Raw genomic sequence first — 136460 nt, 5'->3', positions numbered from 1 at the left:
ACCTCCCCCACCTCAGGAGCATAAGGTTGGTTTACACAGAGGCCAGCTTTCCTGTCAGAGACCCTGGGCCCCAGCTCCTGCCCACTTACTCCAGCACCTTGTGGGGTCTGGGAGGCAGGACCCCTATAAGCAGGTGTGGGCACAGACTTGTCTCCTCCTGTTCCCTTTGGTATGTTCTAGAATGTCCTCAGACCCATTCAATAACTCAGCAATCTCCCATGTGTGTGCGGACAAGTGTTATTTCTTTATTATATGGCCACAAGGCAAGGATGAGGAAGAATGAAAGAGGACATTCTGGTCAGCTGGAGGCCAGCAGGATGACATCAGGGTGGCCTTCCTGGAGGGGCAAAGGAAAAGGGACAGAGAGAGGTTAAAGATCAGAGACACGGGCAAACCCAAGAAGGTCACTTCCTCAGGGTACAACTAGCTCAGAGCAATGGCTGGGACTGTGGGCTGACAGCCATATGGCACATAGCCCAGGGCACGTACTGGGTGGAGGGGAGTCAATTGGGAACTTCACCTTCCTAGAACTCCGGTCAGTGATCCTCTCCTCAGATGGTGAGATTTTGGGGGACAGGACTAAGACAGGAAAGAGGTAACTAGACAGGCAGGGTGCCCCAGCATCCTTCCCAGCCCAGAGACCTTGCCTATGGCTGCACATGGTTCACATGGATATCGCCGGCCACTTCTAGATTGTTGATAGCAGGCAAATTCTTCAGACGGTGAGCGTACTCACACAGGTGTTGACCGTCCACAGCCACCCTGAAGCAGTGACTTTCACATAAGATCCTCATCTGGAGAGAGACACCACAGCAGGGCACCTGAGAACCCAGGCTTGTGTCTCTACCCACAGCTCTCTTCTTCCTCAGCAGTAAAATCCGGCCTCTGGCCAACCTGAATGACCTGCCTTTTACTACAGTGTTCTCTTTGCCTAGTACATTAGCATGAGCTGGTCCCAGGCCTAGAATGCTGTTCCCCTCTTGCACACTTCCATAAGTGCAAAAGTGCTGGTCCGTCCCCTACAGTGACCTCCCATGCCCCTCCCACCTCCTGACCCCCACCCATTTCCCCCAACTCTCTGCTCAGACACTGTCCCTTACACCCACTCTCACTCTCCCACTGAACCCTGGTGACAGGAGTTAGCATAGGCTACTGTGTCTCCAGTGTTCCATGCCTGGTCTCCACTAAGTCATTTTCAATAAGACAGTAGACACACACGTTAAATCATGGTGACCCATGGCCCCTGCCAATGCTCACATCACATTGTACAAGGACTGGGCTAACACTCAGGTCCTGCTGTGTGTGGGCACTATCGAAAGTATGCTGCAGACCTCGCTATGTCCCATCCTTTCTGTTTTGTGAGATTCAGTTTTATCAGGTCTGAGTTCTCACTAAATTAAAATACAAACTCAGGGAAGCTGGAGAGATGGCTCAGCAGCTAAGAGCACTGGCTGCTCTTGCAGAGGACCTTGGTTCACTTCCCAGCATCCACATGGCAGCACACAACTGTCTGTAATGCCAGTGCCAAGGGATCTGATGCCTTCTTCTGACTTCTGAGTACCTCAGGTGTGCATGCACATGGTGCACATCCATGCAGGAAACTAATCAGACATAAAAACAAAACAAAACAAAACAAAACAAAAAACAACTCAGCAGCACATGTGAGCTCATGCCTATAATCCTATCAGTTAAGAAACTGCAGTTTTCCAGGTAGGCTTTTAAAAAGAGAGAGAGAGAGAGAGAAAAGCCAAGCATGCTTCAAGTCTGTAATTACTTCCAGGACTTGAGAGTCAGGAGGATCGGGGGTTCAAGCCAAGCCTTAAATTTATATCAAGTCTTGGCCAACCTGGGCTACAACTCTCAACAGCAATAACAAAATGCAAGCTCCTTTTAGGACCCACAGAGTCTGATACTCTCAGCCTTGTGCCAGGAATGCTACCATTACACTTTCAAATGATGGCTGCTCATTGCCCCAGGGGTGGGGTCCAACCACTGACTTTTCTTTTTTTAAGCTCATTGGGTAATCTGAGGACATAATGAGGTGGGAAAGGCCTATTGAGGGTATCAGGCTTCCAGCTCCTCCTCTTCCTCCACTTCCTCCACATCCTCCTCTTTTTCCTCCTCCTCCTGCTCTTCTTCTTCCTCCTACTCCTCCCCCTTTCCTCCTCCTTCTCCCCTTCCTCCTCCTCCTCCCCTTCTTCCACCTCCTCCCCTTCCTCCTCAGCAGCACATACTCTCATAAGCAAAGGAGTGAATAACAATTCACTCTTGGGTTTGACTGTGTGACCTCATGCCAGGGAGAGATTCTTGTGTGTTTTTCTGCCCTTTTATTGGAAGCAGGAAGGTCCAGGGCCCATAGTGAGACACTGTTCTCTAACCTGCTCAGGAAGCTGAGGCAACAGAATGGGTTCAAGACCAATCTTCTCAAGACCCTGTCTCAGAAGGAAAGGAAAGGAAGGAAGGAAGGAAAAAAGGAAAGAAAAGAAAAGGGAGGCTGGGAAATAGGCTTGGCAGCTCAGGCTTTTAACCACAGCTCTTGCTGAACCAAGCCGAGGTTGATTGATCACCTGAGCTCTAGGCTATAAACCTGGGCTAAAGAGAGTCCCTGCCAGCCGGGCATGGTGGCACATGTCTTTAATCCAAGCACTCAGGGAGGCAGAGAGAGGAACATTGCTGTGAGTTCAAGGTCAGCCTGGTCTACAAAGCAAGTCCAGGACAGCCAAGGCTACACAGAGAAACCGTGTCTTGAAAAATCAGAGAGAGAGAGAGAGAGAGAGAGAGAGAGAGAGAGAGAGAGAGAGAGATTGCCTAAAACAGAGGAAAAAGGAGAGCTGGAGATGTAGCTTAGTGGGCAGAGCAGATACCAACCCTTACTGCAACACTGACAGTACTCACAAAATCATACCAATTTGCACAATACTCTCTCTTCTTTAGAGTGCAGCCCTCACATCCCAGGCATCTGCTCCCATCCCATCACAGACCCGTGCACCCTCCTCTTGAACCCCAGCATCTTACTGTAAAGCTCTGGCCACGACTGAAGGGCATTCTCCCAGGCAGACTTCGCTCCTCAGGCCCCCAGCAGTTGTTGATCAGAGAGTTTCGGACCACAACGTTCTCATCGAAACGGGCGTTCAAGTGGAAAGCAGTGTCATTCCCGGAGCGAAGGTTGACATGGAACCTGGAATAGGCAGTTCATACTTCACACAGACCCTGTTTGACCCCTGAGCTCTGGGCTCTGCCCCTACCCATCCCCCAGGTGGCTCAGAGCCAGAGACTGGCCAGAATGACACTGGAGCCTCTGTCGTCCTAAGAGCCTGGGGCCTGTCTTACCTCGTAGCATCTGGCAGGACCATGCCTGATACGATGATGGACTTGGATGGGTAAAGCCCACTTGGGATGTCGGTGATGAAAGGTGCAAGCTGTTGGGAGGAGGAGGACAGATCAGCAGCAGCCCAGCAGAGTGTGCAGCACAAGCAGCTACGGGGCCTAAAGCCACACCCATGATCCCTGCATCTTCTGGAAGGAACCCAGGTTCCTTTACTTGGTTCATTCAATGTCAAAATAAAACAAATGGGAACCAGGCTTGGGTGTTCATGCCTTTTATTCACAGCACACAGGAGGCAGAGCAGGCAGATTGATGTGAGTTCAAGGCCAGCCTGGTCTACAAAGTGAGTCCAGGATAGCCAAGGCCACACAGAAAAACCTTGTCTCAGAAAACAAAACAAAACAAAACAAGAAAGAAAGAAAGAAAAAAGAAAAAAAAAAAAAAAGAAAAAAAAAAAGAAAAGAAAGAGAGAAAGAAAGAAAGAAAGAAAAAGAAATCAAACGTGGGCTGGAGAGATGGCTCAAAGGTTAAGGGCACTGTCTGTTCTTTCAAAGGTCCTGAGTTCAATTCCCAGCAACCACATGGTGGCTCACAACCATCTATAACAAGATCTGGTGCCCTCTTCTGGCATGCAGGTGTACATGCAGGCAGAATATTGTATACATAATAAATAAAAAAATGTTAAAAAAAAAAAAAAACAAGAAAGAAATCAAATGCATAGTTGATACCCTCTTGATGAAACGGTTCAGGAAGTGTTGGGAGGTGTAGTCTTGCTGGAGAAAATGTGTCCCTGGGAATAAGCTTTGAAGTTTCAAATAATCTACACCAATCACAATCACTCTTTCTGTCTCTCTCTGTCTCTGTCTCTCTCTCTCTGTGTCTCTCTCTGTCTCTCTGTCTCTGTCTCTATGTCTCTCTTTGTCTCTCTCTGTCTCTCTGTCTCTCTCTGTGTGTCTCTCTCTGTCTCTCTGTCTCTGTCTTTCTGTCTCTCTCTCTCTGTGTCTCTCTCTGTGTCTCTGTCTCTGTCTCTGTCTCTCTCTTCCACCTATAAAAGGCGAGTCCTCACCTACTTCTCCAGTGCTGTGCCCTCCTATCTGCTGCCATGCTCCCTGCCATGATGGTCATGGACTCTTCAGCCCAATTTAACCTCTTCCTCTACTATAAATTGCCCTGGTCATGGTGTTCATCACATCAATAGAGACGTAATTACGCACGTGTGAATCTGCTCATGCTGAAGGACCATTTGAATCCTGAAAGCACTTTTCTCTCTTTTCTTCTTTCTACCATTCTTTCTTATTTTGGTTTGGTGTTTTTTTTTTTTTTTTTTTTTTTTTGAGAGTTTCTCTGTGTAGCCTTGCCTGTCTTGGAGTGATATGGTAGACCAGGCTGGCCCTGAACTCACAATGATCCATTTAACTGTGCCTCCTGAGGGCTGGGATTACAGGAATGCACCACCAGGCCCTGCTGGGGAAAGCTCTTTTCAACTGTCTAGTCATTTGCATGGCTATTTTAACTGTTCACTTGGGTGTAGAAACCTTCATTGATCATGCAAGTTAGAGGATTATCCCCAAAGCCGCCCTCTGTGAGGAGTGGGTCTAGCCTTATCTGCCCTTATAGGGGAGGCTGAGCTTGCCTCCTCCCTCTACCCCACAGCAAGAGCCATTGAGAAGACGTTCCAAGCAATAAGAAGAGAACAAGGGACTTACCTTGGGTGCCTGGTGGGCAGGCTGCCAGTCTTGAGACTGAAAAGGAACAAAGGGAGGGGAATGTGAGCTCTGGAGTCACCTGGGATGAGAGGTGACTTCACCCTCTATGTGTAGTTCCTGTGGTCAGAGAGGGCTTTGGTTGAGCTATGGCTTCAGTATGTCTGAGCAGAGGGAAGAAGTGCCCTGGGCCAGACTAGGGAGTGTCTCTTCTGTCTAGTGAGGGAACTGGAGCTCATATTGATTTACTATTTAGGGGGATGTTTTTATTTTAAGTTTTAGGGTTTTTTTTTTTTTTCTGCTTTCATTTTTTTGTTTTTTGTTTTGTTCTTTTGTTTTGAGACAAGGCCACACATAGTTCAGGCTGAGGGTGATCTTGAACTTCTGATCCCTGTAGTCTCTACCTGAAAGTACTAGGATTCTGGGTGTTCACCAGGCTTTGAGTTCTGTTTAGAAAGTCTCTGTGCCCTAACCCTAAGGATTTTTACAGTGAGGAGGGTGGGATGGAATGTGCTAGGTGAGGTCACTGTGCAGTGGTGGGTGGCAGTGGGAGAAAGGAACCAAGCCCCAGTTGACATATGTGAGGAAGTACCATAGGCTAGACCCCAGGAGTGGCTTTGAGGAGGGAGAGAGGATGGTATACAGGGGAAGGACAAATGCGGAGGGACACACTTGTGGGCAGCTGGTGAATGCAGAGGCCCCTGTGTCAATGTGATGGGGTCTGAAGGTCCCTGGAAAGCTTGTTGGTTGGACCTGCCCCTGAGGTCTATCCTTTGCTGACGATAGACCTCGGGGGCCACACATTTAACTTACTTGTGGTTTGTGGCACTCAGTGTCCCAATCAAACTCAGAAGGCTGAGGGAATGGCACATTGGGGAAGGCAGACTCTTCAGAGTCTTCTGAGGAGTTCTGTCAAAACAAAAGCCTGTTTAGGTGACAGGAAGCAGGAGGCATGGCCAAAGCAAGGACAGGCACAGAGCAAGGGCTGCCTCCAACCAGCAGGAATGAGGCCAGAGAAGGGTCAGGCTGGCTCTTTACAGCCTCCCTCCTGCTCCTGCTCCTGCAGGGAATCAGGAAACAGCAGGTGTGAGCAGAAGGCCAGAGGGAAAGGGGCCAGCACACCCCAGACTCCCAGCATTTGTTTATTTACTGTATTTGGTATCTTGTGACTGAATCTCCTGAAGCCCAGGCTAGCCTTATACTCACTATGTAGGATGAAGATGACCTTGAACTCCTAACCATCCTACTGCTGGGATTACAGGCCTCAGACACTCTACCCAGCTCCACTTTCAGATGTTGGCAACACATTAAAAATCTTACAACAAAGCTGAGCCGTGGTGCCATCACCTTTAGTCCCAGCACTCAGGAGGCAGAGGCAGGTTGATGTCTGTGAGTTCAAGGCCAACCTGGTCTACAAAGTGAGTACCAGGATAGCCATGGTTACAGAGAGAAACTCTGTCTCAAAAACAAACAAACAAATAAAAACAAAGGAATAAGCAAAATAATTTTAAAACAAGCCAGGTAGTAGTGGTACTTAGGAAGGCAGAAGCAGGCAGATCCCTGTGAATTCAAGGCCAGCCAAGTCTACAGAGCAAGCCCCTAAACAGCCAGGACTACAAAGAGAGACTCTGTCTCAGTTGATTTTTCTGAAACACTGCTCTACGTGGTCTTGCATGCCTGTAATCCCAAGCACTGAAGAGGCTGAGGCAGGAGGATCACAAGGTAGAGCCCATCTGGGTTACACAGAATTCAAAGCCAGCCTGTATAATAAAAATATGTTAGGAGCACTGTCTGGTCTTCCTGAGATCTTGTGTTCAAGCTCCAGCAACCATAGAGTGGCTCACAACCATCTACACTGGAATCTGATGCTCTCTCCTGTCATGCTGGCATTCATGCAGATAGAGCACTCATATGCATAAAATAAATAAATAATAAATAAAATCTTTTGAAAAAATCAATGTAGCTGAGAGGTAGTAACAGATGAATTTGTTCACAGTACTCGGGAGGCAGAGGCAGGCAGATCGGTGAGGTCCTACTCTACAGAGCAATTTCTAGACCAGCAAAAGCTACACAGAGAAACATTGTCTCAAAAAACAAAACAAAACAACAAAACAAAAAATGAAATATATGTCTTCAGAACTGTGTCTGCTGCTAAACATCTGTAATCACAGCATTGGGGAAACAGAGGCAAGAGGACTGACACAAGTTCATGAGACACTGTGTCAACATAATTAAAATAATTGTTTTTCAGAGCTGAGCCTGGAACCATTTATCTGTAATCTCAGCATCAAGAAGCTGAAACAGAGGATCATAAGATAGGGGCCAGCCTGGGCTACAAAGAGAGCTCCTGCCGCAAAACAACAACAAAACCATATACACTCACTAAAGATTTTTGGTATTTGTTTTGTTTATGTTTGATTGTTTGTTTTAAATACAGAGGACAGAAAAGCCCATGCTGGGCTGCAGGGGCCACCCTGTGTCCTGTGCTTTGAATTTCATTTGGTTCCCTAAGCACAGTCCTTTCAGAACTCCCTGGTCCTGCAGTGAACGGCTGCAGAGAAGGAGTAGCTTTGGCATCATGGAGACCAAGGCACATTGTTCATCACAGAGAAAGCAACCCCAAGAGAGACAAAGGGACAGGCAGTGGCAGAGAGACACCGGATCAGGGGACCGGTGCAGCCCCAGAGCTACCGTGGGAAGATACTTGCGGGTACCCTGTTGAGTGGGCAAGAGCCCAACTGGTCACTGTCCTCCCACCCTGGGACAATGCCAGCCTTTCCTGACCTGGAAGGTGATGGAGGACAGCTGCAGGGAGCCAGAGACAGAAATGGTGTCCACGAGGCGGTAGGGTACGCGGTGTGAGTACTGAACGAAGAAGCTCTTGTTCACCATCACCTGATGGAAGACAGTCACTGTGGGAGGAGTGCCAGGCCAGGTGACACCCGAGCGTCAGCTGAGCTTTACTTTCAGAAATAAGGATCTGCTTTATATTTTTAAGATTTACTTATTCATAGAAGTGCTCTATCTGCATGTACACCTGCAAGCCAGAAAAGGGCATCAGATCATGAGATCGCATTATAAGCGGTCGTGAGCCACCATGTGGTTGCTGGGAATTGAACTCAGGACCTATGCAAGAGCAGTCAATGCTCTTAACCACTGAGCCATCCCTCCAGCCCAAGTTTCCACTTCTGACATCGAGGCAGGGGCAGTTATCTTCAGTGCAGAGCCAAGGACATATGTGTGAGAGGCTGCACTCAGAGCCATTGTCCACTGGAATCCTGTGTCTGGCCACTCACTTATTACTCCAGGTTTGTCATAGCTTTTTAGAAGACCCTTTAGAGTTATTTTATTTATTGCATGTAGGTGTTGTTCAAAGTGTACGTGTGTGTACCGCATGCATGCCAAGAGAGGGTGCCGATCCCCCTAGAACTGGGGTTGCAGATGCTCAGGAGCTGCCATGTAGGTGCAGGGAACTGAGTTCTGGGCATCTGCAAGAGCAGCAAGTGCTCTTAACTCCTGAGCCATCTCTCCAGCCCCTAGGTGTATCTTTCCAAACTTGGTTCATCTCAGGTAACGTTTTTTGCTGATGTGGTCGAAACAGGGTCTCATGTGCCTAGGCTGGCCTCAAACTTGCTGTGTCACTAAGGAGGACATTGACCTCCTTCACCTTCCATCACCCAAATGCTGGTTTCCAGGTGTGTTCCGCTATGCCTAGTTTATGCAGTGCTGGGATCACATCCAGAGCTTTGTGCACTCTACCAAGAAAATGATATCCCAGCCCTCGCCTGGGATAATATTTAGGTGTGCATAGGACACTCATGGGCAGCAGAGGAAAGGCAACCTCGGGTTGTGCTTGGAGTATGGGAGACCACCAGTGTCACACAGAAAAGCTCACAACAGGACACGCTCACACAACCCAGCCCAGAGCCAGAGCCAGATAATAAGGACCCTTTGCCTTTAGCAGAACCTGAAGAAAGAGTAGAACAATGTGTATGAGCAGATTCGCATGAAGACTTGGTGCGTAGCTCAATGGCAGAGCAGGATGCAGGAGACTAGGTTGAACCCCAGCGCCATAAAACGTATCTTTTACTAGGGAGCAGCCGTGGAGGGATGGAGCTGACTTGGGCTTTGGGACAAGTGAGGCTCTACGCACGTGAGGCCCCAAGAGGAGCTTTTGACAGTTGATAGCTGGGGGAGGGGTGTCATATCTTTCAACCTGTAGCTACAGCTAATCCCGGAAACAACCATACCCCATGCATACAAAAGCAACTCTAGTAAAGTTATTGAAGAAGGGGAAAAAAAAAAAAAAAAAGACATAAAAGTAGGAGGGTGGTCGGGAAGACAGGGGAAGCAGAGGGAGTGGCAGGAGGGGGAGGCTGGAGGAAGTATGTGTTCTCAAAATACATTCCATGGGTATATCAAGTTATCAAAGAATTAACGCAGTGGGTTTTTTTGCGGGGTGGGGTGGGTTTTTGTGTGTGTGTGTGTGTGTGTTTTGGGGGGTTGGATTTTTAAGACACTCGGGGCATAAAAGGAACATGGTGACAGATTGAAGTCTTATTTTCTAAGGAATAAAATCAAGAGGTGCATTTGCTGATACAGGCTGAAGTATGTAAGGCAAAGGGCAAAGGGCAAAGGTCACATCTGTGTAGTGGCTTAGCTGAGACCTGATCTCAATGACTGTGGCCTTTTCAATGTGGTTCCCTCAGAGAGTGGGTTGGGGGAGGGATGCCCCACTCACCGTAAACTCTTTGCTGTCCACCAGGAAGCACAGCTCAAAGGGCTTCCCCGCCTGGAAGGGCATCTGCATCTTCCTCTCCTCAGGACCCCAGTCAGACAGCCGCTTCGTGTTGCAAACCACATACCCACCGCCTTCAAACCGGGCTTTGAAATGGAAGGCGACTTTATCACTTCTAGTCAAGCCATTCTGAAAGTTCACGATAATCCTAAAGAGAAGAAGTCAGCCTCTTGGAGCATGGGTACCAGCAGGGCCAGACAGAAGCGCCTCTCACTGCCTGGTGTGTCAGCATGTTTTGGGCTCATCTAACTTAGACCTAATATATTTTGCACAGTTATTATATTTTGTCTTTCTTGTGTTCTTTTCTTAAATAGTCAAGTAAACAGTTAGCAAGAAAAAATATGACCTAAGCCACCAAAAACACACAGGCCCCATTTACAGGATACAGACACATTAGGCTGGAACTGGGCTACACTTTGGGATGTGGCACATGGTGAGTGGAAGGTGCTCAGCAGGATTGTGGCACAGAATTGTCACCAAGCACCCTACTCAGCCATGCAACTCTATTGTCATCATTGGTTTTAGTTGTCACACATCTGGAAAGGGGGAACCTCAGCTGGTGAACTGCCTCCAAGGGTTGACCCAGGAGCTTGTCTGTGGGGTGTTTTCTTGCTTGCTGGCTGATGAAGGAGGGCCCAGCCCACTGTGCAGGGTGCAAGCTAGGGGAAGCAAGGCAGTAAGCAGCATCTCCCTGTGGTCTCTGCTTCACTTCCTGCCTGAGCTCCTTTCAGTGATAGACTGAACTCTACACGCCAAATAAACCCCTCCACTCCCAAGCTGCTTTTGTTCAGAGTGCTTTATCACAGCAAGAGAGAGGCAACAAATACAACTACACCATCGGGCCAGGCCAGATGTAAATAGCGGCAAGTCTGTTATGGTGGTACCAACTACTTTCTGATGAGATTTGAGGCCCATCCCATCGGATGGGAATTCACATGTTACATTGTAAACCTGGACAAATGCCTGTAGCTGGAAGGTCTTGGCCCTAGCGGGCAAGCTATGTGCACATAAAATTTGTTTTATATGCTCATATTTATGTCTATTATGCTTGTATTAATTGGCTTATTTGAGACTTTTTTTTCAAGACAAGGTTTCTCTTTGTAATCCTGACTGTCCAGGACTGGCTTTGTAGATGAGCCTAGCCTTGAACTCAGAGATCTGCCTGTCTTTGCCTCCCTGAGTGCTGGAATTAAAGGTGTGGCAATAGTGCCCAGGAATTTTCATTTTTTCTTTGGTTTTGTTTTTCCAAGACATGGTTTCTCTGTGTAACCTTGGCTGTCTGGACTCGCTTTGTCAACCACACCTCAAACTCACATTGCCTCTGCCTCTGCCTCCCAAGTGCTGAGATTAATGGTGTGCACCACCATGCCCAACTAATTGTATTAATAATGCTTTAGCTTTGGTCAAAGAAGTGTCTTTGTGCAATGGGCAGTGGTAAGTGGAGAAAAAGTGACAGCTCTAAATGGGCATAAATGGTAACAGCAAATAATGAAAACCATAAACATGAACTGGTCATCTCTATCACCCCCTCCAAGGTTCAGAGACCATTTTGTAGAGAGAACAGAAAGACTGAAGGAGTGGTGCCCCATGAAGGGAGGAGCTCTGTGAACCACCATCTTGCAGGCATAATGCCGCCATTGCACTTGTGAACTCAGGGCAGCTGTGACTACACACAAGCCCTGCTCAAGACTGGGTCAGACACATTTCCATCTGCAGAGAGGAGGGGCTCTTGACACCTCCCTTCCCTGGGGATTTTCAGGAGGTCCATGGTGGAGGAGGGTGAGGAGAGGGACAAGAGTATTTCCCTTTAGTGGAGCAGCCACATTACTTAAGTGCTCATGTTCCTGTAAGAACAAGTCAGCTCAAGTGGGGCTGGTGGTGTGCACACCTGTAATCCCAGCACTTGGGCGGGGGGAGAGGCAGGGAGATCACTGGGAGGGGGTATGGGGGGGAGGAGTGTATAAAGTTGGCCAAACTACACCTCAATCACCTGTTCACAATAAACAGAAAGCCCTTGGTTCAAAGGTTTGTTAGGGCTCAACCATGAGAAATAGGGATTTACAGTTCAATCTCAGGGATCACAATGGGATCAAATATCCTGCAACAGCTCAGCAGGTAAAGACACATGCAGCCCAGTCTGACCACCTGACCCCTGAGAGCCTTGTGGTGGCAGGGAATGACTGACTGTAGCAAGTTATCCTCTACCGTCTGTCTCCATGTGCCACGGCAAGAGGGAGTGTGAACACACACACACACACACACACACACACACACACACACACACACACACACACACACATGCTGTGGGAACTGAAGGAATTTCTCTTCCTGCATCACCACAGCAGTGTCAAGAACAAATCCTGTGACCAGCTGCTCTGGCCATGTCACTTCCCTCCTCACAGGGTGAGCTCCCAGGGGACAGGGTGCTCAGGGCCCAAGGATCTGTGAAGTCTGTCAATGGTGCCTGCAGGGCAGGAGGTGTGGGCAGGGCCATCCCTCCATCCCCTGCAGCTCCATGGTTGCTGAGGCTGGAGACTGACATCAATGACATCCACATACTCATCTGGAAAAGGGTCGATGGTCCCCTGGAGTGTGATCTTAAGTCCTTCCCTCAGGCCTCCTTGGATACGACCAGTAAAGGGGATGTCCTGCAAAGGGGAAATGAAAGATCAGTTGGCTGGCACTTGCCTGGTGTGACAGCACCCAGTTAATGCTGGGGGCAGCATTGTATGGTCAGGAAGGAGCTAGAAATCCAGCTGTGTCCCATCCAGCTGTGTCCCTCATAGACACAGGCCTAATCCAGTTAGTTACACAGCCATTCTGAAGGTATCAGAAGACTGCCCAGGTTTTCCTGCCCACGGGTGACAATCAAATCTAGACAACTCCTAGGCAAATGATCTCTAATGTGTTCAGTGGGAAGGGAAGAAGGGTTCATCCGGTCTGGACTGGTTTGGGATGTGTGTGTCAGTAAGGCAAAGTAGTGAAAGGAAGAACCTCCCATGTACCGTCCCGCGCGTCTGCATGGGGGAAGGATGTCCACAGTAGGACAAATGAATGTAGGAACCAAACCATCAAGACGGAGAACAGCTTATACCACAACCTCTAGAGGCCAGCTCCTTCTCCTGAACCCCAAAAAGGAAGCCCTGAGCCTCAGCTGGGCCCTCCGAGTAGTTGGGTGTACTTGCTCCCCTGTCAATATTGAGAAACTCCCACTCTAACATGAAGCTTTTCTTCAGAGACAGCTGTGTAGCTTGCATTGTAAAGTGCTGTGAGCCCCCTGGTGTTGAGCTCTTTGGAGAAGATTTCAAGAACCTGGAAACACTTACCAAGGGTAGGGGAGCTGCCCCAGGTTCACAGGATCAGAGAAATCTGGGCAATGAGGAGGATTTTATGTTCTGGTTCTGGGGTGCTGAGGCCCCCTAATGTTTATAAGAATATCTGTCAAGTCTGGCCATGCCCACCTGTGACCTCTGCACTTGGAAAGCAGATGCAGGAGGATCTGGGTTCAAAATTATTTAATTAACGAGCAATACACCCTCTACTTTAGAGACAGATATGTGAGAAATTGTTTTCAGTGAAATGTGACAGGCATTGTTTTGATGTAACCTAAGATTGGCACGGAAGGTGAAGGCACAAGAGAGCAAGCAAGATAGGTCCTCAGAGGGCTGGCCACTTAGGACATTTCTCTGCATCCTCAAATTGTCCCCTAATATCACAACAGGAAACACCAGGCCACCAAGTACAACCCACTGGCTGCTAGGCCACCTGTAGGAGGGATCTGCCACACCCTACATCCTACTTAGGATCTTCCCTATGATGCAAAACTGGGAGCTTATGTCATTTCTCAGGCAGATGGATGGGACTCTGGGCACAGGGGTTACAGCACACACTCCCTAGACTCTGCTTTGTGGCTGTCACCTGCCTCCACTGATCCTCCCTCCTAAGCAAAGAGACCCCTCAGCAATAAGCTCAAGGACCTCTTCCATCTAAACTTAGACCCTTCCCTCTAAGCCCTAAGCTCACCCTCCCCTCTAAGGTCAGCGCCTCCTCCCCTCTAGAGGCCATAGATTCCAAGACCCTCCTTTGTCCAGCCACTTGCTGGTCTTGTGCTGTGCTGCTGTTGGGCCTCCACCCTGTTCCTTCGGCTTCTCCTGCTGCTAATGGCTGCTGTCATTAAGGGATCTGATTGCCATAACGTCCCAGCTCCTGTTGCTCACTAACCAACACCCATGCAGCTCTCTCTCCTTACCTGACTGGCACTGCCTTCTGGCCTGGAGTTGTGTGGCCATCTGTAACCTATGGAAGCCTGTAATGGTCCCCTGGATGCTCCAATCCCAGTTGTACCATCCCACTGTCATCATGTCAGGGAAGTGGCTTCCCGTATCTCATGTTGGCCCTGTCTCTGAGTGTTTCAGTAACCTCAAACAAATCACAACTTGCCCGTGTGTGAGTTCCTCTGTTCACACCCTCATCCCCATGGGCAAACACACCTGTGGTATGTGGAGAACAGCCAGCCTGAGGGAACTGTGCATGGGCATGGCAGGAAATGTGTTGTTGTTGTTGTTTTGTTTCTGTGATGCTGGGGATTGAACCAAGGGTCTCAACCTTGCTAGACAAGACACTTCCTGTGTCTCTAGGATTTTGGAAACTCCTCCTGGGGGCTGGAGGAGTAAGAGCACAGCCTGGTGATCCAGAGGACCCAAGTGTAGATCCCAGAACCCCCACCAGACAGCTCTCTACAGGTAACTCCAACAGGAGGATCTGACGCCCTCTACTGGCCTGGCTGAAACAGATTATTTTAACATGAGTGAACCTTATAAGCACAACACAAGAATAGCCAAAGATGGGAAAGGACCTAAAAGTGCACTAACAGGAAAAGTCAATCTACACTATTGGAAGGAAATGGTCTTGCTGCTGTTGTTTTGTTTCTGTGCTGCTAGGGATGAACGCAGGGTCTCAAAGTTGCTAGACAGCACACTGCCTTGTATCCCTATAGACATGTAATAAATAGCAATAAATAATGCCATTTGCATAGGATGGCTCCGATGTAGAAAGGATGAAGATGGGGACTCTGACCAAGGACACGGAAGGACAACATCTGCATTCATCCATTTATTTTGTGTGGTTGTGGAGGCCATAGGGCACCCTGTGGGAGTCAGTTTTCTCCTTCCACCCTGTGGGCTCCAGAGGTCAAACTCAGGTCACCAGCTTAGTGGCAGGAGCCTTCACTCATTGGGTCAGCCAGAATAAGGTCTTTTGCAGAGAAATTGGGAAGGGCTATTTGTACTGGGTTGCTAATTTATAGATACAGTCTCTGGGGAAATTCTCCAAGACTGGATGGCAGGAGAGACTACAGAGGAGGTCTGAGTGGCACACCTCACCCACCCGCCACTACCCTCAGAAGTGTCCCAGAACAACCTGGGACTATGTTGACTTAAGTGACAGAAAGGGACTCTGCAGATGTGTTAAAGTCTCTTGACTTGGGGACGTTGCTGAATTACCCAAGCCAGTCTTACATAATCACCAGTGTCCTTATAAGAGAGAGGTGGGGTTGTAGGGTCAGGGCCCTGCAATAAACAGAAGAAAGGAAGAGAATTGATCTAGTGAGATGGACTGGAGGATAAAGGCACCAAACCTGAGGATCCAAGTTAGACCCTCAGGACCCATTTGGTGCCTGGAAGAGACAGACTCTGAATGTTGTTCTCTGGCCTCTGTCACACGCACACAGCAAACACACACAGACATGTTTTTAACAGGAAGTGAGAGCTCTTGTTGTTGATGCTGCTGCAGCGAGGAGTAGGTGGCAGGGGTCAGAGGGCATTGGCTGCTGCAGCTAGGGGAAGGTGGCAGGGGTCAGAGGGCATTTGTTGCTGGGCATGAGACCAAGGGCCTTGCACATGCTGATCAGACAACACTAAATCAGAAACTTAGAATTTTCATATATATATATATATTATTCTGTATGTAATGTTCTGCCTACATGTCAGAAGAAGGCACCAGATCTCATTATAGATGGTTGTGAGCCATCCTGTGGTTGCTAGGAATTGACTCATGACCTTTGGAAGAGCAGACAGTGCTCTTAACCTCTGAGCCATCTCTCAAGCCCCAACCCTAGAATTTGAACTTTTGGCTTTGAGACTCCTGCCCCTCCTGAAGAGTGACAGACCAAGGTGTTGAGTTCAACCTGGGGACCCCATGGAACTCAGATCTCTGGTGAGTCAGTAAAGGATCTCAGCAAAAAAAAAAAAAAAAAATAATAATAATAATAATAATAATGGGACCTGCATTTGATCCATGATGCTCCTGGGAGTGGCTGGGTGTTGGTGTTTTCTTTTCCTCAGGATTTATGATCCCATAGGTCTTGGTTCCCATCTCCTTTTGGGAGTCCTGACCCTGGACAAGTCACTCATCTATGTATGACCTGGTGCTTGCAGGGACTAGTGGGGCAGCAATGGCAGCCAGAAGCATTCCTGGGAAGAAGTGACAAGCTGAGACAGGATGCCAGTGGGTCGTCCCTCATACAGAGGGGTCCTGAGTGTGCAACTGTTCACGCTAAGAAGACTGAAAAAAGCTGGATGTGGTGGCAGCACACACCTTTAACCCTAGCACTCTCGAGAGAGAGAGAGGCTGGTGGATTTTTGTGAGTTCCGAGTCAGCCTGGTCTGTAAAGTGAGTCCAGGACAGCCAGGGATACACAGAGAAATCCTGTTTCAAAAAATAAAAAAAATAAAAATAAAAATAAAAGGAAGAAGAACGCACTCTTCTCCATAAGAGTTTAGAGCCTTTTCCTTCACTTTACTCTTGGAATGTGCAGATGGCAGAGCTTAGGTGGATCTCTCTCATTCCTAGGGTTTGGCCACTGGTGCTCGAAAACAAGGGTGCATAAGTGACAAACTGGGGACTCAGAAGGCCTGAAAGTAAGATGGAATAACCTCAGGAACCACTTCAGTGAGATAGCTCAACTTTATTCAGGGTCCTTGGGTCATGGGTGGGTGCTCACAGGATAGGTGGGCATAACCAGCTAAGGCTAAGGACTCCAGGGGTGCTTTTATTTGCATTTGTAGCACTACCCTGTCACAGGAAATGGAACTCAGTAACTAAGTATCCTATAGGCCCAGGGAGGGCAGAGCCTGCAGGGAGCTGTGTCAAAGGCCATATATCACATATGGTTAGAGACATCTATGCCTAGGACACTCTCCGGATGAGTCAGGCAGAGAGTAGGAGGCCCTGATGGGTAGAGGGAGTCCTTCATCTGGTACTGACCTCAGAAAGGCTATCCGGACTGGGAGGACTGCAACCCCAAACAGTAGGGTCCTCCAACAAGCTACAGCCAGGGTGTGGTCAGCCAGATGGTCCCCCCAGGGCACACAGCCCAGGCATCAGCAGTCATAGCAGTCTGGCATGCTTTCAAGCCTGAAGACCCAGCTGTTCCGGAAGTTCAAAGGCCCTGGGGTTGCCATCCTCAAGGGTCACTGTCACATCCCTAAGCAATCTAACAGCTGTGGTTTTAGTGTCCTTGTGAATGAGGAAACAGAAGTGCAGAAAGTAAAGTCATTTGCCCAGAGCTACACAGCTCCTTAAGGACAAGCCCGGGATTTGAACAATAGAATTCATGCTCTCAGCCAAAGCTGACATAGGCTCCCTTTCATTAGGAAGCAATATATGTCCTTGGTCCCTGGCTCACCAGGGTCACACAACTGGGTCATCCTGACCAGCCCCACCTTCTTCTGGGCCCTTGCAGAATCTCCTTACTCATGAAGTCAGCAGTATCCTGGCCCTCAGGCCATGACAATGCTGTCCCTCAGTGAGACAGAAGCCACGTGTCTTTCATACACAGGCAGCATTTCAGTGGATGAGAGGCCACAGTTGCAGAAGTCAGTGGGTCACTGAGTGAGGAGGAAGGAAGTGTGGTCCCGTGCTGTGGGACTGCCCATGGCCTTCATGGCCCCCACCAGGACCCTCTTGATCTCTTCTTCCCTGTGGGAAGATTTTCCTTCATATTGAAAATACTGTTTCCTTTTTCCTCTTCCCTGTTTATTTGACTGTGTTTTTGTTTTTTGTTTTATTTTTATATTGAAGACAGGATTTCTTTGTGTAGCCTTGACTATCCTGAGCTCACTTTGTAGACCAGGCTGGCCTTGAAGTCACAGTGATCTGCCTGCTTCTACCTCCTTGAGTGCTGGCTTAGTTTGGTTGTTTAAATAGAGTTTAATCCTATAGCCCAGCCTAACCTTGAACTCTTTATGCAATCCAGCCAGCCCTAAAGTGCATGGCTCTCTTGCCAGCCTCCAAAATGCTGAGGAGTCGCCTTCTGAATCCTAGGTAAACACAATGGCCTGATGTGTTGGCCTGTGTGATGGGAACCACAGTAGGAATATCAGCCCCTCAGGGCATACTCAGCCCCTGGAGGCCACACAGGGGATCTGGACAGCCCCTTCCAGCCTTTCCAGCTTTCCCAGTCACCTTCCATGCAGGTCCCCAGTCAGAAGCCTCAATAATGGAGCTGGTGACAATGACAATTTCCAGGAGCAACAGGCCAAGTCCAAAGCCCTGCTAGAGTCAGCTCATCCCTGACAGGATGCTCACCCCCAGCACCCTGCTGTCTTCCACCCTGCACACAGTGGGCACACTACAGAAGGCTCCCAGAAAACATTCACTTCACTCTTCTTCATTCCCGTCTCCCTGGGAGCACTCCTCACATTTCTGGAATAAATTAAAGCACTTTCCTTCACTGTCACTTACCATTCGGCCACAACTCAACCTTATAAGGCCTCAGTTTCCCCACACACAGTGTGGCTAAGTTTCCTAGTGTGTAAACAAGGCCACCTGCAGACACAAAAGAAGCAGCAGAAGGCAGCCCTTTGCACACCGCACTAAAGGACACTTCCTACCTCCTTACCCTTCTGCACACATTCTGCAGATGCTCTTGAGTGAATTCTGACATGGCCCTTGCAGGACATACACGCCTTTGGAATGACGTCCCTGCTGCCCCCAGGCTACTCCGGAAATACCTCCAGGTTCCAGGTGCTGTTTAAACACACGCATGTTCTATCTGCTTTCTCCTTACCCAGCCTCAGAAGACAGACTCAAGTATTATCCCATTTTACACTGGTAGCTGAGGCCCAGAGAGAAGAGAGTACCATGGGTGAGGTCTCCTAGTGTGTAAATGGCAGAATGAAGGTTCTCTCTAAAGCAAGTACTGCAGGTGTCCTGTGGTTGCCTGGTACCCACATCCCCGACCCAAGCCCATCCACATCTGCACGTAAACCATCTCCTTTCTAGATGCTACTAATGTGGAACAGCCACACATTGATCCACCTCATGAACCGTGGTGACTGGAACCCTTGGCTCCCCAGAGGCACAGTGAGCCTAGCATGGAACAAGAGCTGCACCAGGGTGACCCTGCCCCGTATGTCTGTCCTCCTAGTGTTGTCTGCTGGACACAGCCCCTCCCACCACTGTCCATGCCACTCAGTGGTCTCTCCAGCGACCCTGAGCAGGTTCCCCCTGGATGTGGCATTAGCATTTCCTGAATCATCCCACAACTCACCGGGTTCAGGTATGGAGCTTGTCGGCGGGAGAAAGCCATCTCTTCTCTCTCAGGGCAACCACCACTCACTCTCTCCCTCACTCCTGGACAGACTTCTGCACAGGGTGGGGTAGGGGAGGAAATTTAAACCAAAGCCACCTCCCACTGACTCAACTGGGAGGAGACAGGAACCAGTGGCGGCTGAAGGAAGTTTCTGGAGAAAAGTACTGGTAATGTCCTGCTGGAGGGCGGGAGGTGGGACTCCGTGCTCCATGGTCAGACACCCTGTGTCCCCTCATCTTGCTCAGCCCAGAGATCCAGTCACATTTGGTCCCTGCAGCTTCAAATGACATAGGCAGGAGTTTCTCGACTCCTTACGCAGACTGACGTGGCTGTGCTTCTGAGCACGTTTCATCACCTCTTCCTGCAGAGCGCCAGCTTCCCTTTCCCTCTGTCTGGGCAGCTGTAGGAAAGACCTGCTTCAGTCCATCCTGTGTGCAGGGCAAGGGATGCTCAGGAAGCCCAAGGGGCAAGAGCAAGATGCTCAGCTCTTTAAGGGCTCTCCAAAGTCTCTGAAGATTAAGGCTTCCCAAGATGTCTTTCTCCTTTGCATGAAAGCTTAACATCATAGAAAGAACTGTCTTGCAAGAAAACCAGGACCACTGTGATTGTTGACGTGGAATATGGGGTACCCTGGGAGCTTCATTTCTGTCTGCCATCTGCCTGTGAATTTATCTGTCTGTTCTTTTTTTTTTTTTCCTCTGTCCTCTTTTCTCCTCCTTCCTTCTGTTCTGGGGGTAAGAAGAGGAAAAGTAACTGAGTAGAATATCCCAAGTGACAGGTTGGAGACACATTGAATATATGAAATACTTTTGAAGCTAGGCATGATGGCACATCATGTATTCCCAGCATGCCTCAACTAATAACACATACCTCCTCCCCTCCCCTCTCCTCCCTCCCCCGTCCTCCCCTTCCTCCACTCCTCCTTCTTCATGTAGGCCAGGCTGGCTTTGAACTCACTATGTATGACCTTGAACTTCTGATGCTTCTGCCTCTACCTCCAAAGTGCTTGCATTACAGGTGTGGGTCACCTGCAACTGCGGGTGCTGGGGCTCAACCTAGGGCTTCCTACATGCTAGGCAAGTACCCCAGCAAATAGTTACATCACTAGCCTTCCCCTGCTTAAAACAAACAAACAAACAAGCAAGCAAGCAAGCAAGCAAACCAGCTGTTGTAGTTTAGGTGATGAGTTAAGGGAAATAATCAGATGAAGCAAACAACTGCAGGATGGCCTTATGCGGGGGGGGGGGGGGGGGGGGATGGAAGACGGGAAAACAGACTTTCCCGGAGTCATTCTGGTCCCTGTCCTTGCACTTCCACTTACTAAGAGATTCCTTAGGAGAATCTTCCATTGAGCAGCCATGTCATTATTTCCAAAGAACAGATCTATTCCCACAGCACCGGTGTTGAGAAGTGCACCCCACACCATGGGAGCTGATCTGTTCACCAAGAGCCTCTTGCTTTAATGCCCCAGGGGGCTGTAGCCATAACCCTCTCCCTAAGAGCAACCAGACTCTCCCCAGTGGTCTTAGTCACGGAGTTTGCTGTTAGTGACACAAACCAGTGACACTTTGTGAGAGTGTCAGAGACTCAAGGATGGGCCACAGAAGGATGTGGTTTGTCTGTGAGACAAAGTCAATATGGGTGCCCGTGTGGGAGCAATAGATCAGCCTACCCTGGTGTCCCTGTCTCAGCACCAATGCCCCATCTTCATTCTTTCTGGAGCAAGATGTCAGAGACCTCCCTTCCTTGCGGGTGGAGGCTAGGCATAGAATGAGAGACCCAAGTAGGGCCTTTCCCATCCTGACAGCATCTCTTCCCTCCATTCAGGCAGCTACTGGGTCAAAGACAAGAGGCTGCCCCCATGCTCACTCAGTCAGGCTCTCACCTACTTCCTGGACATCACTACCCCTCCCACCCAGCTGCAGCTCCACAAGCTGGCCAGCCTGGCCACGGAAGAGGCTGACAGGCAGAGGCTGGAGTCCTTGTGTCACGTGAGGGTCTGGCTGGTGGATGAGGCAGGGGCATTTCGTAGATTGGAGGGAACAAAAGCCCAGAGCCAAGTTCAACCCCTGAGAGCATCCTCCTGAGTCTCTAGCTGTGGTGTGTGTGTGTGTGTGTGTGTGTGTGTGTGTGTGTGTGTGTGTGTGTGTTGGGGCATAAGCATAGTTGCTGCCCCATCTCTTGGACACAGTACTACTGAGGTGCTCTGATCTCTTCCTTTTCAATTAGTCTGCAATTCCAGCCCATGGATGAAATTTGTCCCTTCAAGGCAGCTGTTCTAGGTTGCTCTCTGTTGCTGTGGTAACACCATGACCACCTGTAGGGGAAGGTCCAGTTTAGGGGAAGAAAGAGATTGTTGGGTTACATGTTACTGTCCATCATCAAGGGAACCCAAGGCAGGAAGCATGGAGGAACGTTGCTTGCTGGTTTGTTCTCTCTGGCTTGCTCAGCTTCCTCCCTGACACAACTCAGGACCACCTGCCCAGGAACAGCACTGCCCACAGTGGACTAGACTCTCCTCCATCAATTAGCAGTGAGGAAAATGCCCCACAGACATGCCCCCAGGTCAATATGATGACAATTCCTCAACTGAGTGTCCCTTTTCCTGTGTGTGTCGAGTTGATGACCAAGATTAACAACCACAGTGGCTGTTTAACACCCTGAGATGTGTCACTTTATCACCTACATGGTTCAGTGACAGCCGCCTGCCAGAGTTGTCAGTTTTGTGAGAAGCTATGTAAGGTATATTGTCATGAGGCAGGCATGAGGCTCACTCCTTTGTTCCCATCCCTAAGTGTGGAAGATGGCTTCCATGTGCATTTACATGGGAGAAAACAGAGTCATGGAGAAAGCCAGTGTGGTGGCTCATGCCCGTAAACCCTGCACCTAGAGAGGCAGAGGCATGTGTAACTTTGAGTTCATGGCCAGCTTGGTCTACAAAATGAGTCCAGGACAGCCAAGGCTAAATAGAAAAAAAATCTATCTCGAAAAAACAAAAACAAAAAAAGAGTGATGGAAATTTAAGCACTTATTCAGAGTCACACTGTTAAGAAATGGAGGCTCAAATTCAGAGAGTTTAAATGCTAGACCATTGTTACAGTCTCTCATTGCTGAATAGGATCAAACGTGAAGAGCCTTGAACACTTGGGGAGTCCAGTAATGATGCAGTTGGATGTACGAACATTTTTCATCGATTATTCTCTCCCTCGATGCACTTATTCTGTGATCACTGTGTCCCACCTCTATGCTGGGGTTACGCTGGGTGTGGAACCTCATTAGACATCTCTGCCCTCATGGAAAAGTGTTCAGGCATGGAAATACTTAGAGATATGACTGTGTGGATGCCCAGAAGCACTAGGCCATCACGAGAGAGTGGGTGGGGTATTGTGAAGCTACCATAGACTAGGTGGTCCGGTGTTCTATCACTTAGCCTTGGATCCTCCACCAGATGGGCCTCCCTGTTCTAACCTTCTGTAACTGAGCTCTGTATGAGCTGGAAAGGCTAGGAATGTTCCATGCCTCAGAGCCCACTCTGCTTGGCAAAACACTCAGCTCCTAAATCCTGGGCAGAGCCTCACTGGCCATACCTCCCCATTGGACAAGAGAAGAGACAAAGGTGAATCCTTTGAAGGCTAATTCATGTAGGAGAGAACCAAAGGACTATTCAAGTCACTAGAGGCCTCCTTAGTGTGTCCGGTCATGGGGGAAGTGGGTGTAACACAGAGGAAACCGGAGTACAAACAATCCCAGCAAAGGCTGCTGTGGAAGACTGAGATGCCAGAAAAGACAGAGTGAGTAGAAGACCTCCCCCTTTCCCCAGGCTCTTTCATGAGAACACACAACAGTGGCCAGCTCAGGAGGATCACCTTACACTGCAGTGGGAAGAGACTTGGTGAGGGGGAACTGGAGGAGTCCTGGACAAATACTTGGGAGATGCTCTAGCTAAAAAGTGATGGGCCTAGGGACTGGACAGATGGCTCAGCGGTTTAGAGCACTCTCTTCTTCCAGAAGTACTGAGTTCACTTCCCAGGACTCACAAGGTGGCTCACAACCATCTGTAATATGCTCCAATGCCATCTTCTGGCATGCAAGTGTACATGAAGACAAAGCATTCATATATATACAATAAACAAACAAAGAAAGACAGACAGACAGACAGACAGAAAGAAGGAAAAAAGCGCCATGGAGCTGAGTCCACCATGATTTAATCACCTGATCCTTTTTTCTCTGTGACTCAGCTTCTATAATGGCAAAAGGAGCAGTTGCTCTCTGGGTCCCTTATACCTTTCCCTGCTCTGGTGGGGAGTTGGGGGAGAAGGTTCTTGCTCACTCAGGGACGAGGCACGCAGGAGGGCTCGGCAGTGTAGGAAAAGCAGCAGCTGGGTTGCATGAGGCCACGGGGTTGTTGATCAGGATGTGCTCCCCTTGCAGATGGCCAGGGTCCCCTGCACCGTGGTGTCTGCAGCACCTGGATCAGTACTCTGAAGGCCCAGGACCCAGTGCCCTGCTCTGTGTGAAGGTAAGCACCACTCAGGGCTCTCTGGAGGCCCACGTACCTGGGGATTCTGCAGTACAATGGAAGGACCTAGAACTCAGTGCTGCCCTTGCCCATAAAGGGATGAAGGGATAACTATGCATCTCCTCATTTTCTCATCTGGCTACAGGGTGTGGTGGAGCCTATTGCAAGGATAATGGTGGGATCTAGAGAACATACACATGACTGGTTCCTTCACCAAAAACTTGAGTGTGAGGAGATGGCGTGCCCAGGCAGGGAGGACAAAGTTGTGTCCAGGGCTTGGCAATCAGTGTCCCCTCCATCCATGACTGTGCCACTCTAACAGGTGCCCAGCTCCCCAGCCCTGTCCTGCATGTGCTTCTGCTCGGGGCATCTGGAGACAGGGGTCTTTTTCCTTCTGTCTGCTGCAGTGTCGATGGCTTCCAGCTCCCTGAGGACCCATCCCAGCCTTGCATCCTTGTTGGGCCAGGCATAGGCATTGCTCCCTTCTGAAGCTTCTGGCAGCAAAGGCTCCATGACTCCCAGCACAGAGGTACAGCTCTCAATAGGAAGGGAGTATGCCAGGCACCGTGATCTGACCATTACCCAAGACGTGCACATCACATTACTACACTGTAGCCCATAAGTAGGTACACAGACTGGGTATTTGTGTCCTGCCCACTTCCTGTCTCCTTGTTTATTTTATTTATTTATTTATTTATTATCTATACAATATTTTGCCTGCATGTGTGCCTGCAGGACAGAAGAGGGAACCAGATCTGATGTTAGGCAGTTATGAGCCACCATGTGGTTGCTGCGTATTAAACTCAGGACCTTTGGAAGAACAGACAGTGCTCCTAACTTCTGAGCCCTCCCTCTCTGAGCCTTCATCCCCTCTGCTCTAAAGAGGAGACAGTTGCACAGCCTCAGGGTGATGTGAAGAACACTATGATGAGACAATGAAGCCCAGAGAGGTTTGAGACTCACGCTGTGGCTTCATCTCCACGATGAACTCAGCTGCAGGTGTCAGGCAGTCCTGGGATGCAGGCTGTGCTGACTGGAAGGTGGAGCTGATCCCACAGGGGCCTCACATGGGCCCCTGCTCCAGGGCCGTGAACACTCAGTACAGACTCTCAGCTCAGAACCTAGGGAAATTTCCCTGAGGACCCCTTTGGATGCAATGGTTGGACCACTTGCCATCTTATGTGGGAAAAGAGCAAAATCCTGACTGACTCCAGGACCTTCTTTATAAACGGGGAGCCTGGGAGCCTGCACCCCAGCCACACATCAGCACTGGGACTGATACTGAAGAGCAGTGAACTCAGGGAGGATCTGTGGGTTCTGTCACCCAGGACTGGACAGGATACTTGTGAATCCTGAGGTGAGGTCCTGACTGAAGCTGCTAACGCCCCTTCCCCCCTCCCCATGGCCTGCCTGCCTGACCACAGTGACCTCAGTGTCTACAGCTGAGTTCACTGTACTTCAGAGACACATCCATGAAGCTAACGGCCCTGCCCAGAGCTCTGGGATCTGCTGCCTATGCTGCAGAAGTGGGGACTTCCCAGTGTGGATCAGTCCCAGTCCTCCCTACACAGTAGTGTTTGGACTACTTGACTCTCCCTTCCCTCCCCACTGTTCACTTATTTTCCCTCCCCTCCTCTCCTCTGCTCCCTCTTTTCTCCCCCCCCCCCCCACCTTCTTCCCTGGACCCTTGGAGCTGTGAGCAGAGAAAAATGAACCTCCTGATGGAAGCACTTTGGGTGACCTCGCAGAAATGTCTGGCTGCATTGTGTACAGTTATTTTATACTTTGTATTTAAGAAAATAAACATCTTTGTCTACTCAAAAGGGGGCACTTGGGCCTTCCATTGTATAATTCCTCAACGAAATATTTACATAAAATTCAATCACCCTGTGTGTTTGCTCGACTTTTGTAGTGAAAGCATTCTCAAGGAATGGATGGGTTGGGGTTGGTGGGCATCTTGGCACTGATGCCCTATGAGCAAACATGCTAGCCAGATACCCAGGGGACAGCAGATGAAGTGTGTGCTTGTCCTGTGGTCATGGCAAGACAACTCGGATCAGGGCCTGGAGCTATGCTTCCCACACAAGGCCCCTTCTGCAGGGGTGAGACCTGGGACAGAGCCTTCCTGAGACCTTGCCCCTTGCCCTATCTTAGACAATGATGTGCTTGGGCCCTGGGGAGGCAGCTCGGTTGGCAGAGTGCTTGTTTAGCACATGCACAGCTCTGAGTGGATTGTAAGTTCAAGACCAACTTGAGTACATAGTGTGTGACCTTGTGTCACAAAAAAAGACAAATGAAAGAAAAAACAGCTTTGGTTCCTTCCCAGAGTTACTAATCCAAAGTCTGTGTGTGTGTGTGTTTGCATGTATGGTATGTGTGTATGTGTTTGTGAGGGGGGAATATTTGTAGTGTATATGTGTGTGATGTGTGTGTAATGGTAAATGTGTGTCTATGTGTGTCTGTGGTATGTACATGTTTCTATTCATGCAAATGAGTAAGAATGTGTGTGCAAGTTGTGGATGCCAGAGGCAATTCTGAGTATATTGTTTGTTTGTTTGTTTGTTTATTTGTTTGTTTGAAACAGGAACTTACTCTGCAGACCAGGCTGGCCTTGAACTCAGAGATCTGCCTGCCACTGCCTTCTGAATGCTGGTATTAAAGATATGTGTCACCAACACCCAGCCTAGTGTGTTCCTTAATATCTGCCCACCTTATCTTTTGAGACATGGTCTCTCACTGACCCTGAAGGTTACTGGCAGAGAAAGTCCACAGCCACTGAGCTCCAGGGCTCTGCCTGTCTGTACCTTCCCAGCACAGGGATGTCAGGTACACACCACCACAGCTAGGTTAGTTTATGTGGGTGTTGGGGGTGCAAACACGGAACAAGCACTTTACCAACTGAGAGTCTCCCAGCCCCCAGTCTCCAGTCTGTTTCTTAACAAGATTCCCCAGGTGACTCAGGGAAGGTGAGCAGGTGTAGACCTTGATCAGAAGGACTAGATTTCAGGCCATGCTGTGCATAGCTGCCAGAGGCAGGGGTTTTCCATGAGCAAGGAGAGACTGGTGGGCCCCTCCCTCCTGCCACTTTTGCTCCATCTGATGCACCTGAGGAAGTAGAAGAGGGAAGCTGGTAGGAATCCCAGCTCAGCCCCACCTGGTGCAGGTAGGGAAAGGCAGTGATGCTGTGGGGTAAGGAGCTGTGCTGACTGGTGCAGGCAGGAGCCCATGGCCTCCCAGCAGGTGAGGATGGTGGTGCCCTTCACACCAAGGTGTCACCTGCAGAGAACTAAACCCATGCTTCCTGAGTGCCAGGGCATGGCTGGTTAAACCCATGAAATGGGTCATGGGGCACAACCAACCTGTTCTCTCTATATATTCCTTTTTTAAAAGATGATCTCAGATCCACCATGTGGCTATATTTGAAGCCTATGATCTTAGACGTCAAATCCTTCTGCCTCCACCTCCTAAGTGCTGAGATTACAAGTGAGTGCCACCATGCCCAAGGTTATGCAGTGCTGGGGTCAAACTCAGAGCTGTGCATATGCTAAACAAGCACTCTGCCAACCGAGCTGCCTCCCCAGGGCCCAAGCACATGATTGTCTAAGATAGGGCAAGGGTCAAGGTCTCAGGAAGGCTCTGCCCTAAGTCTCACCCCTGCAGAAGGGGCCAAGGATTGTAGAAGAAACTGTCTTCCCCCCCCCCACCCCCCAGTATCCATCCAGTGACTCAACAAATGTGTCCAAGGGCTGGTGCTGTCCATGGTGCTGAGGGAAGCAGGGACATGGGGGTAGCTAATAGCATTTCTCAGTTGTGCCTGAATAGGATTAAGATGATGGTGGGGCAAGATTGCAAACCCAGCTAGTTGAACATCTGGAGGATTCCAAGTCTAAGGCCTACAGTGGTTCCAAACCTGGCTAACTAGTGAGACCTGTCTCAGAAAAAAAAAAATATAAGAGAAGAGGTACGAGTTTGTCTCACTAGCAGAGCACTTGCCTGGTATGTGTGAGGGTCTGAGGCAAACCCATAAAACAAAGTACCCATAATACAAAGACAAAAATCAAAGCACAAAAACCTCCCTAATATTGGCAACACATAGGCAGAACTCAATGCCCTCCTTCTTTGAGGAGAAGTCTAGAGATGTGGTCATGTTACTTAACCCAGATTGGCCTTGAATTTATTGTTGGCCAAGACAGAACTCTAACTCATTGTCCTCCTGCCTCAGTCTCCTGAGTGCTGGGATCACAGGGATGCACCACCATGCTCAGCTGGACCCACAGCCTTATTATACTATAATTAATTTGTAACCAATTAGATCTTGGTCAAATCATGGCCAGATGTCCCCCCTAGCTTAACTTTAGTCTTTCTGGCATAAGGCTGGAACAGCTTTGCACATAGGGTTATTGAGATGGTTACAGTGTTACTGGTGACACGGTATCCAGTGCCTCTTACAAAGACATAAACTCAGAAGTTGCAAATGACATCACATATCATCTCACTAACTGCTTAACTCAGCTCCCCACCCACCATTAAGTTGGTTCCACATTGGGGAAGACAAGAGCCATGCAGTACAGCTGTGCCATCTCGTCAGATTCCAAGGAAAGCACTCTGGCCATGTGCTGCCTACAATTATTGTTTTTTGTCTTGTAAATATTTTTTAATTTTATTAATTTATTCATATTACAACTAAATTGTTATCCCTTCACTTGTATCTTCCCATTCCTCCCTCACTCCTGCTTTCACCCTATTGCTCTCTGGTCATAGACCTAGGGGAGGGCAATAGACTACAGTTATTGTGAACTTGACTGGACTTAGGGTCATCATGGGAACACATCTTGTTGAGATTGTGTCTAGAGGTTTAAGTGGGGAAGATCTGCCATAAATGGGCTCAAGGACTCACTCAGCTCCCGACCTGCCATTCCATCCATGGGCTGGGACTACAGAATAAATGGAAAGGAGAAGGAGAGCAGAGCACCTCAGTAGTACTGTGACCTAGAGATGAGGCAGCAGACTATGCCTATGCCCACAACACACACACACACACACACACACACACACACACACACACACACACACACATAAGGAAGATGGTCTCACGTAAGGAAGATGGTCTCAGAGGTTGAACTCTGCTTGGGGCTTTTGTTCCCTCCACTCTATGAAATGCCCCTGCCTCATCCACCAGCCAGACCCTCACGTGACACAAGGACGCCAGCCTCTGCCTGTCAGCCTCTTCCGTGGCCAGGCTGGCCAGCTTGTGGAGCTGCAGCTGGGTGGGAGGGGTAGTGATGTCCAGGAAGTAGGTGAGGGCTTGGCTGAGTGAGCATGGGGGCAGCCTCTTGTCTTTGACCCAGTAGCTGCCTGAATGGAAGGAAGAGATGCTCTCAGGATGGGAAAGGCCCTACTTGGGTCTCTCATTTGATGCCTAGCCTCCACCTGCAAGGAAGGGAAGTCTCTGACATCTTGGCTCCAGAAAGAGTGAAGATGGACTTGTTGCTGAGACAGGGACACCAGGGTAGGCTGATCTATTGCTCCCACATGGGCACCCATATTGACTTTGTCTCACAGACAAACCACATCCTTCTGTGGCCCATCCTTGAGTCTCTGACACTGTCCGAAGGTGTCACCAGTTTGTGTCACTAACAGCAAACTCAGTGACTAAGACCACTGGGGACTGATGTGAGCCCCAGAGTCTGGTTGCTCTCAGGGAGAGGTTTATGGCTACAGTCCCCTGGGGCATTAAAGCAAGAGGCTCTTGGTGAACGGATCAGCTCCCATGGTGTGGGGTGCACTTCTTAACACTGATGCTCTGGGAATAAGTTTGGTTCTCTGGGAATAATGACACAACTGCTCACTGGAAGCTTGCTTCTTAGGAATCTCCTAGTTAGTAGAAGTGCAGGGACAGGGACCTGGATAACTCCAGGAAAGTCTCTTTTCCCATCTTCCATTCCCCCACAAGCCCATCCTTCAGTTGTTTACTTCATCTGATTATTTCCCTTAACTCACCACCTAAACTACAACAGCTGGTTTGTTTGTTTGTTTGTTTGTTTGTTTGTTTGTTTGTTTTAAGCAGGGGAAGGCTGGTGATGTAACTATTTGCTGGGGTACTTGCCCAGCATGTAGGAAGCCCTAGGTCTTAGCCCCAGCACCCGCAGTTGCAGGTGACCCACACCTGTAATGCAAGCACTTTGGAGGTAGAGGCAGAAGCATCAGAAGTTCAACGTCATCCTTGGCTACATACTGAGTAGGCTGGCCTACATGAAGAAGGAGGAGAGAAGGAAGGGGAGGGAGGGGGAGGGAGAGAGGGGAGGGAAGAAGGTATGGAGGTATTAGATAGTGCATGCTGGGAATACATGATGTGCCATCATGCCTAGCTTGAAAACTGTTTCAAATACTCCCTTGGGACTCCTTGACTGTCACTTGGGATTTTCTACTCTATCAGTGACTTTTCCTCTTCTTACACAAAACCAAGGAAATCAGGGGAGAGGAGAGAAGGAAAAAAGAACAGACAGAAACTCACAGGCAGATGGCAGACAGAAATGAAGCTCCCAGGGCACCCCATATTCCACGTCAACAATCACAGTGGTCCTGGTTTTCTTGCAAGACAGTTCTTTCTATGTTGTTAAGCTTTTATGCAAAGGAGAAAGACATCTTGGGAAGCCTTAATCTTCAGAGACTTTGGAGAGCCCTTAAAGAGCTGAGCATCTTGCTCTTGCCCTTTTGACTTCCTGAGCATCCCTTGCCCTGCACACAGGATGGACTGAAGCAGGTCTTTCCTACAGCTGCCCACACAGAGGGAAAGGGAAGCTGGCACTCTGCAGGAAGAGGCGATGATACGTGCTCAGAAGCACAGCCACGTCAGTCTGCGTAAGGAGTCGAGAAACTCCTGCCTATGTCACTTTGAAGCTTCAGGGACCAAATGTAACTGGTTCTCTGGGCTGAGCAAGATGAGGGGGACACAGGGTGTCTGACCATGGAGCACGGAGTCCCACCTCCCGCCCTCCAGCAGGACATTACCAGTACTTTTCTCCAGAAACTTCCTTTAGCCATTGGTTCCTGTCTCCTCCCAGTTGAGTCAGTGGGAGGTGGCTTTGGTTTAAATTTCCTCCCCTACCCCACCCTGTGCAGAAGTCTGTCCAGGAGTGAGGGAGAGAGTGAGTGGTGGTTGCCCTGAGAGAGAAGAGATGGCTTTCTCCCGCCGACAAGCTCCATACCTGAACCCGGTGAGTTGTGGGATGATTCAGGAAATGCTAATGCCACATCCAGGGGGAACCTGCTCAGGGTCGCTGGAGAGACCACTGAGTGGCATGGACAGTGGTGGGAGGGGCTGTGTCCAGCAGACAACACTAGGAGGACAGACACACGGGGCAGGGTCACCCTGGTGCAGCTCTTGTTCCATGCTAGGCTCACTGTGCCTCTGGGGAGCCAAGGGTTCCAGTCACTATGGTTCATGAGAACGGCTAATGTGTGGCTGTTCCATATTAGTAGCATCTAGAAAGGAGATGCTTTCTATGCAGATATGGGTGGGCTTGGGTGGGGGATGTGGGTACCAGGCAACCACAGGACATGAGGAGTGCTTTATTTAAAAAGAACATTCATTCTGCCATTTACACACTAGGAGACCTCACCCATGGTACTCTCTTCTCTCTGGGCCTCTGTTACCAGTGTAAAATGGGATAATACTTGAGTCTGTCTTCTGAGGCTGGGGTAAGGAGAAAGCAGATAGAACATGCGTGTGTTTAAACAGCACCTGGAACCTGGAGGTATTTCCGGAGTAGCCTGGAGGCAGCAGGGATGTCATTCTAAAGACATGTGTGTCCTGCAAGGGCCACGTCAGAATTCACTCAAAAGCATCTGCAGAACATATGCAGAAGGGCAAGGAGGTAGGGAGTGTCCTTTAGTGTGGTGTGCAAAGGGCTGCCTTCTGCTGCTTCTTTTGTGTCTGCAGGTGGCCTTGTTTACACACTAGGAAACTTAGCCACACTGTGTGTGGGGAAACTGAGGCTTTAAAAGGTTGAAATGTGGCCAGAAGTCCTCAGATGGTAAGTGACAGTGAAGGAGAGTGCTTTGATTTATTTCAGACATGTGCGGGAGTTCCCACAGGGAGATGGGAGTGAAGAAGAGGGAAGTGAGTGTTTTCTGGGAGCCTTCTGTAGTGTGCCCACTGTGTGCAGGGTGGGAGACAGGAGGGTGCTGGGGGTGAGCATCCTGTCAGGGCCAGCAACAGAGCTGACTCTAGCAGGGCTCTAGGCCTTGCCTGTTGCTCCTGGAAATTGTCATTGTCACCAGCTCCATTATTGAGGCTTCTGACTGGGGACCTGCATGGAAGGTGACTGGGAAAGCTGGAAAGGGCTGGAAAGGCTGGAAGGGGCTGTCCAGAGCCTCTGAGGGGCCTCCAGGGGCCGAGTGTGCCCTGAGAGGCCTGATACTCCTATTGTGGTTCCCATCACATAGGGCCAACACTTTTACATCACGCGACTGTGTTTAACTAGGATTCAGAAGATGACTCCTCAGCACTTGGGAGGCTGGCAAGAGGGTCTCCATGTACTTTATGGCTGGCTGGATTGCATAAAGAGTTCAAGGTTGGCTGGGTTATAGATTAAACTCTGTATTTAAACAACCAAACTAAGCCAAGACTCAGGGGGTGCAGAAGCAAGCAGATCACTGTGAGTTCAAGGCCAGGCTGGTCTACAAAGTGAGCTCAGGATAACCAAAGGGACACAGAGAAAACCTGTCTTGGAGAAAAAAAATAAAACAAAACAAAACACAGTCAAACAAACAGGGAAGAGGAAAAAGGAAACAGTATTTTCAATATGAAGGGGAATCTTCCCACAGGGAAGAAGAGATCAAGAGGGTCCTGGTGGGGGCCATGAAGGCCATGGGCAGTCCCACAGCACAGGACCACACTTCCTTCCTCCTCACTCAGTGACCCACTGACTTCTGCAACTGTGGCCTCTTATCCACTGAAATGCTGCCTGTGTATGAAAGACACGTGGCTTCTGTCTCACTGAGGGACAGCATTGTCATGGCCTGAGGGCCAGGATGCATTGCTGACTGTCATGAGTAAGGAGACTCTGCAAGGGCCCAGAAGAAGTTGGGGCTGGTCAGGATGACCCAGTTGTGTGACCCTGGTGAGCCAGGGACTAAGGACATATATTGCTTCCTAATGAAAGGGAGCCTGTGACAGCTTTGGCTGAGAGCATGAATTCTATTGTTCAAATCCCGGGCTTGTCCTTAAGGAGCTGTGTAGCTCTGGGCAAGTGACTTTACTTTCCGTACTTCCGTTTCCTCATTCTCAAAGACACTAAAACCACAGCTGTTAGATTGCTTAGGGACGTGACAGTGACCCTTGAGGATGGCAACCCCAGGGCCTTTGGACTTCCGGAACAGCTGGGTCTTCAGGCTTGAAACCATGCCAGAAGATACTATGACTGCTGATGCCTGGGCTGTGTGCCCTGGGGGGACCATCTGGCTGACCACACCCTGGCTGTAGCTTGTTGGAGGACCCTACTGTTTGAGGTTGCAGTCCTCCCAGTCTGGATAGCCTTTCTGAGCTCAGTACCAGATGAAGGACTCGCTCTACCCATCAGGGCCTCCTACTCTCTGCCTGACTCATCTGGAGAGTGTCCTAGGCATAGATGTCTCTAACCATATGTGATATATGGCCTTTGACACAGCTCCCTGCAGGCTCTGCCCTCCCTGGGCCTATAGGATACTTAGTTACTGAGTTCCATCTCCTGTGACAGGGTAGTGCTACAAATGCAAATAAAAACACCCCTGGAGTCCTTAGCCTTAGCTGGTTATGCCCACCTATCCTGTGAGCACCCACCCATGACCCAAGGACCCTGAATAAAGTTGAGCTATCTCACTGAAGTGGTTCCTGAGATTATTCCATCTTACTTTCAGGCCTTCTGAGTCCCCAGTTTGTCACTTATGCACCCTTGTTTTTGAGGACCAGTGGCCAACACGCCAGCAATGAGAGAGATCCACCTAAGCTCTGCCGTCTGCACATTCCAAGAACAAAGTGAAACAAAAAAGGCCCTAAACTCTCAGGGAGAAGGGTGCACTCTTCTTCCTTGTTTTTGGTTTTTTGAGACAGGATTTCTCTGTGTATCCCTGGCTGTCCTGGACTCACTTTATAGACCAGGCCAACTTGGAACTCAGAACAATCTACTGGCCTCTCTCAAGAGAGAGTTCTGGGGTTAAAGGCATGTGCCACCACACCCAGCTTGGTGCATTCTTCTTAGCGTGAACAGTTGCACACTCAGGGCCCCTCTGAACCAGGAACGGCCCACTGGCATCCTGTCTCAGCTTGTCACTTCTTTCCAGGAATGCTTCTGGCTGTCATTGCTGCCCCACTAGTCGCTGCAGGCACCAGGGCATACGTAGACAAGTGACTTGTCCAGGGGCAGGACTCCTAAAAGGAGATGGGAACCAATACCTATGGGATCATAAATCCTGAGGAAAGGAAACACTAACACCCAGCCACACCCAGGAGCATCATGGATCAAATGAAGGTCCCATTATTTTTTTGCTGAGATCTTTTACTGACTCACTAGAGATCTGAGTTCCATGGGGTCCCCAGGTTGAACTCCACACCCTGGTCTGTCACTCTTCAGGAGGGGCAGGAGTCTCAAAGCCAAAAGTTCAAATTCTAGGGTTGGGGCTTGAGAGATGGCTCAGAGGTTAAGAGCACTGTCTGCTCTTCCAAAGGTCATGAGTCAATACCTAACAGCCACAGGATGCCTCACAACCATCTATAATGAGATCTGGTGCCTTCTTCCGAGATGTAGGCAGAACATTACATACAGAATAAATAGAACTCATTTTATCCTGTAGATCCCTCCTACAGGTGGCCTAGCAGCCAGTGGGTTGTACTTGGTGGGCTGGTGTTTCCTGTTGTGATGTTAGGGAACAATTTGAGGATGCAGAGAAATGTCCTAAGTGGCCAGCCCTCTGAGGACCTATCTTGCTTGCTCTCTTGTGCCTTCACCTTCTGTGCCAATCTTAGGTTACATCAAAACAATGCCTGTCACATTTCACTGAAAACAATTTCTCACATATCTGTCTCTAAAGTTGAGGGTGTATTGCTCGTTAATTAAATAATTTTGAACCCAGATCCTCCTGCACCTGCTTTCCAAGTGCAGAGGTCACAGGTGGGCATGGCCAGACTTGACAGATATTCTTATAAACATTAGGGGGCCCCAGCACCCCAGAACCAGAACATAAAATCCTCCTCATTGCCCAGATTTCTCTGATCCTGTGACCCTGGGGCAGCTCCCCTACCCTTGGTAGGTGTTTCTAGGTCTTGAAATCTTATCCAAAGAGCTTAATTCGAGGGCTCACAGCAGTTTACAATGGAAGCCACACAGCTGTCTCTGAAGAAAAGCTTCATGTTGGAGTGGGAGTTTCTCAATATTGACAGGGGAGCAAGTACACCCAAGTACTCGGAGGGCCCAGCTGAGGCTCAGGGCTTCCTTTTTGGGGTTCAGGAGAAGGAGCTGGCCTCTAGAGGTTGTGGTATAAGCTGTTCTCCGTCTTGATGGTTTGGTTCCTACATTCATTTGTCCTACTGTGGACATCCTTCCCCCATGCAGACGCGCGGGACGGTACATGGGAGGTTCTTCCTTTCACTACTTTGCCTTACTGACACACCCCATCCCAAACCAGTCCAGACCGGATGAACCCTTCTTCCCTTCCCACTGAACACATTAGAGATCATTTGCCTAGGAGTTGTCTAGATTTGATTGTCACCTGTGGGCAGGAAAACCTGGGCAGTCTTCTGATATCCTCAGAATGGCTGTGTAACTAACTGGATTAGGCCTGTGTCTATGAGGGACACAGCTGGATTTCTAGCTCCTTCCTGACCATACAATGCTGCCCCCAGCATTAACTGGGTGCTGTCACACCAGGCAAGTGCCAGCCAACTGACCTCTCACTTCCCCTTTGCAGGACATCCCCTTTACTGGTCGTATCCAAGGAGGCCTGAGGGAAGGACTTAAGATTACACTCCAGGGGACCATCGACCCTTTTCCAGATGAGTATGTGGATGTCATTGATGCCAGTCTCCAACCTCAGCAACCATGGAGCTGCAGGGAATGGAGGGATGGCCCTGCCCACACCTTCTGCCCTGCAGGCACCATTGACAGACTTCACAGATCCTTGGGCCCTGAGCACCCTGTCCCCTGGGAGCTCACCCTGTGAGGAGGGAAGTGACATGGCCAGAGCAGCTGGTCACAGGATTTGCTCTTGACACTGCTGTGGTGTTACAGGAAGAGAAATTTCTTTAGTTCCCACAGTGTGTGTGTGTGTGTGTGTGTGTGTGTGTGTGTGTGTGTGTTCACACTCCCTCTTGCCGTGGCACATGGAGACGGTAGAGGATAACTTGCTGCAGTCAGTCATTCCCTGCCACCATAAGGCTCTCAGGGGTCAGGTGGTCAGACTGGGCTGCATGTGTCTTTACCTGCTGAGCTGTTGCAGGATATTTGATCCCATTGTGATCCCTGAGATTGAACTGTAAATCCCTATTTCTCATGGTTGAGCCCTAACAAACCTTTAACCCAAGAACTTTCTGTTTATTTTAAAGTGGTGATTCAGGTGTGCTTTGGCCTGCCTTCCACAAGCATTGCCACCTCCAACCCAGACAGAGTTTCTCTGTGTAACTCTAGCTGTCCTGGATTCACTTTGTAGACCAGCCTTGAACTCACAGGGAGCTCGCTGCCTCTGCCTCCCCAAGTGCTGGGGTTACAGGTGTGCACCACCAGCCCTGCTCCAACTAACATGTTCTTACAGGAACATGAGCACTTAAGTAATGTGGCTGCTCCACTGAAGGGAAATAACTTCTTGGCCCTCCTCCACCATGGACCTCCTGAAAATCCCCAGGGGAGGGAGGTGTCAAGAGCCCCTCCTCTCTGCAGATGGAAATGTGTCTGACCCAGTCTTGAGCAGGGCTTGTCTGTAGTCACAGCTGCCCTGAGTTCACAAATGCAATGGCTGCATTATGCCTGCAAGATGGTGGTTCACAGAGCTCCTCCCTTCATGGGGCACCACTCCTTCAGTCTTTCTGTTCTCTCTTACAAAATGGTCTCTGAACCTTGGAGGGGGTGATAGAGATGACCAGTTCATGTTTATGGTTTTCATTATTTGCTGTCACCATTTATGCCCATTTAGAGCTGTCACTTTTTCTCCACTTACCACTGCCCATTGCACAAAGACACTTCTTTGACCAAAGCTAAAGCATTATTAATACAATTAGTTGGGCATGGTGGTGCACACCATTAATCTCAGCACTTGGGAGGCAGAGGCAGAGGCAATGTGAGTTTGAGGTGTGGTTGACAAAGCGAGTCCAGACAGCCAAGGTTACACAGAGAAACCATGTCTTGGAAAAACAAAACCAAAGAAAAAATGAAAATTCCTGGGCACTATTGCCACACCTTTAATTCCAGCACTCAGGGAGGCAAAGACAGGCAGATCTCTGAGTTCAAGGCTAGGCTCATCTACAAAGCCAGTCCTGGACAGTCAGGATTACAAAGAGAAACCTTGTCTTGAAAAAAAAGTCTCAAATAAGCCAATTAATACAAGCATAATAGACATAAATATGAGCATATAAAACAAATTTTATGTGCACATAGCTTGCCCGCTAGGGCCAAGACCTTCCAGCTACAGGCATTTGTCCAGGTTTACAATGTAACATGTGAATTCCCATCCGATGGGATGGGCCTCAAATCTCATCAGAAAGTAGTTGGTACCACCATAACAGACTTGCCGCTATTTACATCTGGCCTGGCCCGATGGTGTAGTTGTATTTGTTGCCTCTCTCTTGCTGTGATAAAGCACTCTGAATAAAAGCAGCTTGCGAGTGGAAGGGTTTATTTGGCCTGTAGAATTCAGTCTATCCCTGAAGGTAGCTCAGGCAGGAAGTGAAGCAGAGACCACAGGGGGATGCTGCTTACTGCCTTGCTTCCCCTAGCTTGCACCCTGCACAGTGGGCTGGGCCCTCCTTCATCAGCCAGCAAGCAAGAAAACACCCCACAGACAAGCTCCTGGGTCAACCCTTGGAGGCAGTTCACCAGCTGAGGTTCCCCCTTTCCAGATGTGTGACAACTAAAACCAATGATGACAATAGAGTTGCATGGCTGAGTCGGGTGCTTGGTGACAATTCTGTGCCACAATCCTGCTGAGCACCTTCCACTCACCATGTGCCACATCCCAAGGTGTAGCCCAGTTCCAGCCTGATGTCTCTGTATCCTGTAAATGGGGCCTGTGTGTTTTTGGTGGCTTAGGTCATATTTTTTCTTGCTAACTGTTTACTTGACTATTTAAGAAAAGAACACAAGAAAGACAAAATATAATAACTGTGCAAAATATATTAGGTCTAAGTTAGATGAGCCCAAAACATGCTGACACACCAGGCAGTGAGAGGCGCTTCTGTCTGGCCCTGCTGGTACCCATGCTCCAAGAGGCTGACTTCTTCTCTTTAGGATTATCGTGAACTTTCAGAATGGCTTGACTAGAAGTGATAAAGTCGCCTTCCATTTCAAAGCCCGGTTTGAAGGCGGTGGGTATGTGGTTTGCAACACGAAGCGGCTGTCTGACTGGGGTCCTGAGGAGAGGAAGATGCAGATGCCCTTCCAGGCGGGGAAGCCCTTTGAGCTGTGCTTCCTGGTGGACAGCAAAGAGTTTACGGTGAGTGGGGCATCCCTCCCCCAACCCACTCTCTGAGGGAACCACATTGAAAAGGCCACAGTCATTGAGATCAGGTCTCAGCTAAGCCACTACACAGATGTGACCTTTGCCCTTTGCCCTTTGCCTTACATACTTCAGCCTGTATCAGCAAATGCACCTCTTGATTTTATTCCTTAGAAAATAAGACTTCAATCTGTCACCATGTTCCTTTTATGCCCCGAGTGTCTTAAAATTCCAACCCCCCAAAACACACACACACACACACAAAAAAAAAAAAACCCCACCCCACCCCGCAAAAAAACCCACTGCATTAATTCTTTGATAACTTGATATACCCATGGAATGTATTTTGAGAACACATACTTCCTCCAGCCTCCCCCTCCTGCCACTCCCTCTGCTTCCCCTGTCTTCCCGACCACCCTCCTACTTTTATGTCTTTTTTTTTTTTCCCCCTTCTTCAATAACTTTACTAGAGTTGCTTTTGTATGCATGGGGTACGGTTGTTTCCGGGATTAGCTGTAGCTACAGGCTGAAAGATATGACACCCCTCCCCCAGCTATCAACTGTCAAAAGCTCCTCTTGGGGCCCCATGTGCATAGATCCCCACTTGTCCCAAAGCCCAAGTCAACTCCATCCCTCCACGGCTGCTCCCTAGTAAAAGATACGTTTTATGGCGCTGGGGCTCAACCTAGTCTCCTGCATCCTGCTCTGCCATTGAGCTACGCACCAAGTCTTCATGCGAATCTGCTCATACACATTGTTCTACTCTTTCTTCAGGTTCTGCTAAAGGCAAAGGGTCCTTATTATCTGGCTCTGGCTCTGGGCTGGGTTGTGTGAGCGTGTCCTGTTGTGAGCTTTTCTGTGTGACACTGGTGGTCTCCCATACTCCAAGCACAACCTGAGGTTGCCTTTCCTCTGCTGCCCATGAGTGTCCTATGCACACCTAAATATTATCCCAGGCGAGGGCTGGGATATCATTTTCTTGGTAGAGTGCACAAAGCTCTGGATGTGATCCCAGCACTGCATAAACTAGGCATAGCGGAACATACCTGGAAACCAGCATTTGGGTGATGGAGGATCAAGGAGGTCAATGTCCTCCTTAGTGACACAGCAAATTTGAGGCCAGCCTAGGCACATGAGACCCTGTTTCGACCACATCAGCAAAAAACGTTACCTGAGATGAACCAAGTTTGGAAAGATACACCTAGGGGCTGGAGAGATGGCTCAGGAGTTAAGAGCACTTGCTGCTCTTGCAGATGCCCAGAACTCAGTTCCCTGCACCTACATGGCAGCTCCTGAGCATCTGCAACCCCAGTTCTAGGGGGATCGGCACCCTCTCTTGGCATGCATGCGGTACACACACGTACACTTTGAACAACACCCACATGCAATAAATAAAATAACTCTAAAGGGTCTTCTAAAAAGCTATGACAAACCTGGAGTAATAAGTGAGTGGCCAGACACAGGATTCCAGTGGACAATGGCTCTGAGTGCAGCCTCTCACACATATGTCCTTGGCTCTGCACTGAAGATAACTGCCCCTGCCTCGATGTCAGAAGTGGAAACTTGGGCTGGAGGGATGGCTCAGTGGTTAAGAGCATTGACTGCTCTTGCATAGGTCCTGAGTTCAATTCCCAGCAACCACATGGTGGCTCATAACCGCTTATAATGCGATCTCATGATCTGATGCCCTTTTCTGGCTTGCAGGTGTACATGCAGATAGAGCACTTCTATGAATAAGTAAATCTTAAAAATATAAAGCAGATCCTTATTTCTGAAAGTAAAGCTCAGCTGACGCTCGGGTGTCACCTGGCCTGGCACTCCTCTCACAGCGACTCTCTTCCATCAGGTGATGGTGAACAAGAGCTTCTTCGTTCAGTACTCACACCGCGTACCCTACCGCCTCGTGGACACCATTGCTGTCTCTGGCTCCCTGCAGCTGTCCTCCATCACCTTCCAGGTCAGGAAAGGCTGGCATTGTCCCAGGGTGGGAGGACAGGGACCAGCTGGGCTCTTGCCCACTCAACAGGGTACCCGCAAGTATCTTCCCACGGTAGCTCTGGGGCTGCACTGGTCCCCTGATCCGGTGTCTCTCTGCCACTGCCTGTCCTTTGTCTCTCTTGGGGTTGCTTTCTCTGTGATGAACAATGTGCCTTGGTCTCCATGATGCCAAAGCTACTCCTTCTCTGCAGCCGTTCACTGCAGGACCAGGGAGTTCTGAAAGGACTGTGCTTAGGGAACCAAATGAAATTCAAAGCACAGGACACAGGGTGGCCCCTGCAGCCCAGCATGGGCTTTTCTGTCCTCTGTATTAAAAACAAACAATCAAACATAAACAAAACAAATACCAAAAATCTCTAGTGAGTGTATATGGTTTTGTTGTTGTTTTGCGGCAGGAGCTCTCTTTGTAGCCCAGACTGGCTCCTATCTTATGATCCTCTGTTTCAGCTTCTTGATGCTGAGATTACAGATAAATGGTTCCAGGCTCTGCTCTGAAAAACAATTATTTTACTTAGCTTGAGACAATGTCTCATGAACATGTATCAGTCCTCTTGCCTCAGTTTCCCCCAGTGCTGTGATTACAGATGTTCAGCACCAGGCATAGTTCTGAAAACATATGTTTTGTTTTGTTTTTTGAGACAATGTTTCTCTGTATAGCCTTGACTGTTCTGGAACTTACTCTATAGACCAGGATGGCCTCGAACTCACAGATCTGCCTGCCTCTGCCTCCTGAGTGCTGTGATCAAATTCATGTGTTACTACCTCTTGGCTACATTGATCTTCTAAGAAGATTTTATTTACTTGTTATTTATTTATTTTATATGAGTGCTCTATCTGCATGAATGCCAGCATGACAGGAGAGAGCATCAGATTCCAGTGTAGATGGTTGTGAGGCACCATGTCGTTGCTGGAGCTTGAACACAGGACCTCAGGAAGACCAGACAGTTCTTCTAAAAACTGAGCCATCTCTCTAGACCATTGGTTTTTTTGTGTGTGTGTGTGTGTGTGTGTGTGTGTGTGTGTGTGTGTGTGTGTGTGTGTGTTTGTTGTTTGGTTGTTTGTTTTACGACAGGCTGGCTTTGAATTCTGTGTAGCCCAGATGGGCTCTACCTTGTGATCCTCCTGCCTCAGCCCCTTCAGTGCTTGGGATTACAAGCATGCAAGACCACGTAGAGCAGTGTTTCAGAAAATCAACTGAGACAGAGTCTCTCTTTGTAGTCCTGGCTGTTTAGGGGCTTGCTCTGCAGACTTGGCTGGCCTTGAATTCACAGGGATCTGCCTGCTTCTGCCTTCCTAAGTACCACTACTACCTGGCTTGTTTAAAAACTATTTTGCTTTGTTGTTGTTGTTGTTTTTATTTGTTTGTTTTTTAGACAGAGTTTCTCTGTGTAACCATGGCTGTCCTGGTACTCACTCTGTAGACCAGGTTGGCCTTGAACTCACAGACATCAACCTGCCTCTGCCTCCTGAGTGCTGGGACTAAAGGCGGTGGCACCACGGCTCAGCTTTGTTGTAAGATTTTTAATGTGTTGCCGACATCTGAAAGTAGAGCTGGGTAGAGTGTCTGAGGCCTGTAATCCCAGCAGTAGGATGGTTAGGAGTTCAAGGTCATCTTCATCCTACATAGTGAGTATAAGGCTAGCCTGGGCTTCAGGAGATTCAGTCACAAGATACCAAATACAGTAAGTAAACAAATATCTGGAAATGCTGTGTGAAAACCTGGGAGTCTGGGGTGTGCTGGCCCCTTTCCCTCTGGCCTTCTGCTCACACCTGCTGTTTCCTGATTCCCTGCAGGAGCAGGAGGGAGGCTGTAAAGAGCCACTTAGCCCATCTCTGGCCTCATTCCTGCTGGTTGGAGGCAGCCCTTGCTCTGTGCCTGTCCTTGCTTTGGCCATGCCTCCTGCTTCCTGTCACCCAAACAGGCTTTTGTTTTAACAGAATTCCTCAGAAGACCCTGGACAGTCTGCCTTCCCCAGTATGCCATTCCCTCAGCCTTCCCAGTTTGATTGGAACCCTGAGTGGCACAAACCACAAGTAAGTTAAGTGTGTGGCCCCCGAGGTCTATCGTTAGCAAAGGATAGACCTCAGGGGCAGGTCCAACCAACAAGCTCTCCAGGGTCCTTCAGACCCCATCACATCAACACAGGGGCCTCTGCATTCACCAGCTGCCCAGAAGTGTGTCCGGCCCCTCTGTCCTTCACCCATGCACCATCCTCTCTCCCTCCTCAAAGCCACTCCTGGGGTCTAGCCTATGGTACTTCCTCACATGTGTCAACTAAGGCTTGGTTCCTCTCACCCACTGCCACCCACCACTGCACAGTGACTTCACCCAGCACATTCCATCCCACCCTCCTCATTGTAAAAATCCTTAGGGTAGAGCACAGAGACTTTCTAAACAGAACTCAAAGCCTGGTGAACACCTAGAATCCTAGTACTTTCGGGTAGAGACTACAGGGATCAGAAGTTCAAGATCACCCTCAGCCTGGACTATGTGTGGCCTTGTCTCAAAACAAAAGACAAAAAAATGAAAGCAGAAAAAAAAACCCAACAATTAAAAGAAAAACAAACCCCTAAATAGTAAATCAATATGAGCTCCAATTCCATCACAAGACAGAAGAGACACTCCCTAGTCTGAGCCCAGGGCACTTCCTCCCTCTGCTCAGACATACTGCAGCCATAGCTCAACCAAAGCCCTCTCTGGCCACAAGAGCCATCACCTGGAGGTTGAAGTCACCTCTCATCCCAGGTGACTCCAGAGCTCACATTCCCCTCCCCCTGTTCCTTTTCAGTCTCAAGACTGGCAGCCTGCCCACCAGGCACCCAAGGTAAGTCCCTTATTCTCTTCTTATTGCTTGGAACTTCTTCTCAATAGCTCTTGCTGTGGGGTAGAGGGAGGAGGCAAGCTCAGCCTCCCCTATAAGGGCAGACAAGGCTAAACTCACTCCTCACAGAGGGCGGCTTTGGGAATAATCCTCTAACTTGCATGATCAATGAAGGTTTCTGCATCCAGATGAACAGTAAAAATAGCCATGTAAATGACTAGACATGCATGCCTGTAATCCCAGCCCTCGGGAGGCACAGGCAAGTGAATCATTGTGAGTTTAGGGCCAGCCTGGTCTACCATATCACTCCAGGACAGCCAAGGCTACACAGAGAAACTCTGTCTCAAAAACAAACAAACAAACAAACAAACAAACAAAAAAACTGAAAACCAAACCAAAACATAACAAAAAAAGAAAGAATGGTAGGGGGAAAAAAAAAAAGAAAAAAGGGAAAAGTACTTTCAGGTGTTAAATGGTCCTTCAGCATGAGCAGATTCACACCTGCGTAATTACGTCTCTATTGATGTGATGAACACCATGACCAGGGCAATTTATAGTAGAGGAAGAGGTTAAACTGGGCTGAAGAGTCCATGACCATCATGGCAGGGAGCATGGCAGCAGATAGGAGGGCACAGCACTGGAGAAGTAGGTGAGGACTTGCCTTTTAAAGGTGGGGGGGGGGAGGCAGGGAGGAGGGAGGGAGGGACTGTGATTGGTGTAGACCGTTTGAAACTTCAAAGCTTATGCCTAGTGTCATTTTTTCCAACAAGACCATACCTCCCATCTTTCCTGAAGAGTTCCATAAAGAGGGGCCCAACTCTGCACTTGATTTCTTTTCTTTGTCTTTGTCTTTTTTTTTTTTTTTTTTTTTTTTTTTTTCCATTTTTGAGACAAGGTTTTTCTGTGTGGCCTTGGCTGTCCTGGACTCACTTTGTAGACCAGGCTGGCCTCAAACTCACATCAATCTGCCTGCTCTGCCTCCTGTGTGCTGTGAATAAAAGGCATGAACACCCAAGCCTGGTTCCCATTTGTTTTATTTTGACATTGAATGAACCAAGTAAAGGAACCTGGGTTCCTTCCAGAAGATGCAGGGATCATGGGTGTGGCTTTAGGCCCCGTAGCTGCTTGTGCTGCACACTCTGCTGGGCTGCTGCTGATCTGTCCTCCTCCTCCCAACAGCATGCCTCTTTCATCACCGACATCCCAAGTGGGCTTTACCCATCCAAGTCCATCATCGTATCAGGCATGGTCCTGCCAAATGCTACGAGGTAAGACAGGCCCCAGGCTCTTAGGACAACAGAGGCTCCAGTGTCATTCTGGCCAGTCTCTGGCTCTGAGCCACCTGGGGGATGGGTAGGGGCAGAGCCCAGAGCTCAGGGGTCAAACAGGGTCTGTGTGAAGTATGAACTGCCTATTCCAGGTTCCATGTCAACCTTCGCTCCGGGAATGACACTGCTTTCCACTTGAACGCCCGTTTTGATGAGAACGTTGTGGTCCGAAACTCTCTGATCAACAACTGCTGGGGGCCTGAGGAGCGAAGTCTGCCTGGGAGAATGCCCTTCAGTCGTGGCCAGAGCTTCACAGTAAGATGCTGGGGGGTTCAAGAGGAGGGTGCACGGGTCTGTGATGGGATGGGAGCAGATGCCTGGGATGTGAGGGCTGCACTCTAAAGAAGAGAGAGTATTGTGCAAATTGGTATGATTTTGTGAGTACTGTCAGTGTTGCAGTAAGGGTTGGTATCTGCTCTGCCCACTGAGCTACATCTCCAGCTCTCCTTTTTCCTCTATTTGTTTTAGGCAATCTCTCTCTCTCTCTCTCTCTCTCTCTCTCTCTCTCTCTCTCTCTCTCTCTCTCTCTCTCTCTGATTTTTCAAGACACGGTTTCTCTGTGTAGCCTTGGCTATCCTGGACTTGCTTTGTAGACCAGGCTGACCTTGAACTCACAGCAATGTTCCTCTCTCTGCTTCCCTGAGTGCTGGGATTAAAGTCCCGGCTGGCAGGGACTCTCTTTAGCCCAGGTTTATAGCCTAGAGCTCAGGTGATCAATCAACCTCAGCTTGGTTCAGCAAGAGCCTGAGCTGCCAAGCCTATTTCCCAGCCTCCCTTTTCTTTTCTTTCCTTTTTTTCTTCCTTCTGAGACAGGGTCTTGAGAAGGTTGGTCTTGAACCCATTCTGTTGCCTCAGCTTCCTGAGCAGGTTAGAGAACAGTGTCTCACTATGGGGCCTGGCCCTTCCTGCTTCCTATAAAGAAGCAGGAAAACCCATAAGAATCTGTCCCTGGCATGAGGTCACACAGCCAGTTTGTGCCAGTCAAGCCCAAGAGTGAATTGTTATTCACTCCTTTGCTTATGAGAGCATGTGATACTGAGGAGGAAGGGGAGGAGGTGGAGGATGGAGAGGAGAAAGAAGGGGAGGAAGAGGAGGAGGAGGAAGAAGGGGAGGAGGAGGAGGCTGGCTGACAGCTGTACTAGTGCAGGCCTTTTGCACCCCATTATGACATCAGATTAGCCAATGAGCTTAAACTAAGAAAGATGAATGGCTGGGCATGGTGGCTCACTCCTTTAATCCTAGCACTTGGAAGGCAGAGGCAGCTGGATCCCTGTGAGTTCGAGGCCAGGCTGGTCTACAAAGTGTGTCCAGGACAGCCGAGACTACATAGAAAAAAAAAAAAAAAAAAAAAAGAGTAGCTGGGCCCCACCCCTGGGACAAGGCGAAGCCATCTATTGAAAGTGTAATGGCAGCATTCCTGGCACAAGGCTGAGAGCGTCAAACCTCAAAGGAGCTTGCATTTTGTTATTGTTGTGGAGAGTGAGTTCTAGCCCAGGTTAGCCAAGACTTGCTATATATTCAAGGCTGGCCTTGAGCTCCTGATCCTCCTGCCTCTCAATTGCTGGAAGTAATTACAGATGTGAGACATGCTTGCCTTTTCTTTTTTCTTTTTTTCTTTTTCTTTTTTTTTTTAAAGCCTACCCCTTACCAGGAATACTGCAGTTTCTTGTCTTTCAGTATTATAGGCATGAGCTCCCATGCACTGCTGAGTTGTTATATATTTTTAATGTCTGATTGGTTTTCTGCATGGATGTGCACCATGTGCATGCACACCTGAGGCCCTCAGAAGTCAGAAAAAGGCATCAGATCCCTTGGCACTGGCATTACAGACAGTTGTGAGCTGCCATGTGGATGCTGGGAAGTGAACCAAGGCCCTCTGCAAGAGCACCCAGTGCTCTTAGCTGCTGAGCCATCTCTCCAGCTCTCCTGAGCTTGGATATTAATTTAGTGAGAACATAGACCTGATAAACTGAATCTCACAGAGCAGAAAGGAGGGGACAAGACAGCGTCTGCAGCATACTTTGGATAGTGCCCACACACAGCAGGACCTGAGTGTTAGCCTGGTCCTTGTACAATGCGATGTGAGTGTTGGCAGGGGCCATGGGTCACGATGCTTCAACATGTGTGTCAACTGTCTTACTGAAATGACTTAGTGGGGACCAGGCATGGAACACTGGAGACACAGTAGCCTATGCTAACTCCTGTCACCAGGGTTCAGCTGGAGAGTGAGAGTGGGTGTAAGGGACAGTGTCTGAGCAGAGAGTTGGGGGAAATGGGTGGGGGTCAGGAGGTGGGAGGGGCATGGAAAGTCACTGTAGAGGATGGACCAGCACTTTTGCACTTATGGAAGTGTGCAAGAGGGGAACAGCATTCTAGGCCTGGGACCAGCTCATGCTAATGTACTAGGCAAAGAGAACACTGTAGTAAAAGGCAGGTCATTCAGGTTGGCCAGAGGCCAGATGTTGCTGCTGAGGAAGGAGAGAGCTGTGGGTGGAGACACAAGCCTGGGTTCTCAGGTGCCCTGCTCTGGTGTCTCTGTCTAGATGTGGATCTTATGTGAAAGTCACTGCTTCAAGGTGGCCGTGGACGGTCAACACCTGTGTGAGTACGCTCACCGTCTGAAGAACTTACCTGCTATCAACAACCTAGAAGTGGCCGGCGATATCCATGTGAACCACGTGCAGCCATAGGCAAGGTCTCTGTCTGGGCTGGGGATGAGGCTGGGGCACCCTGCCTGTCTAGTTACCTCTTCCCTGTCTCAGTCCTGTCCCCTCAAATCCCACCATCAGAAGAGATCCTCATTGACAGGAGTTCCAGGAAGGTGAAGTTCCCAATTTACTCCCCTCTAGCCAATGCGTGCCCTGGGCTATGTGCCATATGGCTGTCAGCCCACAGTCCCAGCCATTGCTCTGAGCTAGGTGTACCCTGGGGAGGTGGGCTCCTTGGATTTTCCCCTGTCTCTGATCTTTAACCTCTCTCTGTCCCTTTTCCTTTGCCCCTCCAGGAAGGCTACCCTGATGTCATCCTGCTGGCCTCCAACTGACCAGAATGTCCTCATTCATTCTTCCTCATCCTTGCCTAGTGGCCTTAAATAATAAAATAAATAATGCTTCTCTGCACACACATGGGAGATGGCTGGGTTATTGAATGGGTCTGAGGACATTCTAGAACATACCAAAGGGAACAGGAGGAGACAAGTCTGTGCCCACACCTGCTTATAGGGGTCCTGCCTCCCAGACCCCACAAGGTGCTGGAGTAAGTGGGCAGGAGCTGGGGCCCAGGGTCTCTGACAGGAAAGCTGGCCTCTGTGTAAACCAACCTTATGCTCCTGAGGTGGGGGAGATGCTGGGCAGAGGCTGTGGGAGCCTTGGCAGCTTGTGCTGGGTGAGAGAGGAGGCCATGGGGACAGGAAGTGCTGATCCACTGTGGGCTCCCCAGCTGAGAGGGTTGGGGTGGGGACCAGCCACACGTGGACCCCCAAACCCTCTAATTCATTCAGGCTCCCATCCCTCAGGACCAGGTTGGGTGGGGCATAAGGCAGAGACCTCAGATCATCAGCACCAGCAACACCTGGAGCTGGTCAGAAATGTAACAGCTCACCTGGGAGGCTGAGGCAGGAGGATGGCAAGTTCAAGACCAACTTGGGTAATAGTGTGACTTTGTGTCACAAAAAAGACAAATAAAAGAAAAAAACAGCATTTGTTCCTTCCCAGAGTTACTAATCCAGAGTCACGTGTGTGTGTGTGTGTGTGTGTGTGTGTGTGTGTGTGTGTGTGTGTGTGTATTTGCATCTATGGTATGTGTGTATGTGTTTGTGGGGGGTATTTGTGGTGTATATGTGTGTTGTGTATGTATGTGTGTTAAACGTTTGTTGGCATGGTGTCTACATGTGTCTGTGGTATGTACATGTTTACATTTATGCCAGTGAGAATATGTGTGCAAGTTGTGGATGCCAGAGGCAATTTTGTTTGTTTGTTTGAGACAGGAACTCAGTCTGCAGACCAGGCTGGCCTTGAACTCAGAGATCTGCTTGCCTCTGCCTTCATAGCGCAGGTATTAAAGGGATGTGTCACCACCACCCAGCCTTAATATCCGTCTCCCTTAATATCTGTCCACTTTATCTTTTGAAACAGGGTCTCTCATTGACCCCAAAGCTCACTGATAGACGAGGCCCATGGTCACTGAGCTCCAGGGGTCTGCCTTTCTGTCCTTTCGCAGCACGGGGATGACAGATACACACCACCACAGCTAGCTTAGTTTATGTGGGTGCTAGGGGTGCAAACACTTAAAAAGCACTTTACCAACTGAGTCTCCCAGCCCCCAGTCTCCAATCTGTATCTTAACAAGATTCCCCAGGTGACTTGGACACGTGAACACGAACGTGGAAAACCCTGATCAGAAGGACTAGACTCCAGGCCATGCTGTGCATAGCTGCCAGAGGCAGCGGGTTTCCATGAGCAACGAGAGACTGGTGGGCCCCTCCTTCCTGCCTCTTCTGCTCCATCTGATGCTCCTGAGGTAGTGGAAGAGGGAAGCTGGTAGGAATCCCAGCTCAGCCCCACCTGGTGGACGGCAGGGAACAGCAGTGAGGCTGTGGGGTAAGGAGCTGTGATGGCTGGTATTGGCAGGAGCTCAGGGCTTCCCAGCAGGTGAGGATGGTGGTGCCCTTCACACCAAGGTGTCACCTGCAGAGAACTAAACCCATGCTCCCTGAGTGCCAGGGCATGGCTGGTTAAACCCATGAAATGGGTCATGGGGCACAACCAACTTGTTCTCTATATATATTCCTTTTTTAAAGATGGTCTCAAATCCACCATGTGGCTGTATTTGAAGCTTATGATCTTAGACTTCAAATCCTTCTGCCTCCACCTCCTAAGTGCTGAGATTACAAGCGAGTGCCACCGTGCCCAAGGTTATGCAGTATTGGGGTCAAACTCAGAGCTGTGCATATGCTAAGCAAGCACTCTGCCAACTGAGCTACCTCCCCAGGGCCCAAGCACATCATTGTCTAAGATAGGGCAAGGGTCGAGGTCTCAGGAAGGCTCTGTCCCAGGTCTCACTCCTGCAGAAGGGGCCTTGTGTGTGAAGCATAGCTCCAGGCCCTGATCTGAGCTGCCTTGCCATGACCACAGGACAAAAAACACACTTCATCGGCTGTCCCCTGGGCATCTGGTTAGCATGTTTGCTCATAGGACAGCAGTGCCAAGATGCCCACCAGCCCAACCCATCCATTCCTTAAGAATGCTTTCACTACAAAAATTGAGCAAACACAGGGTAATTAAATTAAAATGCATTATTATAAATACTTTATTGAGGAATTATACATGGAAGGCCCAAGTGCTCCTTGGATGTAGACAATGATATTTGTTTCCTTAAATACAAAGTATAAAAAACTGTACACAATGCAGCCAGACATCTCTGTGAGGTCACTCAAAGTGCTTCTTCCATCAGGAGGTTCATTTTTCTCTGCTCACAGCTCCAAGGGTCCAGGGAAGAAGGTGGGGGCAGAAAAGAGGGAGCAGAGGAGGGGAGGGGAGGGGAGGGAAAATAAGTAAAGAAAAGGGAGGGAAGGGAGAGTCAAGTAGTCCAAACACTACTGTGTAGGGCAGGCATGAGAGGGATGGAGTGAGGGCTTTGGGGGAAATTGTATGTCTCTGTCTTGCCAGGCCCCTAGCAGCTGGGGAGTTGAATCCATCACTGAATTCTGTCTCAGAAGCTATAACACCTTCTGATCTGTCAGAGCCTGGTGCCTTTGGGCAGCTCCAAGGTGCTTTCCTTTTTCGCCCCATAGGAAAAGACTGCACCGAAGATATCTTCATGATAGCGTTTCTGGCTCTGTGAGGGGAAGGAAGCAGAAGTCAAGGTGTCACCCTTCTGGGCCAGCCACCACATCTAGGCTGGGACTAAACCCTGGGCTGCAACAGCTTCCTGCTGACACAGACACTGGCTAGCCCTGTGCTTTCCCCTGTGTCTGAATTGCTGCAGTTGCACCCAGGTTTGGTTTCCCATCAGCCCTGTGTGTGGCCCACCGCAGCCTCTTCCCATGCTTCATGCATGGATGGCAGTCCCACACCTGCCTAGTGCACATTGCACACACACCATCGGGTGTGAGCTTTGAGATCAGCATGTGCTGGGAAGGCTTTGCCTCCCTTTCCCTAGGTCTTGAAGTCAGAACACACAGCAGCAGGCAGAGGGCTCCAGGAGAAAACTTACAGTAAAGCCACCCGCTGCGTTTGTGGACCCAGAAGTGTCCCAAGTGATGTAGCCTTACAATCTTTGCTGCTAGAGGTCAAGACTGGGAAATGTCATATGCTAACAATGATTGGTCTACATCACCAGTCCTTGTTTTCTCTTTTTATTTATTTTATTTCACTTTGGTTTTTCAAGACAGAGTATCTCTGTGTAATAGCCCTAAGCTGTCCTGGAACTTTCTTGGCAGACCAGGCTAGCTTGAAAGTCACAGAGACCCATCTGCCACTGACTCCCATGTGCTGGTACTAAAGGCATGCACCACCAAGCCAGGCCTTTGTTTTCTCTCTTTAAATTAAAAAAAAAAAGAAAAGTTTATTTCCTGTGTTTGCCTCCGGAGTGGTGAAATTAAGGGGGGGGGGGTGCGGGTATGCCATAATGTCTTTCTATAATTTTTATGTTCGTGTGTGCGTGTGTGCGTGTGTGTGTGTGTGTGTGTGTGTGTGTAATTGTACATGAGTACTGTACCCCCAGAAAAGGGTATCACATCCCCTGGACCTGAGGCTGCAGGCAGGTCCTCTGCAAGAACTGTGCATGCTTTTAACTGGTCAGTCATCTCTGCAGCCCTAGGGAACCCATACTGACTTGCACTTACCACTCTCCTGCCTCAGCTTCTACAAAGCCAGAGGATTTCCAAGTGTGCACAGCATCTGCCTCACCTCTTCCTTGTAACCCTTTCCATGTCAAACACCCACGAACACATATGACACACACTACACACCTTTGGAAAGCACCCATGGTGTCCTTGGTGGTCATCACATGTGTGGGAATACTCTGCACTTCAGGACCTTTGCCCATGGTGCTGCCCCACAGGATAGTTTAGACCTCTGTCTCCAGGATGCACAAGGCTTCTCCACCTTCTCCAGGTATTTCCCTCAACTGTCACCTCCCAATGGCCCCTTTCCCAAACACCTTCATGAAATGGCACCCATGTCCACTCTGAGCTGCCACTCTGCAGAATTGATACCCAAAGCCGCGCACATCCCTGTGTTTTATTTCATCACTCTGCCAAAGAGTGAGCTCCATGTAGGGAGGCTATTTGCTTTGGTGTTTCTGAGACAGGATCTCATGTAGCCCAGGCTGGCCTTGACCTGACTATGGAACCAAGTTTTAATCTTGAACTCTTGATCCTGCTGCCTCCACTTCCGTAGTGCTGGGATTATAGGCGTGCACTGTGCTTAATATAAATGTGGAGTATAAGAATGAGTCTTACAGTCAGGATTAGGAATCAGAGATACAGAGAGAGGGGAAGGAGAAGAGAGGCCTTGAGCCTGGCTCTCACATTCATTGCTATGGCACCAGGACCTCTTCCATCTGCTAAGTGATGTTAGTCATTCTCCCTCATAAAGCCCTTAGAAGGGCACAAGGAAATGTCACACGACCATCCTTGGTGAGCACCTGGCACAAAGTAGGCCCTGATACCAGGAGTCCTTCCTGCAAGGAGTAAAGGCGCCCAGCCAGCACCTGCTCCAAATAAGTCTGTTTCCCATATGAAACAGGTAAGTGGCCTCCTAGGCTGGTGTCCTCCACCTTAATCTGCTGTGTGGGTAATTTGTTCAGGGTTGTGGAGGAGCAGAAACTGCTCTTAGGAAGAGAACACACTGGACTGATTTCTCGGCTAGGTGGCAGCCAGTGTGGAATGGAAAGTCCAGGAGCACAGCCAGCCAGCTCACCCAAGGTTTTTCAGGTCGTGCAGAGGGTCTCAGGGTACCCCCAATTCTGCTGCTCTGCTCCTGCTTCTAATAGCATGCGGCCTTGGCCTACACCCTTCTCGAGGGACCCACCCCAGCTCCCATACCTTGAGCTGGAAGAAATAGTCCTCGACTTGTTCCTCGCTCAAGTTCAGCTTGGTGGCCACCAGTTTCTTCAAGGTGGTAGCCACATCCCGAGCCATGCGCACATCTCCACAAACATAGAGGTGGCCCTCCTCCCTGTGGAGCACTCTGAGTACCTCATCGGCCAGCTGCTTCTGCAGAATGTCTTGAACGTAGACCTAAAAGCAGAGGACATGGTGGGACCAGCTCTAGACACTGAGGTCACTGTGGTCAGGCAGGCAGGCCATGGGGAGGGGGAAAGGAGCGTTAGCAGCTTCAGTCAGGATCTCACCTCAGGATTCACAAGTATCCTGTTCAGTCCTGGGTGACAGAACCCACATATCTTCCCTGAGTTCACTGCACTTCAGAGACACCTCCATGAAGCTAATGGCCCTGCCCAGAGCTCTGGGACCTACTGCCTATGCTGCAGAAGAGGGGACTTCCCAGTGTGGATCAGTCCCAATGCTGATGTGTGCCTGGGGTGCAGGCTCCCAGGCTCCCTGCTTATAAAGAAGGTCCTGGAGTCAGTCAGGATTTTGCTCTTTTCCCACATAAGATGGCAAGTGGTCCAGCCATTGCATCCAAAGGGGTCCTCAGGGAAAGTTCCCTAGGTTCTGAGCTGAGAGTCTGTACTGAGTATTCATGGCCCTGGAGCAGAGGCCCATGTGAGGCCCCTGTGGGATCAACTCCACCTTTCAGTCTTGCTGAGCCAAACATAAAGCCAGCCTACACCATGTCTCCCAGCACAACCTGCATCCCAGGACAGCTGGGCACCTGCAGCTGAGTGCACTGTGGAAATGAAGCCACAGCGTGAGTCTCAAACCTCTCTGGGCTTCATTGTCTCATCATAGTGTTCTTCATAATATCACCCTGAGGCTGTGCAACTGTCTCCTCTTTAGAGCAGAGGGGATGAAGGCTCAGAGAGGGAGGGCTGTGCAGCCAGCCTGGGCATGGCTGACTTACCTTGGGCTTGCCAGGAAGCCTGGAATAGCCTGTATGCACCTGATGCAGTACTCCCCTGTGGACCATCTCATGCATCTCTTCCCGATAGAGGTGGTCCTCCTCTGGGTGCCTGCACCCAAACACCAAGGTCATGGGACCTCCTTTGAGTCCTTAAGGCAAAAACAAACAAACAAACAACGAACCAGAAGTTTGCAGTCACCACAATGGCCAATAGAGGACAGCCCATGACCACCAGGTGTCCAAGTGTATGTGTCTGATCTGATATTTTCCCAGTTTACAGTTAACACAAGCACTCTTGAAAAAAACATGACTCAATATCATTTATGATTATGTCAGCACATTTAAATTTTTTTCCATAATACATTTTCATTTTTACTTTTTCTTTTTCAAATATTATGATAGTCAGTTCTTGGGAGGTAGGGGCAGGAGGACTGATTACTATAAATTTAGGGCCACCCTTTTCTATGTAGAGAGTTATCAGTCCAACCAGGGCTAGAGCAGCAAGACGCTGTCTCCAATACATATAGGTGTGAGAGAGAGAGAGAGAGAGAGAGAGAGAGAGAGAGAGAGAGGCAAGGACATTCTTTTAGTGAAATACCAAAAACTCTGTGGCTTTCTTTGGTGAAAACCATCTCTCCTGACCCAGGTCCTACACCAAATGCAGGTGGTGAGGCCTCAGGTGTCTAGGACAACCAAACACCTCCTGATACTATTGGCTGTGCTGGACTTCATCTGCAGGGATTTGAAGGTCAAACACTGCTAAAGGTTTCTTCCACAAAAAGCCTCATTCGAGCATTCCAGGCATAGAGCCATCTTTCTTCAAGGCTCTTTTATCAAATGAACAGAAAGAGTCTTCATCTGAAACCTATTCCTTTCATCTTCTACCTCTGGGGACATCTTCACAGGGTCACTCTGTGGTTTATTTAATGGGTGACACCAACGATGAGGGCGGCATCTAAAAGCCTTCACAATGGGCTGCTGAGGTGACTCAGCACTTAGAGGTGCTTGCCGTCAAGCATGGCAAATTGAGTTTGATTCCTGGGACCCGCATGGTGGAAGGAGAGAGGCAAGATGACCTTTGACCTCCACATGTGCATCAGGACACTCCTCTAAATACATTGACAATGAACTAGGGCTGGAGAGATGGCTCAGAGGCTAAGAGCACTGTCTGTTCTTCCAAAGGTCCTGAGTTCAATTCGCAGCAACCACATGGTGGCTCATAACTGCCTAACATCAGATCTGGTTCCCTCTTCTGTCCTGCAGGCACACATGCAGGCAAAATATTGTATAGATAATAAATAAATAAATAAAATAAACAAGGAGACAGGAAATAAACAAGGAGACAGGAAATGGGCAGGACACAAGCACCAAGTCTATGCAACTACTTATGGGCTACAGTGTACTAATGTGATGTGCAAATCCTGTGTAATGGTCAGATCACGGTGCCTGTCATACTCCCTTCCTATTGAGAGCTGTACCTCTGTGCTGGGAGTCATGGAGCCTCTGATGCCAGAAGCTTCGGAAGGGAGCAATGCCTGTGCCTGGCCCAACAAGGATGCAAGGCCGGGACGGGTCCTCAGGGAGCTGGAAGCCATCGACACTGCAGAGGCAGAAGGACAAAGACCCCGCTCTTCAGACGCCCCCAGGAGAAGCACACACAGGACAGGTTGGGGCGCTGGGCACCTGTTAGGGTGGCACTGTCATGGATGTAGGGGGACCCTGATTCCCAAGCCCTGGGCACAGCTTTGTCCTCCCTGCCTGGGTACGCCATCTCCCCACACTCTAGTTGTTTGGTGAAGGAACTAGTCATGTGTATGTTCTCTGGATCCCACCATTATCCTTGCCATAGGCTCCACCACACCCTGTAGCCAGATGGGAAAATGAGGAGATGCATAGTTATCCCTTCATCCCTTTATGGGCAAGGGCAGCACTGAGTTCTAGATCCTTCCCTAGTACTGCAGAATCCCCAGGTACCTGGGCCTCCAGAGAGCCCTGAGTGGTGCTTACCTTCGCACAAAGCAGGGCACTGGGTCCTGGGGCTTCAGAGTACTGATCCAGGTGCTGCAGACACCATGGTGCAGGGGACCCTGGCCATCTGCAAGGGGAGCACATCCTGATCAACAACCCCGTGGCCTCATGCAACCCAGCTGCTGCTTTTCCTACACTGCCGAGCCCTCCTGCGTGCCTCGTCCCTGAGTGAGCAAGAACCTTCTCCCCCAACTCCCCACCAGAGCAGGGAAGGCTATAAGGGACCCGGAGAGCAACTGCTCCCTTCACAATTGAGGAAACTGATTCACAGAGAAGAAAAAGGAGTGGATGACTAAAATCATAGTGAACTTGAATCCATCACTCTTCTTTCTTTCTATACTTCTTTATGTCTGTCTGTCTTTCTCCCTTTTTAAAAATCTGTTTGTTTACCTATTTAGTTATGTATATGAATGCTCTATCTGCATATCCAACTGAAGGCCAGAAGAGGGCATCAGATCACATTACAGATGGTTGTGAGGTGAGCCACCATGTGGTTTCTGGGAATTAAACTCAGGACCTCTGAAAGAGCAGCCTGTACTCTTAACTCTCCAGTCCCTAGACCCATCACTCTTAAGCTAGGGCACCTCCCAAGTGTTTGTCCAGGATCCTCCCAGCACTCCCCACCAACGCTCTGCCCACTGCAGTGTGAGGTGATCCCCCAGAGCTGGCCACTGCTGCAAGTTCTCATGAAGGAACCTGGGGAGAGGGGGGAAGTTTTCCACTCATTCTGTCTTTTCTGGCATCTCAATCTTCCCCAGCAGCCTTTGCTGGGATTGTATGTACCCCAGTTTCCTCTGAGTTACACCCACTTCCCCCATGACCTGACACATAAAGGAGGCCTCTAGCGACTTGAATAGTCCTTTGGTTCTGTTCTACATGAATCAGCCTTCACAGGGCTCATCTGTGTCTCCTCTCTCATCTAATGGTGAGGTATGGCCAGTGAGGCTCTGCCCGGCATTTAGAAGCTATGTGTGGGCTCTGAGGCATGGACCATTCACAGCCCTTCAGACAGAGCTCAATTACAGAAGGTTAGAACAGGGAGGCCCATCTGGTGGAGGATCCAAGGCTAAGTGACAGAACACTGGACCACCTAGTCTATGGTAGCTTCACAATACCCCACCCACTCCCTCATGAATCCCCAGTGCTTCTGGGCATCCACACAGTCATATCTCTAAGTATTTGCATGCCTGAACACTTTTCCATGAGGGCAGAGATGTCTAATGAGGTTCCACGCCCAGTGTGGCCCCAGCATAGAGGCGGAAGACAGTGATCACAGAATAAGTGCATCAAGGGAGAGAATAATCAATGAAAAATTTCCTACATCCAGCTGCACCATTAGGATGACCAGGAATTACTGGACTCCCCGAAGTGTTCAAGGCTTTTCATGTTTGATCCTATTTAGAAGTCAGCGATTGTAACAATGATCCAGCATTTAAACTCCCTGAATTTGAGCCTCCATTTCTTAACGGTGTGACTCTGAATAACTGAGTTAACTTCTCCATGACTCTTTTTTTGTTTGTTTGTTTTTTCTCTGTTTAGCTTTGGCTGTCCTGGAATCACTTTGTAGACCAGGCTGGCCTTGAACACAAAGATCCACCTGCCTCTGCCTCCCTGAGTTCTGGGATTACAGATGTGACCCTTCATGCCCGGCTTTCTCCATGACTCTGTTTTCTCCCATGTAAATGTACATGGAAGCCATCTCCCACACTTAGGGATGGGAACAAAGGAGTGAGCCTCATGCCTGCCTCATGACAATATACCCTACACAGATTCTCACAAAATTGACAACTCTGGCAGGCGGCTATCACTGAACCATGTAGCTGATAAAGTGACACATCTCAGGGTGTTAAACAGCCACCGTGGTTGTTAATCTTAGTCATCAACTCAACACACACAGGAAAAGGGACACTCAGTTGAGGAATTGTCATCATATTGACCTGGGGGCATGTCTGTGGGGCATTTTCCTCACTGCTAATTGATGGAGGAGAGTCTAGTCCACTGTGGGCAGTGCTGTTCCTGGGCAGGTGGTCCTGAGTTGTGTCAGGGAGGAAGCTGAGCAAGCCAGAGAGAACAAACCAGCAAGCAACGTTCCTCCATGCTTCCTGCCTTGGCTTCCCCTGATGATGGACTGTAACATGTAACCTAACAATCCCTTTCTTCCCCTAAACTGGACCTTCCCCTACAGGTGGTCATGGTGTTACCACAGCAACAGAGAGCAACCTAGAACAGCTGCCCTAGAAGTGACAGGAGCAGATGACACCATGGTCTGCCTGTCTCACCTTGGGTGCGATAGGTGACCACGGCTACAGTGAGGTGGACCTCCAAAGGAGTGTGGTCCTGGGAGGAGCTGATGGAGTAGTATCTGGGTTTCAGAATGGGGAGCTGAGACAGCAGGAAGGCAGCTGGCACGCGCACTGACGGGAACTCTTCCAGCACTTCGAGGAACGTGGGGTTGTTTCTGAACTTCCAAGCGTTGTACTCTGAGGGCTGAAAGCCAGGGGCAGTGTGAGGGATTGGGAGACCTGCCAAGGGTTGTAGAAGGAGCTGTCCCACCCAGTATCCATCCATTCACTCAACAAATGTGTCCAAGGACCGGCGCTGTCCATGGTGCTGAGGGAAGCAAGGCCATGGGGTAGCTGGTAGCATTTCTCACTTGGGCCTAGAGTAGAATTAAGATGATGGTAGGGTAAGATTGCAAACTCAGCTGCTTGGAGGGCAAGAGGATTCCATGTCTAAGGCCTTCAGGGGTTCCAGATGGAGTTGAGGGCTCTCCTGGCTAACTAGTGAGACCTGTCTCAGACTAAATTGTAGGAGGAGAGGTAGGAGTTTGTTTCAGCGGCAGAGCACTTGCCTGGTATGTGAGGGTCTGAGGCAAACACATAAAACAAAGTACCCATAATACAAAAACAAAAAGCAAAACACAAAGCCTCCCCAATATTGGCAATTGATTTCAATGCCCTCTTTCTTTGGGAGGTGGCGGGAAATAGAGACGTGGTCTTGCTACATAACCCAGATTGGCCTTGAATTTATTTTTGGTCAATGCAGGACTCTAACTCGCTGTCCTACTGCCTCAGTCTCCTGAGTGCTAGGATCACAGGGATGCACCAGCATGCTCAGCTGGGCTCACTTCCTTATTAATACTATAATTTGTAACCAATTAGATCTTGGTCAAATCATGGCCGGATGACCCTTGTAGCTTAACTTTGGTCTTTGTGGGATAAAGCTGATACAGCTTTCTACACAGGGTTCTTCAGATGGTGACAATGTGTCCAGTGACATTGTATCCAGTGCCTCTTACAAAGACATAAACTCAGAAGTTGCAAATGACCTCATGTATCACCTCACTAACTCCCTAACTCAGCTCCCCACCTGCCATTCCACCCATTTAGCCACCATTAAGTTTGTTCCACATTTGGGAAGACAAGAGCCATCCGTGTCAGATGTGCCATCTTGTCAGATTCCAAGGAAGTGTACTCTGGCCATGTGGTGACTACAATTACTGTGACTGTGACTGGACTTAGGGTCACCATGGGAAGACACCTTGGTGAGGGTGTGTCTAGAGGTGTAACTGGAGAAGACTTTCCCTGAACGGGCTCACACACTCACTCAGCTGGGACTGAAGACCAAATGAAAAGGAGAAGGAGAACAGAACACCCCAGTACTACTGTGACCTAGAGATGAGGCAGCAGGCTATGCCTAATTCCCAACACACACACACACACACACACACAGAGAGAGAGAGAGAGAGAGAGAGAGAGAGAGAGAGAGAGAGAGAGAGAGAGAGAGAGAGAGAGAGAGAGAGAGATGTCACAGCTAGATACTCAGAAGGATGCTCTCAGAGGTTGAACTTGACTCTGGGCTTTTGTTCCCTCCACTCTATGAAATGCCCCTGCCTCACCCACCAGCCAGACCCTCACCTGACACAAGGACGCCAGCCTCTGCCTGTCAGCCTCTTCCGTGGCCAGGCTTGGCCAGCTTGTGGAGCTGCAGCTGGGTGGGAGGGGTAGTGATGTCCAGGAAGTAGGTGAGGGCTTGGCTGAGTGAGCATGGGGGCAGCCTCTTGTCTTTGACCCAGTAGCTGCCTGAATGGAAGGAAGAGACATTGTCAGGATGCAAAAGGCCATACTTGGGTCTCTCAAACCATGCCTAGCCTCCATCTAAAGGGAAGGGAAGTCTCTGACATCTTGGCTCCAGAAAGAGTGAAGATTGGGAGTTGGTGCTGAGACAGGGACACCAGGGTAGGCTGATCAATTGCTCCCACATGGGCACCCATATTGATTTTGTCTCACAGACAAACCACATCCTTCTGTGGCCCATACTTGAGTCTCTGACACACTCAGAAAGTGTCACAGGTTTGTGTAACTAACCACAAATCTAGTGACTAAGACTAATGGAGAGTGATGTAAGCCCCAGAGTCTGGCTGCTCTTAGAACAAGTTTTATGGCTACCATCCCCTGGGGCACTAAAGCAAGAGGCTCTGGGTGAACAGAGCAGTGTAATTTGAGGTGACCAGGCTTCAGGAGTCCCAAGAGACAGCATGCAGGGAGTCACAGCAAGACCCAGGTTCAAGTTCTGGCTCTCCACTTCCCAGATGAGCATCTGAACCCTGTGACCTCTGGCCACTTCCTTGAGAATCAGATATGACAAAGTGTGGGCTGACACCGACAATGTGTAACAACCATATTTAGGAAACCGTCAACACAGTGCCTGGTTCACAGTTGTTTAGTGCATGTTAGCATGTTTTTTTGTTTTTTTGTTTTTTGTTTTGTTTTGTTTTGTTTGGGTTTTTTGGTTTTGGTTTTGGTTTGTGTGTGTGTGTGTGTGTGTGTGTGTGTGTGTGTGTGTGTGTCAGAGTCTCTCTGTGTAGCCTTGGCTGTCCTGGACTCTCTTTGTAGACCAGGCTGGCCTCAAACCCCTAGTGATTGCCTGCCTCTGCCTCCTGAGTGCTGGGTTTAAAGGCGTGCGCCACCAAGCCAGGCTCAGCACACTGTTTTTATTTCTCTCCCTTTCCCTCCCTTCCTTCTAGAGACTCGGATAGCACCACTAATGGCATCTCATCTGGACCAGATCTGCATTTGTACAGCCCCAAGGATGCCTCAGGTCTCTTGTCACTAAGTTTCAGGCTAACTCCCTTTCTCCTGAATGGTGATGCTCACTGCCAGGTTTTGCTTCTCTGAGGCTAGGGGACACACTCTTGGAGGCATCACTACCACTGAAAGCCAGGGAGATTCTCCCATGAACTGGGACTGCAGCAGACCAGGACAGACCCAGGCCTGGTCCTCAGAGATGGGAGTGAGGAGAGCAGAGGTCTTTCTGGGGCCAGGGCCTCACCTCTCTCATCCAGAACTTCCAGGCACACAGTTTGGTTTGGTGCAGGACAATCCACAACTCGCTCCATGATTCCCTGCACCAGGGCAGGCTGGTTGCATGGGAAAATCCCAAGGTGTTCCCCAGGCAGGTAGCTGGGGCCTCGGCTTCCCTCGAAGGAGAGTTGAACAAGGAGGGTGACACGGCTGCAGAAGAAAAAGGGAGCCCCGGGTAACCACCAGCTCCCCCAAGACAGGTACACTCCTGCCATCTTACTGCTGGCTTCCTCCAGCCTTGGCCACCAGCCAGAGTTCCTGACGAGACGTCCCCTCGGCTGGGGACCCTTGGAGCTCCATAATAATTTCCCTGAGAAGTCTGGCCACAGCCCTCCCTAGCAGTGCAGGGAGCATGGAGGGCTTAGCCACACTTCTGACACAAGAAGTATCTCCTTCAGGGTGTGTGGGCATCAGAGGTAGCCTTTCCTCGTCTCCAAAAGAAAGTCTCTTCTCATTAGAACTAAGGCCATTTCCCCCCAATGGATACGAGTGAGGGAGAAGGACAAAGTGGATAAAATTTACAGATCCCTCACAACCCTTTTCTACCTAGCTGGAAAGTTCCCGCCCTTGCAAATATTTTCACAAAAGGGCTGAAGACTCAAATGGTGTAAGTATCTCCTGGTCACTCCTTTTAGCATGAGTTCAGAGAGGAGGAAGAGCCAGCGCGGCAGATACCTAGTCCTCAAATCGGGCAAAGGCACAGATGCCAAGGAGTAGCAGAGATGCTGGTCCCAACTGTGCCATCCTCATCAAGCACAACTCCCCTCCCCATGCACAGACCAATTAGCACTGGTCCATTATTCATTCCAGAGCAACCCTAGGACACCAGCCAAGCATCCCTGCCCATCCTTACCTGGACTTCTCACTCTGCAGATTCTGCTGGGACTTCAGCCTCATCGTGAACACGTTCTTGGCGTGTATGCTGCTGAGGGCTGAGGAGACAGAGATTGAAACGGGATGGACCCCAGTTCTATGGCAGGGGAAGCCTCGCCTACTGAGTTGATTATCCCTGCATGCTCCACTTGCCCTTGGTGTCCTGAGACAGGACCACTATTTTTGAACCACAAGTAAAGTCCCTACACCTGACTGGATGTGGTGACACAGGTCTGTAATCCCAACACTTTGGAGGTGGAGGCAGGTAGATCAGGAGTTCTAGGCCATTCTTGGCCATGCAGCAAGTTTGAGACCAATCTAGGCTACGTGAGACCCTGTACATACACACAAAGGGAAAACAAAACAAAACCAAGCAGTAAGTAAACTAATCATCCAGAAAGAAAAACAGTGGCTTCCAGGCTGAAAACTATGGGAGCTTCAATTTAGACATTTAAGCACAGAAAACCTCAGGGCAGCGATGTGACTTAGGGGTTTGGGGTTCATAGGAGAATAGAGAGAAAACTGCACAAATCCTCACATGCAGATATCTCTATGGAGTCTGGACTCAGAGAACTGAGTACATCACCCCGCTGAGCCACTCCCTGCTGCCCTGAATCACCTCAGAAGCCTTCTTCATGGCATATGGCTCCCCTTGGAAGACTGAGCCTATCCCTCATGTTTCCCACACGCTACCACTTGCTTCGTTTCCTTGAACATTATCTTTGCATTTATAACAGGTCAAGTGTCAGGACAAGTGTCACAGGCCAGTTCATGTGGGCCAAGAGGCTGGCACAGTGCCTTGCAGAGTTGCCCCCACCACCCACCCCACTGATGCAGGCTCCGTACTCTCACTGCCATGCTCTCCACTCACTGATGCAGGCTCCCTGCTCTCACTGCCACACTCTCTACCCACTGATGCAGGCTCCCTGCTCTCACTACCACACTCTCCACCCACTGATGCAGGCTCCCTGCTCTCACTGCCACACTCTCCACCCACTGATGCAGGCTCCCTGCTCTCACTGCCACACTCTCCACCCACTGATGCAGGCTCCCTGCTCTCACTGCCACACTCTCCACCCACTGATGCAGGCTCCCTGCTCTCACTGCCACACTCTCCACCCACTGATGCAGGCTCCCTGCTCTCACTGCCACACTCTCCACCCACTGATGCAGGCTCCCTGCTCTCACTGCCACACTCTCCACCCACTGATGCAGGCTCCCTGCTCTCACTGCCACACTCTCCACCCACTGATGCAGGCTCCCTGCTCTCACTGCCACACTCTCCATCCACTGATCCAGGCTCCCTGCTCTCACTGTTACACTCTCTACTCACTGATGCAGGCTCCCTGCTCTCACTGCCACACTCTCCACCCACTGATCCAGGCTCCCTGCTCTCACTGTTACACTCTCTACTCACTGATCCAGGCTCCCTGCTCTCACTGCCACACTCTCCACCCACTGATGCAGATTCCCTGCTCTCACTGCCACACTCTCCACCCACTGATGCAGGCTCCCTGCTCTCACTGCCACACTCTCCACCCACTGATCCAGGCTCCCTGCTCTCACTGCCACACTCTCCACCCACTGATGCAGGCTCCCTGCTCTCACTGCCACACTCTCCACCCACTGATCCAGGCTCCCTGCTCTCACTGCCACACTCTCCACCCACTGATGCAGGCTCCCTGCTCTCAGGGCCACACTCTCCACCCACTGATGCAGGCTCCCTGCTCTCAGGGCCACACACTGATGCAGGCTCCCTCCTCTCAATGCCACACTCTCCACCCAAAGACGCTGGCTGGCTGCTCTCACTGCCACGCTCTCCACCCACTGATGCTGGTTTCCTGCTCTCATTGATATGCTCTCCATCCACTGATGTTGGCGCCCTGCCCCAGTTCTCACTGCCACACTCTCTACCCACTGATGCAGGCTCTCTGCTCTCACTGCCACACTCTCCACCCACTGATGCAGGCTCCCTGCTCTCACTGCCACACTCTCCACCCACTGATGCAGGCTCCCTGCTCTCACTGCCACACTCTCCACCCACTGATGCAGGCTCCCTGCTCTCACTGCCACACTCTCCATCCACTGATCCAGGCTCCCTGCTCTCACTGTTACACTCTCTACTCACTGATGCGGCTCCCTGCTCTCACTGCCACACTCTCCACCCACTGATCCAGGCTCCCTGCTCTCACTGTTACACTCTCTACTCACTGATCCAGGCTCCCTGCTCTCACTGCCACACTCTCCACCCACTGATGCAGATTCCCTGCTCTCACTGCCACACTCTCCACCCACTGATGCAGGCTCCCTGCTCTCACTGCCACACTCTCCACCCACTGATCCAGGCTCCCTGCTCTCACTGCCACACTCTCCACCCACTGATCCAGGCTCCCTGCTCTCACTGCCACACTCTCCACCCACTGATCCAGGCTCCCTGCTCTCACTGCCACACTCTCCACCCACTGATCCAGGCTCCCTGCTCTCAGGGCCACACTCTCCACCCACTGATGCAGGCTCCCTGCTCTCAGGGCCACACACTGATGCAGGCTCCCTCCTCTCAATGCCACACTCTCCACCCAAAGACGCTGGCTGGCTGCTCTCACTGCCACGCTCTCCACCCACTGATGCTGGTTTCCTGCTCTCATTGATATGCTCTCCATCCACTGATGTTGGCTCCCTGCCCCAGTTCTCACTGCCACACTCTCTACCCACTGATGCAGGCTCTCTGCTCTCACTGCCACACTCTCCACCCACTGATGCAGGCTCCCTGCTCTCACTGCCACACTCTCCACCCACTGATGCAGGCTCCCTGCTCTCACTACCACACTCTCCACCCACTGATCCAGGCTCCCTGCTCTCACTGTTACACTCTCTACTCACTGATGCAGGCTCCCTGCTCTCACTGCCACACTCTCCACCCACTGATGCAGATTCCCTGCTCTCACTGCCACACTCTCCACCCACTGATGCAGGCTCCCTGCTCTCACTGCCACACTCTCTACCCACTGATGCAGGCTCCCTGCTCTCACTGCCATACTCTCCACCCACTGATGCAGGCTCCCTGCTCTCACTGCCACACTCTCCACCCACTGATGCAGGCTCCCTGCTCTCACTGCCACACTCTCCACCCACTGATCCAGGCTCCCTGCTCTCACTACCATACTCTCCATCCACTGATGCAGGCTCCCTGCTCTCACTGCCACACTCTCCACCCACTGATCCAGGCTCCCTGCTCTCACTGCCACACTCTCCACCCACTGATCCAGGCTCCCTGCTCTCACTGCCATACTCTCCACCTACTGATGCAGGCTCCCTGCTCTCACTGCCACACTCTCCACCCACTGATCCAGGCTCCCTGCTCTCACTACCATACTCTCCATCCACTGATCCAGGCTCCCTGCTCTCACTGCCACACTCTCCACCCACTGATCCAGGCTCCCTGCTCTCACTGCCACACTCTCCACCCACTGATCCAGGCTCCCTGCTCTCACTGCCACACTCTCCACCCACTGATGCAGGCTCCCTGCTCTCACTGCCACACTCTCCACCCACTGATCCAGGCTCCCTGCTCTCACTACCACACTCTCCATCCACTGATGCAGGCTCCCTGCTCTCACTGCCACACTCTCCACCCACGGATGCAGGCTCCCTGCTCTCACTGCCACACTCTCCACCCACGGATGCAGGCTCCCTGCTCTCACTGCCACACTCTCCACCCACGGATGTAGGCTCCCTGCTCTCACTGCCACACTCTCCACCCACGGATGCAGGCTCCCTGCTCTCACTGCCACACTCTCCACCCACGGATGCAGGATCCCTGCTCTCACGGTCACACTCTCAAGGCTTCCTCCTGACACATTTTCCCTCAGAGCCCAAAGCCCGGTCCCGACAGGCTCTGCAGGTGGGAGACAGAAACCTGGCAGTGCCAGCTTCTGCCTTCATTCAGAAGGACATGGTGGATTCCTTGACTATTGGTTCAGGGCACAGGCAGCCTCAACCCAGGCAGGAAAGATCAGCGGGGTGCAGAGGGCCTGGTACCTTTGCTGAGGTCTAGCGGCTCTGGGCTCTGGGTGAGCCTGTATTGCTGTGGTTCCCAAACTGCGTTGGAAGTGTAGCGTTTCGGGATCTGAATGTGATGTTTGCTTCGGATATCAAACGTCTCACAGGCCGCCTGAAAAGTTAAGCAGAATAACATTTGCCATCATCATCATCATCACCATCACCATTATCATCACCACCCCTCACCATGGCCAAATGCTGGACGGCTGCATCACACAACACCTAAGGGTGTCATTGGATGGGACTGGAAGATTTCAGAGAACCCCAGGCTTGGCACACAGGGCTTATTGCTATTATAGTGAATAGTACAGCTGCCAGAGTGTGTGTGTGTGTGTGTGTGTGTGTGTGTGTGTGTGTGTGTGTGTGTGTGTGTGTGTGTCTTCCCACATAGAGAGAGAGGTTTGGGGCTTCCCTATCCTGATAGAAAACCTCCTGGACGAGGGCCTGAGTCTTGAAACCAACTCTGCTGGGCTTCTATTTCAGTGATAAGTTCCCACCACCAGCAGGGAGGAACCCAGAAAGTAAAGATTTGAGGCGATAACAGCAGGTGGTCCCAGGAGCTCAGCAGTGTGTCCCTTGCGCTTCTCTGCAGATCTGGGAGACTGAAGCCAGATGCCACTGTTAGGAGTTGGCCAAAGTTATCAGTAGGAAAAACCCTGAGGACATGAGCTCAGGACAGGCCACCTCTCCCACCTGGAACAACACACCAGAGCAACACTCTTCTTGGTGGGGTGGGGGTTGGGGAAGCAGCTTTGACTTCAGACATCAGGCCTGTAGCCCTGGCCTACACCTGGCAGAGGTCATGATGCCCAGCACACCAGGTTCAGATGTGTCTGGCATGAATGCACTGCAGTCTTTCTGTCTGGAAACTGACCCGGAAGGTTTGCACAGCCCAGCTGCGGAAGGCATCCTCCTGCCCGCTGAGTTCATCGCCTTCTCCTGTCGGGGCAAGCTGAGAGGCTCCCAGGTGGGACAGTTTCTGGTCGATGTCATGAGCAAAGGCACAAAACTGAGGGTACATGCTGGAGCCAAGGCCAAACACAGCATACCTGCCAAGAAGGACACACAGGGAGACTCAGGATGCCTGACAGGAGTCTCCAAGGCCTGCAGGGACAACCCTACTCTCTCATGCCCACTGGGTCACACCAGAGTCTGGCCTTCCTTGGTCATGTGACCAATGTGCTCTTTGCCTGTAGACCTGCAAGAGGGATTTGGCTTCTACGTCTTGATCCTCGACACACTCAGAAGACAAACCTCAAACCGGGACCTGGTCTGCCCCCTGGACATTTCCAAGAAGACATCTTGTGTGCAGCCAGTTCCAAGGTCTGATTCCAGACTGGGCCCAGGAAGCAGGGATGAGGGAGAGTGCCTCACCTGAAGGTGTGCGTGAGTTCTCTCAGCATGAACAGAGATTTCTTCAGGGTCTACAGAGACAAAGAACCCGAGTTCTCAGGCCAGGAGCCACAGACCCACTGTCCTTCCTGTCCTATGGCGGTCCATTTAAACACTGACCACACTGAGTAGGCAAAGAATCCAAACCCATGGGGGAAACCACTGGGCAAGTCCAGATTGCCCCTCACCCCAGCTGAACCAGCTCAATGGGTCCTGCCCCTCCATGGAAGGCCCAGAAGCCCCTGGTGTCCCCATTTAGTGCTGGAAGAACACAGGGCTCCTCAGAAAGAACATGAACCTTGTTTCTTGCTTGGATCTTAGTAGGAACGCCATAGTGTCTGAACTAACTGATTTCCCAGGAAACTGTTTTAGGTAGCATGGGACCCATCATATTGTTGGAAGGTGTGCCTTCTGCAATCCCTTAAGAGATGGCCTTTTTGTCCTACCAAGCACTAGAGAGACAAGCTACGCAAGCCTTAGCATCTCGCTCATTCTTGCCTCTGCTCAAAGCACAGGGCTAAGCAGGCCGGTGTGAGGCCGGCTAGACAAAAATTAACATGTCTGGCCCACTTTCCCTTCGTGAGGATGAGACATGTCTTGAAGTACGAATTCTCTTTAAAGAAACATGTGTGCCCGAGAGTGTGTCTGAGGACAGGAGTCAGGGTACCCAGCGAGGCCAGAAAAAGACAGTGCTCGGTTCCCTGGAGTTGAAGTTACAGGAGACAGGGAGCCACCCAATATGCGTGCTGGGAGTGAATTGTGGTCCTTTGGAAGTGCAGCGCGTGCTCTTAACTGCTGAGCCATCTCTCCAGCCCCCAGACACGAATCCTTGTTGAAGGAAAACAAAGGTTTTCATACAACATTTTCTACAGAGTTCAGGCTGGGCCTAAACCTGTGACCCTCCTGCCTCTACCTCCCAAGTGCTGGGATTACAAGTGTGCATCAGTTTGCCTGGTGAAATAAGAAACTTTGAATAATTAATAATTGTGGCTGCTGTGATGGCCCAGCGGGTGAAAGTGTCACCAAGCCCCAAAACCTCAGGAGCCCGCATCGTGGAAGGTGAGAACCGTCTCCTGCAAGTTGTCCTCTGATCTCCACAGGCAAGCTGTGACCACAAAATACACACATAAGTGTAATAACATCAATCCCCTCAAATAATCTAAAAAAATATAAATAAAAGTCAGTTCACAGGAAATGGCATCGCGTGCCATTAGGAAGGTGGCACTAGAAGGACCCAGAGTGGCCTGACTACTTACTTCCAATGTTCTCTTCAGGTCATGCTGAGTCCCCTGGACTCTTCTTGGTCCTCCCAAGCCCCTCTGCCCCCAGATGACCAGGGCCCTGGGCTACCCACCTGCCCATTGCTGGGGCAGTCTCCGTTCCCAAACGTGCTTGTCACCACCAGCAGTAGTTGCTCCTCTTGCAAAGAGCTTGCCTTGTACTGGTCCATGCAGACCACCTGCATGGCACATGGCGGACGTCAGCCCTCAGCTCCCAGGAGGCCCTCTGCACTCACCCAGACACCTCTTGCCTAAGCGTGTACCTTGGTGTTGAAGGCACAGCTGAACAAAGCTGCCAGGTCGCGGGCTAGCACTTCAGATTTCCCTGTCTCGGTAGCAAAGAGGACTGTGGCTCTGACTCGGGAAGCCATGACCTTGCGCATCAACATGGAAGCAAAGAGCACCACTCTGTAGGGGACGGACAGACAGACAGACAGACAGACAGACAGACAGACGCTGTGCTGAGTCAGCTTCCAGAAGAGTATGGAATAGAGACAGCACTGGAGTGTGGGCTGTGGGGGAGCATCTCTATGTATTGGTTAACTGGTGGCCCCCAGGCATCCTGACTCAGCCCCTTTAGGAAGTTCGGAACTACAGAAGCAAATTAGCCTCAGAATTGGTTTCTAGAGCTCTGGGAGCCAACACCATTGAGAACCTTCTCCATATGCTCTGCCCTTCACGGCGGAGTCGGGAAGGCTGCCTCAGTCGAAGGGACACAACACAGACAGGGACACTGCCCACTTCCACGTACTTCACCAAGACTCTGAGCCGGATCTCTCTCCTCTTGGGCCTCAGCTTCCCATCCTGCCAGATGTGGGTCTTCCAGGGTTCAATCTACAGAAAAGAGGGGAGGCATGAGATGGGGGTTCTGGCTGGGCTCAGTCTGGGGGATGCTGGAGGGTCAGACGGCCCTCTATAGCTCTCATGGAGGGCCGACCCCCAACCCACATCACCAAAACTCAGAGTGGGACTTCCTAGGTCCCGCATGAGCCACAAAGCAGTGGGCGTTTGGCTTCCCTTGCCATTGTCCTGGAAGGTGGAGGCCACCCTGCTCTTAGCATCCTTTTTATTGAGTACACTGGATAATGCATAGTCTAATCTGGGTCCCTTAGAGAGGAGAAGGTGGTACTCGGCTGGCATGTCTAACCCTGGGCAGTCACACTATGTCGTCTCCGCAGCCGAGCTGCAATGTGGGGAGGGCGGGAGGCTTCTCCCTGACCTGGTAGAAATAGAATGGAGATAGAACGTAGTTCAGCATCTCCTGATGGAACACGGGGGTGATGCTCCCGGACACTGGAGGGACCAGCCAGACCCAGTCCGCAGGGCAGCCTCCTCGGGCCCGGTACTCATTCTGCATGTGTTTCATGAAGGACTCTGAGGCTGTGTGATGGTCCATGATGGTCACGTTCTGCTTCTGCAAGGGAAGATGGAGTTAGTTGGCATAGATGAAGGCAGCGGAGGAGATGGGGTAAGAGGCTACACCGGCTCTGCTACCCGGTCCTGGTCCTCTCACTGGCTGCTGCAGAAACACACACACACACACACACACACACACACACACACACACACACACACACGCGGGTCCCAGTCCACAGACATAGGGACCTAGGCCATCACCACAGCCACTCACATGGCAGTCAGCCTTCAGTCACATGATAGTGTCGCCTCAGACCCTCTTGGAGCATTCAGAAACTCATATGCATAGGTCTCCACGCATTGCCAGCAAACAGCGAGCCTCAGCTGTGGGCAAGGCACACAGCACCATCTTGCGTCACGTAAGGAAAATACAATCTCAAAGGGGGCTCTCTCGGCAGAGTGCTTGTCCAGCATTCACGGAGCCCTACACATTTATAATCTCAGCACTTTAGTGGTGCAGGCAGTGGATCAGGAGTTCAAGGCCATCCTCAGCTACATAGGGGGTTTCTTGGCCAACCTGGGTTACAAGAGGGTCTGTTTCTAAAACAATCAAACACAAAACTACCCTGGTCATCTGTGGGGACAGGTGTGGACCGGAGTGTAGGAGAGAAAAGCCATCCACATCTTAAAAATAGAGGCCATGAGGTCTGAGCTAGCCTGAAATGATCGAGTAAAAGCAGTTGCACCCCTAAAGTCCAGATACCCATTTAACTAGCACCCCCAAAGTCTGGAGATTCATTCAACTAGCACCCCTCAAGTCTGCTTTGTGTTACCTCAGAATCCCTTACTCCAGTGAGCACAGAGTGAATTTTCCCAAGGGTGACCAGCCCTTGGGGACATGGTGTGAGCCTATACTTTTTGTCAGCCACCTACATTCTAATGGCTGGCACACACGGGGCAAGCATCCATTAAGTCTCCATTGAAAGAATGAATGGCTCTGCCTAATGGTCCAGACACCAGGCATCTTCTCATATCCAGGCCCCAAAGGGAGCAAAGCCAAGGAGGGACCACGGAGAGTGGGCTCAGTCCACACAGGAGCCAACTGCTGTGCTGACCCGGCACAGTGAAGTGTGAGCAGCCTCAGGCTATGGGTAGATGTGGCCTCACATCCATTTGTCCTCCCGCTCCATAATTTCCCATCCTCTGCCCTGGGTCAGACGCTCCACTGGACGCATAGCAGCAAAACTCAGTGAAGATCCCAGCTGCACGGAGCACCGAGCAGCAGCCCACATTTCCGGTGGAGGAAAGAAACAAAGAAAGATAGAGGCCGACCTATGACCTGATGCTGGAAACTACCTGAACAAAACCAAGTTAAAGGAAGTGGAAGAAAAGAGGACCGGAGAGGGGTGGGGGTGGGGAACACTGCCCAAAGTGGCATGGCCCAGGAGGGACTCTTTAAGAAAACTCTTTAAGAAAATGGCTGACGCCTACAAGAACAGAAGGAGCTGGCCACGGGATGATTTAAAGGAAAGATTCTAGGTGGAAGAAAACGTAAGGGGGCCAGCGAGATGGCTCAGGGGTGAAGGTGCTTCCTGCCAAGCCTGCCAAGCCTGCTAAGCCGAGTTCCATCCCTAAGACCTATTTAGTGAAAGCAGAGAACAGATTCTCCTTAATTGTCCTCTGACCGCTACACACCATGTCATGAGCTTAGAAGTGCTAAGTCCTGTGGGAGGATGCTTTTCTGCTGAGTTTTCTTTTCTTTTCTTTCTTTTTTTTTTTTTTTTTAAGCCCTGCAAGAATTTCAGACACAGGGAGACAGAAACCAAGCTGGAGTGGCTGAGGAAGAGGTAGTGTGGTGGGATGAGCCTCACTGGCTGTAACACGGGCAGGCAAATGACAGGAGGCCCAGCGGCTGGCGGGAACTGTTGACTTGCTCTTCCTTCCTGTCTTGCAGATGGCAGCCAGCACCACCTACTTGCACATGGTAGGAACCATCAGACAGGGAGGGAGAGCATGGAGATGCAGCTGGGCATCCTCAAGTGATGAAAGCAGAACTGCATACAGTGCTCAGATGCAGGGACAGGCAGGAAGGAAAGAAGTAGCCAGAGGCAGAACAGAACGCTGGGTCTCAGTGTCCGGACAGCATGCATGCATGAACAAATGATGCCATAAAGGTGACATCAAGTGACCTTCTTGCCAAAACCTCTACCAATCCACAAGACACCTGGCATACCTGGAAACTATAGAGCACAGCCACATTGATCTCTGTGACAGCCCGGTCTTTCCAGAGGGAAGCCAGTGTGTGGGTCTCCAGGCCCATCCTTCTGCCCACTTCCTGTAGAAACCAAGTAGTGAGGGTGAAATGGTTTTGGGGACCCACCAGCCAGCCCGCTCTTCCAGCTGGCCCCGCTGGGGAACCCTTGTCACCTCCAGGATATTGTAGCGTTGTGTGTCACAGAAGTCTCGAACTCCGATCTCCGTGCCCATGTACCAACCGTTGAAGGGGCAGGCTGGGAATTCGAGGCCACCCACTTCCAGCAGCATGTTGGCCACGGCAGGCAGCGCGTACCACTTCAGCCCAAGCTCCTGGAACCACTCGTACCTGGCAGGGAGGCAGAGCCACCTGCTATTACAGATTTCTTTTTTGCCCTCTCTCCTCAATCAAAAAAAGGGTCAACCCAAGAAATTCCTTCTCTTTCTGTTTTTTGAGTCGCATATCCCAGACTGGCCTTGCCTTTATATAGCCAAGGATGGCCTTGAACTTCTGATCCTACCGAGTCTATCACCCAAGTGCTGGAATTATAGGCATATGCGTCATCACATCCAGTTTCTGCAGTCCTGGGGATCAAAGCTAGGGCTTCATGCATGCCGAGCAAGCATGTTCAACTGAGCCATATCCCCAGGACTAGAAAAGTCCTTTTGAAGAGTTGATCTCAGTCACCCCACCAGGAGAGATAGCAGGGTACACTAGGGGTTATTCGTTAAGTAAGACATCTCTTTACCCAGCCATTCATGCAAATGGATCAAGCATATACTGAGCTAACTGCTGATACTCCAACATAATGCCGCAGCGGCTAAGGACCCTGACAGCTGGGGCTCCAGCACCGAGTAGGTGCTTTTAGCTTCCTGGCACCTCCATATCCTCATCATCAATGTAGAGCCAATGATACCAAACTCATGGGATTATTACAAACATAGTCTCGTTCATTGGATAGTTGGTCATAGCTGGTTTGTATAAAGAGCTTATAATTAAGGACCTACTATGTGCCCTCCCCCTTGCAGATAGTGGGGATATACTGATGAAAAGCAAGATTCTAGTCTCAGAACTGCAGCCGAGCATCTAGACTACACACCCCAGATGGGTAAACAAATCCATCTGTAGGAAAACGAGAAACCAAGTGTGGTTTTCAATTGAAGATGAGTGGTTGGGAAAAGCTTCCCAGAGGCGCGGTGATGTCACAAGAAGTATCTTTTGATGAGAAGAGGTGAGCCTTGTGAAATTCTGAGGAAAGGTCATATGAGGTAGAGGAAGCTGCACAGAGGCCCTGAGCCAGGACTGAGTTCAGTATATTCAAAGGACAAGAGCAGGCAGCCCAGCAGTTGCTAGTCAGTCCATCCCCATATTTGGAAGTACTTTGCAGCAGTTCAATGAACTATGCTCCTAAAGTCCTTGTGGGCCTACACTTCCTCTATCTGGGAGGGGTGTCCTTTCCTTAAGAAACCTGGGAGGAGGCCACGGAGATGGCTCAGCAGGCAAGGGCACTGGCCACCACGCCTGATGAGCTGAGTTCAATGCCCAGGACGCATACGGTAGGAAAGAATCAACTGACTCCTGCAACTCATCTCTGGCCACGTATGCACACACACACAACCACGTGCACACAAATACAAACACGCACCACACACATCACACACACAGTACACATACCACACACACGACACACATACTACACAACTACACACACACGCAAATACACAAGCACACCACACCACACATATATACATAAACAGAAACACACACCACACATAACACACACACCGAACACACAGACACACACACACATTATACACACATACAATGTACACCATATACACACACAATCACCTACCGCACCACACTACACATACAATCACACACGTCCATGCACACGCATTAAATAAATGTAAGAGGAAAAATGTAAAGTGTTGGGAGGAGAACCAAAGGCCTGGCTGCTCAGACAGAAGCTCCAGGGCTCTCCTAAGGGCACTGCCTCCCACGCTCCAAGGAGGAGCCTTTCCTAGGGCGCTGCGCCCTCAGTCACCATCAGCAGCGCCTCATGAGGCTGAGGCTGAGGCTGAAGAGGAAGCGTAGAGCCGCTGCAGAAGGCCTAGTGGCCTTGCAGCATCTGTCCTCTGGGTACCGCCTAAAGCTGGGCTTGGAAGGAGGAAAAGCATGGCTCTAAGGACAGTGCATCCATATATCCCACACCCTGATGTTGCCATTGTTGGTGGCGACGGCTTACTTGGGATGCTCCATGTTCACCTCCAACACGAGGTCAGGAGGGATTTCAAAGACCTCTGGATCTCGCCCGTCAGCTTGCAGGACCAGAGGCAGCACATCGAAGCGGCCATAGCGGGGCTTCCAGCCCAGGTGGATGCACAGCTGAGGCACAGAGACGCCCGGTAAGTCTGTCGGCCCAGGCACCACATCTGCTCTGAGTTCCCTGCCCAGAGGGGCCCAACAGAGGCTAGATAGGTACCTGGGTGAACTCCAGGTTGGCAGGGTCCCCTCGGATGGTGCCGTCGGGCATCTGGTAGCCCGCGTACCGGATGAGCTGCGAGTTCCAGATCCGGAAGTCATGTTTCCCGTTGCTCCGCTGGGGGAACACAGTGATGGCCGACCTACCCCAGAACAGGGGGACATAGCCATTTACCAACTGCCCCAGGCTGGGATGGGGGCAGGGGCTCCCAGCCAGCCTCCCTCCGTTCTTCCCACTCTGCAGTCCTTGCACCCCAATCGGTCTGAAATCACCCCCTGACAATGAACTCGCCTCCTGCTGCCAGCTTCCCCCTGTCCTTCAAGCCCAGCAAGGAGACCGCCACTCTGGGACGCCTCCTGTCCCTTCCACACCCGCCAGCTTTCACTGATGGATGCTTCTCTTCTCATAGCTGGATGCAGCCGCATTCTGGGGTCTTAGCCACCCCATACCTCTTTTTCCCTAGCCCCTGACCTGCTCCTGTGCTGAGCCCCCCCCCATTAGGTGTGCACCAAGTGTTTCTTGCTGGGCACAAAAATGAGCAAACGACAGATTGAGGGCACTGTCCCTTCCTATCTGTGGTATTGAGAGGGGCAAGGAGAGAAAATGCCAAGCATTGAGTGGCTCTCTCACATCTGAGAAAAAAAATATCACAGCAAAGCCATCACCAGAAAAACCAGTGTCTCCTTCCCAAACAGGAAGAGGGACCTTCTATTTTGTTTGTTTTTAAGACAGGGTCTCACGGTGTCGCTCTGGCTGCCTTGGAACTCACAGATACAGACTAGGCTAGCCTTGAACTCAGAGGCCACCCAGCCTCTGCCTCCTGAGTGGGTTCTTTAAAAAAAAAAAAAAAAAAAAAAAGCCAAGGTCTGTCTGTGTGACCCAGATTGGCCTGGAATTTATGTCAATCCTCCTGCCTCACCCTATCCACTGTTAAGATTACTAGTATGTACCACCATGCCCAACTAAGAAGACTTTTCCCCCTTTGGTTTTGGTTTGGTTTGGTTTGGTTTTGAGGCAGGAATACATGGAGCCCAGGCTAGCCTTGAACATGCTATGTAGCCAAGGATGACTTTGAACTCTTGATCCTCCTGTTTCCACCTTTCCAAGTGTTTGGATTACAGGCACGTATCACCATAGCCTGCTAGAAGTGGCTTTTTAAGGATGTGACTGCTCCATGGTTCTAAGTTAGAAGGGGGAGAAAAAAAAAAGAGCCGGGCCTACGCCAGAGGTTAACGGAGGGGAGGCTGTTCTCACCATTCTGCGTCCCAGGGAAGCTAGTTTCTCCTGGAGCCAGAGGCCCCTCTCCTATGCCCTCTCGCCTGGGTGAGCTCAGCACAGCTGGCTAAGGTGCCTCACCTGATGTTGCCATTGTTGGTGGCATAAAGCAGGTGTCTGCAGATGTGCTGGAACATGTCCTGGGCGGTGCTACAGCTCCGGGCATCGAAGACCTGCACAGGGCCCACCCAGACCACACTGTGGAAGACTGTGAGGACAGAGGCTTGGGGCTGACTCAAAGTCCCTAGGGACAAAGGGCAGCCTGCACACCACTGCCAGGCAAACACAGACGTCACACCATCCTCTGCAGAGAATCCCACTCAGAAGGCTCCAGTAAAACCAGATTACCAAGATCATCTGGCTTTAAAGAACCAAAAGGCAGGGTCCCCACAGCCCCAGCCTGGATCTTCACCATGGCAGTATGTACCACCATTGAGGCTCCAGGATTTTCTCAGTCCAAGTGTACTCAATAGGACTGAAGAAGAAGAAGAAGAAGAAGAAGAAGAAGGAGGAGGAGGAGGAGGAGGAGGAGGAGGAGGAGAGGAGAGGAGAGAATAAAAGAACAAAGAAAAAAAAGAAATAAAAAAAACAATTGACCCTCCAAGGAGACGATGGCTTAGGAGGCTAGGATAAAATTTAAAAAAAAAAACTCTCTGGGAGCCAAGACTGCAAATACTAGAGGCAAACATTTGCACCACCAAGGCCTCAGGAATCAGACATCCAAGGTTTGTTTGTTTCATAATGGCATATGGTCTCCCACAGTTCACATGAGGGCGGGTCATCTAGAGGCCTTGGTGCTAAACCAAGATTCCAGGCCCCCAAAAGGGGATCTAAGATACCCCATCCCACGGTTTGACTGCACTGTGCAGAGCCCTGGCTACTTGCTCTGTCTCAGGGCCTGCCCATCCCTGCCCCTTCTCCTACCCTGGCCACAAGGCTCACCTGCAGGTTGGCCCACTGGATCCTGCCAATGCAGCGAGGGGCGTTTCTCCAGGCCAGCTTGGTGGCAAAGATGAGCTCATCCAGGGTCAGCTGGTAGGTTCCTGTTGTTTCTATCTCCTTTGTTACAGCTTCCACCCTGGCCAGATGGTCCTCTATTTTTGCCCTGGGGGACAGGAAGATCAACAATAGCCCAACCCTTACATGGGGATTAATTCAATCCCCAGAAAACAAGAACTGATTTTGGACCAGAAAGGCAAACTGTCCCCCTTAGGACACTGTCTCCAATAGGGCTGACTTTGTGACCTACTTTTAGCTTACTAAGGAACATTTTTGTTTTTTGTTTTTTGTTTTTTTTTTTTTTTTTGTTTTTGTTTTTTTTCCAGAGCTGAGGACCGAACCCAGAGCCTTGCGCTTGCTAGGCAAGCGCTCTACCACTGAGCTAAATCCCCAACCCCTGTTTTTTGTTTTTTAATACTTTGCCATCTCCATCTTGAGGCTGTTCGTCCTCTTGGAACAAAATCCCACTTTCGCTTCTACCGTGTCCCCTGCAAGTTTTTGTCACTGCCGTCATCATTGTGGCAAGGTCTTGTTATGTAGCCCAGGCCAACCTAGAACTTCTAATCCCCGCCTCCCTCCACCTCTCAAATGCCTGGGATTGCAGACGCATGCCTCCACACGTAACGTAGGAGGTGCCGCTGTGTTTACTTTGCAATCAAAGGTCTTAAGACTCTAGCGTTCACAGTTCTAGGCCCAAGGACCCACGCATGGTAACAGAGAGAAGTGAGGACACAGGCCCGGGTAGTCTCGATGCCAACGCCAGGCTCCTAACAGTCTGCAGTGGACAGGACCTTCCGCCTTCCATCCAAAGGGAGACTGCAAGCCTTGAGGGTTCCTCAAAGAGCAAGGCAGGCCCAGACAAGACCTGAGGTCAGGGCTCAACTTTGAAGGACCCTAGAGCTCATCCAAAGAAGCCACACTCAATGATTTAAGCGTACTTCAAAATTGCTCCAAGAGAGAGGAACTTGGTCACAAAGACTCTGAAACACACACACACACACACACACACACACACACACACACACACACACACATCACAGCAACCTTGAGATTTCCAACCAGCACCACCAAAGGCTTTTGAAATGGCAACAAACAAAATTATTTAAAGAATGAACTTGTGATTAAGGGCAACGGAGGACTTGGAATGAAGCAGCCAACAGCCTTTGGAGCAGGCAGAAGGTCTTGGCAGCTCCTGTTTGATTACAGAAAGACTCGAAGACAAAACATCCAGAGATGTTTGTCCTCAGTGATGTCTGTAAGGGGGAACTTTTGGATGAGGTTGGTACCCAAGGATGAACACAGCAGGGTCCACAGCTATGGTGACTGACTGACTGACTGACTGACTGACTGACTGACTGACTAAAGAATAAAGGAGTCTGGGCACTGGACTCACAGAAGCCTCATGGGATAAGAAGACAAGAACACTCCAGGAGTGTGGCACCCCACCATGTCAGGTCTCCTGGATGGTGGCTAGACAAGGAAGATGTTGGGGCTGTGTCTGAGAATCTTGCTCGCATCTGTGGGAGGAGAAGCCTGACCAGACAGTCCCTAAAGTCCCTTCTACTGCAGGAAAAAAGGATCCATTCTGAGTCACTGTTTCACAGCCCGTAGGCTAGGACACAGTTCTAGACTTGCACAAATCTTGTGACTGTCTAACAAGCCATGCTAGAAGATCCCCCCATTTTACAGATGGGGAAGTTGAGGCCCAATGGCTTTCCCCAGGATTCAGCAATGGTAGAGCCAAAACCCAAAGCCAGTTACACTTTCCCCTATACTTTTAGACATTATTGTAGTGTCTAACCCTTCTCCAGGGTCTGCTTTGGGCCTGGAACCACGGCAAATCTGGAGACTGCAGAGTTCAGGGGTCAAAGTGGAACAGTTGAAGACAGGACAGGCCCAGGGAAGGGACGAGGTAGATGTCACCCAGACTGGAAGCCAGACTTACTCTTTGAAGGAGCCATAATACTGGTTGATGAAGTCGATGGCTTGTGGCAGAAGCTCCTCCAGTGAGATGGGCTTCTCTCTGGGTCCTCTGATCAAATTCTTGGGGTTCATGATAGACCCTAAGCAGGACTTGGACTTACAAGTGGAATCCTAGAAAAAGAGAAACAGAGAGTGAGTAGGCCTCCCGCTCCCCCTCCCCACCGTGCCCCAGCCCACTGCCTGGCCATCCTCTGCCTGCTGAGTTCCCAGTGACCCTATGCAGGCTCCTTCTCTTTGTGGCCAGCCTAGCTTTCTCCCAGCCTTGCTCCCCTCTCCTTTCCCAAGACTCAGTGGGTGTGAGCTCGTTTCTCTCTGTGTTTGTTCTTCAGTCAGCTAAAGATACAGCGCCATCCTCAGAGAGGGATTCAGGAAATCATCCTGCCATCACAGGCTTCTTGATTCTTTCCCGCTTTTTTTTTTTTTTTTTTTTTAAGATTTATTTATTTATCTAATGTATGAGTGCTCTATCTGCATGTACACCTATATGCCAGAAGAGGGCATCAGATTACACTGTAGATGGTTGTGTGCCACCATGTGGTTGCTGGGAATTGAACTCCGGACCTTTGGAAGAGCAGCCAGGGCTCTTAACTGCTGAGCCGTCTCTCCAGCCCCCTTTCCCACTTTATAACCACAGCATGAATTCTTTTTTGTCTTTCTCTTTTCTTTTGTGTTCCCTTGTTTGTTGCTGTTGTTTTTGAGACAGGGTCTCACTGTGTAGCTCTGACTGTCCTGGAACTCATTATGTAGACCTCAAACTCAGATATATGCTTGCCTCTTCCAAGATTGAAATTGAAGGCGTTCACCGCTCAGCCTCATAGTGTGAATCTAGTCAGAGTAAGGGACTTAAAGGCAGGAAGGAGCCTCACTGGATGACATCCACTGGCTGCTGGGACCACTGTTATCTCCTTTCAACTAGCACTTGAATCCTCCCAGGGACAGGAAGCTCATGCTTCCTGCATCAATACAGTCCAGCTGTGGGCAATTCTGTTTGTTTGTTTGTTTGTTTGTTTGAGACAGGGTTTATCTGTGTAGCCCTGACTGTCCTGTACTCACTTTGTAGACCAAGCTGGCCTCAAACTCACAGAAATCTGCCTGCCTCTGCCTCCTGAGTGCTGGGATTACAGGCATACACCGCTGAGCTTGGCAAAGAATTCAAGGATGTTTGGGGGAGGTTTTTTTGTTTTTGTTTTTTGGGAGACGTGGTTTCTCATGTAGCCCTGGGCTGTCCTGGAACTCTCTCTGTAGAGACTGGTCTCTATAGGCTGGTCTCAAACCCGCAGAGATCCACCTGCCTTTGCCTCCTGAGCACTGGGATTAAAGGCGTGCACCACCACCACCCAGCTACTTTGGGCAATTTTAACTGACAATTCTCAGATACTCTTAAAATCTAAGAAAATAGTAAATGCTTTCTGCACCCTTTTGTCTGACATCCTAGGCTATCTGCTGTCTAGCCGGGTAGCTCATAGGAATCTTGCTTTACTTGCTTCTCAGTATAGTTTCTGAAGACAGGCTTCCCAGCATCTTTTGTCCAAGATGACGGCTGCCTAGTAAGTCCAAGGAGTGTGTGATGGACCCACAAAAGGCCCTTATGGTACCCTCGCTGGGACACGGTACCCTCGCTGGGACAAAGGCAGTGCTCCCCAGCTCCCAGACCTCTCACCGATGTGGCTTTGTGGTGAAGTGTATCTTGTAAAATCTCTCCACTGCCCCAGTTTTTAATCTTCACGTGCTGTGGGCGGGTCGATGGAGGCACGTGCAGCTTGTCCAGGGATTCTGGAACATTCTAAGATGGGCAAACATCCAGGGTTTTCCAAAGGCCTATAACCCTGAAAACCACACAAGTGTCCCCTGGGCCTCTCTGTGCTTTACCTTGGGGTGAGGGAAGGAGCTTTGTGTGGCCACACAAGGCTAGTCCCCAGTCCCCCACCTGTACCAGAAGTCGGACCAATGCCAGCTGAGCACAGCAGGTGGTTGGACAGGGGCCAGGCTTCTGTCCTTACCAAGGCCAGGCCAGTGCTGGCTCATAAGGGGAATTCAAGTTAGGCGGGAGGGCCACTGCTGTAGCTGGGATTGCCAAGGACAGAGCTGGGATGTTAACAGATATGCCACTGTCTTGCTTCCCCGGGGACACCTTTGCTCTTCCTCATCTTTCTGCTGCCTCTCTGCAGTCCTTAGGATGGAAAGGGCTATTGGGAAAACCAGACCCACGGCCAGAAGCCTGGGACTGAGACTAGAGGCTCGGCAGCCGAGTCTGAGATCATCCTGGAATGTCCCAACTGTGATTCCACAAATGGGCTTAAACTGCCCCCGCCCATGCTTTCAACCACCAGGCAAGTTATCTGGTGCTAGTGCCCCCTGGGGACCTGCACTCTTAATGATCAAGACTGCCCTGTTGTTCACAGCCTCCTTGGTTTCCTCTGTACCCCAGGTTTGGGTTACTCTGCTTACTCCCCAGCCCTTGGCTTCCTGTACCCTCCAGCTCAGCCTCCAAAGGGCTGTTTCGCCTGAATCTTCCAAGGAGAAGAAAGAAGGGGTTCCCCATACTGTGTGACTAAACCACTGACCTGTGCTGTCCCACTGAGGGGCTGGGGGGTACCATTTTGGAGCTTGGCAGGTCTGTGACTCTTAGGGTCATCCTGTGTTGTTGGGCTGTGAAAAGAAACAGTTATCACGAGATAGAGTCTGGGAGTGGAGGGGACCTTGGGGGTGGCTCTGTGAGTCCCAATCCAGCAGATGGGGCATTGGGGTTAGAGGTGGGAATGACCTGTCCCTGAGGGAACCAGTCTCGGAGAATCTTGTCGTCATCTTCCCTCTTCATCTTTTCTTTGACCACCCAAAGCCAAAATGATTCAAGGGGAGGCCAGCCAAAACTATTCAGACAGAAGACACAGATGCTCCTGGAAGTGCTTTTCTCAGATAGCCAAGGGCAAACACTCTAGCCCGGCCCTCCCAGGCCAGCAGCGGGGGTGGGGGGGGTGGGGGGGTGTACACCACTCACCACTTACTTGGTTTACCGAACTGTATCTTATTTATTTTTGGTTTTGTTTTTTAGCGGGTGTTGTTTGTTTGAGACTTAGAACTTTCTATATGGACCAGACTGGCCTCGAACTCACAGAGATCCACCTGCCTCTGGCTCTAGAGTGCTGGAATTAAAAAGGTGTGTCACCATGCCAGGCTCATCCCTTTAACTTGAAACTCTTAGGCGTGCGTACCTGGAGTCGAAGCATCTGGCAGGGGGTAGCAAAAGGCCATCAGGAGTTCAAGGCCAGCCTCAACTACAACGAAAGTTCAAAGCCAGTCTGGGCTACAGGAGAACTTACAAAGCACACAAACAAACCCCAAACCCCTCAAATTAGTTTATTCACTCTGTACAGCACACTGGCCTCCAACTCCATCCAGCAGCCTGAGTTTCTTGAGTGCTGAGATTACAAGTACAAGCCACAAACCACAATGCTTGGCTACTCCAAATATTTATCTTGTAAAGAGTGAAAGGAACAAGGGCTGGAGAGATGGCTTGGCGGTTAAGAGCACTGGCTATTCTTCCAAAGGACACGGGTTCAATTCCCAGCACCCTCATGGCATCTAACAACAACTGGCTATAATTCCAGTTCCAGGGGATCTAACACCCTCACACAGACATACAAGCAGGCAGAACACCAATGTACATAAAATAAAAATAAATTTTTTTTTTTTTAAAGAAGAAGAGTGAAAGGAACAAAAGGCAGGTATGGATGACACACACTTATGATTCTAACACCTGGTGGGAGGTTCAGGAGTTCAAGGTCATCCTCAGCTAAGTAAGGAATCCAAAGCTAGCCTGAGGTCTATGACGCCTGTTTCAAAAATAAGATTAAAAATAAAATTAAGGGCTGGAGAGATGGCTCAGAGGTTAAGAGCACTGGCTGCTCTTCCAGAGGTCCTGAGTTCAATTTCCAGCAACTGCATGGTAGCTCCCAACCATCTGTAATGAGATCTGGTGCCCTCTTTTGGAGTACAGGCAGGCCTACATGCAGGCAGAACACTGTATACATAATAAATAAATAAATAACTCTTTAAAAATAAAAATAAAAAATTAAATTAAAATAATTAGTGGAGAAAAAAAGAAAATGATTTTTTAAAAAAAGAGGAACAGCCTTTTATCTCAGCACTTAGGAGGCAGAGGCAGGTGGCTATCTGAGTTTGAGGCAAGTCTGGTCTACAAAGTGAGTTACAGGACAGCCATGGCTACACATTCATACAGTCAGGCCAAAAAAAAAAATCCATACAAATAAAATAAACAAAACAACCCCCACCATCCCCACCCCCACCCCACCCCTGCAAACTCCAGTGTTAATAATGCCCTGCTTAGTCACGTAGTAACAACTCGCCCTGGTCCCTTGTCCTTAGTTAGCTTTCCCTTCAACAAGAATCTTGCTTGGTCAGGTCAGCAGGAGTCTTCTTTACCTTTGGCAGCCCCTGCCTTGTTTGCGTGGAACCCCATCTCTCCCTCCTGCTGTGGGTCCTGAGCTCACCCGAGGGGTGGTCTTCTGGGTGGTCTGCTGACAAGTATCACTAAAGCAGGGCATGCTGACAAGTCTGGAACCCCAGCCCTCAGGTAAGGTGGGAGACTTGCTTAGCCTGGGCTATATAGTGAGGGGTTACCTCAAAACAACAACAACAACAAAAAGCAACAAACAAACAAACACACACACACACCCCAAAAAGCAAACAAACAAAATCACTGAACAATTCTTGCTTGCTCAGGAGGGTTTCATGTACCTCTGGCTGCCCTTGAGCTCACTAATCAGCTGATGATGTCCTTGCCTCAACCTCCTGAGTGCTGGGATTGTAGGCACGTATCACCACACCCAGCTGAATGATTGGTTTCTTTGAAGTGCTCCTCTGGTCTGGACTGATACGCATCATCAGAGAGTAAAGGGAAGTCAAGATTTGCTTTCTCATCTTCCTCCTTCACCCCATCGCTCTCTTCAGCCCGTCCCGGGCTTCACAGTTTGGAGGACAGAGTTAGATTAGGAACAGCCACGGCGGGGCTATAGTGACAGACTTAAAGGCAATGCCACTGTCTACTTAAGTGCTTACCCTAAGTGTTTTAAATGCTGTCTGAAATCTCACATTGGAGGTGACCGAGTGAGCCTGGCCCCGGAGTCCACAGCAGCATGCTTAGGTTGTGCCTAATGCCCCAGACTGGATAACTGCTGGCCCTGTGGCTGACAGCCTGAGTGCATGCAGGTGACGTATGCGTGAGTGAATGTGGGTGCCAGCAGATCTAAAAACACCTGGGGGAGACGCCGGGGAAAGGTCACAGTGATCAGCGTGATATGATATGTCATGGGCTACTTAAATCTTTCTTTCTTTCTTCATTTCTTTTTTTCTTTTTTTTTTTTTTTTTTTTTTTTTAACTTTTAAGCATCTTGAAGTTTTTTGGGTTTTTTTTGTTTTTTGTTTTTTGTTTTTTGTTTTTGTCGTATAATTGGGCTTTTAATTTTTTTTCAAGTACTTCAATAATGGGGGTTAAGGAAAAAAAATTTAACAATGAATAAACATAGCTTTGCCCCCACCTACTATGTCCTGCCACCAGTTAGCAGACTTCTTCTTCGGGCTACCTGCTAAAGGGGAATCTAGGGACCAGATGTCAAGTGGCTCAGTACCCTGGTTCCAAACCTACAGCCTTGCTGAGATGGGCCTGGTCCAATGTAGGAAGGAAGGGCTATTATAGGTTCGCAGGCAAAGGGAACCATGGTGGCTTGCTCAGGCCCACAGAACCATCGGCAGTCATCATGTCACAGGACTAGGTGCTGAGAGGGAAGTGTAGGTAGAATCCACAGGTGGCAGGGCTTAGTGCCACCGGGACAGCACGGCTCCTGCCCAGCTCACCTCTCTTGTGAGAGGATGAATGGTCTTATTGTAAAAGATCATCTTAATCACGCAGTAAGAAGGGGGAGTGCTGCAAGGCGTGGGGGTGCGGGGTGGGGGCGCGAAGGATGGGGGGCCGGGATATGGCTCAGTGAAAGAGCACTTGCTTATAAATGCAGTTCAGTTCCCAGTGCTGAAAAAACAAACAAACAAACAAAGTAGTGGCACAAGCCTGTAATCCCAGCATTGAGGCAGAAGAATTTCCAGGTTTGATACCAATTTATCCACACAGCCAGAAGCTATCTTAAAGTAGCGCAGCACAGAAGTTCCACGGTGCAGAAGCCCCCACTGGGCGACACGAATGGGCTCTCTGCCCGGTCTATCTTTTACCCCAGCGGGACCACACGGGCTCCCAACGCCCTCGCTGCTCCCCAGGCCCCGCGCGCTGTACCTGGCTGGACCCACGCGCCGGGCGACCTTCAGGCCGAAGATCCTGCGCAGGAAACGACAGAGCGGCGGCCCGGCGGCTTCACACGCGCTACTCAGCCCCTCGCGCATAGCTGGGCCACCGCCCCTCTCTGGAGCTGTCTTTTTATCGCCTTACAACCAACCCTTCAGCACCCGCCCCCAGCAGCGTCCGCCCTCCTCCAGCGAGCCCGGGCTCCTCTCCTAGTGGCCCAGGACAGCATCCTGAGGACAAGCAGGGCGGTGCGAATACCTCGGTTAGTGTATTCCTCTCGCAGCGACCCTAAGGATCCCGACCCAGACGCCTCGCTGCCCGGCTTCTTTCATATCTAATACTTCCTCTACCCCTAAGGAAAGTCTACGAAGCTACGAGACAATTCTTTATTACCTCCGCTTTGCAGTGGCAGAAGCTTAGGGGCCAGAGAAATAAGAGATCCTGCTCAAAGCCGTGTAGCAGCCCCAGGGCCACCTCTGCCTCTACCTTACTAGTCTGCTCCCAGGAAATGTTCTTTTCTTTTTCCCTGTCCAGGTGGAGTAGGGATGCAACTCTCAGGGACTCTCCTGGCCAATATCTCAGCCCCCCTCCACCCCCCGCCAAGCCAAATTACAGTGGGAGGAGGGGTTCTTTTTCCGCAGCCTGGAACACAGTCACCAAGGCTTAGCTTAAACTTCGCTCTGGTCTCTGTGGTTCATCCGGATGGCCCCCACATTTACCCACATTTGTCTCTAAAACACATATGTGCACATGCATGGACACACCCTGAACACTTTCCGAATCTCCTGTTTACACAAAGTTGAAAGCCACCAGGACCAGGCTCTTGGCTTGCATAGATTTCAAAAGTATGTTTTAAAATGAAAATAAATAACGCCCCCCCCCCCCCGCGCGCGCCGCCGCTTTCAGACTAAAATCCCCTTTGTAAGCTGCTTCCTCTTCCAGGAATATCCTCTGGCCTCCTTTCCTGGGCAGTCCCATGTCAACTGGGACCCCTCCTCTAGAAAGCCATCTGCCACCCAATAGCCCCTCTTGACCCCACAGCCAGGCCATGCCCTTAGAAGACATAGCAACAACTCCTATTACCTCTTCCCTGTCTGACTCCTCCCACACACAGAAAGTTCTCGAACATTTTGCTCTGCCAGGACTGCTCCAAACTAGGAGGAAACCATTGCCAACCATGAGATCTTAAGATGACTCAAACACCGAGGACTTTTGTGTCTTCTTCCCGAAAGTGGAGGGCAGTGGCGGTCCCCTTCTGGATTGTCAGAGGGCATGGCCTATGTCTCAGCAGGCTTAAGCCTCAGCGTGGTGACAGGTGATGGGCCAAAGACTTCGGAGCAGGGCCGCAAAGTCAAGTTGGAGGGAAAGAGGTGTGAGAGCAGCTGGATTCTGGAAGGACAGAAGGCAGGGGTCATAGGGACCAGGTGAAGGAGGGAGTGAAGTCACAGAGACCAAAGAAGTGTTATCAGGATGGTTAGAGGCCACCAGTGCTGCTTGTCAGCCACCTGAGGCCAAGTATTCCTGACAGCCTTGGTACAGTCCTCTCCAGCTCCGTCTGCCTTCCACACCTGCGCCGTCTGCCTCCTTTAATCCTACCATGACAACTCTTCCTGTGAGGCGGAAATGGAGCTTTGGAGGCTAAAGGACTTGACAAAAGCCACGGGATTATGAAGCGGCCAAGCTACTTCCTTCTGCCTAACCTCCCTCTCTAAACCTGGCTGCGCCAGGTTTGGGAAATTTAGGGTAGTCCTGCTTACTGCCTCCAGGGGTCGCTGTCCGCAAATATCTGAGGCAGGTGCAGCTCGAGGCTTGGCTCTGATTCTGTGTTGTAAGACTGCAGGGAAAGCCCTCTCGCTGAGTTAGCCTCAAGTCCCTGGCTATGGCTATAGACTCCTACCATGCTCTAGAATTCTTCTAGCCCGTCCATATAAATTGTCGGAGGACTAGCTCAGCTCTACGACGCACCAGGCCAATCTCAGGTCTCACCACTGTCGTGAACAGTCACACAAGCCAGTCTTCCCCCTCCCCAGAGCCTTATTTGCGGAAGGCGACCATAGTGAAGGACCCCACGGAGGTCAAGTTCAAAGTGTGTAGGTACACACGCTGTGTAGTCCTGGTAACAAAGAAGCCTCAGTAAATAGCGACGAACACTTCTGTTTATCAAGTGCCTGTGACACGCAGACACACTTCAGTGTGCCTCCTGTATACCTCACCTTATCCCCTGCAGGTTGTCAGGTAGGTCACAACTGCAGACTTGCCTGAGACGGGTGGACTGCCAAAGTCACACAGTCGATGAGGACAGCACAGGGCCATTTTGACACCCTTCAGTTATTTAATAGTCAAAACAGCTAACAGCTGGTGAGGTGCATGCTCTGGCCAGCCAATCAGGATGCCACCTGAGCTGACCACTAGGCTCTCCAGCCTCCGTTCTCACATATTCCCCACCCCCCTCTTTCTCCAGAGAGTCCAGACTCTCTTGGGAGCAGCAATGGAGCCCTAGGCCTTCCCTCTACACACCATAGCTGCACCAGACTCCAGCAGAGATTGACAAGCAGTGCTTTGGAGACCAGATTCTCTTAGGAAGCTGGGAGCAGAGAGAGGCAGCAGGGCCTTGGAAGCCCTGAGGCCATAGCTGGAGGTGCGAGCAGAGACTGCTTACCTGGATATGGCACCTGGGGTTTTCCCCACGTTGTTGTTAATGTCCTTTTCCTCCTTCAAGTCACCTTGATAGGATTTGGCTCTGAAGAGGAACTTCCAGGGGCAGGCCATGTCTGTGACTTCCCGGTGCTCCTATCTCGACTCAGGTGTTCTCTGCGAGGCTGAGGAAGGGGAGGGAGGCTGAGGTGAGGCTGAGGACAGGTGCTAGTGCCCCAGAGAATGCAGAGAAAGCCTATCTAAGGCTTGCACGGCCACACTCTCCATGCTTGCTTGCACTCTGGGTTTTTATTTTGGGGCTGGGGGTTGAAATCTTTTGGGACCGACTCCTGTTCCGCAGAGGCACATAACAAACTGAAGACTGACGCTGGACACCATACAGCCACCTACCAAAGACAGAGCGGGCGCCCATATGCCTCCTTAGGAGAACTCTGTTACTGAGGGCAAGGTTATCCTCGGCCTCAAGCAAGGCAGGCAGGAGCTGGGGGTCACTGAAGCAGGGGTGTGTGCACCTGCCTCCCCCCCCCTTCCTGTCACCTGTTGAGAGCAGCTAGCAGCTGTCAATATAGTAACCTACCCACTAGACCTGCACTTGGTGCCAGCACTCAAGTCCTGGCCACCTTCCCTTTGATTTGGGAGATGTGGTTCATCCTAAGGCAAGGACACTATGCCACTTGTCCCTTCTTTGTTCTTTGGGGTGAAATCAACGATTTGTCAGGGGAGGAGACATTAAGCTCTCCAAAGTGGAGGTAATATCCTTTAAGAAAAAGATAAGAAATGGAGAGACACAGCCCTGGAGTGTCTGGGTTTCCCCCATGGCCAGTGCTCTCCCTGAGGAAAGAGCCCGCACAGGAACATGAGAGCCCCAATGACCAGAAACACATTTCTTCACTCCTAAGATGGGATTAATAACAGCCACCTTATCAGATTTGGGGTGAGGAAGGGGGACATCTCATAAAGACTGGTAAAGGTAAGCTGTGTGCAGCAAAAAAAAACAGCGGGTGCCCCTCCCCCCAATTCTGAACTTTCTAGAAAGTTTTTCTTTGTAGTGTAGACACCACAGTAAGTATTTGCAGAGAAGAAATCTGACCAGGATGCCCTGTTTGGCTGGCAGACCATCCCGTGGTTGCTCTGCCTAGACCTTCCATCAGCTGCAGTCCACCAGCACCAAAAGACAAAAAAGGAAGGGGGGGGGGGAACCCAACACCCTGGTTTTCTGATCTCTCCCAAACAGGAAGACGCTCCTAAGAGCAGCTGCCCCCACCACAAGACTCACCTTGCAGGTGACTAGGCTACTCCGTGGAGTGAACAGCTCAGAGGTGTCTCTAATTGCTTAGTCCCCTCACCAAGGTGGCTGAGAGGTTTCGAACCAGTGACGCTGCGTCCCCTGGGGCCAGAGTCTCAGCCTTCAACTCCTCGGGAAGCTGTGGCCCTGGCAGCAGCCATCAGGTATTTATAGGCCCTCCATACTCCTCTGCAGAGCTATTTTGCATAGTCTGTTCCCAAAGGGAGAGTCCCTTGTTGGTTGTGGCAGTTAGCTCATTTACAGGGCACTCCTAGTCTGCGTGCACTGTTACATTACTCTGTGGTGCATCCTCGGCAAGGCCACCTCTTCCTGGTCACTGGTCCAAGGCAGTGGCCACTTGGCAGCAGGTGGCGACTTTCATACTGGAGTCACCAGGCAAGGAGAGTTTTCTTGGCTCAAGCCCCAGAGCCTGACTTGCAGCTTCCAGGGGATTTTGTTCCGGGCATGAAGCTCTCTGGTTAATTCCTGTCTGTTCTCTCACTTACAGTTTACAGCTTATACAGTATAAGCTGGGAAATACTGACAGCATGGAATGTGCTGGAAAAAAAAAATGTCCAGGTTCCAGAAGGCCAGTGATGCTAGATGATGCCAATATTCCAATGGGCACCTGCAACATTCACTGGGAGGTTTTCCAAGAAAGGATGGAAGGCAGGCTGTGGGCCCGACAGGCCCTTGGGATGCTGTCTTTGTTGGCATCCTTCCCACTCGTCGTAAGTTAGCCTGGGCAGCATGATGGGTAGGGCTGTGGTGGGAGAAGTCTTTTTTTTTCCCCACAGTGGCATGATGGTATGACTTCTTATATCCAGGACTCCTACATGGGCGTGGTGGCACAAGCCTTTAATGGCAGCACTCTAGAGGCAGAAAAAGGCAGATCCGAGAGTTTGGGCCAGCCTGGTCTACAGAGCAAGTTCCAGGACAGCCAGGGCTACACAGAGAAGCCCTGTCTTGGAAAAAACAAATAAATTATAGTTTTCTACAATGCTTCGAAGAAAGCATCCATACGTGGTATGGAATTTTCCATTATGAAAGTAAAGTAGTGACAGTATTAGGGGAAAGGGGACAAACAGCAAGAGGGAAAATCCCCCTGGATCACACTGGCCTGGCACATCCCACCCACGTCTGCTCATCTTCCCAAGTTTCCGAATTCGGCTCAGCCTCATGTTTTGCTTTTGCCTAAGATACACAAACTAAGAGTCACCCAAAAGATGTGTGGGCTCAAAAAGTTAAGAGAATAAATAAGTCGTTGAGTGAATACATGAATTAAACATGATGTAGTCAGGGCTGCGGAGATGGCTCCGTTGGTAAAGTGCTTGCCTTGCATGTTCAAGGACCTAAGTTCAAACCTAAGAACTCAGGCTGGGCATGGGTCGGTGAGATAGCTCAGCAGGTTTAGAAACTTACTGTCAAGCCTGGAGGTCCGGATTGGATTCCTGGAAACCCACACAGTGGAGGAAGATAATTAACTCTCATAAATCATCCCCTGACCTCCACATGTGTGCCACTGCTCATGCACACGCACACACAGAACAGTGAATCAATCAATGATAAAGTGCTGGGCGTGGCAGCACACACTTGTAATATCAGATCTGGGGAGGCAAAGATAGGGCTATCTCTGGGTTTCGCTGGCTAGCCACCCCTAGGCTACTAGGCAAGTTCCAGGCTGGTGGGGGACGGACCTGGCAAACAAGAGCTGAGATTGTCTTACACACACACACACACACACACACACACACACACACACACACACACACTCATGTAGCTTATGAGTTTCAGCTAACCTCCTCTCAGGCTCCAGCCAGGTGAGCCTGAAGAAATAATACTTGGGAAAGACTAAGCCCCTAACGGAGAGCACAGAGTCTAGAAAGAAGAATGAATGATTCGAGTTCAGAGTGATGGAGGCAGCCTGGCCTCAAAGGAGCTAGAGCCACATTGCTCGGAGGCCGCATACAAGACCAGGTACGCTAGGGCGAGGTTTAGAAGTTCGCCACGACAGAACCCCAGCCCCAGTTTATGCAGCTTTGCCTACAACAAATACATGTACCAACCCCAAAACACTATGAAATAGACACTGTAACTTCCATCTGTAGAATCTTTCAGTGTCTCATATACTTTGCTTCTAGATACTTGGCCGAATTCTGTTATTTAATTTTTTTTTTTTAATCTATTACTGTGACAGAAGAGATTTAGGTACATGCGCAGTGAAGCTCCAGGATGTGTAGGAAGTATCCCTGCCTCAGCACCGCGCCCTGCTTGCCCTCAGAGGCCCATCTCGGGTAAAGACTCTCCCAAGCACAGCCTCTGGGGAATCTCCCTGACCTTGTCCCCATGTTATCAGTGTCCCTCCACAAGGAACCGTAATTGTGTGGAACCCATTACCCAGTGCTTAGATCTGCCTTCCTTTGGCAACGAGCCCGTGGCCCTCTGACTCTTTGCTCTCTGGAGGCGTGACACCCATGGGCCTAGAGTATAGGTCACTCTGTGCCGTCCACTGAATGAGGAGCCAGTCAGGGCTCTGAAGTGCTGGTTCAGGATAAGGCCGTGGTAGGTATCTCTTCTCCTCGCCACTTTTCTTCTCTTCTTTTGCACTCTGTTCATGTGCCAGCCTGGGCACTCTGGCCACCATGTCCCCTCTGGTGCTTTTTCAAGCCATAATCCAACAACTGTGGTGTTTGGTGCAGGGGACATGACTTGGGTCAGTGAGGACTGTGTCCCCTGGGCACCAGGCTTTGAGGACATGGTGAGGTGAGCCTGAAAGGTCCTGGGTTCTAGTGAAAGCTCCACCACAGACCAACTGTGTAGGCTCAGAAAAGCCACCTCTCCTCACTGCTCTGGACTATTCCTGTGACAGAGTGACAATGATAATGGGGAGATGTGAACGTAAGGGAATGTTTGGAGCTCCTGAGCAAAGAGACAGCACAGGAAGCCCCCTCCTGCCCCTGCCACTGTGGGTTAGAGAAACCGCCTTGCCTGACCAGTCAGCCTCCCTCAGGTGGGTCATCAGCACACACACACTTTATGCCTGTGGTACTGGGAATTGAACCCAGGGCCTTCTGCTTGCCGAGAGAGGGCTCCATCACTGAGAGATAATGCTAGACCATTTTTGTACTTTCTGTTTTCCTGGTCTCTCTATGCCTGAGTAGGGCTTAGACTTTTCCTTCTTCTTGCCTCAGGCTCCTTAGTAACCCTATTACAGGACAGTGTAGTCATTTATGTAGGCAGGAATGGCCTTGAGCCTTTTTGTCCTCCTGCCTTCACCTCCTGAGGGCTGAGGTTACACCCCTGCACAGCCACACCCAGCTGGTCTGGAGTCTCGGATGGCATCATCCACACCAGGCAAGCACCTACCTACCGAGCCATACCCCAGACCCTCCTCCCAAATACTTTAAACCATTTCTAAATGATTTTGAAAGATCAAATTCAGAGTAGTGCCATGTATTGAGTCGCTATGTCATATTGCTTAGGGATTAGTGTTTCTATGTTTTTTACTATATATATATATATAAAGTTTTTCTCTTTTTGGTCAACAGTTGATAGATTCTGGGATGGAGAACCCATGGAGGCAAAACACACACTGTGTTCAGGATATTGTAGGAACAAAGGTGCCCAGAGAGGTTGAGAGAGTCACCCACATTTGCACAGCGGCCTGCCCTTGAGCCAGAACATGCCACGAGCCTCTGCTGCACCCCCAATATGCTTCTGTCAGCAGGTCCAGGGCTGAGGGAGGTTCTCACAGGTTCCTCTCTTCCAATTGCCCACAGCAAAGCCATTTTCCCGTTGGCACTGCTCACCTAACGGGCAGCATTCTTGGGCCTCTACTGATGATGGATATGGCAGGTGAACTTTGCAGGGGCGAAAATCAAAGTGTACTTTGAAGGGCAGGTGGAGAAAGGTAGGCCCCTTGGGGGTGGCACTGGAAGCCCGGAGATAGAGTGCCAGGGAGAAATGTGCTCCCCCCCCCCACCATCTAGGTATCTCAGGAGTGGTACCAAGTGTACCCAAACTGTGGGGTCCCTCAGCTCCTCTACCCTAAGATGGGTGTCTATCAAAGAAAGTGGATCTGTCCCTGACAGGATCTGAGTGTGCCAGCTGGCTCTCTGTGATCAGCAGCTTCAAAGATCTTTCTGCAGAAACAGTGACCCGAGGGCTGGTGAGATGATTCAGCAGTTAAGAGTACGCATTTGTTCTTCTAGAGGATCTGAGTTCGAGTCCCAGCACTCACATGAGATGGCTCATAGCCACCTGTAACTCCAGCTCCAGGAGATCTGACACTTTCTAGCTTCCTAGGGCACCTGCACTCGTGTGTGTATACCCACACATATACATACTCTTTAAAAAAAAAAAAAAAACAGTGACCAAGTCGCTAAGGCTTGCTGAGCAGGGCATGTAGGCGTTCATGTCCTTTAATCCACACAAGAGCCCTTCGAGATGGGTGCTGTGACTTGTCTTGATTTGTAAACTTTGAGGATCAATCAGAAAAGTCAGGCAGAGTCCCAGCTCATAGCTCGTGTCCTCCCTTCCCCCCCCCCCCCCCCCCCCCCCCCCCCCGACCTCCAACCTCTCAAACTCATTCTGAGAGACAGAACCAGGACAAGACTCAAAGGTAGCTTGATCCTAGGCCTGTACTCTGGCACCACCCAATCCGCCTCTCTTGGCATAGCCCCCTCCTCTGTCACATTAATAATTTCCCGTCACTGGGCCTGGAGAGATGGCTCAGTGGTTAAGAGCACTGCCTGCTCTTCCAAAGGTCCTGAGTTCAATTCCCAGCAACCACATGGTGGCTCATAACCATCTGTAATGTGATATGGTGCCCTCTTCTGGCTTGCAGGAGTACATGCAAGCAGAGCATTGTATGCATAATTAATAAATAAATAAATAATTTTTTTCAGTCATTAGAACACTTACAAGTTCCACTATGTGTGTGTTTATGGGAAGCCTGTTGAACTCACCCAGCAAAGGTGTCCAACGTCAACTCCCAGAATCTTCACGGTGATACTAGAAGGCAGGACAGCCTACTCCATGCAGGCTTTTCATGGAGAGGCCTGTCTGCCCACAATACTCAGGGTGCAGAGAGAGGCCCATCTATACAGGGTCTGCATGGAGAAGCTCATCTGCCCACATGACCCAGGCTCAGAGAGGAGAAGCCTCTGCCATGGTCACCCTATTTTCCTGTGGTTCTAGCAGGATCAGTGCACTGCTAGAAGCATGACACAATACCCAGTCTCAGGGCAGCCTGTAAGGTTATGTTATAGTCCCATTTTGCAGGAGGTGGGAGGGACCCTGAGGCTCAGAGTGGGGGAAATCTGCTGTCTGCCAGACCAGGCTTGGGTATTTCACAGCTCCAAAGTCAGGGAACTCCCAAGTGGCCCTCCGTGAGGCACTGCACGCATTCCTGTGGCCCTTGAGCACAGGCTGTGCCACCCAATGCCAATATGCACCAGGCCCTTGGAAACAGGGACGATGATCAGCAGTACAAAATCTGTTTTTGTTTGTTGGGTAAGTTGATTTGTTGAGACCGGGTTTCATGTATCCCAGGCTGGCCTGGAACTCACTATGTACCAAGGGTGATCATGAACAACCTCAGCTCTTGGGAGGTAGAGGCAAAAAGACTGCTGTGAGTTCAAGGCCACTTGAGCTAGATAGCAAGACCCTGTCTCAAAAAAAAAAAAAAAAAAAAAAAAGCAGTTTTACGATATCTCAGGGTCTTTGGGGAGGCCGTGTCACATGGTGCTTGGGTTGCCTACTAGCTTTGAGAGCATTCCCCAACTGAGGCCAGCCACAGCAGGCAGTGGTACCAAAGCCACCCACTTTACATTTCTGTAAATACTGCCATTTGGCTCATCCACTGCGATGGGCTGAGAGGTCAGTGTGATCTGTATTGCAGTTCCACCCCACAGGTCACTTGGCCAAGTCCCTCAATCCCAGGCCCAGCTTCAATTTTTTTTTTAACTGAAAAATAGGACCAGCAGGCTTCAGTGCAGCACCTTCCTAGACTAACTGAGGTGAGGGCTGCCGGGTCCCAGGCCCTTCCTTGGTAGCTCCTGTTTCCTCCCCTAACTCCTCTTGCTAAGCTCCTCCCACTCCTTTCCAAAGCCAGCTTTGGCCACTCTCAGCCTCTGGCAAACTGCAGCACATCAGTAACCTGTGGCACTGCCATCTCTTGTGGGCGGTGTGTCACTGCCTAGCTATATCGTAGCCCCTGGTATACACTAGGCGCTCAGCCAATTCTCTTACTGATGTCATTAATGGCAAGGTCAGCATCTGGGTGCTCCTGAGCCTCTTTGTAGTCAAATAACAGGTTTCTTACAGAATGACCGATGTACCTAAAACAATGCAAAAGGACATGGTTGACACGTGGACTATTAATTTTTGATATATCTCTGATGTGATCACTGACTGCGGCAACTGACTGGCTCTCCACTTCTGGAAAAAGACAACGAGTCTGACCCAGGCCTTGTGGTGTACACCTGTAATCTCAGCGCTAGGAAGCCAAGGCAAGAGGATCGTGTCACAGGCATCTTCAATCTTCCTTGAGTGTAAGGCATCCTTGGCTTGCCTCTTGGCTGTGCCTCTGTAGTCGGGTTGCGTGAGCCCCGGGAGCTTCCTTCTCTGCAGTTAAAGCCCTCTCAAGCCCTCCCAGCATGGGCTAAATGTCTCAAAAAGAGAAATACGAATGCTTTTTGGATACATATTTACTAAAAAGGATTGCCAGGATGGCTCAGGAAGCAAAGGTGCTTGCTGTCAAGCCTGGGGATCCAAGTTTGATCCTGCAAGTTGTTCTTTGATCTACACACACACACACACACACACACACACACACACAGAGTTATACACACACATACACCCCTATACATACACACACGCATTCATACACACAACTGTGTGCATACATACACAAACACATAAATAAGTAAACGCCAAAAAAAATTTTTTTTAATTATGAAGATAAGACACAGATGGAAATAGATGAGGTGACTCGTTTGACACTTGTGCGACCTATGGCATGCCCACATGAGCCCTGCTTTAACCTCACTCCACTCGTCTGTCCAAAGAAAAAAGTGTGCACAGAAGAGCAACTTGTAAGGGGCTCCCTGGTTCATTTAGGCGCCTGCATGCACCTGCCCTCCCCAGAATCTGAGTTCCACGTCATGTGTCGAGTGACCAGTCGAGGGCTTGAGTCACACGAACTTCTGCAGCCAGAGCCTCCCTTTTCTGTCAACTTAGATGACTTACTTAGAGTTGATAGAAGAGGTGGGATTTTTACTGGAAATGCCCAGGCAGTTGTCCTGGCATCAGCAGGCCCAGGGTGGACCGGGAGATGGCTAATTCTTTTTTTTTTTTTTTTTTTTTTTTTTTTTTTTTTTTTTTGGTTTTTCGAGACAGGGTTTCTCTATGTAGCCTTGGCTATCCTGGACCCGCTTTGTAGGCCAGGCTGGCCTCGAACTCACAGCGATCCACCTGCCTCTGCCTCCCGAGTGCTGGGATTATAGGCGTGCGCCACCACGCCCGGCGAGATGGCTAATTCTTGCTAGACTGTGATGCATCCTGCTGGCGTGGAGTGGTACAGTGGCAAAGGAGGACTGGGCGTGGCAGGCAGCCAGCCAGCTGGTGGCAGGGAGTCGGCCAGGGATGCTGCTAAGGCCCATTCCTTTTATTTAATTTCAGTGCTGTGATTGAACTCACAGATGCACACAGGCTGGTTAGTGAGCGTTCTATCCCCAGCTAAGGGCCCAGTTTCTTGTCAACACCCCCAAAATCAGCTCTCTGGCCTGCCCTCCACTATCCCTCACGGTTGAGGATGAATATCTGAGGTGTGATGGCTCAAGGTCAGGGGCAGGTAATGTATCTGGAAGGTGAAGACGGGTAGAGGAGTGGGAAATGGGGTGGGAGCACACACACCCGGGGGGGGGGGTGTACACTGTAGATCATCTACCACACGGCCTGTGGCACCAACAGGCAGATCGAGCACAGCCCACAGGGGAAGGGTGAGTGATGCCGTCTTCAGGGTGTCATAGGCCTCTCTTGCCAACAGTCCTGGAGCGTCACAGAAGGAGGCTGCTGATGCAGGGAAGGGTAACTCTCCAAGTTCCTGTGAGCGATAGACCTGCCTTCCTTGGTTCTGGAAAAGCCCGCCAGCCCAGAGACACAGGTAGTGAGGGCTGTCAAGGTGCTGGAATGTGGGAACGTAAGCAGCCGGTGAAGCTACGGGCACTCTAGGATTAGACCGACCAGAGACCAGGAAGTGAGTGGCTGTGGGTCAGAGCAAATAGGTTGTATTGTCCCCAGCTGTGCAGGCTCCATTTGTCCTTCGAAGCCAGGGAGCTATCTATCTAGTCTGAGGAGTGTAGCAGAGTAAAACCTTTTAACTGCTGCTCCCAACACAGGCCAAGGCTCGTGCTGCTGCTTTATTGGGGGGAGGCCTCCAGTTTCATGATTGAAAAAACAAAAGCAAATGACATGGCAGGAGGGGAGGTTGGGGTATGGTAAAGCACGACACAGGGAAGCAGCCCCCTAGCAGCCTCACGGGGCTTCTGGGGACCAAGAGCTTGGCTAAGATCGCCGGGAAAGGGAGCCAAGAATGCCTTTTCCCGGCTTCACACGCCTTTAGCAAATGGCAGCTCCGGGGTCAAGAGCCCACCTGCCCCACATGGCAAATAAGTTTCACACTACAGAAGGAGTAGGGGAGGTGGTGCTACTCCCATGACCTCTCATGGATGTTACCATAAAGGGTTAAACGCCTAAGCAACAGGTTCAGTGCCCACTCCCCCCCTGGTCCACACAGCAAGTCTTTTTGCCCCTGCTCTATTAAAAGAGCAGTGCCTGGGGAGGTGGGGGGCGGGGTGAGGGGCAGGAGTGTGAAGTCTCTCTGAGCCTGGGAGGAGGGGCTTGTTGAAGGGGTGTGCTGGGGGAACCCACTGCCCAGAGTGGATTCCTGCCTCCCACTGCTGCTCTGCTTAGAAGGAGGCACATTCCTAGCCCGGTAGGGCAAAGTGGGAGGGAGAAGATGCTCTACCTTGCCCCCCCCCACCCTTGGAGAAGACAAAGGACTCTTCAGGACTTAATTAAAATGCTCATCAAAGACCAGCCAAGACAGGGGTTATGGGATGAAACGTGACTGCTTGGAGTGAACATGTTCCAAGTCAATTCCATTCCAGGGGCACCCCTGGGGCTCTAACACTACAGAGGCCCAGTCCAGTCCTCAGTTCTATCTCTTCTGCCACAGTGGGTGGGGGAGGGGCTTCTGAAGATGCCCAGCTCCTGGTTGAACAGCTGGAGAGCTCAACACCTTGGGCCCTCAAGGGGGTGCGTGAGAGAGGCTGATCTACAACCGGTACCCGATTTAAGTGAGTGGAAGAGAAGGCTGGAGACCCCCATCTCACTGCGCTAAGCACGCTCAAGGGTGCTTGACCCCTCACCTTGACGCCTCTGCAGTTGATCCCTATGAAGGAGCCACTTTTCCTCTAAATGACTCACAACTCCACACACCCCACGTTTATTCACATATTACTTCCTTGTTGAGGCCAACCCCACCATCTCTACTATTTTTATTTGCTTATCTATCTGTTCACTCATTCATTCATTTCTTTTGTGGCAGCAGAAATGGAACTCAGGACTTAGCATACGGCAGGGAGGTGTGCTACCACTGAGCCGCACCCGGGGCTCTCTGCCATCCTTATTTAAAAATTCCCAGCCCTTCTCCCTGACCTACCCCACCTCCTGACCCTGCTGTGTGCACGCTCCCCAGAGCTTCTCATGCCACCTTGGACAGTCTGCTCATGTAGTCATTGTTTCCTTCCCCCCATAGAATGACAGTCCCCAGGAGAAGGGACGTTTGACTATCTTGCACACTGATGTAGACGCCATGCCTGGCTCAGTACCTTCACAAATAGTTGTTGGGTGAATGTGTGAGTTAATAAGGCAGAGAAGAAATAACTTGCTAGTTTCACTGTACTCCGCCCCCCCCCCCCCAAGGATATGCCTAGGTTAATGAAGCCAAGAGATCTGATAGCGATTTGGTCATATGCCCAGGTGAAGCTACCTTGAAGACTGGTGCTCAAGAGTGGCATGCTCATCCAACTGTAAGACCAGTGTTCGTCATGGCCACGCTGGTTTAGCCAAGTCCAGCCGCCACCACCCACACCCACACACACACACATTGTTCCTGCTGTGGAATTGGTGAGAAATCACACACACCCTCTGTCTCATCCTGGGTCTAAAAGCAGTTAACTGTCTTGTTCCTTGCAGATGACACAGTGGTTGCCTAGGCTCACATACCAGCAAGAAACCTTGGGAGAGGTCAGGAAAGTCCTGGTCAGAAGACATCAGTCTGGAAAATATGAGTTCTTGGTGTGATGTGTTTGGAACCTGGGCCCACACATTTTCTCTATTCCTGACAAAAATAAACAGTGTGGAACATGGAAATACAGGGGACAGTCCCAGTTGCCACCACTGTCAGGGTAGGCTGGCCCGAGTGCCCTGAGGGTTAGCTTCCCTCCTGATCATAAGTGTGGCCTGCAAGGTACAAAGAGTAATGAAAACATGTTAATAGGCATCTGGGAAACTGGTAGTTTCTTGGAAATCTCCAGCTTTTCCAGCCTCAGCACCAAAAAACCCCAACCAAAGAAGCAAGACCATAGCTCCACACTATAACCACTCACAGGAGGATGATCTTTTCATTAAATGGTTGATTTCCAGATGGAAGTTAATGAACTTTGACCCCTACCTCACATCAAATACAAAACTCAACTGCAGAGAGATCACGGGCATGGGAGTAAAGGCAAAGAAAGCTTTGTGAAGAAAATGTGGGGAAAACAGGACTCCAGAGCACATCACAGGGGTTTAGAGAGGACACACAGAGCACTGCCAGAAAAGAAAAGACTGAAATGGTGAGCCTCATTAAAGACTTCATCAAGAGATATCATTAGGAAAATAATAGCTGGGCATGGTAGCCATGTCTGTGGTGCCGGAACTCACGAGACAGAAGCAAAGGGGTTGCTTGCAAGCTTAAAAACAGGTCTGATCTATGCAGCAAGTTCCAGATTGGCCAGGCCTACATAGCATGGCCTGTCAAGAAGGAAGCTAGAGTGGGGGGAGGGTGGGAAGAGAGGGATTAAAAGGGGGAAGAAAAAAGAAGGAGAGCCACGCAGTCGAGGTGTTGTTCAGTGGTAAAGCACTTGCCTCGCATGATGAGGAAAGTGCTAGAATCCATGTTGGTACCGGTACCTGGAGGTTTCCTCCTACTTGACCTCCGTAAACAAGGAAACTGAGAAACAAACTGCTGGAGGAGACAATTTATTCAAGTCCAAGCTTGGAAAAATGGAGCGGACAACATGTCTGGAGAAAAGCACCTCTCCTTTTCGAAGTGGGGTGAAGGTGATGGTGGGGTTACCAGGCAATGAGTGGAAATCCCTTTAAAGGCAGGGGCCTGCTTTTTCTCTAGTATTTTTCAGGCAACATCCCGTGTCCTTAGTAACGTGTTGCAAGGAAAGGAAGCATCAGACAGAGGGATCTGGCTGGCCTTGCTTTATTTAGGCTTAGCTAGGGAAAGCTGTGGCTCCCCGCGAGGCATCCCCCCCTCCTTTACAAATGTATTTTGTGTGTTCTTTGCAAGTTTCACTCTGCTCTGTTACAATAGTAGAGACACGCTGCACACCCGGCCAACTGGAACTAACAAACTGATGCTTCTGAAAGTGACCAGGGTTGTGAAGCATTGTTTCTGGTGGGACGTGAATTGGTCCAGCCACCTTGGAAAAGTGGCAGTGCCAGCTAAGGGTGCGTGTGCCCATCCATGACCTAACTCAGCACCCCTTCCACGCTACAGAATATACTCCTATTTTGTGTTGGCACACACCAACACACAAGACCACCTTCCTCATTGAATCCGAGCATAGAAAGAACCCAAGTGCCCTTCTTAGGAAAACAGACAACTAGAAACACAGTACTCTGCCCTTACAAATGAGACATTGCATAGCCGAGATCTCAGTTCTGTAATCACAGATGGCCAACCTGTATCTTGGTGTGTGTTTATAGATCGTGTATTATAGCATTTGAAAGCGGGAACATAGACATATCATATACTCCCTGACGCTTCCCAAGAGTTTGCTGGCCCCACAATGCAGAGGGTGATAAGATGGGCAAAAGCACGAAGGAGGCCAGAGAAGTGGCTCAGAGGATAAGGGTATTTGCTGCCAAGACGTACAGCCTGAGTTTAAACCCTGGAACCGAAATGGTGGAAGGAGAGAACTAATGCCTACAAGCTGTACTCTGACTGCCATGCCTGCACCATGACACATACACACACTCACACACACGTGCACACACACGCACACACATGCACACGTGCACACACACGCACGCACGTACACACATGCACAGGCACACACAAATAAATTTTAAGTATGGAGAAATTTTACATACATAGTGTATGCCCTTCCTCAGCTCGCTAGCATATTCCCATCCTTGGGAGTCCTTTCTGTATTTTTTTTTTTTTTTTTTTTTTTTTTTTAGACAAAGTCTTATGTAGACCTGGCTGGCCTGGAACCCACTATGCAGGCCATGCTGGGCTTGAACTCACAGAGCTCTACGCACCTCTACCCCCCTGAGTGCTGAGACTGATGGCGTGTCCAGCATGTTCCGTTTGTGGGTACCTTCACTTTTTAAAAGCTTTTAAGATAGTTCATTTTTGAAGATTTGGTTTTACGTTTAATTCTGTGTATGCATGTGTTGGTGAAAGGGTATTGCACAGAAGTGCAGGTGCCCAGGGAGGCCAGGAGAGGGCACTGGAGTAACTGGTGGTTGTGAGCCACCCAACTTGAGTTGTGGGAATAGAACTCAAGCCCTCTGCAAAAGCAGCACAGACTCATAGCCCATGATCCTTCTCTCCAACTGATTTCCCTTAATAAATAAATAAGAACAACTGCTTCTATTCCTAGTATATATAAATAGCCAAGCACAAGCCAGTTCATCTTGTTTCTTCCGTTTATATAATGTTCATGGTGACAGAAGTTTAGAGGGCAGCTACTTGGAGTTAATGGTTCCAGATATGTAGTTGTAATCAATTCCATCCAATTTAGATTTATGCATCTCTTTCCCTGCAACTTCTCCATCCATCCACTTTTTTACAAATTAAAGAAGATTTGTGCTATTTAACTACTCTGAGTGTGCTTGCAGGTCCCTGCCAGTTTGAAGGTGTGGAGGGCAGAGGACAAGCTGCAAGGTTGGTTCTTTCCTTTGAGCATGGGTGGGTCCAGGGAACCTAACTCAGGCTGTCATTCTTGGCAGCAAGCCCCTTTACCCACTGAGCCATCTCCACAGCCCTCAAAGGCCACATTAGAAAACCCCAGGACTGAGGATAAGAGAGTGCCTCCCAGACAACTACCTCCCTCCATTCTTAAAAGATGGCCAAACGCTGGCCCTACAGTGGTGTCTCCCAAAGGAGAAAGAGCCAAGCCCTCTTCTTCCCGGTGACTGTACTGAGTGTAATTGTAGCCACACCATGGACCAACCTTTTCTCAGCAAGGCACCCTATGGCAGGAGCTTTCTTATTCATTCGGCATCACATTTAATGCCTTGATCCCTTTAGCCTGCTTCAGCTGATGGTGCCAATGACAAACTTCTAATATGGTTGTTCAACTTCAAACATAAATCTCTTGGGAGCTTGCTAGCAATACTCCCATGTTTTTTGTTTGTTTGTTTGTTTGTCTTAAAATTTTTATATTTACTATCTATTTTTGTATGTGCACATGGATGGGCACATGCCATGGTGCATGTAGGAAAGGTCAGAGAACAGCTTTTGTTTTGTTTTGTTTTGTTTTTTTCTTTTAAAGATTTATTTATTTATTTCATGTATGAGTGCTCTATCTACATGTACACCTGGAGGCCGGAAGAGGGTACCATATCACATTGCAGGTGGTTGTGAGCCACCATGTGGTTGCTGGGACTTGAACTCAGGACCTCTGGAAGAGCAGTCAGTGCTCTCAACCCCTGAGCCATCTCTCCAGCCCCAGAGAACAGGTTACTGGAGTGAATTCTCCTTCTGTCATATGGATTCCAGGGATCCACCCTGGGGCTCAAGCTTGGGAGCAATGCCTTTACCCTCTGAGCCATCTTATGGGCTTCAGTCAGCTTCTTTTGCTTTCAAGATCAGGGGGTGGGGGAGACGGAAGTGCTACGGATGATGATGGTTCTGGCAGATACACTTTGAGAGACGAGAACCAGAGGAAGAGTGGCAGAGGATGGAGACAGGCAGGGGTAGCAGGGATGTGAGGTAGGCTCCACAAAGCTTGGCCATGTGCAAGGTACGCAAACCTCGCACAGCCCCAGCAAAGGTTGGGCAAAGCCACAGTTTCCGATGGGCAGGCTGTGTGGCTGTCCCTCCTGGAGCATGGCATCTGAGCCTAGCTTTCACAGTGAGATAAGCAGGCTGTTGAGGGAGACCCTGTAACATCCACATCTGTCCAGGTTCAAAACTGCCCCACCCAGCTCTGGTGTGTATGCGAGTGGATGCACACATGGGTACCAGTGCTGGGCCCCGTGGGCAAGGTTAGCCAAGCCGAATGACATCAAGCACAGTAAACAAACCATTGGAGTCCTCTGCTAGTGCTGGTGAAGATCAGCGAGATAAGATGTCCCCCAAAGGGGACGTTTAAAGTTAGACGTGGGCTCGGGGTGTCGCTCATTTGATAGATGCTTTCCAGCATAAACTGGGTGTGGCGGGACAAGCCTATAATCCTAGCACTCAGGAAATAGAGGCAGGATGGTCAGGAGTTCAAGGTTTCAGGTCAGTCCTGTCTATATTAGATTCCCCCCTTAAAAAAAAAAAAAAAAGTACATTAGAATCACAGGACTTGCACGAGTGGAGAGGTGTGCGGCACAGCTGTACACTATATGCAGTCTTTGGTTGTTGTTAAGTAGATGTGGTCTTGCTGCGGTGTCCAGACTTTGAACTCAGAGTTCTCTTGCCCCCAGCCTCCAACAAGCCGCACTTATGATCTTATGCATCAGAAATGCATCTCCCAACACTTAACTGGCTCAAGGAGGGAAACTGTGTGAGAGAGAATCAAGCTGGGAGCAAGACCGTTTTTAGCCTATATTCAGTACTGCTTGATATATTTACCATGCCTAGGTTTTATCTGTTAGAAAATTAAAAGTTAAGAAGAAAGGACAAGGGGAAAGGAAGGAAGGGTCTGTCTGACAGAGCATCCAGGTGGGCCTGTTCTGGAGAGCAAGTTTGGCTCAGAGTAGGTATAAACCCAGGCCTAGAGGATGGAGGGGGTGGGGTGGGGCATAAAGAGGGGCAAAAGGGGCAGCCATAGTGATGTCAAGCGCTGCTGTGTGGGCTCCCTCCTCGCCCCCTTCATCCACAGCCTAAGGAGGGAACAAGTTGTCTTAAAGTCACACCACACCCAGGGTGGAAAAAGCCATGTTGTGCCAATGTGGAATTTCCATGCGGATCTATGCCTTCGGGCTAAAGTAGCCAAGGCTGAAAAAAATGGGTAGAAGCTTGAGCCATCCTCCCAGGGCATCCTGGTAACTGAAGAGCACAGAGACCAAGGAAATAGGATGGGGCAGTGGGGTGAGGTCCAGACACTAGACAGGGCCCTCTGAGTTTAAACCCTGGCTTATCCATGCAGGGACTTCGAGGCTCCGGAGTAGTGGGGAGCACCATTGCTTGCAGTGGCAGAATCTGCCACCTCGGACTTCAGTGAAGATGATATTGGCAGCCGAGGGGTAAGCCCGTGTGCCCAGCCAGGAGCACACAGCAGCTGTTCGCTTTGAGTTCTTTCATCTTATTTGAATTCTATTAATACCCTGTGAGAAGGTAACTTTGATACACTAAAGCCTAGATAAACAGACTCTGTAATGGCCAGACAACAGAGTCTCTGATTCAAGCCTAGAGTTTGGTTTGTTATGTCAGTCAGAACTTTCCAAATTCTGCTCCAAGAAACGCTTATTCTCCCAGCAAACTTTTCATAATCGCTCCTCTAAACAACAGAGTTTGTGACCAATGAGTTCTTTTTATACAGCCCAAGTTCAAATCTACCTTACCCAGCTCAGCTGTGTGTACAGGTGGGTGTGCACATAGGCACCTGAAAATTTAGTCAAGTTATTTACTGCGGGACTAGGCAAAACCTTTTCTTACAAAGTATTTTTATTTTATGTTTATAAGTGTTTTGTCTGCACGTTTGCAGGCAGACCATATGCATGCCTGGTACTTGAAGAGTTCAAAAGAGGGAATCCCCCTGGAACTGGAGTTACAAACAATTGTGAGCTGCCATGTGGGTGCTGTGAATTGACTCTGGGTCCTCTGGAAGAGCAGCCAGTGCTCTTAACTGCTGAGCCATTTTCTAGCCCCATTGCAGAACTTTTAAAACGCTGCTGTTTGGGGCTGGCGAGATGGTTCGGAGTTTAAGACTACGTATTGCTCTTGGAGAGGACCTGGTTCAGTTCCTAGCACCCAGAAGGTGATTCACAACTATCTGTAACTCCAGCTCCGGGAGAGCTAATGCCCTTTTCTGAACTCCTTGGGCACTGGGCATGCACATAGTGCATAGACATATATACAGGCAAAACACACACAAAAATAAAACAAATACATCTAAAATATTAGTACTGATATGTAGTGGATGGAAACATGTTTTTGTTCTGATCCCAAGTGTGGGATGTGAAACAGACTTGTGTGAGGGTGTGCGGTGTTTGTCCACTGGAAACAGACTTGTGAGAGGACACGTGGTGTTTGTCCACTAGACACCATTAGAGGAGGGAACTGCCTCTTGCAGTTTAATGTTAAAAAAAAAAGAGAGAGAGAGAGAGAGAGAGAGCTCAGAGAACACAGAATTTGAGAAGCATTTTGTGTCTTAACATTTGGCACTGCTTGGAGAGGAGTGAGCAAGTCAGCCTTGCATGGACTTGAGGCTGTCTGAACCAGATGAAGACATGTTGACAAAAATAGCACCTCTAGTCCCCTCTGTGTCACCGTGCTGGTATCCTCTGACCCCGTTAGCTCCCATAGATCAGGGAGGTACCTTTCCTGGAGTTTGAAGCAAGGTGAGTCATTCAAGACACCTTTTTAAATTTTTCTCCCACCGGATACGTATTTCTCTTTTTAGATTACCGAACGAAAACTAGAGTTTGACCAAACAAGGCTATGTGACTTGCTGGCCAGATTTTTCCCCTGACAGCCAACAGAGCCACAGCTGGACAAGGAGTCGAGCGAGACGTGTCCTAACCGCAAGGCCTAACCCTGCCTTCGTGTCTCCGGTTGCTTAGCGTTTTCCTCCTTAGCAGCATTTCTCACTAGTGAGAACATCGGGGTTAAAGGTGTTGCTCAAAGGCACAGTGACAGACCTAGAGCTGAGACTCTGGCATCTCAAGAAGCACAGAACGAATAGAAACTACGTGAGAGCTGGCCACCACCCTCTCCCCCTTCCTGGCTGCAGCTGGGAAAGTCCAAGCCTTCCTTCCGGTCATCAGCAAAGCCTAAGGACAGGGCCCTACTGGAGCCCTTCTAGTCTCACCGTTTGCAGACCTGAGGCAGCTCAGAAAAACACCCTGAAGGCAAGAAAAATAAACTCCAGCCCTTGTCCTGCTTCTGACTAGCTTATGACATTTAATAGTTAGCCACTCTCTCCTCAGCTTTATCATTATGGGAAAAATAATAATGCTTACTGTCCTTCTACACATCTGAGTAGCCAATGATACATTTAGGAAAGTAAATGACACCACTGCGGGGAGGGGTGTGATGCTGAGAGAACTTAAGCCAGACACAAAGGGACCGATAGTCATTTCAATGGCGTTTTTTTAATTTATTTTTTGTGGGTTTTTTTTTTTTTTTTTTGAAACAGGGTTTCCCTGTGTAGCCCTGGCTGTCCTAGACCTGCTTTGTAGACCAGGCTGGCCTCAAACTTACAGTGATCCAGCTGCCTCTGCCTCCCGAGTGCTGGGATTAAAGGCATGTGCCACCATGCCCCGCCAATGACATTTTTAAAAAATATTTATTTATCATAGATACACAGTGTTTTGCCTACATGTACACCAGAAGAGGGCACCAGATCTCATCATAGATGGTTATGTGGTTGCTGGGAATTGAACTTGGGACCTTTGGAAGAGCAGCCAGTGCTCTTAACCTCTGAGCCATCTCTCCAGTTCCTCAATGGGATTTCTAAAACAGCCAAATTCCCAGAGACAAGCTGATCATCTAAGGGGGATGGGAGGAAGACCAGAATCAAATAACTAAAAAAATCACAAATGAAAATCAGTACACACCTAATAATTTTACACAAAGAAAAATTATTAACAGTGAGCACCATCAACAAAACAATCAGACCCCTATAAAACACACCCACCAAGAGCAAATCACAAAGATACAGAAAATCTGCCTACACCTAGACAGGTGAATGAGGAAAAAGAATCAATAATCAATTCCTTTGGGGAGATGGCTCGGTCACGAAAGTGTTTGCTGTAACAAGCTTGAGAGCCTGAATTTGGTCCCTAGAACCCACATTAGAAGCTGGGTGTGGTGGTGCACACTTGTAATCCCAGAACTGGAGAGGCAGAGACAAAAGGATTTTTGAAGCTTGCTGGGTAGCCAGCTTAGCCACTTGGTGAGCTCCAGGCTTGTTTGTTTCAGAAAAAAAAAAAAAAAAGTGGATGGCTACTGAAGACCACCACACACACACACACACACACATACACACACACATACACACACACACATACACACACATATACACACATACACACACATACACACACACACACACATACACACACACATACACACACACACACTGGCATCCAAGACCAGAAGGTTTCACTGGTGAATTCAGAAATTTCGAGAATAATATTAATTCTTCCAAAACATTGCCCAAAAAAATCAAAGAGAAGGGAACAGTTCCCAAATCATCCTATGAGGCCCAAGTTACCTGAAGTCAAAGCCAGACAAAGGCTCTGGAAGAAAAGAAAACTACATTATAGTAACCCTGATGAATACCGATGCAAATGTGCTTAACAAAATACAAGCAAACCACATTAAATAGATAGTAAAAAAAAAAAAAAAAAGTACCAGAAGCACCAGCCAGAGTAATTAGGCAAGAAAAAGGGAGGAGGGAGCATTAAAAAAGAAATGAAGAAACTAAAAGAGTTGGTGGCACGGCTTAGTGGGTAAAGTTGCTGTCAGCCTTGACAACCTGAGTTTGAGTTTGATACCTACTAACCACACAGTGGGAGGAAAGAACCAACTCCAGCAAGTTTTCCTTTGACTTCAGCACGTATATACAGGTTTTCCCATGTTCACACACACACACACACACACACACACACACACACACACACACACACACACAAATGTAATAAAATCTTTTAAAATGGGTTTGTGTGCAAAATTGATTGAGTCAAGCAAATAAACTCGCAGTTAAATGCCTGGAAAGCATATGGTAGAAAGAGAGGACAAACTCCAGCAAGCTGCCCTTTGACCTCCACCCATGTGATATGGCACATGCAAGTACACACACACACACACACACACACACACACACAGAGAGAGAGAGAGAGAGAGAGAGAGAGAGAGAGAGAGAGAGAGAGTAAAAAAAAATAAGCAAAAAAGGCAACCCGTACCCAGGGCCCCTCCCCACTGCTCTCTTTGTGACTCTGCTTCTTAGTAAAAGCCAGCCTCCCTCCCTTCAATTCCCTTTCAGTGACATCGCCACTGGAAAGGAAGACATGAAGGAAATGATGTCTAAGGCTGCATACAAAGTTATCAAAACGAGCCAATGACTTCTGCTGAGTTCTAGGATACACAGTAGCACACAAAGACCAATTGTATTTCTAACCTAGAAAGGAACAATATGAAAAAAAAAACAAAAGTCATTTCACTTGAAATCAATAGTATCAAATAAATAAAGAGGCAGATAAATAAATAGATGTCGAGCTAGGATTGTGGCTCATTGGTGAGGTATTTGCTAGCACATGTGAGGTTCTAATTTTGAGTCTCAGCTTAGCAAGGTGAAAAAAAAAAGGAACAAAATACTTAGAAATTGATTTAAGCAAAGAGGTAAAAGGCTTCAACACTGAAAATGTAAGGGATATACTGACAAATGGAAAAACATGCTATGTTCATGGGTTGAAAGGCTTTAAATTACTACAAGTGATCTGTAGGTTCAGTGTAATTCCTCTCAGAACCTCCAAATATTACTATTCTCATAAATTTGATGAGCTATGCTAAAACTGATGTGGAGGAGGGACTGGTGGTACACACCTGTAACCCCAGCACTTAGAAGGTTGAGACAGGAGGATCACCACAAGTTTGAAGCCAGCCTGGCCTTATATGGTGAGTTCCAGGGCTACAGAGTAAGAGCCAATCTTGAGAGAGAGAGAGAGAGAGAGAGAGAGAGAGAGAGAGAGAGAGACCCACAAAGCCGTACAGAACTCGAATAGCAAAAATGATCTTGAAAGGGTTAAGTGATTAAGAGGACCTATTAATTACGCTTGCAGAGGACCTCAGCTCAGTTCCCAGCATCCATGTGAGGCAGCTTACAACCATCTGTAAGTAACCCCAGCTCCTGAGATCTGATGCCTCCTCCGGCCTCTACAGACCTGTGTGCTCCTGTGCACATACCACACTCATTCATACACACACACAAACACCTTAAAATAAGAAAATAATATTTAAAAAAAAAAAAACAAGAAGAACAAAGTAGAGGACCCACAGAACCTCCCATCACTTTATAGCCGTGGGCCAGTTCCCAAATGTCTCCGTTCTGAGGTTTCATCATCTGTGGACGAGGATGACATCACCCAGCTCACCTATGTCACCTTTAAGCATTAAATGAGTAAATTACAGACCGTGTATAGGGAGAGGCTGGGACACAGTACCAGATAAGGAAAAGCTGCTTTGTGTGTGTGCGTATGTGCGTGCGTATGTGAGTACACACGCCCATGCATGCGTGGGATTAAACCTAAGTTCACAGACGTGCTAAGCAAGCATTCTACCACCGAGCTACGTCCTCCTTTCATCATTATTAATATTTTTCTGGTGCTTCTTGGATCCCCAGGAACCTAAAGAAAGGCTACACATGAGGCAATGCATTATGATGTAAATACCTCTACATTTAAAGGGACTGGAACTCTGGCTGGACCTCACAGCCGCTGTTAATAATGCACCTTGAGGTCTTGTAACCCTTAAGATGGTCATCCTGTTGTGTGCTCAGCCTGCTTGTTTAACTTGCCTTTAAAAGGACATCGTAAAAACTAATTTTACTTGTCTTGGATTTCCCACATAATCAACTTTTACAACCTAAGCTAATCCATAGCTGTGATCTCAAGTTATGTACGCTTCCATGCCCCTAGCCAAGAGTAATGCAAGCATATCATTTGCTGAAAAGAGCAGAAACAGAGGTCGTACAAAATGAATAGTCACCCTAAATGTTGAATACAACATTTGGGTATTGATTGATGTTGGTAATATTGCTTATTCTTGGGTCAGTTGGAGTCAGTGGCTTGATCCCTTGTAAGGAATCTGTTAGAGATTTCCGTGAAGTGGGGTGAAGTCTGGGTGCGCAGTGTTTGGATAGCTCCAGCTGAGCTAGGTGGGGCAGCCAGGCATTCCAGTACAAACTCAGCTTCCACGCATTACACACTCTCCCGTGGTGTGGAGTCCACACTCTCTGTGTCTGCTCTGGAATGGACATGGTTTCTAGTGTTGCCTTAGACCTTGCGGTCTGAAGGGAGTAGTGAGTACAGAACGGACAAGGCCATGGTTGAATTTGCTAAAAATGGATGGAGAACTACACCATTACATCAAGGCTGTCCAGTCTACAATAAATCATGTAAAAAAGGAACTACCGGCTTGGAGAGATGGCTCAGCGGTTAAGAGCACTGTCTGCCCTTCCAGAGGTCCTGAGTTCAATTCCCAGCAACCGCATGGTGGCCTCACAAACATCCACAATGTGATATGACGCCCTCTTCTGGCCGCAGGAGTAATGCAGGCAGAGCGCATACATAAAAATAAATAAATCTTAAAAAAAAAAAAAAAAAAAAGGAACGACCAGAAACGGCTTTACAACACAAACATCCTCACATTGACTTGAAAGACGAGGAAAAGTTTGTGCAGTTTAAGCTACAGCTGAGGGAACTGAAGAAGCCAATATGGAATGCATACAGACAGAGGGCATGACGGGATAGAAGGAACCAATAAAGACATGATTTTTGACCCAGACCCAGACCAGTTTCATCTGGCCCCATAACACAACTGGAAACGAAGAAACAAGTGAAGAACAGTACGTGGCCGCACCTATGAAGAAGAAGCTGTTGTTCACACGACCGCATCCAAGCGCAAGAGGAAGAAGGCCCGTTGCCAAAAGTCGCCTGGAGCCACACAGTCATAAGAATGTCGAGCACTCGGGAGGCAGAGGCAGGCGGATCGCTGTGAGTTCGAGGCCAGCCTGGTCTACAAAGTGAGTCCAGGATAGTCAAGGCTACACAGAGAAACCCTGTCTCAAAAAACAAAAAAGAAAAAAAAGAATGTCGGAGTTCACTCCGGATGAAGACCTCGGAAGGGCACCACAACAAGAAGAAAAAACAAAAAAACGCTGCCATGAGCAGGATCAAGCCACCTGCCCACAGGGATGTCAGCAGCCTACCTCCACCCCAGCCACCTGAGAGCAAGGCTAGAAAGCATGGGGGCTGGCTGAGCACACTGTGTTTGGGGTTAACACTTGATGGTAAATGTAACTGAAAGCATTCCTTAAATCACACAATAAAAACAGAAGTACATATATTCCTTATTTTCAAGTGCTCTGAATTTTTAAATATAACTTACTGAGCCTCAAAAAAAAAAAGACTTCTATAAAGTACGCCCCGTTTGCTTCCTGTGCTGTTGTTTAACGAAAGAGAGAGCAAAGTCCTTTGTTATGGAAAGACATGCACAGACCCCACACACACATGCACAGACACACACACACACAGACACACAGATGCACACACACACAGGGACACAGACACAGACACAGACACACAGAGATACACACACAGACACAGACACAGACACACACAGGGACAGCTACAGATACACAAGACAGCCTCCAGGCAGGCACAGATTTAGACTCACACAATAGACAAACAAGAGGACAAAAAGACACAGGGAGTAGGAAGTAGAGAATTCAAACGCGGGCTCGCTCTTGGTTAAAGATCCACCAAGGGGACCGGCTTTGATTTTGTTCCTTAGGAACACGAGTGTTTTATTGGTGACTTGGAGCTTATTTTAAATGCATTTAACCCATACTGCATGGACACCCACCCAACTCCCAAGAAGTGTTTAGTCAAAAGGTGCAGCCAGGATTCCAGAAGGGAAATGAGGCAGAGAGGTGACTCACATGTCTCATGCAGACAGGGGAAAGCCCGGAGCTGCCGTGCTCAGAGCTCTGCACGGCCACAGACTGCACCGCTCCATAAACTAAACAGGGGAGTTGGGGATTTACTTCCTATCATTTGGCTTGATGTCTCCAATAAGGGCCTAGCCCCCTCCCTCTGCCTGTAAAGCCAGCTCATGCCCTCCTGTTGACTGTGAGACTGCCCAGCTGTCCCTGGTAGAGCAACACCGTTCTTCACCCCAGCTTTTTACTCAGCACCCTAAGAAGGAACCAGTATCTATAGGGACCTACCACTGTAAAGAATCCATCACTGACGGACAGGGTGGGATGGCTCACACTTGTAATTCCAGTACTCTGGAAGGAAGAGCAGAAGGATCGGTCCCAGTTCAAGGCCAACCTTGTCTATATAATGAGTTGCGGGGCAGCTGGGGCTACCTGGTAAGACTCCGTCTTCAGTAAATAAATAGATAGATAGATAGATAGATCGATAAATAAATAGAATTCAGGGATGGGGACATGGATCCAGGGACATGGATCAGCGGTTGCTATGCAAGTGTGTGCACATACATCATGAATAAATCTATAAATGTAATTACATGTTTTAAAAATGTAGACAAAGTTTCGCTATGTAGCTCTGGGTAGCTTGGAGCTCACTCTGTAGACCAGGCTGGCTTCCAACTCACAGAGATCCACCTCTACCTCCCCAGTGCTGGGATTAAAGGTTTGCACCACTGACTCTGTGTGTGTGTGTGTGTGTGTGTATGTGTGTGTGTGTGTGTGTGTTCACTCTCGCATGCACATGTCTGTATTAATGTATGCTATGTGTGTGCAGGTACCCACAGAGAGCAGAAGAGGATGTTGGCTCCCCTGGAGCTGGAGTTACAGGCAGTTGTGACTCACTCAACATGAGTGTAAGAAACTGAACTTGGGTTCTCTTCCTCTGGAAGAGCAGCAAGTACTCTTAATTATGAAGCCACTTTCCCTAATCAATTTTAATTTTTTTTTTAATTTGAAAAGAAGACCAGAAGATTGAATTAGCCACATCAATCTGGTTATATGGATTTGCAAAGATATCTCAAGTTATTCATTAGTATTCACATTTTATTTATTTTGTCTTGTTATGTTTTTTGAGACAGGGTTTCTCTGTGTAGCCCTGGCTGTCCTGGAACTCACTCTCTAGACCAGGCTGGGCCCGAACTTAAGAACCGCTTGCTTTTGCCTCCCAAGCACAAGCCTGGGATTACAGGCCTGTGCCACTGCTGCCCAACCAGTGTATGTGTGTGTACCACATATGTGCAGTGCCAGAGGAGGTCAGAAGAGGCTTACTGGCTCCTCTGGAGTTGGAATTGCAAGTAATCGCAAGCCACTCTGTGAGTGCTCGGATCCAAACCCGGTCTTAACCACTGAGCCATCTTTCCAGCTGCTAGTTCAAGAGAGATTGGCTACATGACAATATGAACATATGAACAAAACTCCTCACCCAGCACCAAAGGAGAAAGAGGAAGAGGGGGGCGAAGGAGGCGAGGCTAGGAGCAAGAGATGTCATGGCTGCTCTGAACTCTGTGCCCCTCCCCTGTGAGCTGCCCTGGTTGTTAGTCCAAAGAGGCTGAAGGCCCCACCCCCCTGCAAATGCCCCACAGGACTGATGGAAGGGTTGATATGGTCCTGAGCTTTTGCGTAGACAATTACTGTGCTGACATTCCCAGCACAGACTGCAAAGGAAACAGAAGGGAAGGCAAGAAAATAAGCTAACTGAACCCCAGCCCCAATGTGCCCCCAGAACAACTGTCTTTGAATAGGAAATCAAACATTGCAACTAGGCCAGCTTCTCTCCTGGCTCAGAAAGGAAAGAAAGCCTAGGGCCCGGATGTCTGCCCCTGAGCAGGGATGACTCTTCCCAGAGATGTCAGGCCTGGCTGTTTTCCACCAGCCAGCAGGACCACACTGTGGAAATGCCAAAGTAAGCAGACTGGGAATTCCCTCCAGCTGCAGGCTCGGCTGGGCGGTAGGTACTGTTTGTGTCTACCTCTAAAGACTGCTTGTTTCGCTTTCTTTCTTGACAGCAGCATGACACAGGGGTAAATACAGTATTGTGCAAGCTGTGGCAGAAGGAAGCCCTAGGGAGTTTTGGGTACCTTGTGGTATCTTCACCCATTGTGAGTCTAAGGCCCCTCTTTCTGGAAGTCAAGTTGAGGTGAGCAACCGGCTCTGAGCTGCTGTTGAGGGTATCTGAGGCACGGCTTCAGACAGGGTGCTGGCGATCTGTTACAAGAGACTGCTTTCCTTGGAGGAAATACCACAGATGCGTGCTTCCATGGCAAGGCACAAACCAAACCACAGCCAAACAGGCCTCTGGGTAAGAGAGCCCACATGAGAACCTGTGAGGTTGCCTACCCTGGCACCCACCCCATGGCTGGGCCCCTGTCCCCAGTTCAGGCAGACTCCAGCTGCTCAGGGGCAGGCCACACCAGTCAGAAAGACAGAGACCCCCTGCTGCCCCAAAGACCAATCAAGGTGCCAGAAGTCAAGGGCCCCATCTGGTCAGATTCCCTAGTGGTTCAGAGGTTAAGCAATAACACCCAGAAGACCAAAGAGGACACAGACCAAATAAAACACCCATCCAACCAAGACAAACTCAGAAACCAGCACCTAGGCCTATATGCACCCCAAGCCCAGATGCCTAAACTCCAGCATAAGAACACAACCAGCAGGGCAGTATGGCGTCACCAGAGCCCAGCTATCCTATGACAAGACCTGAATATTTCATTGCCCCTGAAGCACAAGAAAACAACCTTGACACCAACTTTATGAAGATGGCAGGAGTCCTGAAAGAAGAAATGGGGGGGGGGGGGGGAGTGGAAATCCCTTAAAGAAATCAAAGAAAAGACAAACCAAATTTTTTAAAACCTGTGGGGACTAACGTCCTGGTGCCTGCTGGCTCCTCCCACTACAAATGTTTCTGAAGGAGTTTCTGCCCCTCCTTCTCTGTTTGATATTTAAACTGAGGGCAAGTGTATGTCCATCATTTCTGTTCTTGCCTTGAGTGCCAAGAAGCCAAGAATCAAATGCCCCCAACACACATACACACAGACAGAAAGAGAGAAAGAGAGAGAGAGACAGAGACAGAGACAGAGATAGACAGAGACAGAGAGACAAAGAGAGAGACAGAGAAAAACAGAGACAGAGAGACAAAGAAAGAGACAGAGACAGAGGGAGACAGAGAAAGAGAGAGAGACAGACTGACAGATCCAGAGACACCTCCCCTCTCTCCCTGACAAGATCTTGCTATGTGGCTTGGCTGGCCTCAAACTACCAACCTTGAGGACTGGGAGATAGTTTATTAGTTAAAATGCTCACCTCCCAAGCAAGTAGATGAGAGACTGGCTCCAGGAAACCCAAGTACTTGCCCACTGGGTATGGTGACCTTCCTGTAATTCTGACCTTGGAAGGCCAGAGACAGGGGATTCCCAGAGCAAGCTGACTGCTAGTGATAGTAGCCATAGAAAGCTCTGGGTTAGAGAGACTCTGCCTCAAAGACACTGGCTGCTCTTCCAGAGGACCCAGGTTCAATTCCCAGCACCCACATGACAGCTCAAAACTGTCTGTAACTCCAGTTCCAGAAGTTCCCGTACCCTCACGCAGGCATACATGCAGGCAAAACATCAATGCACATTGAGTATATAAATAAGTAAAATTTAACAAGGAGGAGGAGGAGGATCTTGGAAGAAAGCCTCTCCAGAAAATGGTACTTGGAAAACTAGAGATACACGCAGAACACAGAGAAACCCGATTCTGGTCTGACTTGGTGAAAAAAAATCAATTCAAGTGGATCAAAGACCTCAATGTAAGACCTAAAACTTTGAAACCGAGACAGGAGCATGGGGGAAACACTTCAAGGTATAAGTGTAACACAGTAGATTGAAATATTAAAGACACAGAGCGAAAATGAGCTTAAAAAACAAACAGCCACGCCTTACCAGGAGGAAACAGTTTTCCTTTTGAAGGGCCTTTGATACAAAGTGTGAACCAAGCCCTGCTGCATCCCTCAGCTCATCTGCCCGCTAATTTTTACAGGTCCTTCTAAATTTAGAATTTTGGCATGCAGTTGTGATGTAGCCTTCTTTCTTTCCCTATCACTGTTTTTTCACTTGCAGAATTAGCTGGAGAAACTGTTCAGCATGTAACAGCAGCTTGCCTGTGACCGGTCGAGGGGCTCAGAGAGGTTTCACAGCTCATAGTTTGATCTCAGGCCTTTTTGACAAACAGTGATCTGCTTTTTGGCCCTACACGCATCATATGGATATACAAGGATGTCACACCGCTGTTATCTGTCTTTCTCTGCTTTTTTTTTTTTTTTTGGTTTTTCGAGACAGGGTTTCTCTGTGTAGCCTTGGCCATCCTGGACTCACTTTGTAGACCAGGCTGGCCTCGAACTCACAGCGATCCGCCTGCCTCTGCCTCCCGAGTGCTGGGATTAAAGGTGTGCGCCACCACGCCCGGCTCCCTTTCTCTGCTTTTGAGACAAGGACACACTAAGTAGACCAGGCTAGCCTTGAACTCACAGACATCGGCCTGTATCCGCCTCCTAAAGGCTGTGATTAAAGGTGTGTCACTACATCCAGCAGCTGTTGCCTTTTAAGGTTTATTTTTACTACTTCCAGGTGTGTGTGTATGTGTTTTTGTGTGTGTGCATGCGCCTGTGCCTGTAGGTGCCTGTGGAGGCCAGAGGTGTTGGGTTTCCTGGAGCTGGAGTTACACTCTCTTTTGAGCCACCTGACACAGATGCTGAAAATGAACCCTGGCCTTCTAGAAGTGCTCTTCACCGCTCAGCCTTGCTCTGGCTCCAGCTGTTTCCTTTTAAGTCTACCTTTATTCATGGAGCAGAAGGCATCCACTTATTTATTTTCTTTAGCATTTATACGTTTTATTTATGTCCATTTTGTTAACATCAGTAATTAATTATTTAGCTAACGGTTTTTCTTTTGTGATACAGAGTTTCATTCTGAAGCTCAGGCTGGCCTTAAACTAATGGCACTCCTTTTGGCTAAGTGATGATTATTAGACCCTGTTTATTTGTTCATTTGTTTCCTGGGTCAGGGTCTTGCTATCATGCCCCAGTATCCTGCGAGCTCTCTCGTTGCCCATGCCCCACCATACCTCGCTTCTGGTTATTGTTCTGTTTTGTTTTGTTTTACTTTATCTTTTGAGACAATGTCTTGCTCTGTAGCTCAAAACTTAGGGCAATTCTCCTACCTCAGCTTCTTTTTTTTTTTTTTTTTTTTTTTTTTTTTTTGGTTTTTCGAGACAGGGTTTCTCTGTGTAGCCTTGGCCATCCTGGACTCACTTTGTAGACCAGGCTGGCCTCGAACTCACAGTGATCCGCCTGCCTCTGCCTCCCGAGTGCTGGGATTAAAGGCGTGCGCCACCACGCCCGGCTCCTACCTCAGCTTCTTAAGTGCCAGGATTACAAACAAACAAAAAAAACCCAAACATCAGTTCATATGCCTTTTATCTTAGGCTTTATCTATTTATTTTATGTGTATGTGTGTATGTGTTCCTTGAGTGTATGTATGTACACCATCTGCATAACAGGTCCTCATGGAGGTCAGAGGAAGTTATTGGATGCCCTGAAATTGGATTTGTGGCTGGTTGTAAGCAACCTGATATGGCTGCTTACAACCAAACTTGGGCCCCCTGCAAGGACAGCAAATGCTCTTGACCACAGAGCTGCCTCTCCAGCCAGTAATTTTGTTGTTGTTGTTGTTGTTTTCAATTTTGTTTTCTGTTTTTCGAGACAGGGTTTCTCTGTGTAGTCTTGCCTGTCCTGGACTCGATTTGTAGACCAGGCTGGCCTCGAACTCACAGCGATCCGCCTGCCTCTACCTCCCAAGAGCTGGGATTAAAGGCATGCGCCACCACGCCCAGTCCAGCCATTAATTTTTAACTTCTTGAGATAAGGCCATATAGACAAGGCTGGCCTTCAATTTGTGCTCTTCCTGCATCAGCCTCTGAAATATCATGACTATGTGTGTCTGTGTGTGTGCGCGCGCACGTGCGCTACCACCCCCAGCTGTTGTTTGAATGTTATTTCCACAAAATCATGGGTGAGAAGCTGAGTGTGGCACCACAGGCTGAGGTCCCAGCACTCAACAGATTGACAGAGGATCAAGCATTCTGGTCAGCCTGGGCTGCAGAGTGAGACCATGCCCTCCAAAGTAAAGAAAAGCCCAAAAAAGAACCAGCTGCAGTACCACACAGCTGTATTCCTATGGCTTAAAAAGTAGAACAGGCTGATTGGGAGTTCAAGTTTGTCTCTCAGAGAGAGAGAGAGAGAGAGGTATGTCCAATATACATATGTATTTGTGTCCCATATATGTGTGTGAGTGTGTACTACACACACACACACACACACACACACACACACATTCAAACAAGAAGTTTTTCTGAAGTGCTTACTAAGCACCAGACACAATGTAGACTTTGGGAATACTACAGAGAAAAAACTAGACAGGGCCTCTACTTTCATGCATCTCACAGGTCAGCATGAAAGGCCCACCGCTGACCACAGAGGAAAAGAGGTGATATCCCCTGGCTTACAGGAGAGGCACGTCACATCGGAGCACTCACGTCTTGAGGGGCTAGTCAGGGACGCTAGGGAAGGGTTCTGGAGGAAATGGTGACTGTGCTTAGAGCAGAAAGCTTAGAGGTTAAGGAAGAGAGAGGCAAGGAAACAGGAGGAAGAGCCTACTAGGCAAGTAGACTCATAACATGCTTCCAAGCTTGCAGAAGAACTAGAGGAAAGGTGAGTGTTCCAGACGGCAGGGCTCCCAGGGAGAGGCCAGGAAGCCCCTGAGTCATGAGCTGCTCTTGTTTGGAGGTTTTGGCTGAAGTGACGAGGATCACCTACTCTTCTGTATCTTCTGCCCTAGGTGATGGCTCTTTACCTTAAGAACAATGGAAGGGGAAAAAAACAAAAGAAACAAATAAACAAACAAAAAAGAGCAAGGGAAGGGCTGGCAAGATAGCAGCTCTCTCAGTGCATAAATGTGCCTGTCACCAAGCCTACAGACCTGTTTCATCCCCGGCACTCACCAGTCCTGAGCCTCCACTTAAGCACCATGACACATGTGCCTGTGCATATGTACACACACACACACACACACACACACACACACACACACACCTCAAATAAAATATAAATAAACCTTGATTTTAAAAAAGATCTGTGGGGGCTGGAGAGATGGCTCAGCGGTCAAGAGCACTGACTGCCCTTCTAGAGGTCCTGAGTTCAATTCCCAGCAACCACATGGTGGCTCACAGCCATCTATAATGTGATCTGATGCCCTCTTCTGGCCTGCAGATTATGTACAAGTAGAGCTGGCATTAACATTAAAAAAAAAAAAAAGGTAACAAAATATATTGGAGTTTTCCCTAACACTGTGCACAAAAGTTTTCATTAGTCTCACTTTAGTCTTCACACAGCGCTCCTTCAGGGAGATGGATAGCATGTACTGGGTCCAAGGACACGACATTTCTTTGCATTCTTCTGCTTGTATAAGCAACCGAGCAGAAACCAACCACACACAAATTTTATTTGGTGTGTAGACAAATAACATGTAAGGGAAGTCTCTATAGGGGAAGTTGCTGGGGAAAGAAGTCCATATATTGGTGCTTTTGAAAGATGTGGTGAAACTTCCACACACATCGGATTTGACCAATTATACTCCCAGTGGCAACAGCTCAGAGCCTTCTCGAGGTGCAAATGTTTTATTGAGTGTTTATGATGTCCCATGAGTATCGAACAACTACACTGGTGGCCTCAACCTTCAACGGTTTCCCTTTGGTCTTTCTGTTTTGTTTTGTTTTGAGACAGGGTTTCTTTGTATAGCCTTGGCTGCCCTAGAACTAGCTCTGTAGACCAGGCTGGCTTCCAACTCACAGCAATCTGCCTGCCTCTGCCTCCCAAGTGCTGGGATGACAGGCATGTGCCACCACCACCCCACAGATCTACCTTTTTTTTTTTTTTTAAGATTTATTTATTTATCATGTGTAGTGTTTTTCCTGCATGTACACCCGCAGACCAGAAAAGAGCATCTGATCACATGAAATAAAAATGAGTAAATTTTAATCTAGGTGCAGAGAGTATTTCTAGTTGGCTGTCTGGTTTTAGTGTGTATAGCATTAAAAACAGATATGAGAAATGACCCATCGCTTTCCTCTGGGGGATGTGGGGGGGGTGGGCAATTAAAGACTGAGTCAGAAGACTTTAACTGGATTTTGTCTTATCTATTCTCTAACTAAACTTTTTTCTTTTTTAATGTAGCCCAGGGTGGCCTTGAACTCACTACGTAGCTGAAAATGTCTGTGAACTCCTGTTTCTCTTGCCTCCATCTCCTACTGCTGGGATGCCCAGCACCATGACAAAATAATTTTTTATAAGTATTTACTGACTAAATGAATTGTAAAATTAGTGCGCTTTTAAAAATGACTTCCAGGCAGCCTTCCCTCTGCTATTTAGAAAACGGTTTGGGAAGTCGGCTTCCTGTATCACTCTGGTTCCCGGCACAGTCCTCAGAGTGGATCTCCTGAACGCAGGAACCTCTGATGAGGAGATGAGGGAAAACAGCTGTTCCTGTCACCAGCAGCTTTCCCATGAAAAAGCCTCTGTCTTCTTTATTTATTTGGGGATTTTGTTTTGTTTGTTTGCTTTTTAAAAGATTTATTGATTTATTTATTACAAGTGTGGTACATTATTTATTACGTGTACAGTGTTTTATCTGCATGTACGTCTACGCACCAGAAGAGGGCACCAGATCTCATTATAGATGGTTGTGAGCCACCATGTGGCTGCTGGGAATTGAACTCTTGCGACCTTTGCAAGAGCAGCCAATGCTCTTAACCTCTGAGCCATCTCTCTAACCCTGTTTGTTTGGTTTTGAGACAGGATCTCAGTATATATTCCAAGCTGGCTTCAAACTCAGTATCGTCTTCACTGTGCCTTGGAACTCTGCAATTAGAGATGTGTGCTGACACTGGACCACACATGGAGTCTTTATCCTTAGAACCAGGCTTACCTGGGAAGCACAGCTGGGAAAGATCCCAAGCTTCTTTCATTAGGCTCCTTGCTGAGAAGCCTCTCAAGGTAATTCCCTCCCCACAGGGATCTATCATTATGAAGTCTGGGGTTCTAGCCCGGCAGGCTGTTTGTCTAGGGTCTTTAGGATGTTTCGATGAAACACCATGACCAAAACGCAAGGTGGGGAGGAAAGAGTTCCTTTGGCTTACATTTCTACATTGCTGCTCATCACTGAAGAGAGTCAGGACAGGAACTCAAACAGAGCAGGATCCTGGAGGCAGGGCTGATGCTAAACAGCTCGCTCAGACTGCTTCCTTATAGAACCAACGACCGCCAGCCCAGGCATGGCCCCACCCACAATGGGCTAAGCCCTCCCCCTGTTAATCAGTAACTGAGGAAACGCCGCTGGATCTCATGGAGCCATTTCCTCAGCTGAAGCTTCCTTCTCTCTGATGACTGTAGCCTCTGTCAAGTTGACACACAAAACCAGCCAGTACAATATTACATACACATAGTATTACCCACAGACTTGGGAGGCTGAGGCAGGAGAAGGACCGTGAGTTTGAGGCAAGCCTGGGCTAGGTACTAAGTTTACAGGCACCATGGGGAGCACCTGTCTCGTGAGGAGGAGGTGCGGCTCGTGTTTGTGTTGCCTGCATTATAAGGCACATCTTTTAAAAAAAAAAAAGAAAACACGTGCAGCAGCAGAAGAGGCAGTAGGAAGCAGGTTAAGGCAGAATGCCTTGAGCTCCGATTAAATTCCAGCGGGAAGGAATGCTGGCAGCCGGGCGCCGCGGGTTTCACCACCCTGGTCTGATAAGGAAGATGAAAGAGAGGCAGGAGCTTTAGCTCTGAAGGCAGTTGCCTGGTTCTCAGGGCTGGAGGCGACTCCAGGCGCCGCCGAGGAAGGCAAAGGCATTGAGAGTTCTGCCCTGGAGTCCCACGGGCAGGCCTAAGGTAGGGACCCCAAAAAAGGGTCCCGGGGGATGGGGGGCTGAGATGGAAGCAAGAAACAAGCTGTCGGGGAGGGACTCTGGCCTTCAGCCTGTGCTTGTAGCTGTTTCTACATTGTACTGCTCCCTCCCCAACCAAAGGTTGGAGGAGTAGGCTACCCCACCTAAGACTCCTAGCTGGCAAGGACCCAGGTTACAGCCAGGACACCTTTCTCTTGCTTTTGGGCAGCTGGAATAGAGTAAGAAGTGCCCACTTTCCCTCCCCTGCAGTGTTGGAGTGGAACCAGGGACTTTGCTGTGTCTGGCAAATACTCTTGCCACCAAACTACACCTCAGCCCAGAAGAACCTACTTTTGAATCAGCAATTAATATTTAACTCTTAAGTATTCCTGTTTTGTTTATTATTTTCTTTCTAAATAATGTTTCTATTTATTCTTTTTTGTTTGTTTTTGTTTTTTTAATATTTATTTATTATTATGCATACAGTGCTGAAGAGGGCATCAGATTACATTATAGATGGTTGTGAGCCACCATGTGGTTGCTGGGAATTGAACTCATGATCTCTGGAAGAGCAATCAGTGTTCTTAACCACTGAGCATCTCTTCAGCCCCTTGTTTTTGTTTTTCAACACAGGGTTTCTCTATGTTGTCTTGACAGTCCTGGGCTCGCTTTGTAGACTCACAGCAATCCACCTGCCTCTGCCTCCCAAGTGCTGGGATTAAAGGCGTGTACTATACCATACCCGGCTTTTTAAAGATTTATTTATTATTATGTATACTGTGCTCTGCCTACATGTACTCCTGCAGGCCAGAAGAGGGCACCAGATCACATTATAGATGGTTGTGAGCCACCATGTGGTTGCTGGGAATTGAACTCAGGACCTCTGGAAGAGCAGTCAGTGCCCTTAACGGCAGAGCCATCTCTCCAGCCTCTAGATCCAATTTTTAATTGGTTATTCTAATAGCATTTGTGCCACTGTTGTACCAATGGGTATATCTTGCCAGAAGCTCATAGCTGAGTGCTATTGATAACTACTTTTCCCTTCCAGTAGCGTGGGTAGGATTTCCCAGCACTATGCCAGCTGATCAATAGGGATGAAGCTTCCGGTTGTGTACCAGCTAGGCTTCTCCGTGGCCTATGACTCAGCAGTGTGGTGTTGTCAGCAGTAGGGTCTTACCATCAAGTCCTGGGTGGTAGCCAATAGCACTGGCAATAATCTATCATGTGTCAGGGATCTACTGGACCCCGTTGGCCAATAACTGTCAGGTAATTAGGTAATTCCTAGTTCAGGTTTTATTTTGCGGCATATGACAACTAGTTGTGGTACTGCCCCTCTTTATAGGGATATATATGATGTAGATAGGTAGATAGATATATAGACAGACAGACAGACAGACAGACAGATGATAGATTGAAGCTTCTACAGAGTAGGTTTCCATTGGTGTCATATTCCTTCCTGTACCCTGCCTTTCCATCCCCCATCCCATTTAGCTCGTCCTGTTCTACCCCACCTCCGACCCGCACCCCATTTCCATTTATAACATTGTATTCTGTTACCCTTCTGTGAAAGATCCTCTGCTCCCTATGGTTCCTTACTAGTTACCTAACCTCTCTGGGTATTCTATACGGAACACACACATTTAAAGCTTAAAAAGCCAACACCCACATATGAGAGAAAATGGGCAATGTTTGTCTTTAACTTCTTTTAGTTTGTTCACTTGGTCTCTCCTTCCTTCTTTCTTGTCTGCTTGAGGCGGGACCCCGAGTACCAGAGGTTGTGCCTGCACTCCTGGCCCTCCTGCGGATGCCTCCTGAGCTCTGGATTACAGCCTTCAACGCCACACCCAGGTCCATTTTTCTTTGGAATATTGCACTCCAATATACTATCTGGCACCTGGCTAAGTATTTGTACTGTCTAAACAAAGAAGACAGAGCATTGTGACCCCTGCACTTGGGAGGCCGAGGCAGAAAGATTACAGCACCAGGCAAGCTTGAAGACTAAAGATGAGTTCCAGAGCGGGAAGTTCAAGCCCCCGTTACCAGCCAACAAGACCAAAGGAAGGCCAGAGCAGCCTGCTTCAGTCACCTGCACCATCTCAAGGCTCTCTGGGCTGGTGGAGATCTTTGTACCACTTGAGACAAGGTTTTCAGTCAGCCTTTCTGGGAATAAAGCTGTCTTAAAAGACGTCACTGTGGGGCTAGAGTGATGGCTCAGTGGTTAAGCACACCACCTGCTCTTCCAAAGGTCCTGAGTTCAATTCCTAGCAACCACATAGTAGTTTACAACCATCTGTAATGTGATGTGGTTCCCTCTTCTGGCCTGTGAGTGTGCATGCAGGCAGAACACTGTATACATAATAAAAAATAAATCTTAAAAAAAAAAAAAAAAGATGTCACTGTGAGGTCTCATATGGTCCTTGAGACTTGGTGGCCAACTCAGCCACAAGTCTTAAGTAAGCACCTTGGGAAGCTAGGTATAGTGGCACATACCAGCAGTCCTAGGACTCAGGAGACAGAGGCAGGAAGATCATCTGTGAATTCCAGAACAATCTAGTCTATACAGTGAGTTCCGGGCTAGCCAGGGCATCAGATCTCATTATAGATGGTTGTGAACCACCATGTGGTTGCTGGGAATTGAACTCAGGGCCTCTGGAAGAGCAGGCAGTGTTCTTAACTGCTGAGCCATCTCTCCAGCCCCCAGGAGAACATTTTTTATATTAAAGAAATTTTGACAACCCCCCCTCAAAAAAATCTCCCTGATTGCACCAGTGCTATTCACATTTTGGGGGTCTTCTGTTTGCTTTTCTCTGTGAGGCAGGTTGGTTTTGTGGTTTTTTTTGGAGTAGCTGCCTTTACTGCCCATTCGATTTTGTGAACTTCTCAGGAATAGGGTACATCCTGGGAATTTTTCTTCTCACTAAAAACATTTCTCTGGGTGGAATCTAACTCACAGAGGTTCACCTGCCTCTGCCACCCCTGTGCTAGAATTCAAGGCATGCATCACTACAATCTGTCACACAGTGAGCTCCAGGCTAGCCAAGGATGCACAGTGAGACCATGTCTCAAAAAAAAAACAAAACACACACACACACACACACACACACACACACACACACACACAAAAAGCCAACTATTTTCAGGACTGGAGACATAGCTCAGAGGTTAAAGGTGTTCTCCACCAAACCTGATGACCCGAGTTTGACCCCTGAGATCATGGTGGAAGAAGAAAATCAATTTCTGCAAACTGTTCTCTGACCTCCCTTTGTGTACCATGGCATGTGCTTGCCCTCCAAAATGTGGAGCAGCGGGGTCTCTGCACCCACCACAGCCAGTACAGTGTCAATCCAGGGAAGGCAAGAAGAAAGTCCAGTTCAACATGACTCAGTAGCTGGTGTTGGTTCAAACTTTGAAAGTCTGACACTGGGTAGTATATTTTAGGCATATTTAAGCACAGCACACTTTGGGGTGGGGTGGGGGGAGTTTCCTGGTGATAATTAAATTTAATCCCATGTGCAAATAAAGTTCAGGGCATGATGATATTGAACCTCTTGTAAAGTGCAAGTGACAACTTCCATAAAGATAGGCCCTCTAGATTAACTGAGTAGCAGGCTCTAGGTAAACAATGTTCATGATAAAAGTTCTGGAGAGGAGCATTGCTATAGATTGACTGAGATAAACAAGCTCGAGACATGGGTCTGGGAGGGCCTTGGTGTACGAATAGTAAAAAGGCCACCAAGCCATCAACCACCTCCACTCCTAGCCTTCTGGGCAGAAAACAGGCTACCCGTCTGTCCGTTTGAAGAGACAACCCTGTGTGTTTAACATTCCTGTTTCCCTAATGTTTCTCTGTGAGCACAAGGAGCTATATGCCTCCTACACCAAAACAAAGAAAGAAATGTAATGAATAAGTTAAGATTATGTTTAGATGCTCATGGCGGCAAATGCCTGGAATACCAACATTTCAGAGGATGGGGAAAGAGGAGCTAAAATTCAAAGCCCAGCTTGGACTATGTAGTAAGACTGTGTCACACAAAAAAAAACAAAAAACAAAACAAAACAAAACAAAAAACAATAAAAACCAAACAAAACAGAAGAGCTTCATGACACTCAATCACATGGTTACACCTGAGGCCATCTGCAGGATCTTGCATTGTTCAAGGTTGTTTATCAGTCTATAGCAGGTGCAGGCTTTGCTGGCCTATAGCAGGTTCAGGCTTTGCTGGCCTATAGCAGGTGTAGGCTTTGCCTATAGCAGGTACAGGCTTTGCCTGTAGCAGGTGCAGGGTTTGCTGGCCTATAGCAGGTGTAGGCTTTGCCTATAGCAGGTGCAGGCTTTGGACTCTTCCAGAATCCAATCAGCAAATACCATTCCAATGCAGCTGTGTGGCATGGACAAGTTATTTAATCGGAATCTCACTTTCGTTGCAGATAAAATTAAGATAATCACAATCTACTTGCATGCATCCTCGAGGGTCAGAATACCTTACCTGTAAAGCAACCTGATGAAGCAGGTGAGAGTCCCAGAAGTGAAAAGTCCGCACGAGAGGGAAGAGCCCAGAGGCCAGAACCCAAGCCTACGCCCAGACTCATCGAGCTCAACCCCCCTAAAAGACCAGCAGCCTCTCCCGTGGGAATGATGCAGGGAAGGACACATACTGGTGCTACACAGAACCAAGTTCAAACCTCACAGTTAACTGCTCGTTTAAGCTCTCTGTGTCTCCTCTTTCTCGGTAGCATGCATCTTAATTAAGTCTCTCTGAAGACTCAGCCAAGTGATCTAAATACGGAAAATCCTCAACTCAGTGCCGTGACCAATGCTTCCCCGTCCCCTCGCGTAGCAGTTGCCACCGTGATGAAAAAATCTTTCATCTTGGACGGAACATGGAACAGTTACAGAGGGAGGTAAAACAACAGGATGTTCTAAGAGATGTGAAAACACTCCGTCCTGCAAGGAACTTATTTAAGACAGGAAGTAAAGAACTCAAACAAGTTTCAGGAAGTTCCTGAAAGCGACTCCATCCACCAGCCTCCATGCCACTCCACCCCTGCAAGAGCATATGAGCAATAAAGCCTGTTGAGAGTCTCTCCAGACAAGATTAAGCTGCCAGGAAGGGGCTCAGACCAGCTGAGTCACCAGAAAAGGACACTCTCCAACCTGTTGAGTTGCCTGCAGGCTATGCAGTGAGCTTCGGATTCCCAGCTTCTGTGAGCTGTCACCCATGCTGGGGTGGGCTTTGGTGATGCAGCTGTCATTTCTTTTCCTGCAAGTAACTCCTCATCCATATTTCTGTGAGTAACACTCCCCAAGAGTAAATAAATAAATAAACTCATTAGTTCATCAAACTGGACTTTTGTAGTCACTCTCCTTAGGTCTGTCACCAGTTCCCAACCTGGGGACTGTAGCTGTTTGTTCACCTTTCCAGGAATAGTGTCACACAACACAGCTGGTACCTGAACAGGGGCCAACAGAATCGAAAGTGAGTCGGGAAGGAATGATTGTATGGTCCTGTTTGGGGGTAGCAAGGCATGCAACTGGGGGTGGAGCACCTGGAGGAATCCAGAAATGGCCACCGTTCCCTGTGTGTTCTAAGATAGCGTGCCTTCTTGCTATGTCAGCAGTCGTGTGGCCCTTACAATGGGTGCTGAGACATGCAACCAAGGCTGAGTCCTCTACCCAGAGAGAAGGTCGGGGTGGAGAGTCCATAGATGGAAACCCAGTAAGGCTGTCTTTGTGCAGTCTGGGGTGGCATGCCCTTGCTGAGTTGAGTCTAGTGCAGAAGTATGAATATTCCCTTAAAGATGGTTTTAAAAAATGCTGGGTGGTAGTGGCGCACATCTTTGATCCCAGCACTCGGGAGGCAGAGGCAGGCAGATCTCTGGGAGTTCGAGGCCAGCCTGGTCCACAGAGTTCCAGGGCATCCAGGGATATCCACAGAGAAACTCTGACTCAAAAACAAACAAACAAGCAAACAAAAAAAAATTTTTTTTTAAATAAATTTTGCTATGTTGGAGAATGAGTATGGAACTCGAGAGTGTCAGTAGGGCTGCCATGGAGGCTGTGTGGCCACTGCTGTGTGTAGTCTTAAAAAAAAAAAAAAGAAAAAGGTTTCTGCAGCAAGATGGCTGCTCTGTGTGTGTGTGTGTGTGTGTGTGTGTGTGTGTGTGTGTGTGTTTGAAAGGGTGAGATAGAAGCTGTCATGCTATTTTTAAATTGTTTTTAGGTTTGTTTTACTTTGTGTAAGCATTGATTGCCTGCATTTATGTATGTTTTATGTGTGTGCAACACGTACGCGCTTGATGCCTTCGTAGGTCAGAAAAGGGCATTGGATCCTCTTTAACTGGAGTCACAATCGTCTTTGGCTTTTGGGGGTTTTCTGTTTTGTTTTTTGTTTGTTTGTTTTTTACGTTTTCCTCTTTCGGTTTTTCGAGACAGGGTCTCTCTGTGTAGCCTTGGCTGTCCTGGACTCGCTTTGTAGACCAGGCTGGCCTCGAACTCGCAGAGATCCGCCTGCCTCTGCCTCCTGAGTTCAATCCCAAGAAATCCAACACCCTCTGCTGGTCTCCATGGGCACTGCATGCATGTGGTGCACAGACATACATGCAGACAAAACATACACAGAAGACAAACATTTTGGTTATGAACCTAGTCTTAAAGGGTAAGCCATCTTTCCATCCCCACATAAGACAAATAAATACATAATTTATTTTAAGTAACATTAAAAAAGATTCATGTCCTTAGCAAAGGCTCGTGCATCTTTGTTTAGTCTGCAGAGATGGAGAAGGAACCATATGGTCCCTCTCCCTGGCCTGTAAAGAGGCTGAGGCAAGAGGGAGTGAGGGAGCCTATCTTGCTGACAACATAGGAGACGTAGCCTAGGGAATAGCACTTGTCAAGCATGTGTGAGACCTTAACCCTCAGTACCACAGGAAAAAGATGGTAATTGGACAACTGAAGAAAAAAAATCAAGCCAAGCACTGTGATGCACACCTTTAAAGCCAGCACTCAATTTGACTGAGGCTAGCCTGGTCTGCAGAGTGAGTTCTAGGACAGCCAGGGAAACACAGAAAAATCCCTGTCTTGAGAAACAAAACCAAGCCCTTTAATCCCAGCACTCCGGAGGCAGAGGCAGGCGGATTGATGTGAGTTCAAGGCCAGCCTGATCTACAAAGTAAATCCAGGACAGCCAAGGCTGCACAGAGAAACCTTGTCTTGAAAAACAAAACAAAACAAAAAAAACAAAACAAAACAAAACACAAACAAACAAACATATGTGCTATATCCACATATAAAAAGCCAGTGCCTCCCCGCCCTGTTTTCTTTCCTCTTACTCCTTCACCCAGAGGCAGCCCCCAATTACCACATCCCAATAAATCTCTCATGTGAGATCTTACAGAATGTGTTAGCTGCTTAAATCACAACAATCTGGACTGCCTTTTGGAGTTTGAGGAATTGAAGTCCCCTTTGGACCTGACATTTCAGCTCACGTTGATGATAAGGGGCAACATAATCTCTTCTGCAACTGCTGGTCCAAAGAAAGGGCTTAGGCAAAAGATGGCAGTAGAGACAACAGGAAGTTACATCATAAACATCTGGTTTACAGACCATTGGGTAATTTTGACAATTCTTTCCTGAAGGACCTGAAAAGACAGGGAGCAATCGTTGTTGCAGGGAGCATGAAAATCAGTGGGACAAGGAGATGTAAGAGCCTGGAGCCTAAGAGTTGGGCAAAAGAGTTGGTCCCTGGAAGCCATGGAGTTTCTGCCATCTCATGTAAGTGTTGAATTCTTTCTTCCACCTGGCCAGACTGATGTACATTAGATGTTCAGCAAATCCAGGGATTGCCTGGATGGATGTCTTGCAGTCTCTAAAAGACCATAGATGCCAACCTAAACTATTATACCCAGCAAAACTCTCAATCACCATAGATTGAGAAAACAAAATATTCCAAGACAAAACCAAATTTAAATGATATCTATCCATAAACTCAGCCCTATAGAAAATACTAGAAGGAAAACTCCAACCCAAGGAGGTTAACTACATCCAAGAAAATAAAAGAAATAATTCCACACCAGCAAAACAAAAGAAAAGAAGCGTACACCAACGCCACAAACATCAAAGTAACAAGAATTAACAATCATTGGCCGTTAGTATCACTCTACACCAGTGGTCTCAATTCACCAATAAAAAGGCACTGACATCATTCTGCTACATATAAGAAACATACCTCGCCAGGCAGTGGTGGTGCATGGTTTTAATCCCAGCACTTGGGAGGCAGAGGCAGGAGGATCTCTGTGAGTTCAAGGCAGGCCTGGTCTACAGAATGAGTTCCAGGGCAGCTAGAGCTGTTACACAGAGAAACCCTGTCTTGAAAAACCAAAAAAAGAAAAAGAAAAAGAAAGAAAGAGAGAAAGAAAAAAGAAACATATCTCAGCAACAAAGATAGACATTACCTCAGAGTAAAGGGATGGAAAAAGCAAGCAGACCCAAGAAACAAGCTAGAGTAGACATTCTAATAAAATAGACTTTCTACCAAAATTAACCAAAAGATATGGGGAAGGGCACTTTATAGTCATCAAAGGAAAAACCCACCAAGATGACATCTCAATTCTAAACATCTATGCCTCGAATGTAAGGGCACCCATATTCGTAAAAGAAAAAGGGTGCTGAAGCTTAAATTACACATTGAACCTCACACATTAATAGCAGGGGACTTCAACACCTCTCTCTCACCAATGGACAGGTCATCGAGACAGAAATCAAACAAAGAACTAACAAAACTCATTAATGCCATGAATCAAATGGACCTAACAGATATCTACAAAATATTCCATCCAAACATAAAAGAATACACCTTCCCAGCACCTCATGGAACCTTCTCCAAAACTGACCACATAGTCAGTCACAAAGCAAGCCTCAACAGATACTAGAAAATTGAAATAACACCTCGTGTTTCCTCAGACCACCATGGATCAAAGCTGGACTTCAACAACAACAGAAACAACAGAAGCCTACAAACTCATGGAAACTGAATAACAAACACTCCACTCAATGACCACTGGGTCAGGGAGGAAATAAAAAAAAAATTAAAGACTTCCTAGAATTCAGTGAAAATGAAGGCACAACATACCCAAACCTATGGGACACAGTGAAGGCAGTGATGAGAGGAAAGTTCATAGCACTAAGTGCCTTCATAGAGAAATTGAAGAGAGCTCATGCAAGCAGTTTAAAAGCACACCTGAAAGCTCTAGAGCAAAAAGAAGCAAACACACCCAAGAGGAGTAGATGACAGGAAATAATCAAACTCAGAGATGAAATCAATAAATTAGAAACAAAGACAACAATACAAAGAATTAATAAAACCAAGAGCTGGCTCTTTGAGAAAATCAACAAGATAGACAAACACTTAGCCAACTTAACCAAAAGACAGAGAGAGACAGTACCCAAATTAACAAAATCAGAAATGAAAAGGGAACATAAAAACAGACACTGAAAAAAATCCAAAGAATCATTAGGTCTTACTTCAAGAAGCTGTACTCTACAAAATTGGAAAATCTAAACAAAATGGACAGTCTTCTTGATAGATACCACTTACCAATGTTAAATCAAGATCATGTAAACAATTTAAATAGACCTATAACATAGAAGCAGTCATCAAAAGTCTCCCAGCACAAAAAAAAAAAAAAAAAAAAAAAAAAAATCCCTGGGCCAGATGGTTTTAGCACAGAATTCTACCAGACTTTCTTTTTTTTTATATTTTATTTAATTTTAATTTATGTGTGTTGGTGTGAGGGTGTCAGAATCTTGGAATTACAGACAGTTGTGAGCTGCCATGTGGGTGCTGGGAATTGAATCCGGGTCCTTTGGAAGAGCAGGCAGTGCTTTTAACCACTGAGCCATCTCTCCAGCCCCCTACCAGACTTTCAAAGCAGAGCTAATACCAATACTCCTCAAACTCCTCCACAAAATAGAAACAGAAGGAACACTGACAAACTTTCTGTGGGGCCACAGTCACCTTAACGCCTAAACCACACAAAGACCCAACATCCCCGGCTGAAGGTTTTTATTATAGATATGAGAGAGCACGGCCAGAAGCATCTAGAAGAGTCCAGAACAGAGAGAGAGAGGAAAAAAATAGACTGAACATAGCTAGGAGATGGCATCTGGCCAGGAAAGAGACAGAGACAGAGAATCAAAAACAGTGGGGTTGTGCCCGCTTCGGCAGCACATATACTAAAATTGGACCGATACAGAGAAGATTAGCATGGCCCCTGCGCAAGGATGACACGCAAATTTGTGAAGCATTCCATATTTTGGGGGGGGACTCTAGGCGAGAGAAGCATGGGAGAATGAGGAAATAGAAGGATCCAGAGGGTCCTAGAAACCTACAAGTAGAACATTATGATGGGCAGATCTGGGCCCAGGGGTTCTGCACAAACTATGGCACCAGCAAGGACAGGGAGACAATTGGGGGGCAGCATTTACACAACATTTAGACAGGAAATCAGAATTTAAACTACACAATAACCTTATGCCTACAGAACACTGGTTGCTTTTGTATGATTGGAGAAGAGCTAACCCAGATCTTTAGGTGTCCTTAGCAAGAGTCAAGAATCAAAGTTTTTTGTTTTGTTTTGTTTTTGTTTTTGTTTTTCGAGACAGGGTTTCTCTGCATAGCCTTGGCCATCCTGGACTCACTTTGTAGACCAGGCTGGCCTCGAACTCACAGCGATCTGCCTGCCTCTGCCTCCCGAGAATCAAAGTTACTGTAAGGTAAGAGAAGTGTGAGGAAGCATCCCAGAGCTTTTCGTTTGTTACATCTTAACTTTTTATTATTTGAAACAAGGTCTCACTATGTAGACCTGTCTGCCTTAAAACTCATACTGGTCTCTAACTCACAAGGATCCTCTTGCCTCTGCCTCTAAATAAAATAAAATACATCTAATCCAGGTGGCCAGCCATGAAGCACGCTTTTAATCCTCTAAACCGAGTACTCAGGAAGCAGAGGTAGGCGAATCTCTGAGTTTGAGGTCAGCCTGGTCTACAGAGAAGAGCTCCAGGATAGCCAGGGCTACACAAAGAAACCCTGTCTCCAAAAAAACAAAATACATAGATAGATAGATGGATAGATAGATAGATAGACAGATAAATAGATCTAATTTAAAAATAATATGTCAAGAGTAACATAGTAATCCAATTGGTTAGCCTGAGTTAATACTGAAAATGTATGTTAGGTCAGACACAGAGGTTGACAATAAAAAATAAATGGCTATTTTTGTTGTTGCTAGTTCTGTTTTATTTTTTTGAGATAGGCTCTCATTGTAGTGACATTTTTGAGAATTTTGGAATTTTGGTTTCTTTTAAAAATACAGAACTATGGGGGCTGGGGAGATGGCTCAGAGGTTAAGAGCGTTGTCCGCTCTTCCAGAGATCCTGAGTTCAATTCCCAGCAACCACATGGTGGCTCACAAACATCTATGATGAGATCTGGTGCCCTCTTCTGGCATGCAGGGGAACAGGCAGGTAAAAACACTGTATACACAATAAACAAATAAAGCTTAAAAAAAAAAAATACAGAACTATTATAAGAATGTGCTTTTGTTTTAATCCCAGGTATAGGGATGTGGGCTGCTTCGAATCGTCTGCAGCAGCTGACCGTGGTCTGCCTTGTGCTCCAGCAGAGGCATGGTTTTGGGAGCTGCAGACGACATTTGGAATTCTGGCAGTTTTTCAAAGGGTCCATAAATGTGAGAGCCCTGAGAGACAGGTTTGGTGGTTGGTGGTCATTTAGGGAGGTTGGTTGAAGTTTGCTAGTCACCATGGTCAAAGAAGAAAGAAAAGAAAAGAAATTAGATGGAGGGCTTTTCCTAACCCCTCTCTCCCCTCCGTCCTTGTTTCTCCCTTATCTGGTGTTAGGGGGTAAAACCGGGGTGTGGGGAGGATAAAGGGTAGGAAACAGAAGAATCCACGAAGTAGCAAAGACCAGGCATGTCTCATCACGTGGCCCAAACTTGCCTCAAACTCACTTTGAAGTTGAGAATTTCCTTGACCTTCTGATCCTTTGAACTCTGCCTCCTAAGTGCTGGGAATCCAAGCTTGTGCCACCCTGAGATAAAAAATGGCCATTACGGGGAACTAAAGATTAGCCCATGATACTTCGGCTCTAAATCTGCAACATTCCAACTCTCCATGACTCCAGGAGTTCTAGTCAGTCAGTGAGCCTTGTAGAGTCCTTGACGTGGGTGTGACATTTTTCGCCTCCCTGCTTGAGAAGTTCATTTCACATCTTCTTGCTGGGCTGACAAGCAAGAACAGACCCAGCCATGGCTGTAAATGCTGCCAACATGGAGACCCACTCCTTTCCCACCTATGTATTTTAAGTTAAATATTAATGAAGCAGGCATAAGCTCTGATTGTATATGACCTGGGTAGGGCCCATCCCTTCTTAGATGCTATCTGAAATTGCACCAACAAGCATAATTAACTTTTACTTTGTTTAGAGGGAAGTGGACCCTACCTCCATGTGTCCCAGGATCTAGACTTTTACTTTACCCATTGTAACCCTGTCCTAGGCATCGATCAACTGTAACCCTGCCCTGTCTGTGAGCGTCTACTAGACTAGATCCTTCTCAGTCTTTTCCTTTGAAAGTCAGGTTCAGGGGCTGGAGAGATGGCTTGGTGGTTAAGAGCACCGTCTGCTCTTTCAAAGGACCCTGGTTCAATTCCCAGCACCCACACAGCAGCTCACAACTGTCTGTAACTCCAAGATCTGACACCCTCACACCAATGCACATAAATTAAAATTAAATAAAATATTAAAAAAGAAAAGAAAGTCAGGTTCAAGGCAGGAAAGGAGCTACATTCCTGTAATCCCAGCAGCTGAGAGGCAAAGACAGGATGAGCACTGTAAGTTTGAGGGCAGCCTGGGCTATGTAGTGAGCTCCAGGGGCACCGAGGTACATAGCAAGACCTCAAACCTGGAGGAAGAGTTCAGCAGGTAAGAAGTGTGCAAGCAAGCTGTGCAAACATGACTGCTGCAGCTCAGATCCTGGTATCCACTTACTTTACAAGCCAGCTGTGGTCCCATGCCTGCCTGTAACTCCAGCACACTGGCTTTCAACCTTCCTAATGCAGTTCCTCATGTTGTGGTGACCCCCAACTATAAAATTATTTTAGTTAACCGGGCATAGTGGCGCACGCCTTTAATCCCAGTGCTCGGGAGGCAGAGGCAGGCAGATCGCTGTGAGTTCAAAGCCAGCCTGGTCTACAAAGCGACTCCGGGACAGCCAAGGCTACACAGAGAGACCCTGTCTTGAGAAAAAAGAAAAGAAAAAAGAAATTGTTTTCGTTGCTACTTCATAACTTTAATTTTTGCTACTGTAGTGAATTGTAAGTATCTGATATATAGGATGGTCTTAGGCGACCCCTGTAAAAAGGGTCACATGACCCAAAGAGGTTGCAACCCAGAGGTTGAGAAACATTGCTCCAACACTGAGGAGAATGGACCAAAGGGTAGCTGAGCCTTCCTGGCTTCCAGCCATCACAGGAACAGATGTGAGCTCCAGGTTCCAGGAGAGAACTTGCCTCAAATGAATAAAGCCGGGACTGATAAGAGAGCCCTGATGCCAGTGCCGTCCCATACCCCCGTCTGCACCG

At 49.0% G+C, this 136460-nt stretch overlaps 3 protein-coding genes, 1 non-coding gene and 1 pseudogene across 4 annotated transcripts; 3 read left to right on the top strand and 2 right to left on the bottom strand.

Moving 5' to 3' along the window:
* Positions 1 to 647: 647 nt before the first annotated feature.
* LOC127200311 (galectin-9-like) lies at positions 648 to 19458 on the bottom strand. The gene is made up of 8 exons (XM_051158488.1): positions 19377 to 19458; positions 12386 to 12474; positions 9770 to 9974; positions 7813 to 7923; positions 5032 to 5067; positions 3331 to 3419; positions 3016 to 3178; positions 648 to 794 (listed from the first exon to the last, which is right to left on the bottom strand). The coding sequence occupies exons 1-8, from the start codon at positions 19413 to 19415 to the stop codon at positions 648 to 650; spliced, it is 879 nt and encodes a 292-aa protein (XP_051014445.1). The 5' UTR covers positions 19416 to 19458.
* An 11657-nt stretch (positions 19459 to 31115) lies between these two features.
* Lgals9 (galectin 9) lies at positions 31116 to 47457 on the top strand. The gene is made up of 8 exons (XM_051158481.1): positions 31116 to 31154; positions 35884 to 35972; positions 38412 to 38616; positions 40466 to 40576; positions 43407 to 43442; positions 44619 to 44707; positions 44860 to 45022; positions 47311 to 47457. The coding sequence occupies exons 1-8, from the start codon at positions 31116 to 31118 to the stop codon at positions 47455 to 47457; spliced, it is 879 nt and encodes a 292-aa protein (XP_051014438.1).
* Positions 47458 to 50334: 2877 nt separating this feature from the next.
* Nos2 (nitric oxide synthase 2) lies at positions 50335 to 89526 on the bottom strand. Its single transcript, XM_051158085.1, is given in 28 exon segments — positions 50335 to 50602; positions 52815 to 53009; positions 53794 to 53942; positions 55272 to 55393; positions 55801 to 55888; positions 58101 to 58308; positions 59739 to 59786; positions 59788 to 59903; positions 61153 to 61334; positions 62038 to 62116; positions 66096 to 66228; positions 66991 to 67165; positions 67491 to 67540; positions 68863 to 68967; positions 69052 to 69196; positions 69540 to 69622; positions 70008 to 70202; positions 72378 to 72479; positions 72572 to 72746; positions 74647 to 74786; positions 74884 to 75025; positions 76240 to 76331; positions 77101 to 77263; positions 79103 to 79251; positions 80801 to 80923; positions 81705 to 81789; positions 88113 to 88272; positions 89385 to 89526. Coding segments are annotated over 27 exon segments (3453 nt in total). The 5' UTR covers positions 88223 to 88272; positions 89385 to 89526; the 3' UTR covers positions 50335 to 50503.
* A 21220-nt stretch (positions 89527 to 110746) lies between these two features.
* Positions 110747 to 111793, top strand: LOC127200303 (E3 SUMO-protein ligase NSE2-like; annotated as a pseudogene).
* Positions 111794 to 133013: 21220 nt separating this feature from the next.
* On the top strand, positions 133014 to 133120 carry LOC127200934 (U6 spliceosomal RNA). The gene has a single exon (XR_007832150.1). It is a non-coding gene; the product is annotated as a U6 spliceosomal RNA (small nuclear RNA).
* Positions 133121 to 136460: the final 3340 nt, after the last annotated feature.

Source organism: Acomys russatus, chromosome 16 (genome assembly GCF_903995435.1).
Source record: "Acomys russatus chromosome 16, mAcoRus1.1, whole genome shotgun sequence".
Taxonomy (NCBI): domain Eukaryota; kingdom Metazoa; phylum Chordata; class Mammalia; order Rodentia; family Muridae; genus Acomys; species Acomys russatus.
Note: the sequence above shows the minus strand (reverse complement) of the source record. Positions and strands in the feature narration are given on the sequence as shown.

Excerpts from the sequence above, each read along its gene's own strand:
- LOC127200311 (XM_051158488.1), bottom strand. The coding sequence starts at position 19,415 with ATGGCTTTCTCCCGCCGACAAGCTCCATACCTGAACCCG. Across the intron at positions 12,475-19,376 it reads AAGCTCCATACCTGAACCCG|GACATCCCCTTTACTGGTCG; the intron begins GTGAGTTGTGGG and ends TCCCCTTTGCAG. Across the intron at positions 795-3,015 it reads GTCGTGGCCAGAGCTTTACA|ATGAGGATCTTATGTGAAAG; the intron begins GTAAGATGCTGG and ends GTCTCTCTCCAG.
- Lgals9 (XM_051158481.1), top strand. The coding sequence starts at position 31,116 with ATGGCTTTCTCCCGCCGACAAGCTCCATACCTGAACCCG. Across the intron at positions 44,708-44,859 it reads GTCCTGCCAAATGCTACGAG|GTTCCATGTCAACCTTCGCT; the intron begins GTAAGACAGGCC and ends TGCCTATTCCAG. Across the intron at positions 45,023-47,310 it reads GTCGTGGCCAGAGCTTCACA|ATGTGGATCTTATGTGAAAG; the intron begins GTAAGATGCTGG and ends GTCTCTGTCTAG.